At 38.3% G+C, this 123,872-nt stretch overlaps 2 protein-coding genes across 6 annotated transcripts in view; both read right to left on the bottom strand.

The window, feature by feature from the left end:
* Window positions 1–2,312: 2,312 nt before the first annotated feature.
* On the bottom strand, window positions 2,313–64,084 carry FSD1L (fibronectin type III and SPRY domain containing 1 like). 3 transcript variants are annotated; one of them, XM_046645228.1, is made up of 14 exons: window positions 63,935–64,084; window positions 51,339–51,434; window positions 48,663–48,794; window positions 41,770–41,871; window positions 35,651–35,673; window positions 31,106–31,227; window positions 26,508–26,717; window positions 24,982–25,080; window positions 20,755–20,881; window positions 20,070–20,102; window positions 17,010–17,110; window positions 16,300–16,551; window positions 13,163–13,251; window positions 2,313–8,310 (listed from the first exon to the last, which is right to left on the bottom strand). In XM_046645228.1, the coding sequence occupies exons 1-14, from the start codon at window positions 63,947–63,949 to the stop codon at window positions 8,188–8,190; spliced, it is 1,524 nt and encodes a 507-aa protein (XP_046501184.1). In that variant the 5' UTR covers window positions 63,950–64,084; the 3' UTR covers window positions 2,313–8,187. The 3 variants fall into 3 exon arrangements, with proteins under 3 accessions (XP_046501184.1, XP_046501200.1, XP_046501193.1); XM_046645244.1 differs by having other exon boundaries at window positions 48,663–48,769; XM_046645237.1 differs by lacking the exon at window positions 20,070–20,102.
* A 7,700-nt stretch (window positions 64,085–71,784) lies between these two features.
* Window positions 71,785–123,872, bottom strand: part of SLC44A1 (solute carrier family 44 member 1) — a 178,813-nt gene continuing 126,725 nt past the window's right edge. The window contains exons 15-17 of one of the 3 annotated variants that reach the window (XM_046675582.1): window positions 120,319–120,555; window positions 118,054–118,134; window positions 71,785–72,010 (exon numbers count right to left, since the gene is read on the bottom strand). In XM_046675582.1, coding sequence (XP_046531538.1) covers window positions 71,996–72,010; window positions 118,054–118,134; window positions 120,319–120,555 — 333 coding nt within the window. In that variant the 3' untranslated portion in view covers window positions 71,785–71,995. Of the gene's footprint in view, window positions 72,011–112,510; window positions 114,873–117,770; window positions 118,135–120,318; window positions 120,556–123,872 lie in introns of those variants that run through there. The other 2 variants (XM_046675573.1, XM_046675567.1) reach the window with 2 other exon arrangements.

Here is a 123,872-nt window from a genome sequence, read left to right as displayed (position 1 = left end):
TTTTTGCAATTCTCCCCTATCATTTACAATATCTTGGACACAACTAACTTGTCAGCAATGTTTTTTACCTCTTCATCTCTAAAGTTTCCCCCACTTACCTTATAAGTAAGTTTTCATAGTCATATTTCATCGGTTTATGTAATACTTAAATTATATAATTACAACAGTGACTGCCACTGGCATAAATAGGTTTGGGAACAAACAGCTAACTGGAGGTAAACATACAACTGGTGGGGACAGTACTTCTCCAGAGGGAAACCCAGCTGTGAGCCTTCAGCTCACTGTGAATGAATGTCAGGATGCTTTAACCTAGTTAGCCAATCCAGATGGATGAGGGGTACAAGGATAGGTAAAAACAGCCTCTCTTATAAGCAAACATCCATCTTTTAAAAATCACTCAAATGCAGGAAATCCCACACATCCTGGCCACTCTAACACTGTGGGGCCTGGGGCAAGAGTACAAATGGAGGCCAACACTGACATTTAAGTGTCTAAATAGATAAGAATTAACAATAAATAAATACCTTGACAAATATTTCTTCTCATGGAACAGAAATCTAAGTTCAAATTTGGGATTCTCAGACATGTACTGGAAAGTCACAGCATGAGAACCAGGTTGGCCTGTTCTTCTTCCAAGCCCCTGGGTCTGTCTCCTTTTAACTTCAGCTTGCCACGGTGGTCCTCATAGCATGCAGTGTGGACACCCCAGGCTCCACATCCAAGCTCCATCCACACGCTTCACACACTGCCACCCCTTGAGTATACGGGTATATACACCTGTAGTGCAGCCTTTGTTCAGGATGGACTTGGGGAAGAGTTCTGCATGTGTTCTGGAAGCAGGTTTTGGGGTGGTCGGGCAGGGAATTCTGGGGTCCTGGCTATCTGGTGCATAGTCTAGAACTGGGTAGAGGATCACAGACTCCAAGTGGATACCATCCCTTGGCTCCTTCAATTTTTCATTCCAGAAGACAGGCACAGCCAGAGAGAGAGGATCAGGGCAGGGACCCCTCTTGTCCAAGTCTAAGTGCACATACACATCCATGGTATCATACTGTATATACTATTGGAGAGTGCTTTTTCCATTTCATAATATCATGAATACACTGCCATTTATAGCATATTCTCTAACAGCTGTGTAGGGTTACCTGGAAACACCACAATCTAATCATCCCGGTGATGTTGTGCAAGATGGGCATAAATGTCTTCCTAGTATGATGCGGTGTAAATGTAAAATAGGATTTAGTAAGGGAAATACTTCGACAGCAAAGTAGAGTGCACATAATTTCCTGAGCTCTTATCTCACAGAGATGCAGCCAGGCACAGCAGGCCTGGTAAACCAATGAAAGGGCTCTAACTAAAGCCAACTCCCATAATGGGCTACTTATTTACAACATTTATGGTGGTGGTGGGGGGGGAATGCAGAATATATCTGGGCAATTACCTAAAATGGTAGCTTACCGGTGAAGCAAATTAGAAAAAGGGGAGCCTTCAAAATTCTGGTGGCCCATTCTTTTCTTCAATTAACAATTAGGTTGCTTGTATTTTGCTGTCATAATGCTGCAATGAATACTGGCTTATTTGTGAGTATGTAAGAGAAATATCTAGAAATGGAATTAACTTTTCAAAGGTACGTGTAAAATCTTGACACTGCTAGACTCTTCTCCAGAGGTGCTGCACCGTCACACTCCACCTTCTGTGCGAGGGTACTGGTTTTTCACTATCTTTGTCACACGCCTCTCCCTGACTCAGGACTATCCAGTGTCCCTTCATTCTTGTTGAAAATGATCTTAGTTACAGTCTCATCTAGTCATTGACTGATTGTTTTTTCTCCTAAACTGTTTTCAAGTTAGAATATAAATTTTAAAAAGGCTTAGATTCTGGTTCTGATTCTCTTAGCTACCATCTACCAAAACATAACCCAAGATGTGACAAGCTCCAAAGACGGAAACTAGGGTCCTGATTTATATTACAGTTACTTCTAGCGCGTCTCGTCTTCCAGCCATAGCTGCACCGTACAAAGCAGTAGCGATTAGCAAATGTGGCTCTTTACATTTAAATTACAAAAAAAAATTTAGTTCTTTCATCGAACTAGGCACATTTACAGTGCTCACCAGCTGCCTGTGGCTAGTAGCTACTGTGCTGGACAGCATAAATATAGAACTTTCTATCACTGCATAAAATTCTGTCGAACAGCACTGCTCTAAAATGTAAACTTTTGGGCAAAGGGAGTATGAATTTTTTATCCTCTCATCCCCAACAAGACACTGTAGATATTTGATGAGAGTTGATAAATGCAAGCACTGACGCAAAAGAAAGCAGAAAAAAAAACGTTTAATTTTTAGATGAGATATTCCAGGTGCTTTTGTGAAACTTAACTCAGTCATTCTATACAGACCATACAATCATTTCAACATACAAGTTACTCCACTTTGAATACTCTATTTTAAAGTTAAAAAACCATTTAAAAGGCTTTGTCTTGTTTCCAAGGAAAATGAGGCAATCTGCTTATTAAAACACTAGTTTGCAGCACTGAGTACATTATAAGTAATTCATTAATGTTCTTCATCTGTAACTTAAAGGTTAAACCTGAGGAATTAGAATTTTTATCATCAGAACTGCATAGCAAAACTATGTTGAGATGATAGACATACCAAATAATCTGTAGATCAAGATAACCTGTAAACTACTTAATAAATCCAATTTAAAGCAAAACAAATATGTTAGGAGAGATATTAGATTATATCCTGGTTAACAAGGTTTCTAAATGCTTCATCGTATTTTTTAAAAATGAAAGTGCAACAAAAGTTGTCAAATGTTAAGTGGGCATGTACACCTTACATCATGTATCCAATGACAACAAACTGTTGAACCATTTGGTTGTTTGGGAAGAATTATTTAGGCCAAATTCAGTCTTTGCATGTGGCACTGAGCAGTCATCCGTTGAAAGTGCAAATGCCTGGATGGAAACATAGCTTAAACCATTTACTTATGCTACTATTCTACACTGACACACTAATGCTGTGGGAGAAATTTTACAGTTCTAGAAACTGATAGAGAGTAACAGGCTTGATGAGAAAATACAAAAAGGCCACAAGTCATGCACAAACTAAAGAATGTTAAAGGACATTTAAATCAGGATTTTGGTTTTTTAAAAATCACATTTGAAGTTCTGGTGATATCACTTTAAGCCCATGCTTTATCAAAGTAAACGGCATCTGGAAGTATCCAAACACTTAAATCTATTATTAACTGAAAATAATACCTTACATTTACACAGCATTTTACTGTTGTTGAAGCAATTTCACATACTCCATTTCATTTTATTCCTCACAACAGCCCTGTGAGGTAGGCAGAACAAGTTACAATTATTTTATGTAAGGCAATGAAGGCCCAAAGACGATAAATGATTTATGTAGAGGTCATAGATCTTGTATATGGTAGAGCTCAGATAATTATATGGTAGAGCTCAGATAATTAACTTTAAATATTTTAGAAGAAATGAAGCCAAAATATTTTTTATATTATATCCAGAAATTTTAAAGACTAGTGGTTTTTAATATTAATTACATTAAAACTGTAGCCATTATGTATCTTATATGGATTAGTCATGAATTTGATTTTAAAGAGTCTCCCTGAAAAGGTAAATGAGACTCAGCACTTTGGTACCTTAAAGATATTGGAAATGTTAAAAAAAAAATTATGTATTCTCATAGCCCTCAGGCTCTCCAAAAAGTTTCAATACTAATAAAAATGCCTTTTGCGAATCACTTATAATTTGACTGACTTTAAAATTGGTTCAAACTTAAGAAGCTCCAAGCCAAAGCAAACACATTCACCTACCTTCTGCCCCACATACCATGAAATCCTCCACATGTCCATTCCCAAGGACTAATTTATGTTGAACAGGTACCATTAAGAAAATATATCAGTTTAAACTAACATAGTTCAAATGATTATGATTCAAAAATCAGTACCTTATATTGATCCAGAAATAACAAATACTGTTTTAATTTAATAATTGGGTAGTCTGAGGAGAAAAGAACTATGGCAGTCTCTGGTATTTATTTATAAGCCAATACTAACCTTTATATAGCATGTCCAACAATATCTTTTCAACAAAAACAATATATACCAAATGTAATCCATTTAAACTGCAAATTACTCAAAAAGCTTAAAGTATTTACATTAATCAAACATTCCAGGTAACAAAGCTATCATATATGACATATCAGGATCACAAATATTTGCATAATGTGAATACTGTAAGATACACACAAAACTACAACTATACTGAATGTGAGGTAATCTTTCCGTGATGATTAAGGAAACATTCATGACCTCTTATAATGCTCCAGGACTGGCATTATGTACATTTTGGTTTAAAATAACAAATAACTTTATGGTTGCTTGGATGTTGAGTAAATTTATGCTGACCATGCACTTCCCTAAAAGGACATATCCAGTGTAAAAATAAAATCAAGGAAGAAACTTTTCCAGACTCATTTTATGTGCCTATAAAAAGTAAACCATATTATATGCAGTTAATTTGAATTTTTAAATAAACTATAACAAATTTACTTTGTGAAATTTATTAGCAAAACATGGTTTTTAAGATACAATTTGTCACACCACTGACAAGCTGGAAAACTATATGCACAGTAAATCAAACTTCACTAACTTTGGAGATCCGAATACAAAGTATGACTGCCATATCAGAGACACTTAAATATTTGTTGCATGAATTAGCCAATGAAAGAACACTGATCTAACAAAATACAGGGTTTTAAAAAAAGAATGATGATGATGATTTGAAAATACAGTCCTTAGATTTTTAGCCTGGAATCACATATTTTATAGTAAGAAGTCTATACTGTCCTCTTCGAAGATTAATACTCTTTGACATAACCATTTCCCATATATATCCTTTTCCAATTTTTCCCCTGTTTCCAAAAGAAACAACTAAAAATATATAAATAACTATAATTTTATGGAAAAAGTATATAGAGAAAAACTAATCACTCTAGGTAAGTCATGAAATGGACTCTCTTAGCCTAATTAAAATTTCATTACAAATTATTTACTTTTATTTATACCATCAAGGATCCGTCACAAAAAATTCAATTATACATGATTCTGTTCATGCTTTAATTTCATAAATGAGTAAATAAAACCAAGCCAATGTCTCTTTAGATGATAACATGGGGAAAAATTCCTGTTTGCAGAACAAAGCAGACAAGTCTGGCTGTACAGCAGCACTTCACGGTTTGTCAAACAGCACAGACACCATCAAACTGATGTACAGACAGGCACGCCCCTAATACTTTCCATTTGTTTATATACACGTAGAATATTCAAAGACTCACTGTATATTAAAGTTCCTATGTGCGTTGCTACTAAATGTTTGGTATACACATATTTACCAAAAGTTAAAGACGTATGTGACATGGTAAGCCCAAAGAGTCAAAATGAATTGTAAAAAAATTCTTTTTCTAAAGTGCTTAAGGCAATTCCTTCATTTCTTTATCCAGTTTACCAGAACTGGTTTGGGGTTCAACTGCTAAAAGAAATGCATGTTTTTATAAAACATAATTTTTTTACACCTGTGATACATCCATTACTGTCAACCTCTCATGCATTTCTTTTACAGAAAGCAATCATGTTTGACCTGTCAAAACAAAGAGTAACTAAACCAACAAAGAGTGTTAAAAGGGTATGCTAACTTTCCACAATGTATTGAATTGAACAAAAGAGCTCAATGTTTTTTAATTCAAATGTCCATGACAATGTTATATATTATGGTCAATAGTTACGTTAATTTGAGACTATTTAAATAGGCACTACAGTTGTTTATCTTCTAGTTTGAAATGAGGGTGGCAAACCTTCTCCAGTTTAACTTCACACAAACAAACTTAAAACAACTAAACTAAAAACCCACACGTTTTGCTCTTTATTTTTAGAGATCTTTAAGAAGCACAGTAAGAGGAAAACCTCAGATTCTTATTTGGAAATAATCATTGTATTACTTCAAATGAATTTTCAGAATGATTATTAGAAAATTTTATATGAAGGGTTTCAAATGATGGCATGAGCACAGGAAAGAATCATATGCACTCCTCCAGCCCCTGATTAATATTTCCTTTTCCCCATGCTCCTGCAACAGAAGGCTCTTGCCAGTAAAACATGATATCTGACTTAAATACCAGGTGACACTGCATGGGGAATGGAGCAAGAGCATGCTGAGAGGAAGAAGGCACTGCATTAAAGAGAAGACACAATTATATAAGACATAATAGTAAAAATTTTTATACAAGAACTGGCTTTTTCCGTGTCATTTTTGCTAAAATATGCATGTCTAACTGTTCACGTAAAGCAGCTACACCACTAAATTACTGCTTTCAGGTTTGACTCTTACGAAAGAGAATTACAATTTCCTGTTTCCTTAGGTCCTGGAATAACCTCGCTGTAGGGAACAGAACATCCAAAAATTTCTTTCAAAATCTCTAGGAGGAATAAAAACCAAAACTATATTTGTTTGGAGAATCAAAATTCTCTAGACTGCCTTATAATCTTTAGCATTACCAAAATGTCATCAGACAATGGTGCAGATATGAATGTCCTCTGGAAAAATAAGACCCAGTTCAAATAAATTCCTTATTTAGATTTGTTTTACCAATGAACAAAACATCCTACCAGTAAGCAGTAAACTTTAAATGAGAACGAGCTATTCCTGTTCTCCAGGCCTTTCTGTAGAAACAAACTCAAATGTAAGTAGCAATGGTCATTTCTTGGGGGAAAGTTGTCATAGGACAAGATACTTAGAATGAAAGAAAGTCAACATGAGAAAGTAAAAGTTCCAAAAATTAAGGAATATACAAATTCAGACCTCTTTAAAATGTTCAAGAACTTCTTAAATACTGTAATTACAACTTTCAGTTTGGCTCAAAATACTTGTTACAAATTTTAATCAACTTATTAAAAAATAGATAGTTCTGCTCAATAACCATGGGTTTTACTCATCTCCCTAAGCTTGGGAAAGATTATTCTATGTTGAGTTTTGGAAAAATTACACCTCTTTAGAAAGCAAATAAATGTAGCAAAAGGAAAATAACCTCTGAATAGTTACATTTGAAAAACTCATGTGCCAGATATGTAGATTTTTTTCAAAACACTTGTTTAAACCATTCCATATCTTATTAAAAAGCAGATAAAAATGATTTCAGTAAAGAATAGTTTTAAGCACCTCCCTTTATAACCTATCCTTCTTAGATAAAACTTGAGTAGTGTAGGTTTTTCTACCTTCTATATAATGTTAATAAACTCTCATTCCAACTAGAAACGTTAAAAATCAGTATAATTATTGTCAGTTATTACCAAAATCAAGTGGGAATTTTACCAAAGATAACTATTAAAGGTAGTATTGAACTAGACAACAAAATGAGAAAATATAAAGCTTTAAAAAAAATCTTACCCAACATCCAAAATGATGGAATGAAAAGAAGTCTAATTAAACAGGGCAACATATAAAGAATATCCCTTTGAGTATGTCTAGAAACTCTTCCACTTTCTGTAACCACAACAGAAATATCACGATATTTGGAAAAGAGAAAATGATATACAATCCAGTCAATGAACAAAAGAGGATAATTTAGCAAAACTCAACTTATTTATAAAAGGGGAAAAATAAACCATTGTAAGAAAACCTTTCTAGCACCCCCAACCAATTATTTCAGTTTTTAGAAACACTTAAGAGGACTGTATATTTTTAAAGCTGGGTGTAAGAACTAAATACTATGAGGTGAGGCGATAAAGACTAAGTACAGAAGAAAGAAGGCAAGATCTCAATGCTTTTCACTTCAGGCCCTAGGGCTACCATATGTAACTGAACATATTAGCAGAGCCAAAGTAATCCCAAAAAAGTAACAATGGGCTTCTATGTAACTATTCAAACACGGCCTTTTTTCCCGTTCACTCTTCAAAACAGTTTCTTGCTTGATATCGTTTTGCTTTAATGCTATTGCACAGTAGGTTCCTGTGAATGCTTCGTACTAGATGCTTAATGCTAACAGATTCCAGGCCTTAAAGCAGAAGATAGCAAACCTGATTTCCACCACTCAAATTTCTGTGATTAGTAACTACACAGAAAAGGCCACCCAATCCACAGCGGGGTAAACGTGTTCTGAGTACGCATTACTGAGGAACAGTGTTTAGACTGCTAGCTGAACCAGTCATTCCATTTTCACTTTTCTGCAGTGTTCTCACAGCACTTGGAACCTGCATCCCCGTACTCAAAGAAAGTCCACCACACCAAACCTAGGAAAAGACAGACACACAGCTTCAGTCAGATTTCAAATCAAATTAGAACTTAAGTGATCCTTAAATTCCCATTTGAAAGGCAAAATGCCTCATATGTGAACATGAGCAAGTTCCAAACCGATAACCTTCATATTTGAAGTGAGGAGGAGTGGAAAGGTTAACAACTCAAGAGTCTTTTAGAACCACAGAGGCCAGAAGACGTCTTTGTGGTAGCGGAACCCACTGGAGCTGCACACAAGAGAGGGAGCTAAGGGCTGCAGAAGTTTAGAGACTAAATTAGATCAATCTAGGCAAAGGACGTTGGCCATCATTACTGCTGCTAACCTTCACTACCAAGAGCAGTGCACAAAGAGCCAGCTTGCTTATCCCATTACTGCTTTAGATTTTGATAATGAGGTGTGGCCTGAGACCGTAGGTATTGAACACCTCTCTGTTAACAGAGTAAAATCCATTAGCTTCTTCCCTAACTTCCTTAACAATAAGAACTCTTTTATAGTTCTTTAGGAACGACTTCTGAGAAAAATGCAAATGGCAATATCCAGAGACACTTTCCATATTCTATTAATTATCATAAATGTGAATGAGTTTATAAAAGATAAAACTGCTTCACTGTGAACAAAGACTATCATTCAATAAAGTCAACAATAACTGATTTGGAAAAGAGTCAAGAGAATTAAAATATGAAAATATGGATCATTTAAACTCATCAATTGCCATGTAGTAGCCAACACAAGCTTAAGGCTGGGGAGATTCTAGAAATTGTTTAAGTATTCCCACCTTCAATTATTTCCTGAAATGTTCATATTTACTAAGTAACTATAGTACTGTAACAAAGAATCTACTGACCTGTGAAATTTATAACTATATAATTAATATTCTGAATTTTTTAAACTAGCAGGTTCAGTTAATGACAACCACCAAAATAAGAAAGCAACTCTGATTAAAAACTACTTACTATATTACTTTTTTTGGAAATTATTTAAGCGATTTACAAAAACATTTACTCATAATATCTAGCACAAAGGTGAAAATCAACGGGAAAAGCTCAGTCTTTTTAAGTAAGTGGCACTGGAACACCTGGACATCCAATGCAAAAAAACAGATAAACAACACCTGGTACCATATACAAAAATTAACTCAAAATGGATCACAGACCTAAATGTAAAACCTAAACTATAAAACTTCAAGAAGAAAGCATAGGAGAATATTTTTGTGACCGTGAGTTAGGTGAAGCATGATCCATAAAAGAAAAAAAATCAATAAACTAGACTTCATCAAAATGAAAACCTTCTCTTTGAAATGCTCAGAAAATGAAAAAAAACACAGACTGGGAAAAAAATATTTGTAAAACATTTGTCTGATAAAGGATTCACATCCAGAATACATAAAGAAATCTTAAAACTCAATAAGAAAACAAGTAACAATAAAAAATATAAGCAAAAGATTTTAACAGATATTTCACCAAAGAAATTATACAAATGGCAAATAAGCACATAAAAAGATGCTCAATATCATCTGTCCTTAGGAAAATGCAAGTTAAAACCACAATGAAATACCATTACACACCTATTAAAATGGCTTAACAACAACAAAAACTCTGACAATATGAAATAATGGCAAGGATGTGGTGAACTCTCATATATTACTAGTAGGAATGCAAAAGTGGTACAGCCATTTTGGAAAACACTTTGGTAGTTTGTTATAAAGTTAAACATACAATGGGATCTAGCAACCTCACTCCCAGGTGAAGAAATGAAATGAAAACAAATATTCACACAAAAACCCATCTATGAATGTTTATAGTGTCTTTATTCATCATTGCCAAAAACTGGTGAATGGATGAATAATGTGTGGTACAAACATATATGGAACACTAGTCAGCAATAAGAAAGAAGGGGCTACTGACAAACACAACAACATGGATGAATTTCAAATGCATTATGCTACAGAATCAAAAGTCTACATACCATACAATTTCTTTTATATGATACTCTGGGAAAGGCAAAACTATAAGGACTAAAAACTGGTTAGTATCTGCCAGGACTGGGTGGACTGGAGGGGTCCACTACAAAGGAGCATGAAGGAATTTTCCAGGGTGATGGAAATGTTCTATCTCGATTATGGTGGGGGTTACACAAGTGGATGCGTTTGTCAGATCCCATAGAACTGTACTCTACTCTAAATTACACCTCAATAACCTTAAATCTTGTATAACCAGAATTTAAATAATCTTAATCTTAAATAACCAGAAATCTTGTATACAAAGAATTTAACAGTCATTTACTTAGTTAATAAAAGCAAGCCTTCAAGGAAGGAAAAAAACCAATTTTAACCATTTCGAAAATACATTTCCTAAAGCATCTTACAACATTTACTAATGAAATTATAATTTCACTATTTGGAATGAAGAAACAATGAGTATCTGACATATCTACCTGAGATAGACTCAAATTAAACATGAAGCCTACCCTTTTATAAAAATATATCTAAGACTTAAGGGAAAAAAAATTACTTTGAGTTCCATATGGTAAAAAATTTGTCCCTGATTGACCAATTTGGAAAACAGCCAAAAATACATAATACAGCAGCAATTTGTGTCAAAGTGAAAAAATAAATAAATAACCCTTTCAATATCTGTAAGTAGTTTTCTGTGAACAATAACATTATTCACTAATCACTTTTACTTTTTAATGAAAAACTAGGGGTCTGGTTATTAGCATTGTTTTAAACTTATTTTAAGATTTTAGGGTATCTAGAGTGAATAATCAATTGTGAGATTTAAAAGTACTGTAATTTTTTTTTTTTTTTTTGAGGAAGACTGGCCCTGAGCTAATATCTGTGCCCATCTTCCTCTGTTTTATACGTGGGACCCCTGCCACAGCCTGGCTTCATAAGTGGTGCGTAAGTCCACACTCGGGATCCAAACCCGTGAACCCTGGGCCGCTGAAGAAGTAGAGCACGTGAACTTAACCACTGCACCACCAAGGCCGGCCCCTAAAAGTACTGTATTTTAAACCCACATATACCGAGAATACTTTCTCCTCATAGTTGTGGGTGATGATGAAAGAATACACATACAAAACATGCCAGCAAGTCTAGGGGAAATCTACCATCCTGATTTGCAGAAGTAGCCTCCAGATTAAGGAATGATCTACCCAGAATAATGATGATCTTAATGGGATTACAGAACTCCCCACAGCAGCCTAACCTTACAGAGAAATGCAAAGTATCAAGTAGTTGGGAGAAGAAGTAACATTTGCTTAATAAAAAAATAAATTCAAAAGCCAAGTTTCATTTTATATGGAGAATCATGACTCTTTCTTATATAAATCAACCTGCAATTGAGTAGTCCTGAATAATATATGTGTGTATAGCACATGCACATTCAGCCTACCACACAAAGACAGTCATCTAGTATTTTACAAAGAGGACACTGCACTGCAGTGGAAAAGGGATGATCATCTTAAGAAATGGTCCAGGAATAAGCAGATATCCATATGGAATTAAAGAATGCATCTGGACCCTAACTTCATACTAAACATCTCAATTTTACATTGTTCTTGCATTGTAAATGTAGTCTATATCTAAAATGTACCAGGAAAAGCTTTTAGAAAAAAAACACAAGAATGTTTTCATGACCCTGGGGGTAAAGAAAGATTTCTTAAGCAGAACACAAAAAGTGCTAACCATAAATGAAAAAACTGATAAATTGAGCAGTATTAAAATTAACAACTTTTGTCCATCAAAAGACACCAATAAGAGAGAGAAAACGAAAACTGGAGTGGAGAAGATATTTGCCATACACATATCTGGCAAAGGACTCAGACTATGTAAAGAACTCTTAATCAATCAATAGGAAATAGGAAGAGAACCCAACAGAAATACAAATAAAAGACTTGAACAACCATTTCACAAAACAGTATACCCAAATAGTCAATAAATATTGGTGTTCAATTGGTGAACCAAAAAAGGTGTTCAATAGCACTAGTCACCAAAGAAATGCAAATGAAAACCACATGTAATATATCATAACCACTAGAAAGACTAAAATTTAAAAAAAGACAATACCAAGTGTGGATAAAGATATAAAGGGATTCAAACTGTCATACACTGCTCGTGGTAAATTAGTATACCAACAACTTTGGAAAACCCTACTACAGTGGATTACACACATACCATATGATCTAACAACCCCAATCCTAGTTATGTTCCCAATGGAAATAAATACATACATTTACCAAAAGACATGAACAAGAATATTCATAGCAGTTCTATTTGTAAATGTCCCCAAATGGAAACCATTCAAGTATACAACTAAATTAAAATGGGTAAATTATGATATAGTCATATAATGGACAACCATATGAGAACAAGTGAATTACCACCACGCAGAACAACATGGATAAATATCACACAGTGTTGAGCTGAAAAGATATTGTAGGATTCCATTTATTCAAAGTTGAAAAGGTGGCAAAATGAATTTATGGTAGTAAAACTCAAGATAGTAACCACTTTGGAGGAGGGCCATTAGGGTCTGGAAATTGGCACAAGGGAGCTTATGAGGCTGTGGTAATGGTCCATTTCTTGATCTAGATGCTGGTTACAAAAATGAGTGCAGTCCAATGAAGATTCATCAAACTGCATGCTTAGGATTTGCACACTTTTATGTATTAACATTTACTTCAATCAAATATACCAAAAATATACAACCACAGATTTAGGAGAGGTGAGCTGGAGAAAGGGAGAGGATTATGAAGAAAAAATAAGATATTCTGCTTCCTCAAATATACAGCATAGATTGTTCTCCTTAAAGTTGCCAAACCAAATAAAATATAAATTAGGTACTAACCATGAAACCAGGTAGTACTGGCTGAGTAAATTTTGTCTTAAAGGAATACAACAACTGTTTTGAGTTTGCATCATAGAAAGAAAGTAGACCTAAAAGGAAGGAAACAAAAAAAGCCTAATTTATTATACATAAAATTATAACATCTAATTAAGTCTAACATATAATCATGCATAAAAGTAATAGCTAAATGCATATTTTGGCATTCATTTTTTTGTTACAAATTTTAAGGACTGGGCTTAGTACTTCTCACTTGAAAATCAGTAGTGAACGTGCCTAAGAAAAAACCCTAATCTAGTTTTCTTTGGTTTTAAAGATCTCCATACTGCTTCCATATCTGGCACTATTCTACTTATTCAATATAAACTATTTCTTTATCATTATGTAGCAAATGGTTTCCTTAGCCCAGTAAAAACCAAGGCTATTTCTTCCTCATTTTTACTGTAACAAGCCTCTCTACCGAAATCCTATCACCATTTCAGGTTATTTTATTAACCCTTGTCTGCTAACTACTTGAAGCCGTACTCCTACTTCAGTCTCTGAAATCTCAGTATAGTGATCACCGCTTCAGCTTTGTTAATTTGTAAAATCCCCTCACAGTCTGTCTTTCAACATGATCGTGTAACTAAAATAACTCTGTCTTTCTGACCACATAACCGCCCACCCGATGGCCTCCCTACAACTGTTTTCACTTCTTGAAACTCCTCTCCCGTGGCTATTCCCTTGGTCTGTATCCTAATCCTGAGGATATCATTTTCTCCTATTCTAAATGTAGATGCTTGTCCAGGCTCTCTTTTCTCTCTACATGCTCCCTTAATAAATCAGCTGCCACCAAACAAAGAAGCAAAGAAAAGAAACTAACATTTATACCTACCATTAAAGCACCAGGTGCTTTCTATACATTACCTCAAAATATTAAGCAACCTATATATAGCCACAAAGTTAGTAAAGAGCAGAGCAGTAATGTCTGATTCTTCTGTGCAGTCTTGAGTAGCCACTCTGTGATGCTGTCTCTAATATTTAGCTTCAGCTCTACTTCTCTTCTGAGTTCTAGCACCAAATTTCTAAATATTTGCCAGACACGCCACATGGTTGTCCTGCTGGCATCTCATCTTTCCCCAGGACCCTCTCTGTTTCCTGTCCTGTTGATGACACTATCATCCTCTTGATTGCACTGGCTGGAACCCCAGAATCATCTTCAAGTCATCTATGTCTCTCCCTCCAATCCATATTTAGTGACAAAGTCCTATGAATTCTACTTTCACACCATCAAGTCCATTCTTCTTGATTCCCCACTACCCAGGCCCTTGTTACTACTAATCACTCAACAAACACTTATTAAGGGCTTATTATGTAAAAAGCATTTGCCAGGCAAAAAGGATATAATACTTAAAACAGACATGGTCTGGCCTACATTGCTTAAAGACTGCCTCCTGAAAAGTCTTACACTATCCTTGTTTGCAATTTCTTCCACGTTTAACCATCTACTCTCTAATATTTCTAAAAGTAGATTACCATCACATGACTATTGTTTTCTAAAATGTGTAGAAGCTCCCCTTCCTCAACTACTAAAAAAAGAATAGCTTATTACTTTTCAAAGCCCTCAGAATCTGATCCCACTCTACATTACAACTTCTCCGTCCTATACCCGATGCTCTGAGCTAACAATCACACTCTTCTCTACTGTCTTTGAGGAACCACGAAATAGGGAAAAGCAGACAGAAGATGATAAGCAAATGCTATCTTGGTAATTGAAAAAAAAAATTTGTGCCAATAAATTTATCATTTATTCTGAGGAAATTATCTGATTCAAAGTGAATAAGTAAAAAAGAATGCAGCAAAACTGACATGTTATCACTAAAAATAAATCAAGCCAAAATGAACATTTTTCCTTTTTTGTTTGAGTAACTAGGTTGACAGCTCATGGAATTATTTGGACACAATGTTACTTACAATGGCAAAATTTGGTTTTATTAGCTTTAAGTGTCAACTTGGAGAGAAGCATCTAGGGAATTACTTTCACTCCCTAGTTCAATAGTATGTCATCTTCTAAATTTTTATAAATATTTAGATGATGATACAGAAGATACTTTTCAAATACCCAATTCCAAAAGCTTCAATAAATTTTGCAAAAGATAAATATCAAGTTAATTTTTACATGATTTTAACAGGAGGCCAAATCTATTAAGATGAAACTTACAAATGTACTATTCTTCATTTGAGTTATAAACAATTAAAAACAACCCTAAACTGCCTAATATAAGAGGAAAAAGATAATGTGACAGAACTCTATGAACAAAGATCTAGTGGATTCCGTGGTTACAAGCTCAGTATAGGTCAACAGTGTTATTAAGTCATATAATGAGAAAATGTGCTGCTAAGTCACTGTCCTACAATGGTCAGAAGTTGTGGTCTACTTTGAGAACCAATCCTTAAGGAATACATTGACATAGTATACAACCACAGGAGATTATAAGGGTTTGGAAAAATTAAATTGTAAGGAACAGCTAACTGTACAGAGAATGTATAATCTTGGAAAAACAGGGCAAGAGAAGCAATGTTAGTAGTTTTTAAACAAATAAGGATTATCATGTAAATGTGGATTAGGGAACATAATTCTGTGTTTCTTCACGTGACAAAATTTAAGAGCAACAGTCTCAGAAGTTATTGGGAGACAAAGGGAGTCAATTTAAGAAAAACCTTCTAACCAAGTGCTATCCAACAATGAAACAGGCTGCCTTCTAAGACAATAAGCTTGACATAAAAAAAGTTCTTCAAGCACAGGAGTGGCAACTACCTGCAGAGATGATGTGATAAGGATTTTATACTGCGTGGCAGAGGGACTGAGTAATTTCTAAGGTGTACTCCAACTCTGCTCCACCACTCTTTACAGGTAATAAACAAAATCTTTCAGGCTTATTTAGTGCACTATATGAGTGCTTTTGTAGGGCTGCAGGCAGGCATCACACACCCTTCCAGTCAATTCTAGAGCTGAAATTATGTTTGTGATCGAATCTTAATAGGTCAAAACACCCTTACCACAATAGTAATGGAAATTCTGTATAGATATTACCAGTGAAAAGTACTGAAATACAAGCAACTATGATGAAATGACTTATGAGAAAAATCAGTAAACTTACCCCCATCAAAATCACAAAATACACCTATTCTTTCAGGAACGGTAACATCCAAGGCTTTGACTTTATTATTATGCTTTGCTGCAAATGTGTTTTGTAGCCAGTTGTTGACATGGATACACCAACTAGTATTTGTCTTTCCTAATTGGTCAAATTTCCCCAAAGTCTTGTATGCTACTCCTACACTGTAGGATTTACAATCCTTCTGGGCCTTGACCTCCCAATAATGCTGTCCGTTTTCAATAGCAGTGTCTCCTACAAAAGATCAGAAAGGTAAATTTGACGCTTACCTCTTCCTTATGAGTCACATAGATTTTTACCTCTCATCCCACAAAACTGCACAAAAAATTTGATTCACGAGAATAAACAAGTTAACACACAGACACTAAATGCAGAGTATCTGCTATAACTTTACTTGTATAGTACTAATTTTTCTGCATATAAAAGGCTTCAGAACTTTTCTTCCTTATTATTCCCTCCAGAGTTATACGTGTATGTGAAGCACTGTGTAAACTGAAGTAGAGTTTTAAACATATCAATAATAAGACAATTTGAAAATCCACCCAAGTAATTAGGCTTCAAGAGGGAACAACTTCAGCAAAGATTCACTCAGTACACAGGCAGCCACTCCAGGTCTAAGTGAGTGAAAGTGCACCAGTGTGACTGTGATGCCTCTAATCTGAGAAAATGAAGAACTACTACGTTTACCCTACCCAGCACCGTGTATGACTCCCCAGTAAAACGATCTCTGCTGCCTCTTACTGCTGGTGGCCTGGAGCCCACGGATGTCCGTTTAGGGGATGGCGTACCACTTCTATATAAACAGGGACAAAAAGAAAAACAAATACTCTATGTTGTCAATGTTTCATAAACTACAAATCAGGAACCTCTGAAAAGACTTCTAATTATGCTGCACAAATAGGACCATTTAATTTTATCTGAATTATTATTAGACACAGGTGTCAATTATAAATACTTAAATGCATAAAGTCATCAACAAAGCAGGCTGAAAACACAAAAATCATGCAGATTGAGCCAGGCTTATATAAAGGACACACAATTGAAATAAGAAACAATGCCAAAATGAGACAAAAAGGAAAAAAAACTGAGGAAAAAAAGAACTCAAGAAAGATAATGGATTATAGCTTACATTTCTTGCAGTTAAATTTAAATAAAAGCAAAGGCAAAAAAGTAGGCTTATTATAATCAAAACTAAATAATCTTTTTTACAAGCAGTATGTATTTTTGTTCTGGAACTTTTCTTCTTAAAAGGAGAAATAGCAACTGTCTGAATCCATGCACAGGATATCAAGTTTTATAAAGCATTTCTCCTACTACAATGGACAAGATCCAACCTGACCTCCCCTTCTATTAGATTAGGCCTTTTACTAACTCTCAAAGAGTCAAAATAGATCAAATCCCAAAAATATTTTTAAAATAACATTTTAATTATATTGAATCACTGTATTTAAAAAACAAAAAATTTACAACTTACCAGTAGTAAACAGAGAAAGGGAAAGCATGGAGAAAATAAAGAGAGACATAACTACTGAGAATGTCAGTTTAAATTTCAGAGAAAAGTTAAATAAAAGAGAACTCTTCCACTGCAGCATTCTAGACTTCCAACTCTAAGTATATTTTTGCAAGTACAACAGCTTTTGTCTTAAGTCTAACACGATCTACGTGTTTTACCAGCTTCCCAAATGATCTTCTTGCGACCCAATTCATCTTGTTCACTGATACCAGATAAACCTAACTGATCCTCCCACTTTAAAATCTTTAAGTAGTTCCTGACTGCCTGCAAACGACTTAGCTTGGCATTTCAGGTTCTTGATTTGGCCCCAATCTGCTTTTCTAGCCTTCTCACCCATGGAGAGCACTGTTCAGCTCAATGTACCTGCTGAAATGTTCCTTAAGCTCACACAATCTGCTTCAGTGCCTTTCCTCCTGTTGTTCCCTCTCACGGCAAGTCCAAATGCCACACGTTGTTCCACTTCCTTGAGAAGCAGCCTAAATAACGTTCCCTCAATAAAGGTCCCCCAGATCCTACCAGACTAAATAACTCGTCTGAGGAGCCCAGCTCCAGGCCAAAATCCTAAATGTGATCTTTGAGTCCCAACCACAGGCACTCATGAAGGCTTTACTGGCGGGCTTGGGGGCGCTGCCCTCCCCACAGGAGACCTGGTGCACAGCCAGTTCACTCTGGAGGGAGCTGCAGTCACCCCCACCAGGCCATGGTCCTATGCGTATCTGCACTCCTAGCTTAGACACCTCTATTCAGAGGCCCCCTTATGACAGGGGGGTCTGAAGCTGACTCTTTTCAGCTCACTCTGGGAGACCTCCTTAAAGGGGGCAGGGGTAGGGGGAGGAGTTTGAAGGTACTTTGCTCCACTCTGTCTCAATACTTTTCTAATCCTAACTTTTTCTTCCTCCTCATCTTCTTGGCCCTCAAGTCCACAAATCAATAGGAGGAGCCTTTTGTCTGGGGCTTCCTCAGCCATGAGACAACCCTCCAGAAATCCTCCATCTGCGATCTGCTGATTTACCTGACCCTCACCCAGAGCCATTCTGTCAGGAAGAATGGAACACTGGGTCAAACTCAATAAAAAACCAACAAACAAAAAATGGAAAACTGGGAAAGCTGGCACCCTTTTCTTTGTGGCTTTTTGCTTATAGTACCACAGTAAGTAAACAAAGGCTTGATTGTTACTTTCAGTTTGGTTCATTGTCCTAACTGACCACTTCAACACCTGGCAGCTCAGGACATTTTTCTTCCTCTAAATGCCTTTATTCACACTTACCATTACACATAATCTCTACCTTGTATTACTGTTATTTGTATATAGACATATATCTCATCTACATAAGTTAGGGGCAAACTTATTGAAGGCAGGGACAGTGTTTATCCCTATAAACCTCACACATCCAGTGACATCCTACAGTGAACAAATATTTACAGAAAGAATAAATGTGTCTAACATTCCAGAAAGAGCCTACATATAAAATACCCTTAAAAGGAGGGAAGGAGAAAGAGAAATACCGTGATCTGAAATGCTAAATACAAGCAGTCTAAAAATCTCCAAGTGATCAAACAAAACTTCATAGAATCTATTAAATCCAGCAACATTTTACAATTTATAATATGCTAACTATGAAATTACTTTCACCAACAATGAGCAAATAAACTAGAAAAAAAGAGAGGAAGATAATTTTGAAAAGAGAAAACATTCTGATTTCTGGTAAAGATATGTGGTATCTTCAAATTAGCACATTATTCCTCATGCAATTTGAATTGATTCATCTTTCTGGCACTGTTCTAATAATTTCAGTAATGACCTTCATTTTTTATCCTTGATGCTTTTGAAACTGCATGATTATTATAAAATATAGAACACTTCAAACTTGCCTTGTGTCAAATACAAATAAAAGCAAAGCTGTAACATTAGATATATTGAATACAGCACAACAAGAAAGATGCCAGGTATAAGTAAGTGCAGAGAAAAATAAGAAGAGGGAAAATAATTCAAGAAAGACTTTAAAGCAGAGCTTATTGTTTTGTTATCATATACAATAAAATCCAAATAATATGTAGCATACTATAATGCTGTAAATTCAAAACATAAGCTACCAATACAGACAGTCTACACAGAGCAATGTTTTAGCTTATGAAGGCTGCTGCAATGGCTTCTGCTTATTGGTTAAAAGAAAAATTAAAGTTATTCAGCCAAGCTAGATACACTAAGTCCTAGAACTAGACAGACAGAGATCATCACCTTGTATGCTTCTTCAGTGAAGTAACATGGCCACTGTCAGATAAAAATAGGTAACTGTTAAGAGACTGCTTTACAACTCAAATTTAACAGCTTACACTAAGATTAGATCAAAAGCCTGCTGAGGAAATCTTCTTTTATTCACTGTTGTAACTCACAGTGGTATTACCTTATTTCAGTTTGAGCAAAATTTTCCTCCATTAGAAACAGAGGCCCCCATACTTTGAGACTATCTAAATAAGTCTGACAACAACAAAAGGTCTAAGGCTGCCTCTTTAGTTCACAAGGTTGCTAATCAGGGGCAAGACACTGGGTTGTATATGCTACAAGTTGTCGTTCAATGCAGACCTTCAGATAAGACAGGTGATCTCTAAGTCTAAAATTCAGGAACTATACTAGCAACTTCTCTCTAAGCAGTTCAAGTTGCTGTAGATAAAACTTTAAAGAAATGGAATACTGAAATAAAAATGTATAAATAAGAAGAGGATCAGGAAATAAACTGAGAAAAAGTAATGAAAAATGTTAATAACAAATTCAAGTTTTGACACACAATGTTATATTCTTCCCTTTGGTGTTATTAATATATCACAAATCATATAGATATAGAGAATAAGAATCATAAGTTACTGTCATATAAGAATCACCGTACAAGCATTGTCATGATAACAGATTTAATGAACTAGCTTACCTGCCCTTGTTCTCTTTTCCTTTAACTTTTTCTTGACCTTTTCCTCCAGTAGGATCCCACTCTACACAGGTATCTTCAACTCTCAGGTTCAAATGGGATGATGAGTTATCCAAATTGAAGTTAAGCGCTATCCAAAAGAATATTTCAATTTTTAAAAAAATGTAGCATATCTCTACTTTTTGAAACATAACTATCATCATATTATTTTCCTTATTCAACTGATTCAACACTGGATACAGAGAATAATGTTCAAATTCCTAATCCTGGCATTTAAAGTCCCTAAAGGTAAGGCCATAATTTACTAATTCCTACAATATTTCCCATTATTCTTTTCTATATAGCCTATATACTGCACTAAATACAATGTACGTGCATGGCCACTGGTGTTTCTGCTATTCCTTCTACTGGAATCTCCATCACCACAAAATAAGCTCAATTTCCTGTTATTAGAATATCCGTTGATTACCAGTTGATTGTTATGACTAGGAAGAGGAGCTGGCAGAATGAAGGATGAGGAGAAAGTGATATGATGTAAAAAATTATAGAGCCTGGCACACACACATTTTCTCGGATGCTCTAATACTTAATTTCATATTTAAACTCTCACTAGTTTCAAATTAAGACAAGCACGGGGAAATGGGCTAGGATGGCAGAAGCAAGGGAACCGATCCAGATGATAGAGCTAGAGATGATTTACATGGCAAAGGGCAGAGGGGAGAAACGGCTACTTAAATGAAAACAAATTAAAAAAAAAACACAAACCCAAACTGCTTTTCAAATTATTTGGTATTTTGAGGAACTACCTGTACTATTCACAAGGCTTACTCAGAACGGGTAATTTATGAAATTAGTGTAACAAGGTATTATCTTCTCTCTTTGGAAATTGAGGGTAAATCATTAAAATGTACTGATTCACAGCTGAGTAATGCACAGCTCCTCCTATTTTAAAATGCAATTCCTAGAATTTGTGTCTTAAGCAAGGTATCATCTACTACATAGTTAGCAACTAATCTGCTTCTATTTCCCTCCAAAAAATTCAAATTTCTGGTAATTACTCATTGAAGAAATATTCCTTTACAATACCCCATTTCACTTAAGGATACATCACCAAACAACAAAATATTCACATAGAAAGCATAACAGTTACTAGTGCATCAAGAATCCTTTTATCTTCTACTGTTCTGTAAAGAGTGCTTTAATTTCAACTATGCATCTGACCCATTGTTCATTCCCTTTACTTATAAAACAACATTCTCAATACAAATCTACTGACCATAACTGCTTCTACTAAGTGTCATACTATGCAAATAAGTTAATAGCTTTCAAAATCTGCATGTTAACAGAAATGAACTTACAGAAAGCAGAAATAATACAGCTTTCCGGTAAAAATGGAAATAGAATTCCTTAATAGGTAGGTTACTGAAAAGTTAGGACTAAGCAAAATTGAGACCCTGTTCTACCAAGAATGAGCTGCCTTAAAAAAACAGGGTTAACCTCTATATTAGCTATTAGGTAATACATGTGAGGGTATCTACGTTTTTGAGAGAGAGAAAAAGTGGATATAACTCTAAAGTGCCATCAATTCGCAGTTGCTTGTTAAAATTCTAAGGCTGTTTTCTTTAAGAAAAATAAAAGGAAAGAAAAAAATCCTAAGGCTTCTCCCTAATGTATGATATGATGGAGAGACGGGTGGCGTCAAGGCTGGCAAGAAAAGGTATCACCACCAAGCCGCCTGAGACCAGACTTATCAAACACCACAGCACCCAAACAGAAAGGCATGGGTTTCAATCGCAGGGTAATCTTTTATCCCTCTCCTTTTTTTTTTTTTTAGATACTATCCTTTTAGGAGACCTCAACTAAGTCACAGAGCCTAAGGTAACAGGGATAATACTGAATAGTTAAAAAAAAAAAAAAAAGCTGGTCTCAAAAGTGAGGTCTCAAATGTTAGTCCCATCTCTCATATAAGCCCTGTAGTATAGCTACCTATTAGTTTCCATATCTTTAAAAGGCTGTGAAAACGAAGTACAAAAAAATCAGAGCGCAGATATGTTTCATGTGTTTAATTTGTGTTGGTGGTGGCTTTCTTGGTATTGCAAAATTATATCATAGCCACTGGCTTTTGAGGCTAGAGAGTAATTTGTGAGTAATATCATTTCATTTACCTTTACAAGGAAGTAAAGGATAATACATTTCAAAAATTCTGGACATAAGAATTTCTATTACTCATCACTTTTGACAATTCCAATGACAGAAGAAATAGTTCTACATACACTGGAGAGTCAGAAATTAACAATGTTCACCATTTTCCACTCAAGCACCATAAGTGGCAGGATATGAAATTTTGGTAGGCCTCAATTATTTAATCTCCATCGCTCTCCCTTTCCATCCAGTTCTTTGTTCATATACTTATTTCTATTGGTTGGTCAAAAATGGCTGCAGCAAGCCAAAAAAATCAGTAATAAATTGTTCAGTGTGTCAATTTTTTTAAATCTGGACTTTTCCTCTGGAGCTCTTGCTGTCATTAGTAGCCACTCCAATGGGATGGAATAACCTTAGAAAATCTGTTACCCACAGCCACTTAAGAGACAAATTTTACTCTGTGTCTCCCTGAGCGTCAGAATCACTGCTCAGCGGGCCTCAGAGTCGAGTTTCAGTCTATCTTCACCCCAGGGGATTTGTTCCACAGTGAGAAATGCTCGAAAGGACTAAAATCGACTTAGTCTTTTACTATAAATACTAAGACCAAGAACTGGACTAGGAAGATCCAGACACTGCTAACAGGAGCAGCCAGCCCAGCTCCAGGGAAACTACAAGCCAGCTGTTCATTTTTCTGAATCTATGGAATCTGCACAGAAATGTACAATTCACCACATTTAGGTCCAAGTTTGGTCACTAATTATAAAGGGTAAATTAGAAGGAACAAAAGAAATAAAAAGATATGATACTCCTGAAGGAGAATAATAATAATGATACAGTTTTACCTGACAAGGGCTAAAACAGTTCAAGTTATGTAGAAAAGATTGTCTGTCTGTAAATATGATTATACTTTGAAATGGTAAAAATCTCTAAGGAAACCACAGTAATGTCTCAGTTTGATAACAAGTAATTCAAAGTAATTGCATTTTCTGCCTGACTGAGTTCTCAAATAAAAACATTTGCTAATCCAAACAAATTACTTCAACTTAGTTTTGTTTTGTTTTTTTTTTACCTTTGTGATACAAACATATTTTCTGATTTTGTCTTGTCAATAACTTATGGGCCTCATATTTTGTTTTATTCTGATACGATATTTTTATGTCATCCTCCAGATCATATCAAGCTTCTGGCATGCAAACCTATTCAAATACTACATGAACTAGAGGTCAGTGGGACACTGTGAGGTCCAAGTACCTAAAACAATGGGTAGAATCTGACTCTGGAAGTAAACCCAGTCAATTACCATTTCACAACTGGAAAGATCTCTAACATCATGGCCTTCAAATTGATAAATATCTGAAAAATACTCTGTGTTAAAATATCTTATTCTAGGGAGTTTTAACTAATTCCAAATTGCTCTCAGGAACTAGAAATACCCAGGCTCCAGGCCCACAATAAGAGCTGGCACAGAACTGGGAAATATATGCTTATTCACACCTTTCCAAGCTAATCCTGGGGATTGCAAGCAAGTCATTTCACATATTTGAATTTCACTTTCCACTGCAAAATCAATAATATCTATTCTACTGATCTCTCAAGATAGCTTTAATAATCAAATGAAGAACTGTCATAGTGCTTTGCAAACATTAATAAGCTATACAAATGTTAATTTCTACAATAAGATTTAAGAAAACAGAGAGGACTTCAACTAAACTGAAAAGGTATTTCCCCATCATGGAGTCACAATCCATTCCCTGGGAAAACTCTGGGCAAACCTCAGTGACACTTATGTATTTAAACCAGACTGAAATTTGTAAACTAAGCACCCACCAGAGAATATAACACCATCACCTCAATCTATTTTACCCATCTGATTATCATGATAAAGAAAAGACTAATGAAAACCAGTACTGTAGTCCTAATTTCCCCAACTATTTAAAATTCCTACTGCTGGGAATTCCGTGTTGTGTGTGTGTGTGTACGCGTGTGTGTAAGGAATGCAACCACACAGGAAATGCTTTCTGTCACAAAGTCTTGAATAACTTCAGATGTTAACTCGTTTTATGCTGTTTAAACAGCTATTGATTTTACCTTTGGTCTCTAGAGTCACAGGATCAGAATACTCTCCAGCCACAGCCTTGTTACAAGCTCGCACTCTGAAATTCATATATTTCGAATCAAACTTTAAGCCTGAAAAAATGAAAATGGTTTTCAGATATGAAAAGTAAAGAAATCTCCAAAAGTGTGAGTATGAACCTTCAAACAGACATTTTTCCCTCCTTGGAACTATCTCTTTACTCAGGAAGAGTACAAATCTATGTTAGAAGGGTGATAATGCCCGAAATAAAAGGTATAATGATTTATCTATTATTTTCTTCAAAAGAAATAAACTATACAGTTTATCAATGGGTTTTTTAAAACCTAGTGATAAAAAGGTACTCTCAAGCATCATTAAAAGTAATGTTTCATTCGAGGATAGACGCTACAATTTAAAATAACATATTCAATTTTTGGAGAGCAGACAGGTAAAGAATTTTTATATTAATGAAACATTGTCTTTTATGTGAAATATGAATTTAAAGAGAAAGTGAAGCATAATGATTAACAGCAAAACTTTGAAATTAGTCAGGTCTAGATTAAAATCTCAGTCCAAAAATTACTACGGAACCTTCAACAACTTGATGAGGCCACAGTTCTGTATCTATAAAATAGACATGATAAAACCAACCTCATAATTGTACAGAGTAAATGAGATGTATTTTACTGATTAAATGAGATGTACTATGTAACACACTTCAGCCTAGCTCCTGACAAACTGTTAAGTGCTCAATAATGGTAATGTTACTGCTCATGCATAACAAGCATTGAACAACTCAGGCAATATTCAGCCATTTCAAATATCCCAAGTCCCCTATATATGGAGGTATCTTTTTAAAGACTTTCAAAAGGCCAACACACAAATTTCTAACACCAAGTCACAGCTCTACTTTAGGTATTTCCATGAAAGTATCACAAAAGGGCAAAGGCAACACTATTTACAGTATCACCTAAATGTAGTGTGTGCATCTAAAAAGATGACAACTTTTTATTGTTAGAAAATCAAGGTAAAAATTAAATGTTAGGGGCCAGCCCCGTGGCTGAGTGGTTAAGTTCATGTGCTCTGCTTCAGCAGCCCAGGGTTTTGCCAGTTCGAATCCTGGGCACTGACATGGCACCGCTCATCGAGCCATGCTGAGGTGGCATCCCACATGCCGTAACTGGAAGGACCCACAACTAGAAATACACAACTATGTACCTATGTATCAGGGTGCTTTGGGGAGAAAAAGGAAAGATAAAATCTTTAAAAAAAATTAAATGTAACTCTGAAATATTGTTTCCAGAACATCCCTTCACATGTGCTTTACATACATGGTTTTGCCAGGCAGGTGGCAAATATCCAGAAGTAATTAAAATGAAGGTTTTCTTGATATTTTAAGAGAAATTCACCTCTATAATAAACATATAAAAAGTCAGCTTGGCAAAGAAACTTAATAACTTTATCTTTTAAAGTAATTCAAATATTTTTCACAATTACACTTATTTTCTGAGAATGAGATGGATGAATGCAGTCATTTTACCTGATAGCGTATATTCAGTACCCTTAATATTATCAATGATCTCCCAGCATCGCTCATCCTTTACGCGTGGAAGTCCATCAAAATTAGTTTTCCTATATTCCAGTATAAAATGGTCAATCTTGTTATCTTCTTCTGGCATTCTCCAAGCTACCGTGACAGAGTTGTCAGCCACCAGACACTCGACTGGATCTATCTCTGGAGCTTTGGGGACTGAAGGGAAAAGAAAAGGCTCATTTCTCATTTACTATAGCACCAATCCAATATTTATGTTTGTCATTCAAACCATGCTTTTTCATGTTGCTTTTGAACTGTTCAGTTGAGTCAGGCTAAGAGAAGGGATACCCTATAAAGGCAACAAACTATTTTTCAAAGCTCCGTTTAAAAATTCACGTTTCAAAGTTTTTTCATAGACTCATATTTCAAGGTTGTTACAATCCTAGCTAGCAAAAAGCAAAGGAAACATGCTAAGGATAAAGGATCAAGAATAACTTGTTACTTCTCAACACATACTTTTCATCTGCTATTTCAAACATCTGTAGAACATAAATCACTATTGACAAAACACATTAACGGTTTGAATCTAGTGATTAAAATAATTCAAGATATCTCCAATGTATTTTTTTAAGTCTTGTTTATAAAAGAATTGTAATTTCTCAGCACTAAATAAAAATGTCCCAAACCCCAAAAAATACTTAAGGGTTTTTAAATGTTTCTCCAAACAGTTCTATGATTCATTAAAATAAACTTGGGTGAACGAGCCACAATTAACATGTATAAACATTAATCAATTTCATCTCCATAAACAAGATTTTCCATAGCTCCTCAACACTAACCTATGTTCCATTAACATAACAAAAGGTTAACTGGAGAACATGGTCCTCCAAAGACAGATGTGTCTGAAATATGAAACTGTACAGGTATTGTATCTAGACATTTTGTTGCTAAAAAAAAAGTTTTAAAATATTTACTCCAAGTATGCAAGCTTGGTGCCACATTCTAAATCAATTAATGTAACATCATATCGGTGGAAGAAAAATCAGATGATCATATGAATAGATGGAGAAAAAAATATCTCACAAAATCCAACACCAATTCATGACAAAAACTCTCAGCAAACTAGGAATAGAAGGGAGCGTTACTTGATAAAGAATATCTACAAAAAACCTACAGTTATCATCGTACTTAATGTTGAGAAACTAGATAGGCTTCCCCTAAGACAAGGATGTCCCCTCTCACCACTCTGGAAGTTCTAGCTAAATGAAACAAGACAAGAAAAGGAAATAAAATGTATACAGATTAGGAAGGAAGAAACAGAACCGTCTTTGTTCACTGATGACACACTATCTATGTAGAAAATCCCGAAGAATCAACAAAAGAATTCCTAGAACTAAGAAGCAATTATATCAAGGCTGCAGAATACAAGGGATGAACAGGCAGAGTACAGGGAATTTCAGGGCAGTGAAACTATTCTGTATGACATAACGGTAGATACATGACATTATACATTTGTCAAAACCCATAGAACTGGATAACACAGAGTGCACCCTCATGTAAACTATGGACTTTAGTTAATAATAATGTATCATTATTAGCTCATCAACTACAACAAATGTATCACACTAACACAAGATGTTAATTATAGGCAAACTGTATGTGGGGGAGGCAGGGGTATGTGGTAACTCTCTGTATTATCTGAGCAATTTTCCATAAACCTAAACCTGTTCTAAAAAGCAAAGTATTAGTTGAAAAAAAAAACTACAACAATAATAACAAAGGAATTACACACAAAAGCTAAAGTGCAAAGCAATGTGAAACCTAACAAATAATAAAGTAAACCAAATGTCTTAGATACAATAATCAAGACTAAGATGAAAGGAATTTGATATCAGGTTTAAATCTTCAAGCCTAACTAGTAAGAAAGGGAAGCAGGGAGAGAGGTAGGACAGTTGATCTCTATTAACTATAGACTCCAAAGTTCAACTCTTGTATGTGCGTTATTTTACAATAAATACTTACAATCTGATATATCTTATTAGTTAGACAGAACCAAAGAAGTATATATCATTTGTCATTATGGTTAATTTCCTTCATCTATCTTGTAGGGTTTTCGTCCCTATAATACATGACATGTCTATCTCTATGAGTGGAACATAAGCAATACAGGTACTATTCATTGCCAAGAGAACAGACCACAGGCATTAATGAATTTAATATGCTCTGCATTGCCTACATGTGAGGAAAGGTAAAGGCCTTTGGCATCTAGTAATTGTATAATTTTACCGAGTCAAAAACCTGCACTGAAAGTCCCAAGAGGCTGGTATAAAGAGAGAGTCACTTAATTTGTTAATGGTTCTGGCTAACTACCTACATCTCAATGTACTGCAAATAGATTCTTCTTTCTTGTGAATAATGGCCCCCAAAGAAAGCAAACTGCTAACGGGGTAACTGAGGTAAACATGAAAAAGAATCCAAGAAAACGGTGATACTCGGGAGGGAAAAAGAAAATTTAGATAATTGAAGAGTGATAGGTCAAATTAAGGTTGACTTGGATTTAGTATGTGGGAAGTTCACCCAAGATTCTGTACAGAAGTAAGAGAAGAGTTCATCAAACGAGGAATAAAACTTAAGGGGAAGATGAAAGGTGGTAAACTTGTAAACTTATAAAATCATTACTTAGGCAATGCAAAACTCTCTCTGGAAATGATAATGGAAAGCAATTCACAGCAATTTCCATAAAGCAACAGTTAACTAGCAATAGTGTGGAAATTGGTCCGAGAATTTTACTAAGGTTTTCTCTGCACATGAACGTAAAAGGACAAGTGGCATCAACATTGCCACAAACATGTTTCTCTTCTCAACTGTGGAAGCTCAGAAAGGAGAAGGATATAAACTCTCAGTTTCAGTGTATAAAAAATGGCTTAGAGTAGAAGAAAATGACTTGTAATTATTATCATCCATCATCATCATTTCCATTTTTCAGACTCTGCTAAGTTCACATCTCATGTTACTATACATAATGCGGTATAGAGTTGAGTTTTGTGGTGTTTATGGAATGAATTATTGAGGAATGAAGGTATTCGGGTTTTTTTTAGTTAATCTGATTGCATCTTATAGAAAATGTTATGTTACAGCAGAATACAAAAAGTTAGTGATATGAATTCATCTTTCATAAATTTTAACAAACTACTATACTTTTTCTTTGGGATGAAACTCCTCCACAAAAGGATTTCTTGTTTTTCATTGTACCTCATTCCTTCAGACTGTCTCAACAGTTTGCCAAAAGTAGAAATCCTAACTGTGCATGCAATCTACTGACTGTACAGTAGGCATGGCCTTGATCTGCTACGCCATCATTAAAAACCCAAAGGAAGGAAAGCAATAGTGAGAAGATTGCTTTTTCAGTAATTTATTTATAAAAAAACACTCGTGTATATTCATCATCCACCACTCCTGATTCTCCTTCTGAATTCAGAAGTAGTATTAATAAAAATATAATGGTTAGTAATTCTGAAAGACCAATTTACAGGGAGAGATCCACTGACAAGTACACTTTCTTCCTCCACAACTATGGTTCCTTCTCTCATCTTTTCCTTTTATAAACTCCTCTAGAACTTCTGATCTGTACCACACAAGTTAACACTTCACTTACACTACTCTTACTAGTTCCATTATAATGTCATGATTACTAACCTTGTATTTCCAATCATATTTTAAAGACCTTGACCAAATATTCAAAGAAAACAATGGCTTCATCTGATGAACACTCTCTATTCAAAAACAGCTCACTTCCAAAAAATAAAGCCAGTTCTAAAAAAGCACCTCTAAGTAAAATATGTCACTTTCAAGAGATTTCCTCATGCCCCAAATCACCATGTCCAAACTGTTTTAGCTATCAACTAACAACATTACTTCATGCTAGCTAAAAGGAGAATACTACTCAAAAGGTCCTTAATTGGCTCTTTCACATGTGGACAATAATTTGGGATTCAATTTTAAATGGTTTTGGCTGCTGGAATATCCTTATGTTAATACTCTAATAAACCAACGTTAACATATTATTACTGGAAATAAAATTCCAACTGAGCCAACAACCACCACAACAATAATGGTAATGAGGGCAGCTAACACTCATTGAGTGTTAACTATGTGACAGGTACTCTTTCAGGTGCTTCAGAGGTTTCAGTTCATTTAATCCCTATAAAAACGCTAGAAAGATAACATCACATTTTAAAGATGAAGACAATGAGGCAAAGTTTAAATGACTTGTTCAGGGTTACATGGCAAATAAGTGGCAGCCAGAATTCAAATCTAAGAAGTCTGGTCCCAAAACCCAGTGTTTTCCATCATGGTATGCTGCTTCTCTCTGCCAAACCAGCAATAAAAGATATCTCTTGATGGGATTCTTAAAATGGAATTTTTATTACCAGTAAAATAATTCTCTAAAAATAAAGACTAGCAAATTTAATTATTCTTAGCTGAATGAAGAAAAAAATTACACTGTACTTCTTTAATATTTACATTCCAATGTTCATTACAGAAAAATCTTGCAGAAAAAAAACGTTCTTATACAGAACCTTACATGTAATATATGCACTTACCTGGCAAAAACTTCAAAGTTTGCAGCATCTGTCTTTCCTGAGAAAAATCCACCATTAAATGAGTCATGTTGTCACTGACCTTTGGTTTCAAAGAAAGGCGAAAGGCTGAAGCCATTGTTACTCTACGGCAAACACAAACATACTTATAAAAATAAAAGAGTGGCAGGTATCATCATATTTAACATGAAAAGATAGACATTATTTCACTCTAGTGATTTCAGAAACTATAACAAAGGTAACAAAACTAAATAGAAATTTGCTCTTAAGAGTCTTTTGAAAATTAATTAAATAAAAAATGTGTAATATTTTTAAAGACATTTAAGATAATTTTAAGAAACTTTCCTCCAGCCAGTTCCATAAAGTTGCATACAAATACAAATATCAGAAGAGACAAGCATCCAGTATAAATCATCTTTAACAGACCCAGGAGTCATGTGAATCTCTGTATACTCAGTCTCACTGACTTCCTGATGCCAGCCTCACTCCTTTTCACATGCCAAACAATGAACTGGACACACACCCTGATCCCAACGTCTCCCGAGTAGTCACAGCTACTCCATGTAGCCTCAAGTAAGAGGAGAGGTACACGGACCACGTATTCTATAGCTTGGTAGCTGCTAAAGACAGGCCACGGATGAGAAAGGAGAGAAGTGAAATCATGATCCTGAACACCATGCTAGCAGGTGTCACTCTGATGTGTCAACATCAGCTACATCGAAGGATATGAGGAGAAACAGCCCTGTGAAACCATATCCATGGGAATAATAAGAATTCAATAAACATGCAATAGATGAATGTGGCATAAAAAACAAAGAAAGAAGTCATACCAGACCTCATTTTACCCAAAGTACGGGGAACCTGTTCTGTCAAATAAAACTAGAGATTAAAAGAAATTTTCACATTCTCTTCACCTTTTATCTCAAATTTCAATTTTTTATATTACAGTAAATTTCCACAAGTATCACAAAGTAAGTCCCCTTATTATCTTTGGTCAAAGAATGATACAAAAGTACTATTCCTGAGTGTTGTGCTTCTAACACACAAGTTGGGAGAGGAAGTGAATAGAGTGGAGGAACAAAGGGAATACCAGGCCTCGTGAGTCAGACCTGCCAAACCTCCCCTAGAGATCAATGGGATGACAGATAGCGAATTTGGTGCTGTATGCAGTTACCTGGGGATGAAAAATGCCAAACTGGTGCTGTATTCAGTTATTTTATTTCATTTTAAAACTAGGAAAATAATCACTTTAACGGTAGTAACAATGAGTCAACAACAGCCCAACTATTTATCAAGCAGAAAGTGCTCCACTGAAGCATAATTTACGAGGACGGGATCTCACACTTATCGAAGCGAGCATACCCCCGAGTATCTGACACACACTACTCTAACCTGTCAGGTCTCAACACTAAAATTTCAGATTGTATCAATAAGAAGTTAGGAACTTCTTAGTTACCAGGCTTACATGCTTTGTTCCTTACAGCCCCAATTATCTTCTGATTTGAAGACTTCCAAAAGAGCTATATTCAGGCCGGTTTTTAGTACATGCCCACCGAATCAATGAATGGGTTTGAACCTATCTGGCTGCTTCTAAACCTATTTAAATGTTTGTTGAGAACTGGTGAGAAAAAGTATCTGAAAGTATTTTAGGGAACTGAAATCTGAAACTTTGTACAACTTCATATAATCACTATGGCCTCAAAGAAAAAGAATGTCTTCCAAAAATGCATTAGAAAGGTCTACCAAAGCTTTTTTTAAAAGCAAGAATAATGACCTTTATTGTTTAGTCAATGAAAATTGCAAAGTCCATAAATCAAGTAAGATGTACAACAATGCTATAATCTTTCAAAAGACTGAACTTTTTATTTTTAATGAATATATATATATATATATTTTTTTTTTTTTGAGGAAGATTAGCCCTGAGCTAACTGCTGCCAATCCTCCTCTTTTTCCTGAGGAAGGCTGGCCCTGAGCTAACATCTGTGCCCACCTTCCCCTATTTTATATGTGGGACGCCTACCACAGCATGGCATGCCAAGCAGTGCCATGTCCGCACCTGGGATCCGAACCAGCGAACCCCGGACTGCCGACACGGAATGGGCGCACTTAACCGGTGCACCACCAGGCCGGCCCCTAAACTGAATATATTTAGACAATTGTGCCTAAAAACCCAAACTAATATCTAAAATCCATAGATAATTCTCTACATTACAGTATCCATGTGGTTAGGAATGTTTTCATTTACCTTGACTTTCTTGGCTTATTTCTAACAGTACAAGTTGAATACAAGGATCCCTTCTACCTCCTAGTTTTACTTTTGCAAAAAGAAAATAACTGCAAAACATATGGATGAACACTTTCAATTTCCTCAAACTACCTACCTAATTAACTTGACTCTCCCTTTCATGACGCCTTTCTTTCAAGAACCAATAATTCCCACAACATACCTCAACTAACCATCTTCCAACATTACTCAGCACCCAGGGAGGTATATCAGTGATTCGTAAAGTTCTAGAGATCTGCTATGTATTATCTTCTCATTTCTGTCTTTAGTTTTTCCTTTCACTCCCTCTGTTCCTCCTCTCTAACTTCTACCACAGCAAGCAATAAATACTGAGTTCTCACAGGTACTTTCATTTTTACATATGTGATTTCCTGCTCAGCTACGTTATATACTCTTCCTTAAAATACCATTTCTGCCCTCAACTAAGGGAATAATCCTTTCTTCCTTTAGAGAAAATAATTATATTATTATGACTGTATGTTTAAATTATTTTCGTATTATAGATGGAGATGATGAAATTCTAGAAGCTTGCTTCCTGGGAGAGCACCAAAAACCACATCAGAAAAACCTGGACATCATGAAGCTAAAAATCAAGCCAAGACCCAGATATGTTCCTTAGGCAGGGGGTAAAAATTTTGTGAGAAGCCAAAAAAATTACATGCTTTGAAAAACAAACAAAAACAAAAACAGAGTTTGCCCCGAGAAAAAAGGAACCCTGACTTCTGATCACCTGGATACTGATGAAATCAACCCAAGAGGCTGGCTTAGAAGAAGAGGTAAAGAAGTCAAGCTTCATGGAAGAATACATTCAGTCATAAAACTGATCATAATGTCAAGTTCTGATAAAAAAAATCTGGACAAAGAGAAGAAGGTCAGGGGTGAGGACAGGATTCTGGAAAGCACAGAATCAGACAGATCCCTAGGAGAGGAACGAGAGAAGACTTTGCAAGGTCTCTCGCAAAGGCTTTGGACAGCCCAAAGTCTCATTAGGAAGTGACTTCTAATTGATACCATCAGGGACCAGAGCAGGACTCAGGGGACTGGTGGCTAAATAGAATAATCTAGCCAGGGTGGAAGATGGATTACTCATGGCGAATTTCAGCAGACACAAACTCAACTCTGCCTTACCCAAAAAACTGACCTACCCAGCAGCCATTCCTCATACAGCCTATACTTTTCCCCTTCAAGCCCTCATGCCCTCCTTCCTACCTCCAGGATTTTATAAGAATTATCCATGTCTTTAACCACTCCCCAACATAAAATACACAAAAAATATAAAAATTAATGTTTGTGCTAGGAAGCTGTAATGGCCACATGAATCTTGCCTTTAGTCAAATAAAAGCCTATGAGAGGAACACAGAACTGAAGTCTTCAGCCAAGATTAACAAAAGAGACACTGGTTTTCACATAATCCATAATGAGTAATTCTGTGAATTATCTAATGAAGAATAATTTAATCTAGGAATCAGAGTGGTGCTTTGAAGAGCTGTGCCTGTCAGAGAAACTCATAATCCTCAAATGAAGAAACCTTAAGTAATAATATTATAATTGATGCTCAGTGACTAGCCAGGCAGATCAAAACCATCCTTTCTGTGGTCACCCCATCAAAAATTGCCAGCTGCTCTTTTAGCCCTTTGGTGTATTCATTACAGCATGAATTCCCTTTCTTAATCCTGGCTCCACCAATGAGAAAGATCTTTTAAGCCAAAGTCTTTCATCATTTTCTTTAATTTTCTCTTCCCATAGACTAGATGATAGTGGCATTAGAAATAGAAAGAGATGGCACCAGGAACAGGATGGAATGAGAACACAAAGGTGTTAAACAGAAGAGCAGTGAAGTCGGCGAGCTTCAGCTCTTGAGGACTATTTAAAGTGCTGTGAGGTCTCAGAAAATAAGACATGCTAATATAATTTAAGAACAACCAAAAATGCATTCCAGGAATATATATTCTTTGTTTTTCTAAATGGTTCCCCATCCATTAGCATAGCTAATTAAGAACTGTACTAAAACTAACTATATTATACCAGAAATGAAATTCTTTTGGAAGTACGTAATTGTCCACAACTATGTTTTTAAAAAATCTTGCTGATATATTGTTTAGTCCAGAAAATATGCAGAAGACATTTTCTTTTCTTTTTTTTTTTGTACTGGCCACTAAGTATTTTTATTTTAACCAATGAGATTCTAATAATAAACTGTTCTTGAATTTCATTTCTGACTTCAATATCAATACTAAAAGAAAAATGTAGGTTTTATACCATACCTATCCTTGATCTGTCTGGCAGCCTTGGAGCAAATCAGGGAGAAGAGAAAGAAGGCAGTTAGTGCTTTTCATGCAAGTTTCAATGGCAGTGACATGCAAGAAAAGTTAGGACATAAACCCCGGAACAGATTAGTTCATATTCACCAAAACATAAATTACAGGAAATCTGTACAGTTGGCATCAGCTTGCATAATGTGATGTCAGAACTATAGTAGAAAATCCAGACCCCATGAATATTACCTTAAAAGGAGGAAAATTTAACACTCCAAACTAACTCCAGATGACTATAAATGTTTTTTCTTACCTTAAGATTATCAAAACACACCTCCACTTTCATTCAGTCTGACACTCTTCAGCTAGAGCAATCAATCACCTTCATGGGGCACACATTTTTACGCATCCTGATGGTTTTCTTAGACATTTTAAATCTGCTCTCCAATTTTTCTGCAGAGTGCTCTTCCACCACTTCACAGTGACTGTCTCAAGTTTTCTCTATCGGCCTTCACTGGGCAAGGACTCTGGATTTTGAGAGCTTGCCTGCTAACATAGAACACTAGGCTGCGCTTCTACAACCCTTTACCCCAAAAGAATGAAGTTGTAATGGCAAAACTTCTAGTAATGGGGTCTTTCCCTCAGATGACTCCACTGACGCTGCCAACTTAAACCTACTTTACATAAAATATCTTTTTTTTTTTTTGGAGAAAGCTAGCACAAGTTCAGAGAGGCGGGCACAGCTATTACTTGGTGCTGTACAGTCACTAAAAAATACACACAAAAACTGCTGGCTCCTTAACATTTACAATATATCCAAAAAAAGCTTTTTTCCCACACTGACCTGCATAATTAATGATACCTGCAATGTGGACCATGACTGTTTGCTCAACATCCTATCCCCAGTGTCTAGCAGAAAGTGTGGCACATATTGATACAATAATTATTAAATTTAACTGAACATTAGTTAGGTGTATATAGCAATGCTTCTGTTACCTCTCTTCTTGAGTTCTAATATTGTTCTTACTTGGTATTGGTTATTTTTATACTCATCCTAAAATAATTTTGTCTGAGGATCTTTCTACACAAAAGAAGAGAATTGTGATTTAAGAGATCAGGATATTAAACAGTTCCAGCACTACCATAATCAATTCTGTGACCTTATATACTAAATCATCCTATTTCTGTAATAAGAGATTTTGGTCCTTAATGTTTCTAAAGATCCTTTCCAAGCTCCACATTCTACAGCAAACAACACAATTCTGTGGCATCTATAATATGTACCTTGAGTCATGACACTCCTTTGTTAATAGGGATAACAAATGTTAAGAAAGTCAAATACATTGCATCTACGTTAATTCCACTTACTGAGTCATGAGGAGGACTCAGCAAATGCTTAGATTTTTAGGTTATGATACTGCGTATCATCGGAAAGCCTTCAAGAAGTTTCGTCATATTACTTTGCTCAACATCACTATTTTCTATTTCAATTTCAATCACTATTTCTATTTCAATCTTCTACTGAAATCCTGTTTGCCAACATTTATATCAGAGACGGCTCCTTTCACTTTCTCTCTCATTCCCTTCCTCTATCTCTAAATCAATTCTTTTTAAAATAAATCTTACAGTTCTGATCCTTTATTTTGTCAGCTATAGGAAATTTGTCAGGAGGCCAAACTCCCTTAAATAAAATTGTACTACGAGTACAATGTAGGAATAATCACAAATGGTTCTTCATAATTACTAATTAAAGAAGTTAAACCACATCTCTCTCCCAGTCTCTCTCATTTTTAATCTGCAGTGAGTAAATAAAGGAACTATTTTCTTCTGTGAATTTATCAAGCACTTTGAAGGTAAAGATCTTATTGTTTCCATATTTCTTCTTAAGCCTCATTTCCTCTTTTACAGAAAGATGTTAGAAGCAAAGCATTCTAAAATAATTCTATTTATGGAGTAGCTAATTGAATAGTATTTTCTAAACACAGTTAAGATGGGAATAATAAAATAAAGAAATTTTAGATCTTGCTTACTGTACTCCATGAATCATTTACCCAAACAAAACAAATTTTGAGATTTCCAAATTTCTTCCCAATCAGCAGAAATTCTGAAACTAATCAGCAAAATATAAGGAGCATTAGACCAAGAGATCCGAGTTTCAGTCCATCACATTAAACAGCAAGTCACTTAACTCTTTTAGGACTCAGTTATCTCATCTATGGAATGATGGGCAGTAAGATATCTTTGAACCGTAAAATCCATCCTATGCTATCTTATTTGTAGATAATGACTTATTTAAATTATCTAAAATAAACATTTTGACAATCTAATTCTCTGAAACACAGGCTGGAACAAAGAAAGAGGCAGCAAGGGAAAACTTAGTTAAAATCAGAGCACTGATAAACAGCAACAAAAATAAGAATATATCTGTTTCTGAACGATAACTGCTGAGAGAAAAATATACTAACACTGTCAAAACAATGAATCTACCAAAAACTAGATGTCAAAATTGGCATTTGCCTGACAGGACTTATCTTTCTTTTGATTTGCAGTAAAGCCCAATAGAGTTCCTAGTAAAAATCTGAATGCCACACAACACTGAGAACCTTTTCAAGTTTTCTCTATGTGTTCACATTGTTTTATCTTTTTATACTTTAGATTTTCCTATTAGGTTTGGTTCAGACAATTTTGTAATATCTCCTTGAGACAATCTGAAAATGACTAAGAGGCAAGTTTTTAATACTTTCTCAATACTTTTTACAATATAAAATTGAGACTTCTACCTTCACCCCAAAAATAACATTAAGAAATAACTCAGGAAATGAAGGGTACTCAGTCACAGAGAGTGAAAAAGAGTTTCAAAATGCTATTTTCCTTTAGGCAAAAATACCAGCTTTCAAATGAAGAAAAAAAAACACTGCATACCGGTTGATTTATATACTAGACATTTTATATTTTCCATACATACATTTATCTGTTTATAAAAAGAACTACTTTTCAAAAAAACATGATCTTTTAAAAGTCTTCCAAAGCCACAATAAATAAGTTGAAATAAACTCTGAACACAGTACTACATCCATCTGCTCAATGACAAGTACATTTATATAATAGGAGACTACACCCAAAAATAAAATAGAGATGAAAAATTATAGTTTGAGTTATTCCTAACAAATATTTAGATTTGTTTTAAATTGCCTTCATAACTGAAATACTCATGCTTTGTTGAAGGTCCTCTCCTCTCCCAGCATTCCTGACTTCAGCCTACAGGAGTTTCTGCCAGCACTTCAGCTCCCTTGAAAATACTGAGTGAGTGTCCACTCCTCTCTCCTTATTTGCTCCTCCCAGCAGTCAGAGACTGATACTCACTGAACAATATTCCAATAGAGAGTTATTGAGAGTCAGAAGTGCAAAATACACAAAATCCATTCTCCCTTTTCATCTGTGATCAAATGCAGAAGACACTGTTCCCCTTTGACCTTACTCTGTGCTTTTTATTTCATTGTAGGCACCCATGGCCAGGTAACCATTCCTTCTCTCCTAGTCTGACAACTGGGTTATGTGTGGTTATGTATGGCAAAATTGTAATTGACTTGGAAACTGTCCCATAGACTCAGCTCTTTTCACAGAATTCAACTTCCAAATTCGGGGGGCAGGGAGAGAATAGGAATATTAATCTTGGCAAAGGATCTGAGCAGTGTTCTGAAGATCAGCTATTGTAGAGAACCCAGGTTTGGTGGAGTCTGGCGGTTCGTCCATCCAGAAATAAAGCTAATGATCCAGATCTCATATGCTGGGAATCTTTCTGCATATATTTACTATCAACCAAACTTCCGTTTAAAAAAAAAATTAGTGAAAGTATGTTCTAAAATCCTTTTCCATTTGTGCTGTTTGTACTTGTTTACTTTCATATTGCCTAATGCTGGTGAATAGCATAACTATATCTGATTTACTCACTTTAATATGGGACATTCACAAATAGTATACCTTAAAAGAATTTCTTTTTCCAAATATCTAACAATATACTGCTGGTCCAACAATTAATCTTCAAAGTCATCTTTCCCTTTTCCATCAGCAATCAGTGTCTGAGGCAAGCCTCTAGTCCACGCAGCTGGCTGGGAGAGTGAACTTACTTTTTGGACCTGGAATCAAACCATTATCTGGATACTGCTTGGATATACTAAGAAAATAATTGCAAGCAACTCTCAGTTAGGCATTTTTCTTGAACAATAAACTTAGATTTCTGGCTAGGAAACACTGACAAATAATCAATTTCACCACAAGTCCAAAGGGTTTAAGCTATTAAGCAGTACTGCAAAATGCTGGAAGATAAGACCAAAACAGTAAGAGAAGAAGAAAAGTGGCACACTAAGAAAATATACTTAAACTACAATGTGACTTATTTTATGAGAACCTTTCCAAGTTGCGATCAGCTGGGAACAAGTTCTAACAAAGCAGAAAACAAAGTTGCAAAGAATAAAGCAGGAGCAAGAGCAGAAGCCTCTCAGAGGAAGGAAGAGAAAGCCTGAAAATGTCAACGGAAGAGAAACTTGGGAGAAACAACTTTTACCAAGTTTTCCGAGCATCACTCTCTATTTAAATACAACTGGATTCAAGTTATTCTTGAGTACTCGTGTCCACATTTTATAGCTTTCCTGTCTTCTTCCTCGCTGTCAGGCTCTCAGCTGTTAATTCTTGCTGCTATGATTACGCCTGTCATTAACAGCTGCCCTACTCCACCAGAAGGGGAATCTAGTGACAACTAGGAAATGGAAAGAAAAAAACCTGAAAACTTAGTAGTACCATATACATATTAATAGTCAAGAGATTCTGAGAAACCATCATGAAGAGAGGACACTAACTCCTCCCCATGAACTCTATGACACTGATTCTGATGACTCAGACATCCGCTTTCTGCAGGTTTTTTGGCTGTTTCAGATATCTGAGGTTATCACATAAATGCCCTCTGAGGAACTGACATATCTAGACCTTTAAGGTACTTTAAAATATGATACATTTTCCTCATAATTCTTTATATAGTAAGTCCTACCAAGTGCAAAGACAAACTTCCTTACAACCCACCTCCAAATTCAAGAGTTCACTGGTTTATAGCAAAGAAACTTTTGTTTTGAATCATTTTGTTGAAAGGAATCAATTTTTAAAGTTCATTTACAAAATGAAGGGATATAAGCCAGCAAATGTTACCTTCTCAAGGAAGTTTTTTCCTACCTCAAGTTCACAGAAAAATCATAAAATGAAAACATAAGGTGGACACAAATGGATTATAAAGCCACCTTTCTAACACTAATGCAGCTCACTACATTGTCCACAAAGACCAAGAAAATAGTATCAAACTCAAATATTTCTTATCTTGATAAAATTACTACATAGTATATATTCTGATAATTATATGGCTTAATTTCCTGATCTTTTCACACCATTTTTTATATATTCTACATCCTTATTTTACATCAGAGTAGATCTGATTTGCTAAATTGGTAATCATTTAAAAACAACTCTACTTAAAATAAGAATTGGAATCTAGAATTCAGAGTCTCTTAAACACCAGGATCTAGATTAAAATATTACCAGTCTTCTTGCTTTACTGTTTATATTTTTATACCAAACATACCCCTTAAGTAAGGACCTACATTTTCACATTTTAATAAAATAATCAATTATTAAGTTATACAGCGGGACATTTAATAACAAATTCTAGTAGGTTACAGTACTCATATGCATCAAGTGATGATGTTTTCCCAATCAGCTCATAGAAAGGAATATAAAGCTAGATTTTTAAGAATGTTAATAGCAATATCAATCTTCTTTCTTTAGCCATGAAATGTTTATAATAAAGGTACAACTCTGCTAAAGCACACAAGTACCTTTAAAATAAATGACCAAAAGGGATGTAACTGAAAAAAGAGAATAACTTGATTCATCTGACATACTTCTAAGTGTTTGCTTTGGAAGAAATGAGAAGCTAGCATTTTACTTAACAGGAAATTCCAGGCCTTTTTTAGTACTGGAAATGACTGAAAAAATCCAAAATTAAAAGGGAAAACAGCAACTTTTTAACAAAACTTTCCTTTTTAAGTAGATCAGTTTAGCTTTTTGGGTAGTTTTTTTCATACCTTTGAAAATTCTTCAGGTTCCTTTATATCTAATGACCGTGTTGCAAATTCTAATAATTCTTCTGAGTTTTCCAGGGCATTATTACATTGACTAAGCTGACTCTATGAAAAAAATAATAAATCATTAAAATAAAATTTCCTATTGCCATCAAAATCTTAAATACACATCGTTATAATGAACTTAGAATTTTAATAGGAATAACTGAACAAGAACTTTTTAGAGAGTTATTGAAGCAAGGTAATCACTAGTCATAAATATAACAAATTTTTATTATCTTAATACATTGTACTTAACATCTTTCCATAATTTGTCCAAAATAGTTTAATTGCATACAAATAAAGATACATTAATCACTTAAAAACACAAAAGAAAATAAAGCAATTAAAAATAGCTGGGATCAAATTTACTTAAAAGATTCTTCTCAATCAGGGCAGTAAGGAAACTACCAACAATTTAAATTAAAATACCAAAATAATCCATCTGCAGACAACATCCTCTATCACGAAGAGTAAATTTCTTAATGATATTTAACTATTTAAGTTAAAGTTTACGAATCAAGTTACAGGTACATTCAGTTGAGCACAATCTTAGTACTCCACTTATAACATTACTTAAGTAATTCATACTAATAAATGCTAATTTATAGTTTCCAAAGCCAGATAACACAGGAATCACAAATCTAAGCGCCTAGATTTCAAAAAGAATAAAAAGGAACAAAGATGGTAACTGTATAGTACTGTGTTAACTTCACCTAACACCATCTTTCTTATTCAGTTCTCTCTCATACTATCATTTGTAGGTTTAAAACTTAGCCCAGTCATCTGAAAATATCGTCAGTGTTACCTTTAAACAAAGAAACAGACCAATTTCTAAGCTCTTAAATGTATCCAAGATTCTTATTCAGAATATTTATTAATATCTATTTCACATTCAAATCTACTTAGTTTTTCCTTAAGATCAGCACTAAAGATAAACTTCATTTTTTTGGTTTCTGATGTGTTCTATTTTACTCAGGAAAAGTAGAACAGTTCAACCATATTTTGAGTTAAAACAGGTTTTCATGTGTTATTCTAAGAACCTAACCACAATTTCATAAAAATACTGCTCCTCCTATGAGTAAATCTCTTATGAGTCCAAAAAAGAATTAACAAACCACTACCTGAAACATCCCATTTGTAGAAGAGCTTTATGAAAGGTTTAAGCAAAATCACTGAGAACAAAATGGTAGGTATAAATGATCACTAGGGCAGACTACATCAATGTAGTAGGAAAGTAAAAAGTACCAAGAAAAATAAAGAATATAGCTCAAGGAACTACGAAAGTGAAAGAGTCCAAGTGTGAGATAAAATAATATCTTATTCTAAGAAAATGCTGTTTATTTGAAGTCAAGAGGAAAAGCAAAAAAAGGGAGAGAAGGGTACAAAAGAATACAACTTAAAGACTACTAACTTAGTTATTCATAGTAATTACTAAAACACCTTAATGAAACAACATGCTACAGAGTTTGTGAACCCAAAGGAAGAACAGAGATGCTCTATTATCTCCAACTAGAGAAGGAAATGGCATCAGTGGCCAAGCTGTGATTCTTTTCACTATCTCATTTTTAAACTATCCCAAGAAAGCTTTATGGTTTGAATTACCATTAGGTTGATATCCCCATAGCTTTTCCTTTAAATCATAACACAAGAGCATCCACAAGAATGATCTTCACTAAACTTATGTTTCAACAATTTACAGTCTTATTTTACAACCTCAATATGACTTGATCTCCCCTAGATCATCATTTCTATAAAAAAAAACTGCCAAAATTTTTGCAGCATTGAGAAGGAGAGGTAAGTATTAAGAATTACAAAGGATAACAGATTGGAAGACAAAAAGAGGAAAAAAATAAAACAACCAGAATCACTGGGAAAAAATGAAGATCTGAAGTGATGATACAGGAAGGGAAGATGGTGCTAACATCCTTGAAGTCACCACTTCCGAACAGTGTTTAGAACTCTGCTTTTCCCATTTTCTGCAACATTGTGAATTCTTCATCAATAGTCAGCAGCTAAAGATAAATTTGATAGAATACCTCATCAAAAAATCAGAGTAAAGTCATCCCATTTTTGAAAAGCCCAAATGCAGTTTCAATGGAAGACTTCCATGAATCAGATCAGCTGAAAAAAAATTATGATGTCCATTACCATTGTAATTAAGATTCACAAAACCCAAAGTGGAGAAAGCTCATCTGAGACTATGAGAAAAAGAGTTATAAGAAACTTATATGACCCACTTAGGTATTATGGGGAATTTAATCAACAACTAGAAATATAAATTCAATAGCTTACAAGGGCAATAAATACAGCCTGCTCTAAGACGAGCACTGTGGATTTTACATGTACACACATATATCCAGCTCTGTATATGGCTCTCAGAAAACAAGTTCTGAGAGGTAATTATCATACTTCTTCTAGAAGTCTAAAGATATATTTTAAACCAAAAATCCACATTGGGTAGAGATTATTCAATTCTGCAAATCTCAAACGTCTTGAGTTAAAAAAGGACAACACTCCTAAAAACCAAAACCCACATGCCATGACGTGAATGACAGTAGATCTCTCCTCCAAATGAGCACTGACTTGGTTTCATGATGATTCTAAGGCTCTTCTGGACTTTTGATCTTGGATTATCTTAACAACTGAACTCCCCCTTACCTGAAATACTCTCTCTTCCCCTTATTAAATAAGACTTTCCTCCCTCAAAGTGCTTCAAATTAGTTTCTGAGCAACTGTTTCTTAACTCAATTCCCTTCGTGATCCCTCTGCATTATGTACAGTTGGATAGTGTTTACACTAACATTATTCTTAAATCAGTTATACCTTATACACATTTTTGCTTACTCTTATAAATTCTAATCTCTTTGGCAAAAGGATCTGACTTTCCTTTCTTTAGCATTTCTTGCAAATTATCCTCCATTAGGACGTGAAATCCATGAGCGCAGGAGCTGTTTTGCTCACTAATATATACCCAAAATCCAACACAGCAGTAATTCAATGAATGTATGAAATCCAGATACTGACAATGAAATATTATCACTGACTTACCCCATAAATTATGCTAACAAGAAACACTCTAAACTAGCTTCTCAAATATGAATTTTAAACATTAAAACATGGAACATTTTCAAGGTTTTTCAAATCCTTTTACAACTATAAACTATCTCTGGGGCAAGGATAACAAGACGTAATGAAGACAAAATAATTTTTAAAAATCCAATGATAATCATGATTTAAACTTCTAAAAATGCTTTTCTCAAGTCATTATTGTAAGAGCTTTGCTATCCAACGTACGTGAATTTTGAGGAGAGGGAGAAAGGGAGAATAGAGAAAAGAACCTAAGAGGAGCCAGTTAGTCAACTGCTGTTAATTAAAAGCTAGCAATATAATAAGATACATGAATAACATGGGACAAGTAGGAAGTATTTTTCTAAACAGAAATGGCAAAGTTCCTACTCTAAAGAAGGATGTTAACAACAGTTTAACTTTATCTAGCCAAGTGCAAGTTTTAAAAAATGTGTCTACTGGCTGCTTCTAGATTCCCCACTAAAAATGCCAGAAAAATAAACTGCATACACAGTAAGGCAGAATAGGTCCCAACGAAAAACAGGCACCAACCAAGTATTTAGAGCTTACAGGTCAGTGACAAGGAAAATAATATCAGCAACATCGGAACATCACTCACCCCAGGAATGGTTCAAGGTGGCAGATAAAAACTGACAAGGCACATTCAATTTGCATGAGATTTTTTTCACTTGATGGAAGGAGGGACAGGGAGGAGAAAAAATATGACTCATGGCCACTTTGGTGGCAGATTTAATATGTGGTATGGACTATGATGACAGAACTGTTGGCTGGTGAATGCAATGAAGATGAAGATAATTAGAGGTGCTCTGGCAGAGAAAAAGTATGAGGAGGAAGAAAGGGAAAGTTGGAGATTAAGAAACTGAATGCATAAAAGGTATTCCAAACTGGTGCTGTGAAGGAGGAGCTGGGTCCAAGACAGAAAAGAAATCTGGAGCCAGCCCTGGTGGCCTAGTGGTAAAGTTTGGCGCACTCAGCTTCAGCGGCCCAGGTTCTGTTCCCAGGCACAGAACCACATCACGCATCTATCAGTGGTTATACTGTGGTGGCAGCTCATATACAAAACAGAGGAAGAGTGGCAACAGTTGTTAGCTCAGGATGAATCTTCCTCAGCAAAAAAGAAAAGAAATCCATACAGGATGAGTTGTGGGTTAGATCTTCAGAAGATGCTGAGTTTTCTTATTCAATCTTATTTTTTAAATGAAAGAATTTATTTACTGAAATTTATGGATACTTCATGACTACTTATCTTTAAATGATTTAAGTAATACAACCCCCACCTCCTAAATAAAAACAACAAATCTCAACGTGGGGAGTATGTGTAGACTTGAAAAGGTATCTGACCCTTGGAAATTGCGTGTACAGCGTGTGTGTAAGAGAGAAAGAGAACATTTGTATTCTCTCATATCTTTCAGATTCTCAAAGATATCTGTGACCAAAATCAACACCCCAAAATCAGTTGCATCTCTATACACCAACAATGAACAATCCAAGAAGGAAACTAAGAAAACAACCCCATTTACAATGGCACCAAGAAGAATGGAACACTTTGGAGTAAACTTAACCAAGGAGGTAAAAGACCTATAAACTGAACATGCAAAACACTGCTGGAAGAAATTAAAGAACACACGACTAAATGGAAAGACAAACCACGATCATGGATGGGAAGACTTAATATTGTTAAAATGTCCATTCCATCCAAAACAATCTACAATCCAATGCAATCCCTATCAAAATCTCAACAGCATTTTTTGAAGAAATAGGAAAAACAACATTCTAAAATTCACATGGAATCTCAAGAGATCCCGAATTGCCAAAACAATCTTGAAAAAGAACAACAAATTTGGAGACCACACTCACACTTCCTGATTTTAAAACATATTACAAAGCCATAATCAAAACAGTGTGGCACTGGCATAAAGACAGACACAAAGACCAACGGAACAGAATAGGGAGAAATAAACCCTCCCATACATGGTCAAATGATCTTTGACAACAGTGCCAAACCACACAATGGGGAAACTACAAAATCTTCAATAAATGGCACTGGGAAAACTGGATATCCACATGCAAAAGAATGAATTTGGACCCTTAACTGACACTATATATAAAAATTAACTCTAAATGGATTAAAGACCTAAAGATAAGCCCTAAAGCTATAAAACTGCTAGAAGAAAACATAGGGGAAAAGCTTCATGACACTGCACTTGGCAATGATCTCTTGGATACGACACCAAAAGCCCAGGCAAAAAAGCAAAAATAGACAAATGAGACTATATTAAACTTAAAAACTTCTCCACATTAAATGAAACAACAGAGTGAAAAGACAACCTATGGAATGGGAGAAAATAATTGCAAATCATATATGTGACAAGGGGTTAATATCCAGAGTATATAAAAAACCCCTACAATTCAACAACAAAAACAAGTAACCGAATTAAAAAATGGACTAAAGGTCTGAATAGACGTTTTTCTCCAAAGAAGATATATAAACAACCAACCAGTATACAAAAAAAATGCTCAATATCACTATTCACTAGAGAAATGCAAATCAAAACTACAGTGAGCTATCACCTCACATCCATTAAGATGGCCACTATCAAAAACACAGAAAGTATGGGCAAAATGGGTGAAGGTGGTCAAAAGGTACAAACTTCCAGTTATAAAATAAATAAGTCCTGGGGAATGTAATGTACAGTACAGTGACTACAGTTAATAATACCATACTGTATATCTGAAAGTTGTGAAGAGAGTGGATCTTAAAAGCTCTCATAAGAAAAATAAAATTCGTAACTATGTGTGGTGATAAATCTCAGCTAGACTTATTGTGGTGACCATTTCTCAAAATATAAAAATATTAAATCATTATGTTGTATATCTGAAACTAATATAATGTTATATGTCAATTATATCTCAATTAAAATAATAATAATAAAAATAGAAAGTAGCAAGTGTTTGTGAGGATGTGGAGAAGTCGAAACACTTGTGTGCTGCTGGTGGGAATGTAATATGGTGCAGCAGCTTTGGAAAACAGTATGCAAGTTCCTTAACAAACTAAAAATAGAATTACCCTATTAACCAGCAATCCCACTTCTGGGTATATATCCAGAAGAACTGAAAAAAGGATCTCAAAGAGCTATTTGCACACCCATGTTCATTGCAGCATTATTCACAATATTCAAGAGGTGGAAACAACCCAAATGTCCATAGACAGATGAATGGATAAAGAAAATGTGGTGCATACATAGAGTAGAATATTATTCGGCCATAAAAAAGAAGAAAATCCTGGCACATGCTACAAGATGGACAAACCCTGAAGATATTTACCCTGAGAGTAACATAAGCCAGTCACAAAAGGGAAAAATATCGTATGATTCCGCTCATTTGAGATATCTAGAGTATTCGAAATCATTGAAATAGAAAATACAATGGTGGGTGCCCGGTGGTGGGGGGAGGGGCAAATGAGGAGATGTTGTTCGATGGGTATACAGTTTGTTTTGCAAGATGAAAAAGTTCTAGAGATCTGTTACACAACAACGTAAATACAGCTAACACTACTGAACTGTACATTTAAAAACGGTTAAGAGTGTAAATATTCTATTTTTTATCACAATTAAAAAGGAAGATCTCTATCACCAAAACAAAGTTAAGAATCATTATTCTACAAAATAAAAGTACAGTTATACACAGAAACACAAATTTTTGCTTTCAATAAATCAAGCATTAAATAGACTAAAATTATTCATATTTAAATAGTTCCATGATCTCACCTGTAACTCTTGTGACTTACGAGCTTGTTCCTGCTTGATACTGTTAACCATGCTTTCTTTCACCTCATCCAATATGGAGTATAAACTGTCAAATTCTTCATCTAACTCTGAAAGTATGTTAGAAGAATTTTCCTGTTTAATAAGCAAACAAAATAAAACAATGATTTTACCAAAGAGCTGTCAAACATTAAGAAACTAGGAGATATACTTATCAAAGAAGAGAATAATTCATATTATAAACTACCTCAGCATTCCAACATAAAAATAACAAAATTCTAATATTTGACATAAGGTTAAAATCAGATAAATCTAAGAAGCTCGCTGCGACTGTTGATAGTACTATTTCAGCTATGCTATGCGTTGGCACCTTTTATGGACTAGCCCATACTCTCTTCACCTTTTAAAATGCTGTTTCCCCAGGACAGTGTGAAAGGTTGTTTTAAGGTTGCGAACTCTGTCCTGACCTTCAGGCTCTAAGGCACACCCCAGGCCAGTGGTTCTAAACCTTTGTTGTGCATCAGAATCAACAGTGAAGCGTTTCAATAAAATATTCCAGAGATTTCGATTCCATAACTCTGAGGAACAGTTTGGGAATATGGGGATAGGGCTGATTTTGTGTAAATTTTTAAATCTTTCAGTTTGTCTAAAACACTACATTTACGTAAGATAAACAGAACTTAAAAGACTAAGCAATTCCTCACTGGATCCTAAGAGAGTTATCAGTGAATTTTAGTGCTAGAAGGAACCTCAGAAATCATCTACTGGCTAGAATTTGTAGTCAAACTCCTAAATTTTATGAAGTAAAATACAGATAAACGATGTGCCCAAAACCACACAACTAGTTACTATGGCAGAATCAATAAAGCATTTCAAGTCTGTTGACTTCCCAAAGTTCCTCAATGCCTTATTAAGCAAGATACTATCCCAGCAAGAAATAAAATATCTGTGAAATTTCTAGATAAAGCAATATCCATACTTGTGGCAATCATAAGATAGAAGAAACTATCTTAAGGAATTTTTCAACTTACATGAATCAGTCAATTAAGCAAATTGACACTGGTAAAGAGAACTAATATGAGTAATCTACTGTAATATAACCCAAACTTTTGCATATAATGTTCATAAGAAACAGACATCATCTCACTGGAGTCAAACCAAAAGTGGTGTCAACAATCTTACTAGTTTATCTGGCAGTAAGAACAAGCTGTGCAAGAAGAAAGGCTCCGTCTGGAAGGCAGAAGACCTAAGTCAAATCCCACACTGACCACGCAGTAAGAGTGACCTCGGACAAGCCACTTAAACTCTGGACCTCAGTTGCTCACCTGTAAAAAGGAGGTGAACTACTCTTTCCCCCTCAATAACCAATTGGCACATTCTTACAGTCTCTTGCCCACTACCTCTTATGTCCCCATCTTCAGTGACAAGGGTATAACTTAATTCCCCCTCTATTTTTTTCTGGATTCTAAGGTAGAGTTCTAATAATTTGTCTATCAGAAAAATAGTTTGAGTCCGCGCGCTCCGCTGCGGCGGCCCAGGGTTCGGATCCTGGGCACGGACATGGCACTGCTCGTCAGGCCACGTTGAGGAGGTATCCCACAACCCACAACTAGAAGGACCTGCAACTAAGATATACAACTGTGTACGGGGGGTTTGGGGAGATAAAGCAGAAAAAAAAAAAAAAGATTGGCAACAGTTGTTAGCCCAGGTGCCAATCTTTAAAAAAAAAAAAAGAAAGAAAGAAAAATAGCTCTCTCCTAAGGGCTCTTTGTCAAGACGTCAAATGTGATGATTCTCTTGTCCATAGATCAGAAGTGTTAGAACCGCTAGCTTTGCTTATTTAACGAAAGCAGATTCGTGTATTCAACAAATTTTCCAATAAAACAGTTCGAGAAAGACAGTTCAAGTGGTGACAATCACAATAAACTAACTTCAATTGCAGCAAATTCAGAAGTAAAGTAAATACAAGACCTTATGCATAAAGTTTAAAAGGCCAAGAACCAGGCAATTACTTATGTTAAAACAAACAAAACCACAGGGAACGATTCGCTGCATACAAGTATCTTACAAATCTATGTTTATTTCACAAAGAAATAATCCGTAAGTTCATCAAGGCACATTCAAAGGGAAGTACCCCCAGATGATCTTAAGGCCCCTTCCACAATCAACATGTGATGATTTACACTTGGGCCATCTGCCCAAACCTGAGGCCATTTCCTTACACACTCCTCTCTCTCCTCATTGGACACTTCACCATTTACTTCTATGTTTTACTTTTATCTAGTTCTACAAGCAGATCTCTTACCGTCTACATTTTCCTTCTACTATTTACTGTAAAAGAAATGTTTAGCTTTCCAGTACTTTTGAAAGGTACAATTTTCTCTTAATTGGGATCAGAAAAGACAAACATAAAATGGAAAGGGACAAAAGTGAGAATTATAATATTCCCTAGCAACTACTAGTCCAGTTTTCTTTTCCATTACTATTTGATCCTTCCATGGAGAATGCAGGAATAGCAAAGAAAGCATTTTTATTTATCTGCCATTTAAAAACCCTGCTCTCACCTCCATTAGTTTATAATCTAATCAATCATAATTGATGGAGTATATTTATACTTCTGATTTGACCCAACAATCATTTTTTGTGACAAATTTACACAAACTTTAAAAAGATTCATACCTGAACTCCTTTTAGTGTTTGATTTAGTGTATCAATAAAGTTCTGAATTTCATCATTTTTACTTGCCAAAGTTGAAATGATCCTTTGCAGAGCTTCCTAGGATTAAAAAAAAATTAAATATTACAATATTTTAATAAAAGAGAATTGTAATTTCACAACAATTCTCTAAGCAAACCCTTTATGTAAGAGTCTATTATATAATAAATAGGAGCAATGGAAAGCTTCCCATTGTTCAAAATTTCCAAAGGCCTATAATTACAAAAGATGGAATAGGTATTTGCACTGTTTTAAATTCTCTTATTCTTAGTACAACTTAATCATCATCATACCTTTCACACTGAAGATGATCAAATATTGTTTAATATCAACAGTATTATTTTAGGTCATAAGGCCATGGCAAAGGAAGAGAACTAAATCTTTAAACCTTGCAAAAACAAAAACAAAAGGAAGCCTCTACCACAGCCTCGGGATATGAGGAATAAAAGCAGAGAGACACTGAAATTTCACATTTTATTCATTTATGAAAATGAAACACATTTTAGAAATATGAAAGATAAATTTGTAGCTAAAATTACAACACGCATTGCAATATTTACAGATGCTATAGAACCACAACAAAGCAAGGAATTTTAGTAGCAAATACCTCAGACTTTTTGATAATGCTTCCTATTTAAGTAAAATGGTTATTTCATTTCCTCATACTCTCTAGTTCACTGCTGCCCAATAAAATTTTCTACTATGATGGAAATGTCCTATATATGTGCTGTCCAATATGGTGTCACTAGCCACATGAAGTCAATGAGCTCTTGAAATGTGGACAGAGCAACTGAGGAACTAATTTATTATTTTTTACTTTAATTAATTTCATTTTTTATGACCACACGTGGAAGTGCTGTCATGTTGGGCAGCACAGGTCTAGCTGTTTAATAAATCTTCATGGGTAGTAACAAGGAAATTCAAACAAGATACTTCCATTCTCAGTAAAAAGGAAATTTAAGTACTTTACCTTTTAACTTCCCCAAAAGCACAAGCCTTGTTTCTGTAAGCACCTCAAGAATAAATATTCTAATTTTGTGTGATAAAGGTTCTCCTCAAAATAAAATCAGATATTGATAAAAGGCTATATATAAAGAGCTCAGGAAATAATCTGATAAAAAGGTAACACTTTTTATATAAATGTTCATAAAGCATTATTGCAGTTAAACATTAAAAATAATTACAACAGTCCTATTTAATTCTCACAACAATCCCTGGAGATAAGCAGGTGTCATCACCATCCTCGGGGCTGCCTAGGGCTCTCCACTGTATTCACTTACCTGCACTATTTCTTCCCACCTTCACTGCCGGTGGCACGTTAGTATAGCACCACAATAAAGTTATGCTATGAGAGAAGACTGACACCAAGAGTTAGCCGCTTATCCTGTCGGTAGTTCTCCCAGAAACAGATGCACCAACATATGAATACAAAGATGACCAAGAGAACGGCAGAACGGAGCCAGGACTTGAGGGAAGGGGGGCACAAGACTGGTATGGTAGTACAGAGATGGAGAAAAGGAGGCCAGAGGACTTGAGTCTTCTGAGTATTCATCCAAGAAGGCTCTATGTATATGTAAAAACTACACAATGGAACAGTTAAAAACGGTTCTGCACGGGGGCTGGCCCGGTGGCACAGCGGTTAAGTTCCCACGTTCTGCTTCTCAGCGGCCTGGGGTTTGCCGGTTCGGATCCCCGGTGTGGACATGGCACCGCTTGGCATGCCATGCTGTGGTAGGCGTCCCACGTATAAAGTAGAGGAAGATGGGCACGATGTTAGCTCAGGGCCAGGATTCCTCAGCAAAAAAAGATGAGGACTGGCAGTAGTTAGCTCAGGGCTAAACTTCCTCAAAAAAAAAAAAAAAACGGTTCTGCACAATCCTCAGACTGCATATAGTAAGCTTCAATTCAGACTGGGCTCTTTCTGGTTAATGGACTGTACCTGCCTCCCCATCCATCCTTCCTAATGGCAGAGTTACATCCTTATTGTACAGATAAGAAAATGGAGATTCAACCAGTTGCCCCAAGTTGACCCTGCTAGTAAGATAAATATGATGCTCAGTCTGTCTTTACCACTTTAGAATACTGTCTCTAAATCTAACCAATTTGCCCGTCATATAAAATACTCATACAATAAATTATATATTCTTTTTGAAATGTGGTTTGCTAGGGGGCCGGCCCAGTGACACAGCGGTTAAGTGTGCACGTTCCACTTCGGCATCCCAGGGTTCGCCAGTTCAGATCCCAGGTGTGGACATGGCACCGCTTGGCAAGCCATGCTGTAGTAGGCATCCCACATATAAAATAGAGGAAGATAGGCAAGGATGTTAGCTCAGGGCCAGTCTTCCTCAGCAAAAAAGAGGAGGATTGGCAGCAGATGTTAGCTGAGGGCTAATCTTCCTCAAAAAAAAAAAAAGTAAAAGAAACAGATAAAATTAATTTTAATATTTTACTTAACCCAACTGTTGCAAAATATTATCATTTCAACATGTAATCAATATTTAGCAATTATTGAGTCCCTTCCTTCTCTCCTTCTTTCCTTTCTTTTTGGTACTAAGTCTTCAAAATCTAGTGTGCCTTTTACACTTATAGCACATCTCAATTCAAATTGGTCACATTTCCACTGCTCAATAACCACATGTGGCTAGAAGCTACCATACTGGACAACACAACCTTAGAAGCCTATACCATCCAAATAGTCAATATATTTCAAAAAGTGGTGATAGGGCAAACACTCTATATTGATCTGCTTAATTTGCAATTAATAACAACCTAAAAGCTTTCTGAAATTCTTCTTGGAATACCAGAATTTCTATATGTGCTTATGTTATGCCAGATTCTTGAAATATAATAGCTATATGTGGATACAATCTTAGAATGTTACAATCAAGTTTCTTTACCAGAATTTCACCAATTTCTCAGTTTTTATTTATGTAAATATTACCACTAGAAATGGAAAGGTAATATTATAATATCACCACCTCTCAAAAGGAAAAAAAATCGGAGCATAAGCAGCACTCCTTTGGGATCCCCCTAATACTTATAACAAAGGGAGAAATACAATCTTCTCTCCCGTAAAACCTACACTGCTTATTGTTTTCAGTTAGAAAAGACTCTCTGGGGATCACACAGAGTACAAACGTCCATGCCAAGGTTGACATGTGACAAAAACAAGACTGCACCTGAGGACAGCTGACGTGTAAGTCATACAAACTCAAAGAATCATCAGGATAATGCCATCCTTTGTGAATGGTACTGTTCTATACCTCCAAGATATAATACCCTTAGATTACAGTTAATCTTGCCTTTACCATTCCCCCTTAATTCATTCAAAATTCTGCTATCACCAGAGAATGAAAAGTGACTCTTCTCAACTTGTATTGGCCCAAGAAGTATTAACAGCAATACTTCTGAAAAGAAACCCCACAATCTCTGTGTTAAAGCTTTTGGGGGAACGGTATTCTACATGAATTACCTAAGGCTTTAAAAGTACTATACTCCCCCAGAAAGTGGTTGGGAAGGAAAGGTCTTTAAAGGCTGATAGACTATTTCTGGGAAAGATCACTTCATTCTTTGAAGAGAGAATACTCTATGGCTCACACTTTTAATTTACCTGGGAGTTCTAGTAAAGCATGAGGGTCCATCACGGAACACCTAGATAAAGGCTCCATGTCCTAAGAAAGGCAGCCTTCCTTACTGCCAAAGTAACAAAGACTGAAGGCTGAGGGAGATTCCCAGGGAGGTGCTACTCCAATCCCTAGGGGAGGAGAGCTTCAGAGCCTTTGCTGTAACAAGCACCACTGAGATGCTGGAAGGATGGACAAGCCAGCTGCAGAGGGCTGTGGAGCCTCAGAATTTAGGTCACCTATATTTTCACAGCTACCAAATGCATCAGTAAACATGGCTGCAGAAGAGCAATCATCCAGACGAGTAACTGTCAGAACCCAAAGTAACCAATATGACCTTGGTAGCTAATGCAGATAAAGTGCTGCTTCTACCCTAAGCTATTCTCAGCTTAGAACAAAAAAAGGGCAGTATCCTGAAAGTGTCCCAAAGGCAGGCTGCTGAGACGAGGACTCCAGAAGCTCTGAAGCCACTTGCCCTTTACTCTGTTGTTGTGGAGAGGATAAGCAATTGCAAAAGAGTGTAATCAAGGGCTCACATGGAGTATGCTACTACAATGGGGGGGTCATCAGGGAGGGCTGAGAAGTAAATCACGAAGGGGACTAGGGCTTCAAGAATTCTGGACCTCACAAGGACATGGACTGGCTAGATCCAGGGTGGAAATGGCATGAAGACAGAAAGAACTAAGGAGCTTGGAGCTCCATAGAACTGGAAAACAAATTACAAGGGACCAAAATATTTAAGACAAACTACCACCAACACCAAAACTTATAAAAACTAAAGGATTAGGATTATATGAGCTGAGTTCTGAAACTTCAACCTAGCTTGTGTATGTGACATAAGGCTAAAGTCTTCTCTAGGTGGTGGGAGTCAGGGAAGAGGTGTCTTCAGGGATAGTGTGAGCCTAACACAGGAGGTATGCAAGGGGAGGCTGGTTGAATAGGTACCAAATTCAGCAGAATTTTTTAAAAGTGTTTTCTAAATACGGTAGGCAACATGCCAGCGCAGGTAATCTATATACTCTGTATTCTGAAACTTAGAGAAAGAGGCAGAAAAGAATTAAAAGATAACATAATGCATTAAATTTTCTACCCCACTCTACCCCGGCAGGGCCTCCAAATCAATAGCTGCTATAAGGAAGACATAAGTAATTGATAAAGATGAAGAGGAAACGCAAAGCTAAAAATCTCAATGAATGTGATATAAGCTGCACACAAACAGCACCATTAGATACAGTGGCTCTCCTCTGAGCTCCAGACCATTTAACCCAACCGCTCACCTGAAATCCCCAACTACATGTCTCACAAGCACTCCAAAACTCAACACATCATGATGTCCCCCTCTAAACCCAAGCCAGTGTTCTCTCTTTGCAAATGGCACCAGCAGCTGCAAAACCAGAAACATGGGCCATCATCATATCCTCTCCTCATTTTTGTTCTGCATGCAGTCATCAAGTTCTGTAGATTTTACCCCTAAATAGTGCTACAATCACTACCACTGTCTTAGTACAAGTCAATAGCATATCTCAATTTATGCTCTTGCAAAACTTCTTAACTGGCCTCTGATCCATTCTCTCTCTCCAATAATTAGTTCTCTACACTGCAGCTCGGGGATATGATAGCATCACTCTTCCTGCTTACTAATCTTCAACGGCTTCACACTGGTCCTTAGATAAAATTGAAAATCTTTTAACACTACCTGTTAACATGACCTTTCATAATCTGTAAGACCCTGAATGATCTTCTCATTACCTACTTCCCCTGCTTCAATTCACACAGACTTCCTCTCTCTTGCTGTATTCCAGCTGCAGCAGCCTGCTCTAAGTTTCTCTTATATGCCTTGCTTCTCACATTTATCAGTTCCTCTACCTGTAACCACTGTTCTAAAACATATACAAAATGTATTGTTATAGAATAAGTCCATTGTGATATATATTTGCCTCATTTCTTTTATTATCAAAACCTGACGGTGAAGGAGGGCAAAGACAACTTTCATCTGCTCCGTGAGATTCTATCAACCTGAAAGGGTCTCAGATTTCATCTCAGATCTCAAGTTTCCCATTACCTTCCAAACACTGATGGATAAAGTGATAGACAGACATAGACAGATAAGGCCATATAAATTATTTGAAGCTTATCTACATCAGATAATTGTATTTTACAAGACTTAAGGTGGCCAAGACTAAAAGTTCTAGATGATATAGGTCCAAAGATATGCTTTGACAAAATTCTGCTGGATCACAGTAAAATATATAGCAAACAGGTGTTCAGAGGAAGTGTGCACAGGCAATGTCAGCCATTAACCCTTGGTCATGCACAACAGTTACTACGACCTCAGAAAAACCTACTGTTTCAGGATTAAGCCTCTCAATTACTCGACTATGAAATCAGGCTAAAGTAACTGCTATTCTAACAAGAAGAATTGTTTTATACACCCCAGCCAAGGATGACTGCAATCATTCCCATGGAATGGATCAAAGTAATCTGGGATATACAAGGCATGAGGTACCCTCTTCAAAGGAGCATAGCTTAAAGTTATGCTTATAGTCATGATAAATTATGTGATATAAAAGCAAAATCAACAGACTTTGAACAAAATAATAATAACCCTTTTATACTTCTAAGGGTCAAGCCCTATCTTAAGCTCTTCACATTTATTAATTCATCTAATCCTCTCAAGAATCCTATGAGGTAGGATACTATAATTATCCCCGTTTTCCCAATGCAGAAGCTGAGGTATAGAGAGGTTAAGAAGCTTGCCCAGGATCTCAGAGCTAATATGTGGCAGAGCCAGGATTCAAATTAAGGCAGTCTGACTCGTGAGTCTGTGCTCTTAACTATTACACTGTACTACCTGAAAGATCAGCGGTTCACGAAAAGGAGGTCAGAACATCCAAGGGCACCAAAAGGACTATGATTTTACTTCAAGATTGAAAAAAACCGGAACTGATCAACAGGTGGTAACACGTACCACCCTGTCAGACAGAAGGGCTACAGAAAGAGCCATTCTTACTACAGGCATATCATCTCCTAAGTGTGAGAACATGATGACTTTCACCATTTGAAATGGTATGGTTCTACTGGTTTTAGCTTAACATACGTTAAGACGACAAATTTAAATGTGTCTTAATTCTGCTCTATCCAACAAAAAACTCTGCCAACTTGGGCTACTTAACTGGAAACTATCCAGTGCAAAATTGTGATGCAGAAACTTCCTGCTCTTATAACCAGTGGCAGAAAGCCATTAACCCCAAGTTTATATGCTACTCTGAATCCGAGGGCACCAATAACCAAGTGGTCATAACTAAAGAAACACTCTGACATAAGGGTTTCCCACCAGTGTCTACTCAGACCAGGAGAAGATTTCTGATTCAAATGCTACATTAGTTTTCCAGACATTTGAGATACACAAATCTAGAATCACTGCACATATCACTAATGAATCTACAATTTAAGGGAGTCAGAGTATTATTACAGCCTTTTCAGTTAGTATTCATTAAGCACTTTCTAGGTATTGTACTAAGCTGTTAATATCTTTTCAATCACCACAATAGATTTTTTAAGAGTAGTATTTGTCTTTGTATTTTACCGGTGAAGAAAGGTAAGGTTAGAGAAGTTAGGAACCTTTCTAGGTCACACAGCTATCAAGCGGCAGCTGCAATTTAAACTCAGGAAGCTGCCTCCAGAGCCTGTCCTTTCACACTGCCCTAGGCTGCATACACTGCTGGGGACTTGACAGAACAATCACAGGGTTCCTACAACCAGAGCAAAGAGATCAATGAAACCAGCCGACAATGTTCCTGGAAAATACCCTAAAGCCACCAGGAAGCTTGCCACCCGCATCAATCCAGACCACAGACTTCTCCTTTGAATTAGGTAACAAGAGTTGAAATCCAAAAGCTCTGTCTAGCTAATAAACTAGACAACCAGAATCTTACCAGTTGATCATACCTACGGCAACACAAACAAGAGTACTGTGCTCACATGTGATGCAAGAAGCTGGAAAAGGAGAACGAAACATTGTTGCAGAGTTGAGGAATACAAGCAGAAACAGCTAACTGGTAGAAAGCTACGCCCTCTCTAACAGTGAAACGGTTAGGAATGCCACCCGTATACAGATGCAACCAAGGTGAACCACAGAAAAAAAATCCAATGAAAGACCTGGTGGGGAATAATTGCCTTTCAACCCTGAGCCCAGGTGTAAGATATGAGGGCAGAAGACAAGGTATCCTCCCATCTAGGATCTGAGGAAACAGCGTGTCAGAGGCTGAAGAAGGCTTATCCACGTTCAGGGACCTTTGAACTTGCTGTTCCATCCACTGAAGTATAAGAAGCTTGTATTTAGCCAAGGAAACCAGAGGTCCCACCATCTAATTAAGGGAGGGGGAGTGGAGATGGGGGTACTCTCAGGGACTGCTAGCAGCAGTACAAAATGACACAAATGCCTTCTGAAGGGCAACTTGGCAATATACATCAAAAAATTTTCAAAAGTAAAAAATGAAGTATCTGTATTTAAATACAGTGATCATGATTAGGTCAGTATGGTCCTTTGAAGAGGGCATCTCATGCCTTGTACATTCCAGATTACCTAGATCCATTCCATGTGAATGACTGCGCTGGTGCTTGGCTGGGATGTATGAAACCCCACTTATACTTTCCTGTTCACAGCTCTAAAGATTTTATTTTTCCTTTTTCTCCCCAAAACCCCCCGGTATATAGCTGCACATTTTCAGTTGTAGGCCCTTTTAGTTGTGGCATGTGGGATGCCGCCTCAGCATGGCCTGATGAGCGGTGCCATGCCCGCACCCAGGATCCAAACCAGCAACACCCCAGGCCGCCAAAGCAGAGCGCACGAACTTAACCACTTGGCCAAGGCGCCAGCCCCCACAGCTCTACTTTAGAAAGCTAAGACTCCCCCTCAAAAAAGAAAAAGAGCTGGAGAGAGGGGAGATATATATACTACAGAAAAATAACGACTTGATTTGGGGCAGCAAGCGACTAAATTCCAGGGTTTTACCCAAATCATATTCTATATTTTCTACCAATTATTTTCACTAGACTTAACTAGCTTCTTTAAAAAAAAACTGGGTGTTTATTCCTGTTAACATCTTAAGTTTTAATTATCTTTATATACCACCATTTAAAGGCAAAGGATTCAGGCCAGAAGGGTGATAATGAAAAAAACTTAGGCTGTGAAGAAAGACCTGGTTTGAATGCAGACTACCATTTGCTAGCTGTGTGACTCTGAGAAAGTCACTTAACCTCTCTGAGTTTCATTTGCCATACCTGTGCAACAGGAATAAGCTACTGTGAGAGTTTAAAGCAGTCTAACACAATCTTGGAGGCAGAACAGGACTCAAACTTCATTTCTCTTTCCTTTCCTGAGGAAACAATATTTTTTTTACTGAGAAGAATGAGTACTTTTGGAACATGAGACAGTTGGTTGGGTGTCTGGAGGTCTTTGAACTGGTAGGGTATGAGATGAAGGGAAAGGATAGCAAACCCCTGGGTAGAGGAGAAAACCGAAATAAGGAAACCAACGTAGACATACTATTTGCTGCTGGTTGTCACGCTTTAATACTTCCCTACTCAGTTCCATCTCCCCAATCTAGGTGTGTCCAGTCTCGTCCAGTCAAGCCTCACTTGACTACCACTACCCCTTTCCAAGTAAAAAATAAAGAAAAGCAGGAAAAAGTGGGGAAAAGGAAACAACTGACAACATATGCTCTCCGTGACATCCTTCCTCTGGGATCCCTTCCCCCTCTCTCTCCACGTTATTATTCCTACAGCATGTATCTTTCCTAGAAACGCAACCCCTCTGAATGTGAATGATCTCCTGCACAAAAAACTTAACTCCATCAAATTCTAAGTGCCAAGATTCCAGAAAGGTGTAAATGTCTTATTTGTTTCAATGGTTTCTTTGAATATACACATTTCATCAGGTAAAGAAACCTTTGAGATTTTATCTTAAAACCACTTAAGGACATAATCAAAAGGTCTGGGTATCAAACAAAGCCACCTATCCATAACACATCCTGCCCACAAAAGCGACCCAGAAACTCCATATAAACAAACTCCCTCTGTTTATTTCTAGAACATAATACTGTGGTCTTCTGTATCCAACAGGACGCCTTACATACCCAAGGCAATGATGTTTTCTTCCTCTGCTCAAACAGAGCATCTGTTGCTAACACAACACTGAAGTCCAAGTTATTTTCACAGACAAAAAAGCAGCTGGTCAAGCTAATCCACTTGCTGACTAGCCACCATCAAGCTTCTGTAAGACTGTCCAGCTAACTTAACCTCCATTGTCAGATTGCATGAGTCAGAACTTTCAATCCTCTTTCAATTAGGATTTAACAACTCTCCTTTGGCATCACCATTTGAAATCATTTATTAAAAAGGTAAAAACAGAATACATACTTTAAAATGTAAGGACAAAGGTAAAAAATGGCTAGACTGGATTAGAAAAATAGTTACACAAATTATCAACAAAAACAGTTATTTTGAAGTCGGGGTTATGAAATTAATAACAACAGCTAACAGTACTTACGTGTGCTAGGCACCAAGTGATTTTTAAAAATTAACACAATCCTCACGATAACCCTTTGAGATTAAGTACAATTATTATCTCTGTTTTATAGACAAGGAAATAGAGAGACACAGCAAATTATCCAAGTTCTTTCAGCTCATAAACAGGACTGGAGACGAGGTTCCAGAACTATCCTCTTAGTAATTTAAAGTCCAAATCCCAATGCTTTACAAACAGGTACATATTCAAGCCATGTCATCCTTTGCCACTTGCAGTACCTAACCATTTTCCTTACACTGACTAAGGTACCATCCCTGCTACTATTGTCATTGTAACATTATGTAGCAGGAAAGAAAAATCATGCCACAGGTATACAACTTACTGTCTTATTTAAAGAGAAATAAATATCCCGTTTAGTTCCTTATTAGTTGAGGTATATAATTGATTCTGCAGTAATTTATGAGAAAAGGACGCTCAAATTCAGAGCACTAAATTGGTCATAAGCATTAACACCAGATACTCATTTTAAGCTATAAAACAAAACGCTTTTTTATTAGAAATATTATTTGATACCACCAACAAAATTCAACAGATTTTCTAATATTGAAAAGTTGATTCTCAAAGTTATCACAAATTAAGATACATTAGTATCAATAGGAAAGAACAGCTAATTTCTTGCTACCTCTAGGGAAACTGCACACGGTAGGTGTAGGGACTCGAATGTATCATTTAGAATAAGACCAAATAAGTTCAGATCTTAGCCTTATGGCCACTGGTATGACTTGCAGGAGTCACAACCTCCAAACTTGAGTCCTCATTAAAGTGAGGGACAATGCACACCCTGGCAAAACAAGATAATCTATATTAAAATACTTTTTTCAATTACATTTTACAGCGCACAGAGTATTTTTGCACTTATTCTTTTTGAAAACTTTAAAATGCTGCATAAGTTTTCGTAATGAATTATTTTACCTGACTTTGACAACAACCCTATATAAAACAGTCTTACTTCCACTGCATAGATGAGGAAACAGATTAATCACAGTTAAGTGATCTGCGCCATATCACAGAGCTAGTAAATAGCAGTATGGAAACCAAGTCTCTGGACTTGAAGTCTCTGCCCTGAACGAAGGTCCACTCAGATATCTTATGATTTTTACCTAAAAAGTTAAATAAGCTGTAAAATGTTTTACAAATTTAGGAAGACATGTTTTAAACATATATTCAAAACACACAAAATGTAATTTTTTAAGTGTCTTACTGTTATCCAGCCCACCAACCCCATAAGCCATTAACCACAGCCCTGCTCCCAATAGTCATGGAAATAAAAATTGAGTATACCCAATCAGTTTCAAGATGCACACATACAATGAAATCACGTGCACTTTTGCTAAATACTATAATAGTCAAGGCTTAGCACATCTTTACACTATTCTCTCATGCCCCCAGGGCTCCTCAAGGAGGTTAATCCAGGCAAAATTACAGAAAACATTATTCTAATAAGTCTTTCCAGGGCTTTCTATCTAATAATAGAAAAGAATGGCCTCTTGGATATGCCCTTGCTTTCCCCTGCTCCATTATTAATAACCCTCGTGTTTCTTTCCTATACAGTACTATATTTCAATTACCATAATCTAACAAAGAGAACAGGGTAGTCGATTTCTACATACGGATTATGACTGAACATTAGTAACTCACTTCTAATTGTATTCAAAACATTGACTACGTCCTCTATTTTTTTCTTAATTGAAACGGCTAGTTCTGTATATCGTCTCCTTAACTTGTTCATAAAGTATAAAACATGCCACAACAGCCGCTAAGGTAACGGACCAGCAACAGTGAACTGATCGAAGAGGGTGGGACCGCTGCCCCGACAACCGGCGGTCTTTTCCCTCAATTCAACCGACACTCAACACTGGGACCTGCTTAAGAACTAGTCACGAGGGGGCGGGGGGCGGTACTAGGGAGGCTGGGTTCTACAGAAGCACGTATTGTGGCAAGAGGAGAACGACTGGGTGGAGGCAAGAGTATCAGCACGGAGACCCCGTGTGCCTCGCGTCCCTCATCTGCTGGGGAGGGATAAACCCTCGCTAGCACGCTGGGAGGATGCAAGAACCAAAGGAGGCCTGGAGCGCTGCAGAAAAGGACTGCCGAAAATATGGGACGGCTCCTATCTGCCCTCAGGAGCCAGAGCGCCGGACCAGGTGCGCGGCAGAGGCCAGCCTGGGTCACCGGGCGTGGTCCCCGCAGTCCTGCGGGCGCCGCTGCGCTCCCGCCGGGGCCGGGGGACCTCGCCTTCCACCACCACCGCCGCCGCCACTGCCCCGCGCGCCCCCCGCCCACCCGGCCGGGCGCCCCGCCCACCCTCCGCCGGGCCTGGGTGGCCCCGGCCCCCTGGCCCCGCTTACTTTCTGCGAGTCCATGGCCAGAGGCTAAGGCCGCTGGGCCCGAGAGCGGGTCGCAGAACCGTGCGAGGAGACGGAGGGGATGGGACACGCCAAGACCGCTCCCCGCGGCCGCAGGTCTTGCCGGCCGCCGCCGCCCCAGCCCCAGCCCGCACCGGCGCCGCCCGGCCCCGCCCCGTCCGCGCCCAGCCCGCGCGCGCCGCCGTCGCGCCGCGGTTGCCAGGGTGAAAGGGCGGCCCGCAGCAGGGAGGGGGCGAGGAGCGCCCGCGCCTGCGCGCTGCCGCCGGCCGGAGCGGGGAGGGTGTGTTAGGTCCCGGAGGGAGTGACTAACAGAGAGTGCTCCCCCCTAGGTCCTGCGGGTCCTTGGAAGGCGCCTCTCCTTCCTTCCCCCATCCTTTTTCCTCCAGCGTGCGCGATCGCTGCAGGCCTTGGAATGGACCATTGGGCATCCCGCAGCCAGGCCGGTGGGGAGGCCACGGGAAGGGCAGCTCTGGCCCTGGAGACAGATCAGCCCGCTCTCCATCCTGCGGGTATCTGAAGCAGCTCCCTACGCTGGCCTTGGAGGAGCAGCCAGGCCAGACCAGGCCCAGCTGTCCACTGTGAAGGAAAGGGCTGGAATGGGAATGTGGTGGAAACATGGGAAAGGCCTGCAGGACCGTGGCAGAAACATGGGTAGACTGTGGAACCTGGTAGACTTTTCCTAGAGAACCCCCCGGACACCTTGCAACCTGTGATTTTGAGCAAGTTACTCTCCTTGAGCCTGTTTCATATTCGGTAAAAAAAAGAGAAATCATGCTGACTTTGCAGAGCATCGTGAGGATTAAATAACATATTTGAAGTGCCCAGTACATCCTTAATGCTCAGTAAGTTATAGTTATTGGTGGGGAGCTAGGACCTGCTCAGTCTGAACTGAGGGGACCTTGAGGACTGTAGAAAGCTTGGGAAGGTAGGCTTGGAAATGTGCTTCCCCGAGCAGACAGGCTTCATCCTCCATTCCAATGTCCCTGGAAAGGCTCGGAAAAGTTCACCTGGGCACTCCTTTCTAAGGAGGGAACAAAAGAGAAAGATACATTGAGTACCTATTAGGTATAGCTCTACGAACGGAAAATTCAGCAGTGACAAGGCCCTGCTCTCACTTGGAGAGCTTGCAATCTAGTATGGGAGGCTGACCAATAGATAGATAGATAGATAGATAGAAAAATAAACAGCATGCGGTGGTTAGAGATACTATAAAGAAATATTGCATAGGGTAAATGGACTCAGAATTGTGAGGGCTGCATTTTCCGTAGGAAGGTCAGTGAAGGCCTTTCTCAGGAGTGAGCTGAATGAGGTGAGAGAATGAGCCATACAAAGATCTGGGGAAGAACATTCTAGACAGAAGGAACAGCAAATACAAAGGCCATGAGAGGGCATGAGTTCTATGTTTAAGAAACAGCATTTATCCTACCAGGCTGTAACTATATCTATACATGGGTCTCCCGGACTATGCTGTTATTTCCATGTGGGTCGAGATTTCTTTGACGCATATCTGTATTCCCAGCACAGGGCCTGCCGTCTGGTATGCACTCAATAAATCCTTCTCTAGCTGTACAGACATGTACAAGAAACAGGATGAAGGGCACAAAATGGAACACAGGAACTTGGCTCAGGCTAGGTGGGTAGCACTTGAAGGCCAGGGTCCAGGAAGAGCCTATGGGCACAGTTTTGCTCCTGAAGCTGAATGGAGTGATGGCATGCAGTCTTACAGAGAGATGCTCCCTTTCTTGGTCCGAAGGGGCAGGAGCCTGCTAGCCAAGCTGCCCTAATTCCATGAGGAGCAGTGTGAGCAGCCAGGCACCCAGCCACTAGCACACTGCTGCAGCCGCGAAGGCCTTTCTCTGCACTGCACACACTGCCGCCCAGTCAGTTTCCTGTGAAGGAGAAACGCAGCCTAGGGGTTGGAGAATCAGAGGTCAAACCTCCCAACTGTGAGCTCCCCAGCCCTGTCCCTGCCTGTCACTGTGGGACCCACCACTAAGGGGAAGAAACAGCATTTAGCACTGTCCCCAGTTCTCTTGCTGCAAGGACTTCACCTCACTACCGTCAGAGGACAGCTCCTGGGCACTTCAGGGCTGGAGGGCAGAACCACAGGGGGAGGCAGAAAGAGGCTTTGGAGACAGTGAGTTGCAGCTGAAATGTGATCGCCAGATTCTGTCGCAGGTCACCTCCCAGGAGCTCACTCCTGGCTCCTTGCCTCCTCGCTCCCCTAGTTCTTTCCCTGTAGCCGAGCCAGGTGCCTGCAGCTTTTGACAAGAGCTCAACCCCATTTGACTTCTGCCCTCGCCAGATCTCTGTCTCTGCGGCCAGTCTGGCTCCCCTGCCCAGCTCACTCTGGGCCTTCTGCTTCCCCTCGTTCCTATCCAGGAACAGCTAGTCTCTTCTGGCTGTGACTTCTATCTTCTCCCGCCCGTATGGGCTCACCCACCACAGTCACTTGTCTAGCTGGGCACTAAGTCTGCACCCCCAGCCCACTCCTGCTGCTCTGGCCGGTGGGCAAGTCCTTCGCATTTTCTGTACTTACCTTGTCACAGCTAGGTCAGTTTAGGAATTTTCAAAAGTAGCTTTGCTAATAAACTAAAGCCGTTGTCCTCAACTCTAATCCCTGGACCACCTGCATCAGCACCACCAGGTAACTTGTCAGAAGAGCAAATTCTCAGCCTTCATCCCCAGACCTACTAAATCACAAACTCGGGGTGGAGGTCCAGTACTCTGTGCTTTAACGAGTCCTCCAGGTGATTCTGATGCTCTGAAGCTTGAGAACCATTAAACTAAGAGAAGGTAAATTGTTAAAAGGAACTCCAGAGGCATAATGGTTCCTCTCTTAGGTTTCAGACTCTGGGACAGCATATCTAGTCATGGATATTTATTTGTTGAGGTTCCTGGGCCTCCAGGACTGCCTTTCTGAGGAAACCTCAAGTTAGGATAGCCTCAGGGTTGGCACCACTGATGTAAAGAGGCTGGCAAAATTGTCTCTTCCAGAACCAGGTTCCTTGTCCTCTCATGCCAGACATTGCCCGCAGCCTGAGTTCCCTCATAAATTCTGGCATCCCCCATCTCTTGGGAGAGAAAGTTCTTTCCCTTACGTGTTCCCAACACTCTTCCCCTTTGGGAGTCAGTACAGGGCCATGCGCCTGGAGTCAACAGTCTGAATCTGAATCCTAACACTGCTGCTTACCAGGCAGGTAGCCTCCAGTGACTCATTTAACTGCGAAAAGCCTCAATTTCCTCATCTGTAACACAGCGATTGTAACAGGAGTAATTCCCAGGTAGGGTTGCTGTGAGGATTAAAGGAGATTATGTATGCAAAACACCTGGCTTAGTACGCATTTAACAGATGGTAGCTGTTACTTTATCAGGCCCCTGCACATCATATCCTTCTGTGCCACCTTTGCGTGGCTTTGTCCCTCTTGGTCTTTGGGGCCTTAGGAGTCCTACTCTCACCTCTATCTCCCCTTTTCACTGATAGACCTGGCTTTTCTGAAGCATAATCATTGGCCAGATGCTGCTGTTTGTTGAAGCCTCAAATCTTCCCCTGTTGCTCCCTGTTAATATCTGGTTTGAGACTTAGCATCCACCACCTAGCCCAGGAAAACCCTGAGCTTCTCTAAGCCTCAGTTTCTTCAGCTAAGAAATGGGCATCATAAGAGTAACACCTACAAGGGTTGTTGTGTGGATTCACTGAGATAATTCATGTTAAGTGTTTAGCAGTGTCTGGCATCTAATAAGCACTCAAAAAATATAAGCTATTATCATCTCTTCCCAACCATAGGAACCTAATGAATTCTGGTTTTGTGTGTGTGTGTGTGTGTGTGTGTGTGTGTGTGTGTATGTGTGTGTAAGATTGGCCCTGAGCTACCATCTGTTGCCAATCTTCTTCTTTTTGCTTGAGGAAGATTGTTGCTGAGCTAACATCTGTGCCAATCTTCCTCTATTTCCTGTGGGATGCTGCTACAGCATGGTTTGACAAGCCATCCTATGTCCGCACCCAGGATCCAAACCCGTGGACCCCAGGCTGCCAAAGTGGAGCACATGAACTTAACCACTACGCTGCCCCTAATTAATTGTTTTTCCTGCCCCATTCTCACTAAAAACCAAACTTAGTCGAAATCCCTGGGACCCCTTGGAACTCAGAGTACTAATTTCTGACCCTAGGAACTCGTTATAGACATCTGAGTTCTCATAGGAGGGAGAAGATGGTTCTGCTCTGATGTTGGCTGGTGCTCAGTGGGGTGGTCTAGCTGCATCCTTGGAGAGCTCTAAGAAAGCAGGAAGCAGTCAGTGGACACAGACTGGACTGGCAAAAGGCCTGGAAAGCATGTGAGAAGAGGCAGAATTAGAGCAGCTGGGAAGAGGGACTACCTTCCAGTAATAAGATAAATAAGTCATGGGGATGTCATGTACAGCACAGGGAAGACAGTCAATAATATTGTAGTAACTTCGCATGGGGACAGATGCTAACTAGACTTTCCATGGTGATCATTTTGTCATATATACAAATATTGAATCACTATGTCATACAGCTGAAACTATGATATCATATGTCAATTATATTTCAATAAAGAGAAAAAAACAAAAATAAACATCTCCACCTTAACAAATTATAATAATAAAACACCTGTGAATATTTAGCCTGGAGAAAAAAAACTCAGGGAGGATATGATCATTTACTTCAAATCTCTCTAGGGCTCTTGTGCGGAAGAGGGAGCTGACTTTTTGTCTAGCATCCCCACAGTTAGAATTAGACCCAATTGGTGGAAGTTACAGGAAAATAGACTTCCACTCAATAAAAAGTCCACCTTTCTAACAGAGCCATACAGAGCTGGAATGGACTTTGGTAGTGAGGTCCCCATGAGTGGAGGTATCCAAGCAGGGGCTGGGCATAGGGGGAAGAGCTGTCATAGGAGGATCAGGCACTGGAAGGTTACCTGGGAGAGAAAAAGTTTAACATCTTTCTGAACCCTGAGGTTCCATCATTCTGCAAACTAGAGGCCAATAGCTGTTTATACCCTTTCTGACTCAGCTTTGCAATTGTCCTTACCTCTGGAACGTACTCTGAATCTCTTCTCCCCACCCTCACTCTCATATGATCCATTGCTAGAGGCCCCACCTCTTCCTGGGAGAGGGCACGAGAGTTAAACTAAACTCTAACCATTATGATGTTACTATGTCACCGTGCCTTCTCCATGTGTGATGGCCTGCTTCATGCTAGGCACTGGACACACAGATGAGCGAGGGCTGGAAGACACAGGTGTTTCCATCACATCCTGACCTGGCTCGGGAAATGCCTCTGGACTCATCATGTTCAGAGAATGGCCAAGGACAACGCAAATTTATCTGCCTGTTGATCTCCTCATTATGAAAGGATGCTGGTGCCCAGTCAGGTCTCTCCAGCACGGAGGAACAGGCTCACTGTTCCTCGTGAGAAAATTACCCAGCAGCCCCTCTCCCTCTGCATATGCTCTGACAATGGCATGGGCCAGACTGAGACTAGGGAGAGAAAGGGCCATAGTGAATGATTGTACCTCTACTGCATTGGTGAAGCACCCAGACTCTGATACCAGCTATCTGAATTCAAATGCCAAGTCTACCACTTACCAGTTGCGTGGCCTTGGGTGATTTCTTAACCTCTCTGTCCCTCAATTTTCTTATTTGTAAAATGAGAGTATTAACAGTACCCACTTGGAAGGGTTGTCATGAAGTTTTCAATAACAACGGATGGAAAGTGCTTAGAATAATGCCTGACATATAGAAAGTGCATAATATACGTTAGCTATCTACTATTATTTTCTAAAACCATTCTCCTGAGTACAGCACCAGGAAATAACGGCGTCTGTGCGTCCTCTGATGCTGCAACGCCATTGCTGTCAGGTTCAGATGGTACCGTGTCAGCACTTCCTAGGGAAATAAGTGTCTTGAAATCCATCCCTCATTCTGAAGGTCAATCTGAACTTTCCCACAGCAATAGGAGTTTGAAAAGGCAAGGTGACAGGACTTAAGCTGGAAGGGCAGGATTTAAGACAAGCAGACAGGAAGGGAAGATAAGACCCTTTCCTGAGCAAAGCTGGGAAACAATGAGAAGAACACCTCCAGGGAACGGAGATAGGAGATGAAACGAATGGAAATCGCAAGCTTTCATGCCCAAATGCTGGGGAAGTAGTAGGAAAACTTTGGAACATACAGGAGATGGAATATTAGGCAGCCATGAAAAATTATCTTTATGAAAAATACACAGCACTGTGGGAGAAGGCTTATGATATTACAACTTAAAAATAAAACAAAACCTCAGCTAGAATATTCCTTTCTAAATACAAGTAGATAATGTCTACTATAGAAAAGTAACACATTTATAAATGTTTCTTTTGTTTGTAACTTTTAGCTTAGGTGAAGTGGCATCATATATGGAAGCTCAGCCTGGTTGCCTGTTATCAAATACACCACCTACAAGTATTACATGTTTACTTTTCTGCTTACATGAAAGTGAATCAAAGATGAGTAAATTAGCTTTGAAATATAAACTCAAATTTGGCATGACTTCCACATGACTGAAAAAAAGAAAAGAAAAAGGCGTGGAGACAGAGATTAGTAGGGGTCATTTTGTCATGTTCTTTAAACTCTGGGCTCGGGGGTTTGGATTTGAGCATGTTGTAAGTGGGAAGCCACTTACAAGTTCATGAGCAAAGAGTTATTTGGGGAAACATGATTTGGCAGGAGGAATAGGAAAGACAGGAGCGGGATGAGTCTGGCGTGAGGAGCTGACTGGGGACCCAGAGGCCCAGACCTCTGCCTTCTACTCCCTGTCCCTTAACTTTCGCTGGATAGAGGCCTATAGCCCCCTACCCCATCCCCGACTCCACCACCACCACCATTTGAATACAGTGATTATCTTAGCATTACACATCTTTAGTTTTTCAGTCAAAAGGAAAAAATAATAAATTGGCCTTCATGAAAACTGTTGGCTTTCTTCCTAAGTCACCTAAAACAGAAGTCAGCAAACTTTTTCTGGAAAGGCCCAGATAGTTCACATTTTAGGCACTGCAGGCCATGTGGTCTCTGTCACAACTATGCAACTGTGCCATTGTAGAGAGAAAGCAGCCACAGACAATACATAAATGACCGAGTGGGTCTGTGTTCTCATAAAACTTTATTTACAATAACAGGTTGGGGGCTGGATTTGACTCAGAGGCCATTGTTTATCAACCCCTGATCGAAAAGAACATTGTGTTATTGTTCTTAGAAAATAATCTGTGATTCTTCTGTGCCTCTAAAGCCTCCCCAGTCCCCTCACTCAGACACTTCCCACATACACACACCACCATCCCCACCTCTACTGAGGAGAGGAAGACCAGTGATGATGTGAGGGGCTGAGGGTCTTCGGAGCAGTGACAGGCAGAACAGTGTTAAGGTGCAGGGGCCCTGGATCTAGACCAAGATTGGAGCCATGGTTCTGCCAACTATGTGATCCCCATACACAACCTCTCCTAGCCACCCCACCCCCCACCCCCGTTTTGCTTGTTGGCAAAATAGAGATGCTAGGTGCATTCTTACAGGGTTTTTGTGAGGATTAAATGTTTGTAAAGCACCCAGCCTAATAATTGGCATGGAACAGGCACTCAATAAATAGTTATTAACCCACAATGGCTCTATAAATAGCAGTCAAATAGAACAGACCCAGCCTGAATGGAGAGAATTCCATGGCAGATCCAGCCTTCAAGCTAGCACTGGCGCCAGAGCGAGAAGCAGCAGGGATCACTTAAACACACGCAAGGCTAGATAAGAAAGCAACACTAAATTTGAAGACACTGCTGCAAGACACATTTGTCTCCAATGCTTCTGATTAATCATTTATTAGACAGCCCCACTGTAGCAAATCCACTTGGCTGCTGTTGGCTTGGGAACGTGGTCGCACGCTTCCATTGAAGTAATAAGATCCTGCTCTCCGGCCTCAGACTCTCAACAGCTGGTGAGTGGGAGAACCTCGTGTAAACAGCCTCCTCTGAATTCATTCTTCCGGGCTCATGGGACCAGTCACCTTTTCTTCAGCTGAAAAATAAACACATCGAGAAAATGAATGCTTCTCTCCTAGGGGAACACGACACATGAGAAGCAATCGATAACAAGAAATAGTGTGGCATCATCTTTAGGGAAGACACTGAAATGTAAGAGGCCAAATACACGCACACTTAGATTAACAAATAAGAAAGATATCTGGGGCCGGTCTGGTGGCATAGTGGTTAAGTTCGTGTGCTCCACTTCGGCAACCCGGTGCTCACAGGTTTGGATCCTGGGCGCAAACCTACACATCGCTCATCAAGCCATGTTGTGGGGCAGCATGCCACACACAAAATAGAGGAAGATTGGCACAGATGTTAGCTCAGGGACAATCTCCTCGAGCACAAGAGGAAGATTGGTAACAGATGTTAGCTCAGGGTCAATCTTCCTCATCAAAAAAAAAAAGATATCTGAGAACCTGGGTTCAAATCCTGATTTTACCCCCTTGTCAGCTGTATATTTGTGGGCAAGTAACTTCTGTGTCTACATTTTCCCATGTATATAATGAAGATAATCATGGTATGTTCCTTTAAGGTTGTTGAGAGGATTAAATGCATTAATAAATATAAAGTGCTTAGAACAACTCCTGACACATAGTAAGGAGTACTAGATTAGCATTTGTCATTATCAACGTCAGTATTATTCTTTGACAAAGACGTTTTAGAATAGCTGAACGACTGAGTCAAACAAACACATAATGAATCAAATTCAAAACTAATTTAGAGAATCTGATTGTATGGTACTGTCAGAGACCCAATCCTGAAATTCACATGAAACTTTGGATTTTTCACTCCCGTGACTCACTTAGCAGTGGGATAGGTGAGACTAGCCTAATGGGTGTTCCCATAGTTGAGTTCAATTCAAGAACCGGAGACCAAGTAAATGTACTGAAGTTGACAACTATACTGTGGTTTGGAAAAGGATATCCTTATTCTTACGAAATACACAATGAAGTAGTTAAGACTAAGGGACCAGGCTGTATGCAAATTATTCTTAAATCGTTGAAAAATATTAGGTGTATATACATTCATTTATGTGTGTATATATATATATATAGAGAGAGAGAGAGAGAAATGCTTAACAATAAACGTAACAAGAGTCTATGGTGTTCCACGTACTATTTTTATTCTTGCAGCTTTTCTGTAAGTTTGAAATCATTTCCAAATACGTGGGTTAAAAATAAAAAGGAAGTGTTGACTCAAGCTTGACTATCAAACAAGCACGGGGCCACTGCAGGACAAGCAGAGGTGACAAGATACAGTCCTGACCAGATGCCAGGAGAGCTTGGACTTGGAACAAGGGGACCAAAAGCAGTTCTATGAGTCAAAGATCTAATGAAGGCAGGCTGAGACCACCTGATACACTCGTCTCCACAAGAAGCACTGCTTGTCCGCAGGCGACTACAACAGGTTCTATGTGGCAGTAAGAATAACCGTGCCTGAAATCCTTGCAAGTTTCGTTTTAGGGTTATAGTCTCAAGATTTTTGTTTCATTTGCCAACTATGGCCTCTTTGCTGATCCCCCGCCTCAGATTTCTCCCCAACTTCAATCCACCTTGCAAACTGCTCATAAAATAAATCCCTACATCGTTGCTCTTACGACATCAGTTCCTCATTCAAGAAATTACAATGGCTTCCTATTTTCCACAACTTCTCTAAACTTTGCCGTCTTATCAGCTCCATGTTTTATGATTTTACATATTTTGACTTGCAGTTTCAACTTTCAGGACTTTTTCCCCCATCACTGAAAATAACGGAAGCTATGATTAGACTGACATCCGATAGTGGCTCATGCTTGGTTATGCATGTGGCCCGAACACCAGGCTTGTCCCAAAGCTGTGATTTGTCTGAGATTGAGATAAAAGTTCTCTCCTCCTATTTTTTTTATTTAAATAATCTTTTTAATTTTAGAATAGGTTTAGGTTTACAGAAAAGTTGCAAAGATAATACACAGAGTGCCCATATGCTCCACACCTAGTTTCCCCTATGGTTAACATCTTACATCTCTATGGCACATTTGTCACAACTAATGAACCCACAGTGGTATATAGTTATTAACGAAACTCCATACTTTATTCAAATTTCATTAATTTTCCCTAGTGTCCTTTTCTATTCTAGGATCCCATCCAGGAGATCACATTACATTTAGCTTTCCTCCTATTTTTAAATTTTAAAATATTATTTAAAAAGCCAAATGTAAATAAAGTGTATAGTCTGATTGAACAAGATTTTATATGACACTGTGATGCAATATCTTTCCTACTACCCTTGAACATGAAAAACTACAGCATCTGACTCATCCAAAGACCATTAGAACACTCATTTCAAGGCTTCCTGAATTTTCTTTGTGTCAGATCCCTTGGGAGCCCAGACGACCCTTCTCAGATTTGATGTCCAAGGCCACATCTAATTAGCTGGGCCAAGAAACCTTTAATTCTTTTACAGTATAAAGGAATTCTCTACACAGTAACTCACACAGAGATTCCTGAAATCTCGTGTTTGACACAAACACTTGGTGCTAAAATGAGCTTTCACTACCACCTGTGGAAAGGACCTCGGCAACCGCACGGCTGGTATTATTCCCTCACTGGCCAGGAATGCTAGAGTGTCCCTTTACGGAAAACTATGGTATCAACTGCCCGTAAGCTGCCAGAGACTTCTCTGGTTCAATTATAGCGTCAATTCACTCTGCTCACAGAGCTCATTAGCTCATGGAGCTAATTAACAGGCAAGGTTTAATCGCACTTTCTAGACTCCAATTTGACGCTGGATCTGCCTTCATCTTTTCCTGCAAAGCTGGAGTAGAAAGAAAAAGTTCACACCAGCATCTAACCAAGAGGCCATGTTTTTCCCATCAGGAGTGGATAATTTCCCATTCTCTTTCTTAAGGAAGAGAAAGAATACCCCTTCTTAGGAGAATTTCTTTGATGGCTCCTGAATTTAAATCAGCATCCTGCAAAGGGTTAATGGTTATCAAGATGTCAGACAATAAAAATATTTGAAAAGTGACAGCAACTCTTTCCAAGTGAAATATTTGGAAAGAATTTTAAATATGCAACATAGGATTTTTATCAATTTTATTTCTTTTAATTTTTGATGTTTCCTTTGTCTGTTAGAGAACCCAACATAAAATTAAAGGGAATTTTGAAAAAAGAAAACTTCATTCATAATTTGACCATCCTAGCATACCTATTTTCAGGTTGATGACTTCCCTTTTGTCATTGTCCACAGTTCGTGTTTTTTTCACCTCACTTTATATAATACACATTTCCCACGTTTCTGTTATTCATGGAAATTTTTAATGGTTACACAATATATCATTAAGTAATTATATAATTATTATTCAAACATTTGCCTAATGTGCTCTGAGAGGGAAGACTTTTATCTGTTTTGTTCACCACTGTATCCTCGGCATTTAAAACAGTGCTCACAAAAAGTAGACACTCAGTACACATTTGTGGAATAAGAGGTGAATTTAAATGGTTTCAACTTTTTACTCTCATTTGTTATTACAATTACTACTTTTATTTCATCCTGCTGTCTTTTGACTTAATTTTTTCTCACTCTACTTCCTTGAAATAAAAACAGTTGATCATGATTATCTCTTTTTTTTACATAGAAAACATTTAGAGGGATCAATTTTCTCTGATTATGATCTTGGTGTGATTGGTATCATTCCACGTAAATCCCTTGCATGGCTGAAATGTCTATATTCCACCCTCACATTTATTTCACAGTTTGTATAGGTAGAGAATTCTACAATGGAAATCATTTTCCCTCAGAATTTTGAAGGTGTCCTTCTATTTTCTTTTAGCTCCCAGGGCTCTGTGGAGAAAGCCCTTGTCACTCTGATTCTTGATCCTTTTTCTGTGTATAACATTTCTCCCCTCCACCCTCTCTTTTTCTCTCCCTCCCTACCTCCTTTTGTTCCTCCCTCCCATCCCAACCTCTCTAGAGTCCCTATTTTTTGGATGTTGAATCACCTGGAACGTATCTCTAATCTTATCTTTTGCATCTTGGTCTTTTTGCCCTACCCTCTGACAGATTGGCTCTAAATCATCTTCCAAACCTTCTATTAAGTTTTACATTTTTGTTCTGTTTTTAATTTTTAATTTTAATTCTTAATTTTCAAGAGCTTTTTTCTCTCTGATTCTTCCTCTTTTAAATACAAGCTATTTTCATCAATATACTCTTTTCTATTATCTATCTGAATTTAGCAATTTTTTAAAAAGTTTTATTCTATCTTACAGTCTGTTTCCTCCAAGTCGTTTTCTTGTTTTCTCTTTCTTTCGGTCTCCATCTATCATGTAGAGACTTTCCTCAAGAGTCTGGTAATTCTTATTTAAGAATGGAGCACTAAAAACTAATTGGAAGTTTTTTATTTGTGAGTAGATTTTGTCACTGAGGTGCTTCACTCTAAGATGATCTGGCTGGGCCACTCAGTTGGTGAACTCCTGGCGCGAGCACCATTAGGTGTTTTCCCTTGGGCTAGTCAGATTCCCCAGAGAATAATCTTGCAGTCTCCTGGTTGGTGGGTGAAAGCCTGGTTGCTAGAATTTGGGGAGCTAAGAGCGGGAAGAAGGGCCTCAGGCCCTCCGCCATCAGAATGCAGCCTTCCGCTTAATGGCCCTGATTTTAGTATGGTTCCTCTGCTTCTGAGGCCCCCCAAGTCCTGTTATACGCTCTTCAAGAACACCCCTCTAGCTGCCTGCTGGGGATAGAAGGGGCATTTGCCTGACTTTACAAAATAGAGGATAAAGTCTGGAAAACTTTATTTTTTAATGTACCTTTTAAAATTTTAATTTTAATGTAAACACAATAAAGTATACAAATCTTAAGCATACGTGGCTAATGAATTTTTATACATGTATGTATCCGTGTAACACCATCCGCACTGACATTTAGGATATTTCCAGCACCTAAAAAGACTCCTCATTTGCCCTCACAATCAAAGCACTTCAAAGTAACCATTATTCTGTTCTCTTTTATGATAGATCAGTTTTCCCTGTTCTTATACTTGATTTAAACGGAATCACACTGTGTGTACTCTTTTGTGTCTAGTTTTTTAGCTCAACATTCTATCTGTGAGATTTATTCATGTTGTTTGAAGTTAGCTGCAATTCATTCTTTTTCATTTCTGTGTGGTATGCCATCATATGAATATACCATAATTTATTAATCCATTTGACTGTTGTGGACACTTGAGTTGTTTCCAGTCTTTGGCTCTTATGAATAATCCTTCCATGAACATTATTGAACATGTGTTTGGGTGCACACAGGCATGCATTTCCATTTGGTACATACCCGGGAGTGGACTTGCTGGATCTTAGGACATAGATTTATTTTTAGCCTTAATAGTATAGCCAACAAGTTTCCAGTGTGTTCGCACTGACTTATTTTCCCATGAGTAGTATATGAGAGTTCCAGTTGCCCCACAACCTAGCCAACACCTTTAATTTTAGCCATTCTGGTGGGTGGGTAGTAGTATCTCATGATTTTAATTTGTATGTCCCTGATAACTAAAGGAAGTCAAGCATCATTTTACATGCTCACCAAGCATTTGACTATGCTCTTTTATGAAGTGTCTGTTCAAGTCTTTTACCCACTTGCATTGTCTGTCTTTTTCTTCCTGATTTGCAGAAGGCCTCATAAATTTTGGATAGGAGTCCTTTATCAAATGTGTTTTACAAATATCATTTTTCCAGTCTGTGCCTTACCTTTTTGTCTTTTGATGAAGTTCTTAATCTTTATAATGTCAAATGGAAGGCTCAATTTTAATCAACTTAAAAAGGAATAATTTCATTGAAAAGTCTGGGCCATCTTTCTGAGTTCGCTGTAATGCATTGTAATAGAACTTGTGCTGGGCAGAAAGCCATCTTTGTTCCAAAGTTTACGGTTATGATGCTTGTTCCAGCTGTCATCAAGATTGAACATTACCAGACATAAACTATACTGTGCTATTCTAGGATCTTTGGTACCAGTAGAGAGGAAGAGAGAGATCAGTCGTTGGTTGTTCACACAGATCATACTACAACAAGGCTTTGGTCCCTCAAAGACAGAAGGATACAGCTTCTAGGCCCAGCAAATCATTGTCTCTGCCCCCCTTCTTTACATATTGCTTGTTAATAATCTGATAGCATTTTGGATAAGTTTTATGCAATCCTGCAGATGTGTCCCCCCACCCACCTTCAACAAAGTGGACCAGAAAGACAAGCATTCTATTATACACAAATAATAAGGTTTTATTACCTTTAACAAGGAGTGGCCCGAACAGGTAGTTGGCCTACTAGTTAATTATTGACAAAGAGCAGGGCTAGAAATCAACTGCTCAAAACTACAGCCCCATTCAACTGTTTTTAACCTATAAAAAATGATAATTTCATATAGTCAACTTTCTGTTTTTGGTAAATTTGCAAATAGTTTATGTTGGATGTATGCTAGAAATAAAAGTCCTCAAATCAAAGTTAAATAAATTTATTGTGCACAGTGCAGAGTAGGGGCTCACTAAATACTTATCAGATAAATTTGAGGGTGCTGAGATGGGTGTCTGGAGTCATATCTGCCTAAAATTTAGTAGGCTGCAAATTCTTTTAGCCAAGCAATATGGGCTGGAATTTGGGCTTTATGTGTCAAATTTGTCTCTAAGGAGACCCTTGGAACTGATCAGAGTTCCACCCTCTTTTCAGGTACATGCCCTTCTTATGATCCTCATGTCTCAGAGAAGGATGTCTATTTCCTGTCCCTGCCAGGTGACAGGTAAGAAGCACGGGCCAGTGCTCAACTATACTCCAGGTACTTGTTAGAGAACAAAATGTACTCATTTCACTTAGCTCAACTAAGACATATAGACCAATGGAATAGAATTGCACATCCAGAAATAAACCCATACATCCATAGTCAATTGGTTTTGACCTTGACAAGAATGTCAAGACTGTTTAATGGGGAAAGAATAGTCTTCAACAAAGGGTGATGGAACAATTGGATATCCACATGCAAAAGAAGAAAGTTGAACACCTACCTCACAGAATATAAGAAATTAACTAAAAATGGGTCAAAGACCTAAATGAGCTAAAATGATAAAACTCTCAGAAGAAAACAGGGCTAAGTCTTTACGACCTTGGATTAGGCAATGGTTTCTGAGATATGACAACAAAAGAACAAGCAACCAAAGAAAAGATAGATAATTATGCTTCATCAAAATTACACACTTTTATGCTTCAAAAGACACTATGAGAAAGTGAAAAGACAACCCATGGAGTGGGAGAAGATATATGCAAATCACATATCTGATAAGGGTCGAATATCCAGAATATATAAAGAACTCTTACACTCAACAACAAAAAACAAACAACCCAATTAAAAAAATAGGCAAAGGACCTGAATAGATATTTCTCTTAAGAAGATATACAAATGGCCAATAAATATATAGAAAGATGCTTAAAATCATGAGACATTAGGAAAATGCAAAACAAAACCACAATGAGACAACACTTCACACCCACTAGGATGGTTATAATCAAAAAGGTGGAAAATATATACTGGCGAGATGTGGAGAAATTGGAGCCCTCATACATAGCCATTGGGAATTAAAATGGTGCAGCTGCTGTGTAAAACAGTTTGACAGTTCCTAAAAAAGTTAACCATAGTTACAGTATGACCTAGCAATTCCACTCCCAGATATATACTCAAGATAATTGAAAGTGTATCCACAAAACAGCTTGTACACAGATGTTCATAGCAGCATTATTCCTAACAGCTAAAAGGTGCAAACAACCTAAATACCTAGCAACTGATGAATGGATAAACAATATGGGGTATATCATACAATGGAATATTATTCAGCCATAAAAAGGAGTGACGTACCGGTATATGTTCCAACTTGGTCGAACCTTGAAAACATTATGCTAAGCGAAAGAAGCCAGACAAAAGAGTCTACATATTGGACAATTCCATTACCATGAAATATCCAGAATAGGCAAATTCATAGAGAAATAAAGTAACTAGTGGTTGCCAGGTCCTGGGTGAGAAGAATAGGCACCAGCTGCTAAAAGGCACAGGGTTTCTTTTTTGGATGATGAAAATGTTCTGGAGTTAGATAGTAATCATGGTTGCACAGCTTTGTGAATATGCTAAAAACCATGAATTGTACACTAAAAACCATGAATTTTATGATATGTGAATTATATCTTAATAAAAAAGGGAAAGAATAACTATGAAAAACTTTAGTAAGAAATGATTTAGGGGCCGGCCCCACGGCTGAGTGGTTAAGTTTGCATGCTCTGCTTCGGCGGCCCAGGGTTTCCCCAGTTCGGATCCTGGGCGCGGACACGGCACTGCTCATCAAGCCATGCTGAGACGGTGTCCCACATGCCACAACTAGAAGGACCTACAACTAGAATATACAGCTATGTACTGGGGAGCTTTGGGGAGAAAAAAAAGGAGAAGATTGGCAACAGCTGTTAGCTCAAGTGCCAATCTTTAAAAAAATAAAGAAGTGATTTAGCCCTAAATGATAAGAACTATAATTAAGGCACTTACACACACTACTAAGAGACACAAAAGAAGATTTAAACAAAACTGAGATAATACCAAAGTTCTTCATGGGAAGAATATTTAGAAAATTTTTTTTTCCAAGTTAATTTATATGACAAATAGTTTTCAACTAAAACTGCAGAGACCTTTTTGACAGACAGTAACCAGTTAAGTGATTTTATATGTCAAATGATAATAGGTGCTACAAAGAAAAATAAAGGATATTAAGCGAGACAGGGAATACAGTGGTGGAGTTACCATTTTACCTGAGTAGCTCAAGGAAAGCCTCACTGATAAGGTCACATTGGTACCGAGACCTGAAACAAGTGAGGGCATGAGACGCGTGGAAGCAAGTACAAAGGCCCTGAGATATGCCTGATTCTACACAGAACAGCCAGGGGCCAGCAGTCTTGGGGCTGGAGCAGAGTGAATGGAGGGAGAATGGTAGGAAATGATTGGAGAGCAGTAATGGGCGGATGGGTTGGGATGAATCATGTGGGGATTTTGAATTTTATTCTGAGTGAGCTGGCAAGACATTGGAGAGTTTTGAGCAGAGGAGTGAGGAGATCTGACTTAGATTTGAAAAGGATCACTCCGACTCCTGTGTGAGAATAATAGGTAGGGGGACAAGGCTGAAAGCAGGAAGACGATTTGGGAACCAACTGAAATTTTTTAGGCAAGAAATAAAGGGTGGCAGTAGTGGAGGTAGTGAGAAGTGACTAGCTTATGGACCTCTATGGAAAAATAGAGTTTACAGGATTTGCTGATGGACTGGACATGGGGTATGAGAGAAAAAGAGTAGTCAAGGATCATTGCATGGTTTTCCTTCCTGGCAAATGGAAGTGCGATGTTACCACTTACTGAGAAGGGAGTTTGGTTTGGGAATGTTAAGTGTGACATGCTCATTAGAAACCCAAGTGGAGACTACAGGCAAATGGAAAGGCCTAAAGTGAATCTAAATTTCATCTGGAAGAAAAATGGGCAAGAGTTGCTAAGCAAAATTTCAAAATGAAGATTGGTGTAGGGAATTGCCCTTACAGCTATGAACATGCCATCTAAGACTACAATAAATTACACTGGCACAAGAAACCATGGAGAGCGAAGAAACAAGAGATACACCTGGAAAAGGTCCCTAAAAGGCATCACTGCATTTAAATCTGCATTTGCAGATTTAAGTGCTGATGTTTTTACTGTTTGCAAAGAGCTCTAAATCTTGAATGATGATTCAGCTCTAACTTTGTTGAGGCATGCATTTTTTTCCAGTGGAAATGTCTTTACTGTTTTTTCCTCAGTACACGTAATTGCTATTAAAAAATTAAAGTAATTCAGAAACACCCTATCCTCAAATCCCTCTAACCCTTGAGATAATCTGGTTTTCTATCCTTCCAGATCTTCCTTCTAAGGTATGACATGAATTGTATGCCCCGTGGATGCGGAAGTGTGTCATTTGGCCGTGAGTGAGCCAAGCTAATGCCCACTGTGGAGATGTGAATACAGCTGTGTTTTATTTTTCAATGAAATCCCTAGTAACTTATTAAAGCTTTCTACTCATTCAAGAACATCAGGACTTATTAAAGTATGGGAAACTTTATCAACATCATGGTCATAGTCATAGCAACTAACATGTTCTTTTTTGAACGTTTCCCAGGTCACACACCCCATGCTAAACGCTCTGCATGGACATAGAATGGAACCCTCCCTACGATCCCCTCTTTTACAGATGGGGAAACTGAGGATTCGAGGGGCGTAATTAACTTGCCCACAAGCAAAAAAACAGCAGAGCCAGAATCTGAACCTAGATGGGGTTGATCAACAAGTCCAAACTCTTCACACTAGACTGCTTGGAATATTAGGAGTCTACCACATGTGATAAAACACCTTCACAAATCAATGTGGGAAGGGATAAAATACTAATAAATGATTTGGTGGAAATTTGTTAAATATTCAATGTGCACCTTCCTCCATATTATATAACAAAATTATTTTCAGCTGTTAATAAATACAAAAAATGAAAGAAAAAACTCCATCACAAATAGAACATAAATTATACCTTAATTAAAGAAAATTTAAAATTGAAGAAAATATAAAGTATTTTACCAATTCAGGGGCGGGGGTAAGGGTGGACTTTTGAATAAAAAAAGGGAAGATAACACAAAATAAATGATCAATTTGTGTACTATAAAAATTTAAATCATTTATAGATAAAATATCACTAACAAAATTAAAAGACAAATTATAAATAAGGAAAAATATTTGCCATAAATGTGACTGAAGAAGTGCTAATAGCCCTAATATACAAAAATCTTTTAACAAACAGTAAGAAAAGCAGTGACATCGCAATAGCAAAATTGGCAAAGGATATGAAAAAACAGACAGTTTACAGAAGAGGAAACAGAAAAGACTGATAAATTAATGCGAAATATTCAATTTGCTAATAAGAAATGCAAATGAAAACAATAAGGGCTGTCATCTTTTGCCTTGAGGGTTATCAAAGGCCATTCGATGAAAATGATGTCCTGAGCACCTGTCACGGGTGGTGAAATGGTGGCAGTCACAGATTTAAATACAAACCTAACCTGGTAGGACCTTTCTGGAGAGCAATCTGGCACATGTATCAACATTCACAAAGAAGTACCATAACATTCTTTGCATTTAGTAATATTTCCAGAAGTCTATCTTAAGGAAATAATCAGCATGTGACAACTATATCTCTACAATAAAAAGATTATAAATAATCTAAAAGCTTAATAATAAAACAATATAACTAATATATTAATATTAATATAATTTATATTCACTATTAAAGATGTTTTTGAAGAATATTTAATGATATGAAACATGCTCATTTATGTCTCTCTCTGCAAAATGTTATACAATGTTAAATGACAGGGACAGGATACGAAAGTTTATATATTTTAGGATCAACTCTGTGAAAATGGGTATATACATGTGGATAAATATTATAAGTAGAGATATACAAATACATTAATCTAGCAGGAAATACACAAAAATCATAAAAGCAGTTATTCTGGTAAGAGGGATGTGGCATAGTTTTTCTCTCTTTTCTGGAAATATCTGCTACATATATTAAAATGAAAATTTGTTACCTTAATCATCAGGTTAAAAATGATAACTTAACAAGAGCCTTTTAAAAGTTCATTTCTTTTTATCTAATAAGTCATTCAAGTTCCAGGAATGTACTCTTAACGATCGGCAGAGATAAAGATTTCTATACGAAGCGGATCATTTTAGCATTATTAATAATCTCCTAGTTTTCAGAGGAAATTGCTGAATTCAATTACAGGAAAACAGAATAAAATACAATACATTCAAATGAAAGAATATTATAAATCTATTAGTCTTGCTTTCAAGAGATTTTGAATAACAGGAGGGAAATTTTCATATATTATGTTAAGGAAAAATGGAAGATAGAAATTACTTAATATATATCTTATTTACTATAACCTTTTATTTTTAATATGACCTGAATTAGGCAGATATGTGATAGATAAACAGACAGCTAGACACACACACACAAAGGAAATGTGCCAGAAGACTAGTAGTTATTATCTTTGAGTTATGAGAAAATGGCTATTTTTTCAAACTTGTATATTTTGGGTTGATTTTTTAACTTTATTGTTGTAACTGGTATTTTTTTTATTATCCATAACGAGCAAAATGATTTCTTCAATCCATCTATTCATTTATATACAGTCATTTTATTTATTTACTTGTTTATTTGCTTATTTGTCGATTTATTCATTTAACTATTTCTTTCCGGAGATTGGGCTTGAATTCAGGCTCTTGGCAAATAGTAACTGCGTGACTTTGGGCAAATTACCAGTCTTCTCTTAGCCTCTGTTTTCTCATCTGTAAAATGGGAAGAACAACATCTACTCTGCAAGAGTGAATGAGGTAATGTGTATAAAGACCCAGCACGATGACTCACTCATCAAAGGCTTTCCAGAAATAGCAACTGATATCATTTGACTATTATTTTTAAAAATGAAAAAGATGTAGGGAACAAAGAAGTAGTGGGGATGAAAATGTGTGAGCAGACACCTTCTCATTCTCCCAGTCAGTGGAATTATTTAACTTACAATTTTATAATAAGAACCATAAAATATATTATATTCTTGGAACTTAAAATGAATGTAAATGTCAATGTAAATCAAAGATCAAACATAAGGAAAACTAAGGTTAGGAATAATGCAATGAACTGACCCCAGCAAATTCGCCAATGCTGCTTAATCTCTATAATACTGCCCCCTTGTGGAATTAGTGATGCATTACACATCCTAGGAAATGAGAGATTTTATTTTGAAGTAATTTACATAGAAAGGCTAAATTACACAAATATTCTTACCAAAAAACCCCTAATGTCTAACAAGGAGAGAGTACATATAAATTGTTCAAGCACACACTTACTGAAAAATAAAAATTTTAAATGTAGAAAGTGATGTTCTAGGAACTTAGGAAACAAACAAAAAATCACCGTAATTCTATTACTGCAAAGCAATAACATGATTTAAAAATTATTTTTACTATTGAATCCCATTTTCTCTTCATTTCTAAGTTAATATTATATAATTGGCATTTTCCACGCCGTGACATCCTTCACACAGATTTTTAATGGCTGCCTAACATTTTATTGAATGGATGTGCCCCTCCCAGGCTCAACGTCACTTAATGCTGGACATCTAGACTGCTTCCAAGAAAAATGTCAGTTTACTGTGACAGTTTGTCTACAGATGGATATTAGTGTATTTAGTTACAAAAATATAGAACCAGCCCTGATGGCCTAGAGATCAAAGTTTGGCATGCTCTGCTTTGGCGGCCCAGGTTCAGTTCCCGGGTGTGGAACCACACCACTCTGTCAGTAGCCATGCTGTGGCAGTGGCTCACACAGAAGAACTAGAAGGACCTACAACTAGAATATGCAACTATGTACTGGGGCTTTGGGGAGAGAAAAAAAAATAACATATTCTTCTTATGAAGATAATATGCAATTAGTATTTTAAAAGATAAGCAAAATTAAGAAAACAAACTACACTCACAATTTCCCAACCCAGACAACCACTGTAACACCTGGCAGATTTTTTTAACACATACATATATGTGTAATATATATGTAAACATCTATGTAGTATATATTCACATTTTTTAAAGAAAAGTGGGTTTATTTTACTATATAGCATGATTTTTTTTTCATTTAAAATTATATCATGTGCAACTTTCTATGCCAGTCATATCCTTTGAAAACTATTTTTATGATGAAATGGTATTCCATTACACAGATTAATTAACTGCACACATGTACTATGCAGTATTAAGTTCTGGTATATACATTATTGAATATGATGCTTACAGTTTGATGGGGGAAACAGGCATTGAACAAATAAACAAGAAAAATAAACACTGCAGCCTGATTTGTGATGAAGAGCCATGATGGAAAGGAACAGGACACTACAAGAAAATAATAGGGGTACACAAATTGGTTGCAGAAGGTCTGTTGGAAGGAAGAGTAAATTTGGACTTGAAAGACGAAGAATCTGGCATGTGAAAGCTGAAGAAGAACATTCTAGGCAGAGGGAGAAGCATATCTAAGGCCCTGAGGTGGAACACTTCTTAGCAAGCGATAGAAACTGAAAGACAGTCAGTGTGGCTTGCACTTACCGAGGCCGAGACAGATAAGGCTGGAGGGCTTCTGCGCCATGGCAAGGAGTGCGTGCTGTATTTTCAGTCGGTGGCAGTAACACGACCTGATTTATATTTTAGAAAGCTTACTCTGCCTGTTCTGTGTAGGAGAATGGATTGGGGGCAGGAGTATAAGATGGGAGACTAGTCAGGGGCTAGAGCGGTAACCCAGACAAGAGATGGTGGGGCTTGGCTAGGAATAACATAGAGTAATAGTTGGATATGACATATAATGGAGTGGGGGTGTTGGTCAGTCAGGATAGTTGGAAGTAAACATTTCATCCAGCATGGCTGCTAACATTCGTGGGGTCTGAGGCAAGAGGACAAATGGAAGATCCTGCTCCCATTCTTTTTCCACCTTTGCTCCAGGCCACAACGTGAGGGGCTTCTCACACTCACCTGTGGACACCTGAGCCAAGCTCCGTCCACACCACCTGCCACAGCCAGGATCCTCCCTCAGGAGGAAGTACCTGGAGAAGAGACCCATGCAAGCCTTGTTTGGGTAGGGAGTTCTAGGGTCCAGGGCTTCTCCAGCGTGGGCTTGTGGGGAGGAGGTGGACTTTGGGTGAGCACATCCCTTTAGCTTTATGGACTCCATGCCCTGTGGAAGGAGGGCAAGAGTGAGGACCTTGATGCAGGGTCTACAGGAGGTACCGGTTGCATCTAGTCAAAATTAACTCTGCAAAATGTTTTAAATCATCCATCAAGTATAGTACTGTGTATATGTTTTATATGTACAACCCCACATCATTGTTTTCTATCTCTTCCTTGTCCAGGTTTCTCTACGGCTCTTGGTTAAATTATTTCACCCTCCATGATGTTGGTGGAGTCATCAATGCCCACTTACCTGGCTACTTGAACAATGTGCTTCCTCTGTGTCCATGGTGAGTAAACCCTTGAAAGCATCTATGAGATGACTCCCTGTGTATTTTGGAAAATGATAGGACTTAGAATGACAGGTTGAAAGAGAAGGAGGGAAATTTAAGAATGATTCTAGGTTTCCAGCTTGAACAACTGGTTTAACGGTGGTGTTATTTATTGAGCTGGGAAAGACTAGGTGCAGATGTGTCATAATTCATTGACCTCATTCCCTGTTGTTGGACTGTTAGGTTGGTTGCAACATTTAATAATTAGGAACAATATTCTGATTTGTAGCAAAATCTTTTCACACATACTTAATTTCTAAATACAGATTTGCTGGGTTAAAGGATGTACACATTCTTTAGATTTTTAATACACATTGCCAAATAACTTTTTTAAGAGCTGTTTCCTCACACGGTTAACATTAAGGTAGGGGGCCGGCCCGCGGCTGAGTGGTTAAGTTTGCGTGCTCCACTTCGGCGGCCCAGTGTTTCACTAGTTCGGATCCTGGGCGCGGACATGGCACCAATCATCAAGCTATGCTGTGGTGGTGTCCCACATAGCACAACTAGAGTATACGACTACGTACTAGGGGGCTTTTGCCGGTGGAGGGGGCGGGGAGGAGGAGGAGGAGAAGAAGAAGAAGAGGAAAAGATTGGCAACAGATGTTAGCTTAGGTGCCAATCTAAAAAAACAAAAGGTTGGATTTTGAATACTGACATTCTCAGTCTCCCACCCTTCTCCTTCCTTCCCTCCCTTCCATTTTTCCTTTGTCTATTCAATAACCGAACTTCTGTCGAGTACCTACTATGTCCCACACAAGGCCTGAGATAAATCTAGCTTTGTTCCTTGTTGGGGGCTGGGAGATGACTGGGGAGAAGGAAGGACCATGGAGCCATGGAAGGTTCTAGAGTTTTGAATTGGATGACTTGGCTATCCTACCCACAAACTTCTCCTTTAGCTCCACATAGCAGGCTAAATAAGCAAAAATTCTTTCTTCATTTAGATTGGTGATGCCACTCGGAGAATTTGAAAAAAAGATGCTTACCTTTGTGCAGACCACAAATAGGAAGCTGAGATCAGGCTTTGCCTCAAGGACCTCTAATTTACAGGGTACCATTTTACAATGAGCTTTTAAAATATGATGCCAATTTTATCCTCTTAGTCAAGGGACAAAGCACCTCTCCAGGCCTTGAGGCAGGATTGCCCCAGTCAGCTGTCTTGGGGTGCAGATAGAGAAGGATGGAGCAGGAGACCCTGGGGCAGGGCAGGAGCTCCCAGCGCGTGTCCCCTTTGCCTACGAGGGCCAGCCCCACACTCTTGACTTGAGGGTACATTTCATCCTGCTTGGCTTAACCACCTAAGTTGCTAGATTTGACTCTGACCTCGAGTTAAAACAGGTGCTGGTGGACTTCCTTATTGCTGTAAGTCAGAGGGGGATCCAACCAGCAACATCTATTCTCCTCTCAACTGGCACTAGTAAAAGGCTTCAGTGTGCACAACACCATATATACTGCTAGTTACTGCAAGACTTGGGCCCTATTCAAGGCTGGAAAATAATGACAATGCACCTATGTGCCGAAGGAATGAACAGGAGATTCCTGGAGTATCGTGAACCTGTGCGAGACTTGATTATGAGTATTGTTGTTCTCTTCTCTGAACACGGGCTGTTATATAAACTCCTGTACTCGAGAGCTCTGTTAATGACGGAGCTCTAACTCTTACTTAGGTAACTCGCTGGAGGCCCTCTGCCATCTAATAAGTTCCTTAAGTTTCTGAGTCATTGTGTTCTCATCTTTAAAATGGGAAGAACAATTCTAATCTCGTGATTCTTATAAATAAGGATTTGAAGAGATAGTGTTCATAAGCCCACAGTACAGCAGCTTTTACTCAGTAAAGGTTCAGTAAATGGTGACCGTTCCGGGAGAGATGGACACTATGCCAGCATATCTGATTCATCAAACATTAATGCATTTTATCAAACCATCCATTTGAAAACCAGAGGAATCATTTCCAGATACTGCTTTATAATGAAAAATAAGTTAAAGTAAAAGGATTTTTTAAAGGCTTAATATCTGCCTTTTTGAAACATATGATGTGGTTGAACTTTTGGAACTCTAGATATTTGTTAGTTTATTCAACATTTGCCGAACACTATTTATTTACCAAAATTATGCTATACGTCTGTGTCTATCTGAATGGTCTCTTGCAGTTCTTTGCTCAGTAGGAGATCAAAGTAACACAGCAGCAGATCTAGCTAGAGCATCCTATTTAAAGAAGCATTGCACTGACTACGATCAGCTCAAATTCCTGGCACTTTGCAGACTTCTTTACTCTGGAAGAAAAAACAAGAGATGTATAAAAAAAGGATGTGTGATTCCCAGAAAAGAAAAGAGCCTTTGTAACTCCCCTCACACCCCACCACGCACAGATGTCTCCAGGGCGGGTTTAAAGAATGTGATGGTAGCTTTAATTTCCATTCCCAATAGGAGGCACCATTTCGTAAATAATAAAAGTTATAGATCACTAGGACTTTATTTAATCAAGTGCTTTAACTTCCTCCCTCTTCCTAGGAACCCAATAAGAAGTAAAGTAGGATATTTGGTGTCTCCCCTCTCTTCTTGCCAGGACGTTGTGGTGCTGCAGGCAGCCGGGTGCATTCTGTGTGGATCAAGGGATCCTGGGTGGGACAGGCTCTGGAAACTGTGCATTTGTACTGAATAATGGCAGACAAAAGAGACCTCTGATCAAATGTTTGAAGGGCTGTGGGAAGTGCTCCAGGCACCAGCTGTTGCAGAAGACAGAGCATAATGCCCCTCGGAAGGGCAAAGCGGCAGATTCTGCTCTCTAACCACCAGAGCAGCTGGCATGGAGACACGCTGCCCTCTAAGAGGACTTCCGAACCGCTCAGAAGGTAGGAATTAGTAAATTAATTTCTGTTAATAATTACCAGTTGGCTGTACCTGTATGTTAGGAGTTCCAGAGCAAACCAGAGGCTTCTAGGAGTATAGGATGTTCAAACCTTCTCAGTCCCGGATGGGGACATAAGGTCTGTCCAAAGCTTTTTCTCCTGATTTGTGTATTTCCTGAAAGACACTCCCTCTGTAAAACTACAATGAAGATACAATTTCCTTTCCTACCCTTTGAGCTTATTAAACACTAAAATAAAAATTGGAACATACCTAAAAATCCTGCAGGTGCAGACAAAGCAGGGTACTCGTTCAGCATCACCATTATCTCCCACGTCAGTCATCAGCTCTGTCCTGCAGCCACCCTCGGACAAGGGTTTACATTAGCGCCTTCAGAAGTCCTAACGTCGTGCAAACGAGCACGCTTCCTCCCACACCTCCTGCGCTGACTCTAGGGTTCTTCAGCTTGTGAATCTTTCTTTTGTGGCTTTTCAACCTTTTGTCCCTTGGCTCTATCTTGATTGTCATGTACACTGCCAAACTTTGTTCAGGCACAATTTGCCATCATCTCGGCATTTCCAGGATATCAAGAGTAGACGCGTACAGAAATGCACAATGGGGACTGTCCTCCAAAATGTTCTCCCTTTAAGTCAAAGATTAACTTTGGAGCAAATCTTGGAGCGTTACGGTCTTTGGGCTGTTGACTTGGTTAATGAGCAAGAAACCCCAGTCTGTTGGGTAATATCTGCCAGTAAAAAAGTCATACTTTGGCACAAGTGGCTAAGAGACCCTCTCTTGATTTGGGGCCAGGCCAGTCAGGCACAAGCTGCTTATCTGGCAGATGGGGCAGCTCCACCCACAGGTCAGGAGAGCCTGGCTCTGGGGATCACGGGCCCATGTCCAGTGGTGAGCAAATATTGACAGAACCAGATTCGTCTGAGAACAGCAGGGGGTGGGGAGGGTGGGTGGCTGGCTAATGACCCTCAGACTCTATACTTGAAAGAGCTCAAAACCTTTACAGAGAGACTGGGACAGAAAATCTGTAAGCTAAGAAAAGGTCTCTTATCTAATTAACCTGTTTCACAGGAAAACCCCACAGAACAGCACAGAGCAGCATGAACTAATGGCTATTTACCACTGAGGCTGTGTGCTTCCTGCTCTTTTGATGGCTCACTAGTATCAGGGGGAGGATGGGAACAGAAGGGAAGAGAGGATCATTTATTAAGGACCCGCGGTGTGCTGGGCACTGGTCTCAGGCACCTGTTTTATACGTGTTTTTCTCACCCAGTCCTCAAGAGAAGGTATTATTAGCTCCTTTTGCTAGGCAAAGAAAGAGGAAAAGTTAAGGGACTTGCTAACTTCATGAGAGGGAGGAGCAAGATCCAAATGAAAGTCCATCAGATTCCAAATCCCATGCTTTTCCTGCTGGCCCCTGCCGGTGTGGACATGTATGCGGTGTGGCTGAAGCCAAGCAGAAGGGAGCGGGGGGAACAGAGACTGGGTTTGTCCATCTTTCATGAGGAAAGGTCTCGATTGTGTAGCATGAGCACCTCACCTTATTGTGAAAAGCAACAGGGAAAAATATCCATTGTCATTTATTATTTTAAAAAGGTGAAAAATTATGCATAAAAGAATGAATTGGTTTATTTCATGCCTCAGGCTCTAAATATGAACCAGTGCCCAGCTTTTGGCTCCCATAAGGACACCTGTGGGATTTTCCTGGGGTCTGTGTGATGGGCAATGCTGATGGGGAGTGGGGGAGGGGCCTGTTAGGACAGGAAGAGGAGGCAGCTCAGAAGCTCTGAAATAAAAGGCACAGAGATGTAGCCGCATAACAAGAACCCCTGTCACAGCCCAAAGGCCAAATCTAATTCCCAGAATGCTGAGAGACTTTGCAAATGGACTGGGACCTTTTCTTGTTGAATCTGCGTGAAATTCTCAACTCCCAGAGATAATCTTAATCAGGAATTTGGACTCAGTTGGATGCGACCACAGTCAGACAAAAAACAGGAGATGCTATACTTTGTGTATTGATATTCCAAAGGAATGAACAGGCTGATAAAAAGCAGATTTTAAATGTACACTCCTTGGTGGTTATTCGCCCCCTATAGGATGAAATCTAACCTTCTTGGCAAGTAGGCGAGGCCTGGCCTGACTCCGTGGCCCCATCTCCCATCACGTCCAGCCTCACACTTTGCAAGAGCAAGTTAACTGTAGATCAGCCCCCTTGAAGTGCATCCATCCCAAAGGCCATCCCTCACTTCTGTGTCTTAGCACAGTCTCTCTTCCGGCAACTTCTCACCTGCTAATGTCTGTATAGGATGTGGAAGGATGAATTTTTCCCAGGCCTCACCTTATGCCTTCTGGCCAACTGCTTCCCCACGTTACACACACGTCCAGTGCACTGACCACACCAGCCCCTCTCCATCCCTGACCTGTGAGCTCCCCAAGAGGAGGGCTGGCATAGAGTAGGTGCTCAGTAAAAGAAAGGAACCAAGTGCTCTAACATATCATGAAACATTTTTTCTTTATCTTGCCTGGAGTCCTTAAGGAGAGATAAAAGTTGGCTTCTCATTATTTCTCTAAAACAATCAAAAAGAGTAAGTTTCCTAGTCAAAGGTTCAGTATGTCCTTTCAGAGGAAATCCAAAAGTTGTCAGCGTTTCAAATGAGCATGAAATTTAGACTATTTGTTCTAAGAAACATGTAAGATAATTGAAGGATGCTATCCTTCAAGTATTTATTGATTCTACCTGCAGCTGGTGAAAACAGGATGAAGATATAAAAGCAGGGGTCCCCTGGCTACCTGGGGCTTTGGGTATATTAATTGTCACTGTTAGAATTCAAACACTGAAATGCAGCCCCCTCAGTATCACAGGCCCCAGAAGAGAAAACACCTGTGTGGTTTGAGGGGTTTGAACCATTGCTAATTGCTACTGTCAACCAGCAGGTGTCGCCACAGACCAGCACATTTGCTACAGCTGCCTTCTCAAGGACCACCACCAAAAATCCTGCTCCAGCTGGAATTCCTGCTCCCTCCTAAGGCCCCATCCCGCTCTGGGAGGCTTCAGCTGGAACAGACGGTGCACATGCCCATAGTTCTCAAAGTTGACTATACAGGAGAATCATCTTTGGGAAAGGGGGTGGGATGGGAGGGGGTGGGGAGGAGTGTTAAAAATGCAGATTCCTAAGCCCCAGCTGCAGAGATTCTGATTCAGTAGGGCTGGAGTGGAGCTCCAAGTAATTTCCATTTTACGCACCACCGCGTTATCCTCCCCCCCATCCCCCACTGGGATGCACTTTGAGAAACGCTGATTTGCACTCACATCGACTGTGCAATATCATCTCACCGCCTCGACTCAGAGACAGTGAGGCTAGAAAGAGACTCATTCATTCATTCAACAAACACCTGTTGAGCCCTCAGAGCATGACAGTCACCACTGGGTACCTTCGCAAAGTCGGGCAGCGCACCTTCCTATCTCAGGCTTGAGATCACCATCACGGGATCAGTCACAGAATCCAGCAAAGACTCAATCCATCCTTTCTCATGCTCATCCCATGAAAGAGCCCGGCTTCCAGCGTGAGAGGAAGAAAGTCCTCGTTTCCATAAAGAACATGCCCACGTTTACAGAAATTTTGCCAATAAATTGATCCCTAACCGTTAGTTTATAGGACATAAACATTCCAATGATATGGTTGTGAAGGAATCTTGTTACCAAGATTCATTCTTTAAAACACAGACAAAAATAATAAATCCATTAGTATTTGGAAATCAAAATGCTCCTGGGTGTTTCACTGCCACGTGAACTCTGTAAATAGAAGTAAATAAAAATCCTAGTAGTAAAAAGTGGGATAAATTACATTACCACAAATAAAATGTAAACTAAAATTCCATTAGAAACTTAAAATTGCCACGATGTGGTTATCTGGGGGGTTGAGGGAGAGTGCCTGCTGAGAAACGGAAATGAAAATTGCGTATCCCCCTGCAGCTGGAAAGCACTCTGTTCACTGACCAAAACTTACTAGGCTCTGACTCCATCTTTTTTTTTTTTTTTTTTTTTGCCTTTCTGACTGCTAGAAAAGCTTTTGTTCTAGAATGGACTTTAAAGCTCATTGAATCCAAACTTTCACTCCACACTCAATCCTGCTTTGTAACATTATGGCTGCGAAAGTGCCCACAGCCCCCGCACACATTCCTCTGGAGTCAGGGGCATCACTTCCCCCTCAGAGCTCAGTCAGTCTTGGGGCTGTTCCAGTTTGTTCACCTCCTGTCAGATAAGCAGGAAAAGAAGGTGGTTCCACAGGAAAGCCTTTTCCCTCCAAGACCTTCGCATGGTGCCTGGCGGAGGATTGCATCTCAGCTGCATTGACAGGAAACCTGTTACTTAACAGGCTTAAACAAGGAAGGGATTCAGTTTTCTTATGTAACAGGAAGCCCAGAAGACGGCAAGCCCAGGGGAGAAAAGCTGTCCAAGGATGTCTTCCAGGAACTGGTCTCCTATTTTTCTGTTCTACCATCTTTTGCGTGTGATTTTTTTTTTCACACTTATAAGATGGCTGCTGCTCCTCCGGGCATCACATCTGCCTTCCAGACAGGCCAAAGAAGGTGGAAACCAGGAGGATGGGTGGTACCTATATGGAGAAGGCAGAACCTTCTTGGAACTCCTCATTATACTTCAGCTACATCTTGTTAAACAGAACTATGTCACATGGCCACCTCAAACTTCCAGGAAGTGTGGGAAGGGGGGCATTGTAGTTGGACACTTTGTTGACGAGAACAACATCTGGATTATATTCATGAGCAAGAAGGACAGAACAGACATCAGGTAGGACAATTAGCAGCCACTGCTACAGCCTGATAGTTAATATCAAGTGATCAAATGTTAATTGACAGATGAAATCTGTCTTTCCAACCATGAGAACCTCTTGGGGGCTTAGAACAAGACTATAGAAACTCTTTTTTCTGTAACATCCCTTCAGATATTTGAATACAGGGACCATATCTTTTGCTTTCCCCTACTCCAGGATGTCTCTTTTCCAAGTAGATGTCTTTTCCAGACTTGTCTCTGAAAAAACTCCTGTTTGTTTACATTCCAGGTGCGACTGACCTCAAATTGTAATGCAGAGTCATCTCCTTCCCCCGCTGGACACCTCGCTATCAACACTGCCCTGAAACATCCTGCTGCCAGTTCACACAGAGCGTGCCTGGAACTCGGATGCTGTGGGGAAGGGCTGGGGCGAAGGGGAGACACATCACTGCCTGCCTACCCTGTGAGGGGCACTCTGCCATCTCCTTTCTAAGACATCCATTCAGAAGACCTCCCGGCAATATCACCCTCATTTGGCCAATGAAGGCTGGTTTTATGGACCCAAGGAAGCACTTCACATTATCACTGCTGAACTCCACATTGTCAGATTTAGTCCATTGCTCCCGAGCTCTGATTGTTACCCAATGAACTAAATAGCTAGCGTTTTTAACTCTAAGTCACCTTAAAATATGATATATCTTTGGTATTAGTTAGCATTGTGTTCAGCTGCAACGAAAAAAATTCCCAAATAACAGTTGCTAACTTAAGACAGAAGTTTGTTCAAGAAGTCTGGAGGTGTCAGCCCAGAGTTGACATGGGGTGCCAAAGCGTCAGGGACACGGGCACCTTTTATCTTGTTGCTCCATCATGCAAGTCTTCCAGTCTCAAGGTCACCTCGTTGTCCAGTTGTCCAGGATGGCTGCTGGACTTCTAGCCATCATGTTTGAATTCCAACCAACAGGGAAGAAGAAATTGAGGGAGGAGCAATGGTTCTTCCCTTTAAAGACGTTTCCTAGTAGTTACATGTCATTTCCACTTACAGCCCACTGGTCAGAACTGGGTCACGTGGTCACAACTTAGCTGCAAGGGGGGCTGGGAAAAGTAGTCTTTGTTCAGGACGGCTGTATCTCCACTTAAAAATCAGGTAACTGTTACCATCAAAGACTGAGAAAAAGGCAAAAGACCAACAATAATGAGAGTTAACATTTATTGAACATTAACTATATGCCTGGCACCGCCCTGTGCACTCTACATGTAATTCCATAGATAATCATGGCAAACACTCTCCAGTTTGGTGCTATTATTACTTATCACATAGGTGGGAAAACGGAGGCCTAGAGAGGCTGAAACCCAAGGTCCTCCAGCTCATAAGGGACACAGGTGAGCCCGAATGGGAGCTCACGCTCCTCATTAATCACTAGAATGCACTGCTTGGGGCAGCGTGTGAGAGAGAACTTCTGTCTTATTTCGGCAACTGTTATTTGGGGAGTTTTGTTCTCACATCTGGAGTCCGCTCCTCTGCTGGGCTCCTCCCTTGGGTTGAAATTAATTAGCAAACCTCAGGCTTGGTCCTTCAATTAATGGCCATTCCACCACATTTCTTCTCAGGTCAGCTTGGCTCTTAACGGCCTTGTCCTTTGTAATCTGGATAAACAGGATCAGATCCCAGAAAACTAGGCTGATGCTGAAGAAAAACGGGAGATAGCACCTAAATGGGGCGAACAAGTGAGGCAGCCCAGCAGACACATCGTGGCAGCGTGGAGTGCTGCAGACCGTGGAAGTTCAAGGGCTCGGGAGTAAGAAAGACCTCGGGTTGAATTCTCTATCTGCCATTTGCCACCAGATAAACTCCTCAACCGCTTTGTCTCTCAGTCTCCGCAGATAAGACCTACTTTGTACATTAAATCTGCGGAGTAAAATACACACTCACACGACACCCGAACACGCGTCTGTATTCCACGCAGCACAGAATCCGGCCCCTCGCGGGTGCTCGTTGCTTTATTACTTTGATGAGACCAGTGAAACTCCAGCCCACTGTTGGAGCTGCAGGCATCCGTGAAGGAGAAAGAAATGTCAAAGGTTAAAGGTAGAAAAGATAGGAAAAAAAACTGTGTTATACATTTCTTTTTAATCTGTTTGACTTCTGGGAATTTATCCAAAGGAACAAATTCAACTGAAGCAAAAACATAGATGCTAGATTTTTCAGGGCTATCTTTTAACAGCTCAAACCTAAAAGCCACTACCTGCCCACACGGGGGGAAGGAAGAAGAACTTTGTGTACCGGGCACAGCTGCTCAGTGGACCCACAGGACGCCAGTAAGAGGCGAGGGGTGAGCCCTTGTAGCAGCGTGCAGAAATAGTTAGGATTTAATAGAAATGAAAAAAGGAAGGCACAACTGACAGCACATATGGTTGCAACTATATATATATACACACAGGATTATTCCTAAGCAGAACTAGAAGGAATGTGTACCAAATAAAAACAAATTTGGTACAAGGATGTCGGTAAGGGGTGTAATTTTTTCAAAATTTTCATATTGTCTTTTCAATAAAACAACAACAAAAGCATTTCAAAGCGCCATTAGGTAGAAAGTCAGTTTGCTATATTTTCAACAATAGATACCACGATGAGGACATCCAGTGCCCAGATCTTGGTTTCTAAATACCAATTTCCATTAAAAGGAACCAGGGCTCCTTGAAGACATGACTGATCACAGAGCTGAGACCAGGAAAGCCCAAGGTGAGCCTGGAACATCTGGGTTGTGTCAACAGACACGGAATTACTCAAAGAATGAGGCAGACAGGTCGAAAGTACACAGGAGCCAGCATGAATGGCCTCTTATTGGCAAAATCTGAGACAATTTGGGCATAAAAATAATGAGGACAAAAAAATAAGCATTCATAATTTGATATTTATTTAAATAAGTGGGAGGGACCAGCCCTGTGGCCAAGTGGTTAAGTTTGCACACACCCCTTCAGTGGCCCAGGGTTTTGTCGGTTCAGATCCTAGGCACAGACCTAGCACTGCTCATCAAGCCATGCTGAAGTGACGTCCCACATAGCAGAGCTAGAAGGATCTGCAACTAGAATATACAACTTTGCACTGGGGGGATTTGGGGAGAAGCAGCAGAAGAAAAAAGAAGAAGATTGGCCTCAGATGTTAGCTCAGGGCCAATCTTAAAAAAAAAAAAAATGGCTCCACTATAAAAAAACAACAAAACCCCCACAAATTTTAGCATGTTTAAAAAAAATAATAAATGGGAGGGAAGGAAAAGCTCATCCTTACGGAAAAATACCAACTACTAAGTGTAGAAGCAAGATGGGATTAGAAAATCACCATTAGGCAAAAAGCTCAGTAGGAATAGTTGTTCCAGAGAAGAATCATGATCAGATGGTAAAGCTAGTGGGTGAATGGTTGATGAGAAACAGGATTTTTCCCTAGTCTCAAAATATCTCCCCACAAGACACTTATTAATTACAAAGAAAGAAATACTAAATTTACCGTAGAGAAACCAGGAAGATCCACCTTAACCAAATCATCCCAATTAACATCATCAGTAATGGGACAAACAGATATCATGTGCCTCCTGACACAATGCACTGAGGAGGACACACACGACTTCCGAGAGATCCTTGCCAAAAATGCTTATCCCGAATCTAACCACGAGGAAACTTAAGACAAACCCAAAGTGAAGAACATTCTATAAAATAAATGGCCTGACTTAAAAAATGGCAGTGTCATGAATGACAAAGAAAGACCAAGGAATTGTCCCAAATTAAAGGATATTAAAGAGATATTAAAACTAAATGCCATGTGTGATCCTAGACGGGATCCTACCAGAATCTAATTTTCTTTTTCCATAAAGGACATTAGTAGGACAACTGTAAAAATTTAAATAAAATCTGTAGAATATATATACACACAGAGTCTGAAAGAGAGTGAGACAGAGGCAGAGAAAAAAAGAGGGGAAGAGGGGCAGAAAATAACAAAGCAAATATAATAAAATACTCATTTTGGGAATCGGGATAACGAGCACATAAGAATTCTTTGTACAATTCTTCCAATTTTTCTGTAAGTCTAAAATTATTTCAAAATAAAGTTAAAATAATGTCTACCAGTGCCATTAGCTTTTTTCGTAATTGTGGTAAAATACACATAACACTAAATTTACCATTTTAATCATTTTAAAGTGCACAATTCAGTGACATTGAGTACATTCAGAAAGTTGTGCAACCACCACCACTATATAGTTCCAGAACGTTTCATCATCCCAAAAGAAAACCGCATACCCACTAAGCAGTAACACCCAATTTCCCCTTCTCCCAGCCCCTGGAAACCACCAATCTGCTTTCTGTTTCTATGGATTTGTCTATTCTGGATATTTCATATATATGGAATCATACAATCTATGGCTTTTTGTTTTGGGCTTCTTTCCCTTAGCATAATGTTTTCAAAGTTCATCCATGTTGTAGCATATTTCAGTACCTAATTCCTTTTTATGGCTGATTAATGTTCCATCATATGAATATGCCACATTTTGTTTATCCATTTATCAGTTGACAGATATTGGATTGTTTCCACCTTTTGGTTATTGTGAATAGTGTTACTACAAGATCTGTGTACAAATTTTTGTTTGAACGTCTGTTTTTAATTATTTTGGGTATATATCTAGGAGTGGAATTGCTGGGTCATACAGTAATTCTGTTTCAGAATGTACTGAGAAACTGCCAAAGTGTTTTCCATAGTGTCTGCACCATTTACATTCCCATCTGCAACATGTGAGGGTTCTAATTTCTGCACATTCTCATCAATGCTTATTATTGTCTGTCTGTTTGATTACAGCCATTCTAGTGGATGTGAAATGGCATCTCATTGTGGTTTTGATTTGCATTTCTCTAACGTCTAATGACAGTGAGCATCTTTTCATGTGCTCCACCGCCATTTTTTTAATCTTCTCTAGAGAAATGTCTATTCAAGTGCTTTGCTCATTTTTAAATCAGGTTGTTTGTCTGTGGTTGAGTGGTAAGAGTTCTTTCTATATTTTGGATACTAGACCCTTATCAGATACGACTGGCAAATATTTTCTCCCTTTCTGTGGGTTGCCTTTTCATATTTTAAAAAATAGTATTCTTTGAAGCAAAAAAGAGCTTAATTCTGATGAAGTCCAATTCACCTATTTTTCTTTTGTTGCTTGTGTTTTGTTGTCATATCCAAGAAACCACTGCCAAATCCAAGGTCATTGTTCTTATATCCAAACCCATAGCTCTTATATTTAGGTCTTTGATCCATTTTTAGTTAATATTTGTATATGATAAGGGTAAGGGTCCAACTTCATTTTTTGGCACATAGATATCGAGTTGTGCCATTGTCATTTGTTGCTAATTTATTGCTCCTCTTTCCTCATTGAATAGGCTTGGCAATCTCGATGAAAATCAGTTGACAATTAGGCACATTTTTCTTTCTGTAATTCTATTCCATTGTCTATTCATATGTCAGTACAACACTGTTTTGATTACCATACCTTTGCAGTAAGTTTTAAAATCAGGAAGTGGTAGTTCTCCAACTTTATTCTTTTTTTTTTAAAGACTTTTTGGCTATATGGGGTCCCTTGCAATTTCATACGAATTTTTGAATCACCAATTCCATTTCTCCAAACAACCATTGGGATTTTGATAGGAAGAGCACTGAATCTGAAGATCACTTGGGGTAGTATTACCATCCTAACAACATTAACTCTTCCAATCCATGAACACGGATATCTTCTCATTTACGTGTGTCTTCTTTCACTGCTTTCAATGGTATTCTGTAGCTTTCAATGTAAACATCTTGCACCTCCCTGGTTAAATTTATTTCTCAGTGTTATGCTATTCTGAATGGAATTGTTTCCTTCATTTCCCTTTTAGATTGTTCATTACTAGTACATAGAAATACAACTGATTTTGTGTGTTGATCTTATATCCCACAACAATACTTAATTCATTTATTGTCTAATTGTGTATTTGAACTTTTTATGATTTTGCAAATACAAGATAATGTCATCTGAGAAGAGAGATCATTCTGCTTCTTCCTTTCTCATTTTGGTACCCTATTATTTCTTTTTCTTGCCTCATTGCCCTGGCTAGAGCCTTCAGTACAACGTTGAACGGAAATGGCAAGAGCAGCCACGCTAGTCTTGTTACTGATCCCAGGGGGATAGCTTTCAGTCTTTCACCATTGAGTATGCTGTTGGCTGTGGGTTTTCATAAACACCCTTTACCAGATTGAGTAAGCTACCCCCACCATTGTCACAGTGATTTTCCCCCCTAAAATGTCCCCCTCAAGTGTACCTTCGGTGAGTCTCCATTTTCTTCAGCATAAAATCAAGTCCCTTAGTACGGCCCACAAGACCCTCAAGATCTGATCCCTGTTGACTTCTCCAGTTTCATGCCTCCACACCCACTCTTCAGTACAGATTCACAGACACATCATTTCTTCACGCAGGCTGTTGCCTCTGCTTGGAACGCTACCTCCCTTTCTCAAAAGGCTTCTTCACCTGATCACATGCCCATCTCTCTGCCCCCCCCCCCCCCCTTCAGGTAGTCTCTGCCTACTCCTGAGTTAATGCCTGCCTGTTAGAGCAGCTGGCACCCTACATTACAATCATCTATCTGCTCACCCTCTGTCTTCTAAACAGACTGTGAGGTTTTGGAAGGCAAAGGGTCAGTCTCTCATTTCTCTATCCTCGGTAAATGTCTTTGAAGTAAACAAACACTACCTTTCTGTTTATTTATACTTAAGAATGTGTCTTCTAAGTCCTAATAGAGGGAGAGCTGGATAAGGATGAGGTAACAAATTCAGTTAAAGAATCGGGAAGTCACAGATTTTACCAGCTCAGCACTACAAAACCCAATTTGAGAGCTACGTGTAGATTATTTTTGCTTTCACAGTAACTTGAAGAATACTTATACCTTCTTCTGTCTAAGAATAAAACTCTGTAAATCTTGGTGTTTTCCTTTCTTTTCAGGTTGCTAGGAGGCCAAAGTATTTAACGCCTCATTGTACTGCGACCATATTAGTCCTAGAGTCTAGCATATTTGTTTCTTCTTATGTTCTTGCTTTTCTATTTTTATTCTGATAATCTTATTGTATTTACACTTTTTTGGAAAAAAATGGAGCATAAATATGGAATTTACATATACTAAAAATATACTGTACATACTTCTTGTTAGCATAGAGGCACACAGAGGGTTAAGGTGACAACACAGAAGAGCAGAGTTAGAGCCACTGAGACAGGATTCGTTTGTAGTTACTTAAGCCGCACGAGCCATTGCCAGGGTGGGGTCTCTTAACTGAAAACCAGAAATTAGGTAGATTTCCTTCATCAGGGAGTGGGAAAAAATTTTGTTGGCACAGAGAAATATTTTCAGGCCCTCAAACTCTCCTCTGACTGGTTCCTTCTTATTACAGAGATTTTGCATCAGAGAGCATTGGGAACAGAAGGTAGATATTTCCAATAGTCAGTGAACTACAGAATCAGAGCCTGGATGAACCTGACCACGCGGTGCAAGCCGCTGTCTTTAAACGAAGAGGCGGCCTACACCAGGCTGAGTGTTGGCCTCCGTGATTTCTTTGTCTTCCTCCCAGATCTAATTAGTCACCAGGCCTGCTAGATTTCCCACTGGAATCTTCCTCTTCCCCCAAACTCCTCCCTCCCACATCTCCCCCTCTTTCAGGCTTCCCTTCCAATGCCATCGCAGGCTCTCCACAGCTCTGTTTAGGTCTGACGGCACATGCAAGACTCCTGCATCCTCTCCAGCGTCGCCTCTTGCTGCATATCCACATATTCTTGGCTCTGGGCATCCTGAATGACCGGCTTTTCCTCATGTTGCTGTATGATTGCCCAAACTTTCTGGGTAGGATCTTCTCCCCTCTCCTCCCCCACCTCCCTTTTCATCATCTGGCTAATTCCTGTGCATCCTTCAAGACTCAGCCCAGATAGCTTCTCCTAATGACCCCGACCCCTCCCTATCTGCTCCCGAAGCACCTGTACTTCTCATCATAACGCTCACTGCTGTCTGCCTCCCTCATTAGGCTGTGAGCTACTTAAGATCAGGGAGTGAATATTTACCACTGAGTTCCCAGAATATAAATCTGGCTGACCAGAGGAGGTCTCAGGAAACGCTTGTTGAATGAAAGTGGATATGCTTAGCACACTGCTGTAGACACGCTTAGTAAATGCATCTGAAATGGGCCTCACTCATTGTATTTTCCCCAAAATGTGACATGTGGCTCTCACAGACTCCCGTGTTTTTCATCTCTATTTTTTTTCGAATCCTTCTAAATTTATTAAAGTCCTCCCACTCCTTCCCCTGACCTTTCCCTTGTCTAATTGGGAAAAAAAAAGAATTCCTTAATCCATCTGGATTTGACTTAGGTTTGTTTTCAAATTGCGAGCCAATTGTCCTAAGCACCACTTATTAAATGAATTCTTTCCTTCCTTATTCATTTGAGGTAGATCCTTGGCTTTTATTAAATTCTTATAAACAACAGAATTTGTTTTGGGGACTTTCTCTTCTACTTCATCATTCTATTATAAGACTGGTTTAGCTACTGTCATTTTATTTTGCTTACCTGGCTGTTTGCTTTTAAACGTAACTTTTTTTTCACATTAAAAAACTATACAGGAATATTTTAAACAGATAAGCAAAGAAAAAAATTAAATTATTCATAATCCCATAACACAGAGATAATTATAATTGTCATTTTGCTGTAAAAAGGGTGCCTTTCTTAGCTAACTTCCACTTAACCATCTTGCCAGATTAACTGACATTCTCTGATTCTCTGTAGAATGTACTGGCTGATGTCCATAGCAGGCTGAATGTTCCCAGAGAGGGGCCTACACTCAGGGGCCTGTGTGCTCTGTTCTCAGCACCAGTGACTGTGCTTAGCCAGAGTCAGGGGTGTTTACTCCAGCATGTTATGACAGGTACAGTGGTTATCCTAATGGTATGATTATTTAAATATCACATATACTGATAAAAACTAAGTTGAATGCCTTGGAAAGACTCTAAAGATACTAAAACTATTACTCTCAAATTACGTGTGTCTGAGAATTATAAACACTGGAAAGAAATTATAAAAATCTGGGAGTCTATACTCAGCTGGCTTCATAAGCATCTCTAAGTTCTTGATCCATTTTAAAGAATTCAATATTTCACATTATTATATTTTTGGGTGGTTACATTATTGGTGTGGTTCATATAAAAAAGACAATAAACAACTTCAGAGGAGTCAAAAAGTCATAAAAAAGAATTATACTCATGTCAAAGTTTGGCCAATGAATATTTCACTTGTAGTTTAAAAAAAATTCATTTATAATGATTCTCCTCCTTAACCAAACTTTTCAATTAACTAATCAACTAGTAGAGCCTAGAGGATTGGTTAGGAGAGCATTCAAAAATGTATAAAAATAGTGATTTTACATAAATGAGATCATGTTATAAATACTGCTTTATCCCCTTTTTCATTGACTATATTGTAGACACTATTCCAAGTCATTAAATTTACTTACGTCATTTTTACACCTGCCCTGTCCCTCCTGTTGAAGTTCTATTCAATGCTTCCTTCTATTAGAAACATAAAACTAAGTACCTTTCTTGATTTTCTCTTTGTAGGACTGACAGAAAACTTGGAGTTCAATCTTATGCTCAGCTTAGGGTTTCTTATACAGCTAATCTCCTCCTCTAAATTTTCATGTGCCTGTTTTTTTTTTGCTGAGGAAAATATGCCCTGAGCTAACATCTGTTGCCAATCTTCCCCTTTTGTATGTGAGCCACCACCACAGCATGGCCACTGACAAATGGTGTATGTCCGTGCCCTGGAACCACACATGGGCTGCTGAAGTGGAGTGCACAGAACTTAACCACTAGGCCACTGGGGCTGGCCCCCCAACCTGTTGTCCTAAAATTGTTTTATTTTGTTGTAACCTAGGAGAATACTTTCTGGCTGATGGAGAGAATAGACCAAACACAACCCCTAATATCCTGCGTCCGAGTGTAAGGTTATAGGATGACTTTGGACAACTGAAAGCTCTTTGTTTCGCCTTGAAGGCAGTTCCTTACTGTCGCCTCTCTAGTCCAACATACTTGGCCGGGGAGCTTCTAACTACCCAGAGAGCTTTAAGACTTCCATTGAAATTGCTGATAAGCCCATGAAATGGTCTATTCGCTCAGCTTTGCGTTTTCTGGAATCCTAAATTTAACCTAGGCACATCTTTTAAAGTTAGTTTTCTCAGGATTTGGACGGTAAATGCAGAATCTCAAATTAAAAGCACAAAGCATTTCTTACTTTCACTGCTACTTGCCACAACTGAAAAAATAACGCGGAGAGGCCTGGTCTCGCGGGTTAGTTCCACAGCACAAGATCAAAGCCATAAGGCCAAGGAGCCTCCTAGCACACTGGCTTCTTTCTGAATCTTTCAACACCTGTAAAAGCTTTGAGCTATACAGCTATTTGAAGAAGCTCAAATTTCAATCACAACTTACATATGAACCTAGAGCACACAAGTAGTATGCCTCTGAAAAGAAATCCTCCAGACTTTCCTCTATTTTCTAAAATCTGAGACTGAATACAGAGTATACATCCCATGGCCAGACAGAGGGAAAAAAATTTCTGGGTACCTTTCAGGACATGCGAGGTTCTTCACGGGCTCTTTAATCACTAGGTGGTTTATATAACCAGAAATTGTGTAAATCTGCATCAGAACCACCCAGAAAAAAGAATGAACAGTCCAGACTGGAGAATATCCTTCAGTATCTCAAACATCTCCAGCATTTGAGGACGCCTCACAAATGTTCTGTAACAACTCCTTTTGGCAAGATGGTATCGATAAACATCCAGGGCTGGGAGCTGGGCCTTACTCACATTTGCTAATGAAAAGCAGTCTGTACAGCAGCCTCTCAAGAAAAATGTAAAATTGCAAAACAAATTAGGAGAGGTTTATAGGTATTGGCAAAGGTCCGTGGTCCCCAGTATCATTTAAAATACGGTTAGTTTTAAACAAGCTTGATTTTTCCCAATTTTAATGGGGCACAGCTACTGCCTAAATTATGGCATCCCATAGTTTCACAACCCCCCTGACTTAGCAAAGATCCAAGCTTCAATTTATGTGCAGGGTGCCGTATGCGGCACAACGAGTGTTTTCCATGGTAAACGTTAACAGGCTTTTCTGCTCTGCCCGATGATTGAATTCAGTTGCAACTTTAGCACTCACAGGGGGACTCAGATGCCAGCCAGGAAGCCTGGCCGGGCAGTGGATGAACTTGGTACTTCAGAAATTAGGTTTTAGTACATTCATATTTCATACTTCAAGAACTCTTTGGACATGCTGAGAGATGCCAGAAAGGAAAAGCTAGGAAATTCTAGGGCACCCTTGCAGCATACTGACCTAATCTGAAAGCAAGATGTTGCCCACGGTTACTTTCTACTGAAGACTAGCAAATACACCACCCCAAAATATGACTGCAGGGGTCCAGGGCAAGCAACCTCAAAAAACGCTGCTTTGGAAATTGATTATTTTCAGCTGTGCGCACTTGAAAAACAGCAAATGCAGGAAGAGGCTTTCTCTGAACTCTCCTCATCTGCCTAAAGAAACATTCTCCAAAAGGAACTCAATTATCATCAATCCCCTTCCTGGGAGATTCATCAATCAGGGAAGATTGATTCTTATCACAGCAGAGGAGATGAGAAGTCAACACCACACCCAGACCAGCTTTCTCACAAGCCACCATACCTCCCATCTATTCTTCTAGGGGCCCATTCATCTTTCCTAAGAATCATTTCCTCTCCCCTAAGAGGCCCACCTCCTCCCTCCCATTTCCCTATTAAGATCGTTTTTAAGCTTGAATTCTAAGCCACCTTGGAGAGTTACTCATTTTTCTCTGGTTATCTCCCACGTATACATGAGGTATACATGTTAATAAATTTCTGTGTGTCTTTTTCTCATTAATCTATCTTCTATTTCAGGAGTCTCAGTTAAGAATTCAGAAGAGTAGGGGGAAAATTATTTTCCTCCTCTACATTATTAATCACCATCCTGGGAATGAGAAAGTGTTACGACACAGTAGACAATGACATTCTTTCCTATAAAATTTTATTTATTACATAAAAAATTCTATACATTTGTTAGACTAAAATACAGTTTTCATTATAATTCTGGCAACTGAGTCAGTACACAGAGAGAACTTAGCATTAGATCAGCACTTTTTTTCTAGTTCATATTTCTGCACAAGAAAAACATTTCAAAGCTCCATGTCATAGAGGCTCATGGTACTCTGAAGCCAGATGGAATTCCATCCAATTCAGAGCTCGTGGAAGTTGATTTCCCAGCAAGATTTGATAACTCCAGAAAGTTAATTGCTTAATATACATATTTTTAAAGTCCTCCGAGAGCATAACGCTCTGTCTGTAAAGTCTGCACTGTGTCAATGACAGTCACAGATCCTAGGGCTGCAACCATGTCTGTGGGGCATGTTCAAGCACCTACATGTTTGTGTCCCCACCTGAATACAGCGTAGTGACACTGTAATAAGGAAAAACTCAAAATAATGCTAAGGTAAAAGATCTGAACTACGAATTCCAAACTCGGGAATTCATGGAAGGCTTCACTGTGATCCCACAGTTTGTAATGGACAAAGACAGGATGTGATACAAACATCCATTTCGACACTATGAAATAGGATGCAAATGGCAAGAAAGAAGGAAAGAAAGAAAAGGACAAAAAAGGCATCAGATTGAGAAATATGCGGCACGACAACATACTTCTCATGCTGGATTTAGACAGCAGTGAGAAATCAAGACACACTGATGGCGTTTCTGTTCATATCACCCCGTACGCTGGGCTGGGCCAGACACTGGATGTGAAGGCTCAGAGCCTGAGAGATCAATAGCAGGTCCCTATTGCAATGACTGACCTTTAAAACTGGGCTGCCTTATTCCAGAAGCCTATTCTCAACTCTAGGAGTTCAGAAAGGCCATGCCAGCAAGTCCTTAGTGTTGGACCTTTGGTCTTCAGAAGTTATGCTTTTGTCTTTGGTTGTTTTTCCAGTACACTGTCATTTTGTTAGTGCCCTTCAGGCTCTTCTCTCCACCTTTTTGTTAGCTGTAAAGTTTTTTCCTCCTATAGTCAAATCAGCTACCACCTCACTGAACTTACTTCACTGGGTACGAGATCTATCCAAAGTGCATTTGGTGGTCAAGAAGATTCTGAGACAGTGAAATTGAAACTTCTTTTCATTATGGAGCTCCTAGTACCCTTTTATGGGAGGGAAGAAGTCAGAAAACCTCACCGATACAACATAATCTGGTAGGACTAAAGCAACCTAGAAGAAAGGTAACTTTCCCCATGTGATGTCTCTGAAAATGAAAACTAGCAAAACCAAGAGGGCCAAAAAGAAGTTCTGAGCACAGATTACTGGAACCCAGAGGATGGGGAAAATTTACTCAATTGCCTCTATCTCAAATTATCAGCCTTCAAAGCTGTCCTATTACGTCTCATTCCTGTGAGCTATCTAATACAATTTATGAAAAAAATCCTGGCCTGATGATCAACGTGGTGAAGGAAGAGAGTGCTCATATTTTCTAGCGGCAGGTCGAATGGTCCACGGGATGCTGGCTACAGCTTCACCCCAGTTCTGTGCCCAGTTAACCTTCAAGTCTGGCTTTCAATGCTTACTTTCACACGGAACGGTTTAACATGGATTCCCCAAAAAATAACTAACTAAAACTACATTCCTAGCTGATGGGACTGGTGGATCAGATTCATGTGCGAAGGTCAAAACATTCCTTTTAAGTCAGACACTTCTATGAGGAAAGGACATTTCAAATGTAGATACTCACATTGGCCTTAGGCCCTTTTTCACCTGATTTTGGAATTTCTACCCGTGGTCTCTCCATTTTCTACTGTGGAAGGCTCATTAAAGCTCTTCTGGGGGTGTGGGTGGGGTAGGGAGCTGACTCTTCTCCTTTCTTCACCAGCCAGTTGTGAGATTTCCATGCTTTCTTCAGCTTGAAAATGTAGGTAACGCTTTGATGTCTGACTATGAATCGTGACCCACCGGAACCAAACCTTAAAAGAAGTCCAAACTCCTTGAAGAGTTTCTGCCTGCTTTTTCAAGGGCCCCCGATATGGATGCAGCACCCCTACCTAGCAGTAAGGTACAGATGTGAAGAAATCCATGTGCTCCCTAAAGAAGGAAGATGGGGTGGTTGTGGGGAGTGGAGGCACAGTCCCATTGGCAGTGATCCAAGCCTGCTCTAGCGGGTGACTGAAAAAACAGGAAATACTTCCCTGACTTACACAGGGAGAAAAAACAACTTTGAATTTTCTTCCCCATCATCTACTCCTCCAGCTTCCCACTACTTTTTTGTCAACTGTGGACTGCACTGAGTTTGCTAATTTATCATCATCAACTATTCTCGGTCATGTTCACTGACAAATTTTTAGATGGTGATCTACTGATAACATTGTGCCACATGTCATATCTGAGCTACCAAAAAAAACCAATCAAGTGTTTTGGTAGATGGATCATCACAAGGATTCCCCATTCATTTCTTCTTGGATTTTCTCGTCCGTTACAAATAATTCGGTACCTTGCCAAAAATCCCCCCAGGACACACGTATCCTCACACCTACCCGGAAAGAAATCTTACTGTCTTGGAGATACAGCGTTGGCCATGTTGTTAGGCACTCAGATTAGTGTGGTTTCTATTTCCAAAGCTGGCACTAAATTAAAGTCTTCAAGTTATAAAAACGATTCCAGGCCACAAGTTGGTAAGTATCATCCTAAAAGTATGTCGAATGGAGGCCTATCACCTCGTTTCAAACACATCATCAAACCAACTTGAGAGCACCCTTTGACGTGTGTTCATTAGGCCCTGAGGGGATGGCGCGGGGCGGGGGAGGCTGGCAGTCTGAGGGCCCTGAAAGTCTATTAGCATTTTAAGTATTCATAGATGTGCTATGTGCATTTGAGAGAAAGACTGTCTATTGCTTTCATAAGCTTCTCAAAGGGGGCCCATGGTCCCCTTAAAAGATTAAGAACTTGCTTTAGAATATCCAATATTAAATTCAGGTCTTAGCAAATAAAAGTGAAAAATTTCTTAAACATTTGGAAATGACAATGTTTTCATGTCCAGCTAGATCCTGACTAGACCATGAGGAGTGTGAAAGCTTTATTATTCTAAACTCCCTGGTCTGGAGTGTTTACTTCTCAGGAAATCATTTAAGCTGTAAAACTAAGTATCAAAACTGAATAAAACAGCCTGCTCTTTGGGGTCCTAATAATTTCATCTCTTTCCCACAAACTTACTAATGAATTCCTTTAGAAAATATCAAACTTAGATCCTGTCCATGTAATTTACAAAAATGATAACTGTTCATGCAATATTGAAACTAAAACATCATTTGCCTTTTTTCAAACGCATAAAAATCAAGGAGATGCAGAGGAAGAAAGGGTACTATAGTATTTCTATAGAAAAGAAAGGTTTTCCACAGAAATTCTCAAGTTTAAAAACTTTGCATTGAAGTTTTCTATAGGAAAGTTCTCTTCAAAGGTTTAAATATTGGATTAAAATTTTCCTCTTAAATTAAAACTTGGAGAATAAGAACTTGGCTCAAATTTCTGAAATGTGAATGGGGAAAGTGTGCTATTTTAAATTAAGTGTATACAACATGCTTAGTATTTTTGTTTTGTAAAAGTTTGCTAGCTTTAGATTTTCTCTTGGCACATTCAAGGGTCCTACTTTTTTAAAATCTAGGCTATGTGCCATTAAACAAAGATGAGCTAATTCCAAAAGCAGCCACTGTATATGAACAGTGCCTACTTTTCAAAAGGGCCAACATGCATCCTTACTCCACAGAGATACATGAATATGCATTTAAAGCAAAAGGCATTCCACGCTGTGAATATATAACACACAAATCTCTGCTTTATGCATTTACTTATGAACCCACAGTTTTCCAATATATATTCACAGACCACATCTTAACAACTCTAGGCAAGCCACTGCAGTGCCCTCCTATCTATCAGATGGGATACATGAAAAGAATACAGAAATTCGCTGTGGCAGGTGTGCCGATAAGCCTTGACTCTGAGGATGTTTTTTTAAGTAGCGGTAAAAAAGCCGTAGAGAACTTATTGTAAGGTGAAAGCTTAAAGGCCTTTCTAAAGGAAACTTCTCAGAGGCTATGTTAAGGCTATTGATAACTCCAAAAATCCAAAGAGAGGCTTGCTGTCCCAAAATAAATTAAAATGTTCAGGTCACCATAACTGGCAGCTCTGGTTTTGGAATTGACCCCAGAATTCTGCCGTGCAGGCGGGGGACCTCCTGAAATGGCCTTTATTAGCCAGTAGTGGTGCCTGGTGGGAATGGTTAAAGCCTCAGGGGCACTGATACGGCGTCACAAAGATTTGGTGCCTGCAGTTCCCGCAGCTGTTTAGAGGAAGAGGGTGGGAGAAGCATTACTCTGGTTTAAAGCAGCTCAGGACCAGGATAAAGGAAGCAGTCATCTCTTCACTCCCCTTAGTGGGATGAAATCCTGAAACTGCCCGGCAAGCCAAAGTGCCCTTGGCAGACACCAAGGTCAGCGGTATTGGGAATTGGCAGCTTATTCTCTTTAGTGTAAAAAGAAAAAATGAGTAAGGGAGCATCTCTACAAAGGAAAAACTTCTTTCCAGCATAATTTTCAAATAGACTCAGTGAGTGCCTCCTCCTCAACCGTTATGGAAAAAATTGGGGGACCAACACACAGTTAAGCCACCTAAATTGCAGTAACTTAGGACTTGATTATGCTATAGGATAGGATAAAGCTTTAATCCTAAACACTAAATGTTGCATTAAATGGTTTAAAGGAACAACCTGCTTTGAGCTCTGCTCATCCATGCAAGGGTAAGACAATCTCAATGCCTTAGCCGAATTCCTAAAGTTTACCTAACTCACTGGTGAGCCTCCCATACAATATGGGTCTCTTGGATTTATGCTGAAATACCACCTTTTCCTTTCCATATTATATCACAGCAGAGCTCACTTTTGAGGCAGGAGCCTAAAAAGTCTAAATCATGCACCAGAGCCTTAATTATCTGATGGCAGAAACCACAATGATCCACTAGTCACCGTGATCACCCTTTACAATAGAGGACCCTAACTCGAACTCTGGAGACGTGAGTCCTGAACACGCTTGTGAAGATCTAACCACAGAAAAAGACAAAAACCACAACACAGAGTCAATGGTTTACCAAGGTATCCAGGTAACCACAGTTCACAGATAATTTCTCTTCTTCATCTATTATTCTCACTTGGGAAGAAGTTAGAGGCTGTGAGCACAGAGCAAGAAGCCAGCCCATAGCTAACGGAAGAATGATTGGCAATGAATGAAAGAGGCAGCAGGACATCCAACATAACCTCAAAACACTTAAACCTTGCTAAAAAGTCTCTGTGAGGCTTTATAAAATGAACCAAGGAATGAAGCTCATATGCGAGTGATGGTCTATATATCGAATCTCTCTGTGCATGCCTGCGTCATATATATGCACATTTGCCTATATCCACCTTTGTGGCACACCCATTCTCTTAGGGAAAACAGCCTGGGAATTAATTTGGAACTCAAATGACATGGTTACACATAGATCATAATTTCTAAACACAATGTTAGTAAAACAAAATTTATTTGTAAAACAGGACCTGTTATATAAAATGGCACACAATCAAGTTATACAAAAATACAAAATTTCTTTCTGATTACAGTTCTAGTTGCAAATGAGAATTAGAAAGCATTCCTGATGGCTTCCCAATAGCTGAGATTGTGAGCACATGGGACAGGGAGCAGCAAGAGTCCGTGATGCTGGGATGTCCAAGTGGGTAGAACCTAATTTCCAAATTCAAGACTTCCATCAGGTCACTTAATAGCTAGCTCCTGGAATGTCTTCTGTTTTGATACCCATCTTGCAGACTTTTGCCAACCCTAAATTTAGTTCCCAATGTTTCTTAATGTCCAAAATCTGGGTGGCTATGAAACAGAAGGTATTCTGAATTTAATTACATCATTTGCTCTCTCACCTATTTGGATAATTGTTAGTGACATAATTATATTTATTCCATTTCAAATGATAGAAAAGAGTACAATGATACTGTTTGGCGACATCAGATGCTAACTTCTGGAGAAGTATTGTTTCAAAATAGCTATTTTCACAATGTTGGAGTCCCAGATCTTGCCAAGACATGAGCTCTTAATTGTGTGGTTTCTTTCTTTCTTTTTTTTTTTTAAAAAATCCAGACTCTTATTGCAAATATTCTGAAAAATCAGAAATATTACATGAGCTTTGAAAAGAAACCAAGGCATTTAGCAAATTTTAGCCTAGCTAGAGTAAAGAACACGGATACTTAAAAAAAAATACAATTTACCTTTTGCAGCAATTTAAAGGTCCAACCCTTTGAAAGGAAGCATATTAGCAAACAGCTGCTAATTAAGCCCTAGTGACATTAATTGTATACATTTCCATAATACCGGTCTAGTTTACTTTCTAATTCTGGTAGGAGGCAATGCTTTCTTTCAAAAGATTCTCCTTCCATGGAATGATAAAATGCTGAGGCTTTTTTTTTTTTTTGTACAGAGCCTGTATTTAGTGCAATAAGTTTAAAAAACTTGCTCTGAAATATTTACTTTACATTAACAAAAATAGCTTTTTTTAAAAAAATTGTAACAAAAAGGAGTTATCGCATAAACAGATCATGAATTATTCTTAGCAAATTACACTTTTTTTTTTCTTAAAGCATTCACCATTACAATAAGCAGAACAATGGAATATTAGCCATTCATATCTGGTAAGCTTCAGGAATAAAAAACCCAAAAAACCCAAAACTCATCCCCAAACAAAAACAATGCTCAACACTTGAAGATCAAAACATTAACCAATTCTTCAGTTAAACACATTGTAGAATTCTGAATACTTAATGAATTGCCAAGGAGAGGAGCACCTGCCAGTATGTTTTCAGATTTTACAGCAAGCATCTGAATAAAATGGCCATTTAGCCATAAGCCACGGAAGTTCCTCTGAAGCAGAAGCCCAAGCACTGGAATTTTTAATGCTTTGTGTTCTATGTTTCTCTCCCTTCTTTATTCCTCCCAGCATTACTTAATCTGCAAATCAATACACAGAAATTTAAAGGCTGAACTCGCCGGGTGCCCCAGCTTCCTTTCAAATTAGGCACACAAATGTGTGGAGGATGCTACTAAAGTCAAAAATGAAAGAAAGACAAAATAGAAGAAAAAAGTTTGCATAAGAAAGATTATCTACCCTTTTCTTTTTGACCTACTCTCTTATAGAAGCATTAGGGTCAACTACAAATACCTGAGGAGTTGGTTACTTTTTAATGTTGGCTGACAAATGCATGAGATATTATGAAAATTCCCTTATCGGGTCCACTTGTATGTTTCGAAAAGTAAAATGACATGGCTTCTTTGATTGGGGAAAACTGATTGGAGGAATTCCTTATTTGTCTGAACGCATATGCCTAGTCTTGTCCCACTAGGACTTATGCATCAGTCAAATAAGATCTTGATTTTATGCACACGTCAGGGATATTACCCCGGAATCAACTTCAGACAGAAGATTCGGTACAATAATTTTACCTAATTTAAATAACTAAAGTTAAAATCTCCTCTAAGTTATTAAAAATGTTAATCAGATATGAATCTTAACATTTCCATTAAGACAATTACAATTGAAAACATTAAATGACGGCAGTTGCCTTGTAAAAGCCACCCGTATGAAAGGAGTACATGTTTGACAAAAATAAGCATAAAAAAGGTATTAAATCCCTGTTCCTTTTCTCTGATTTTGGCTGATTATGTGTGTGTGTGTATATACATATACATATATATACACACATACATATACATATATACACACACCCACACACACAAATACATAGTTATGTGTATATATTGTTTTGGAATGTCAATGGGTTCCATAACGGTCGGCTAGGTTCAAGCAGAACTCGCTCCCGAAGCCTAGAAAACAAAGTCATACAGAGTATCATCTTAGACAAATACCATCAAAAGGAGGTCATAAACGATGTTACAAATACACGGATGGGCGCAAACAGCAACAAAGCAAAATGAACTGAGAATCCTTCTCTCCTGAACCTCTATTCCAGGGGCCGAAATTCCTATGAATATTGAAAGTCGCAATTCCTCTGGATCACCTTTGAGAAACGCAGAGAATACATCTGGTCTCTGTTGCTGTGGTGGACAGGTTTTTTCTCCCTTTCCTCTGTACATTCTGTCCTGCACAAGCAGACGGCTAGCATGTCTCTTTCTTAAACCTCTACATCACATTTGGTAAATTTTTCTAAAACCATTTTCAAACATTTATAGAAAGACCTCACAAATCCTCCAAGTTTCCTTAACTAGTGAGGCTCTCTCAAGAAAAAAACCCACGAGGAAAACTGGAAGTACTCATATTTAGTTCAGTGAGCCCCTGTCAAAAGGAAAATTTAAAACCTCATTTTTCAGAACATCCTTTTATAGGCTAAAAATAACCCCTAGATGAAAATATCCCATCAAGGAAGAAGATGGACAGTGAACTCAAACAGTAGTGTTTGTACAGAGATGGCAAAACAGGCATGATGCTCTGTTATAGAACTTTCATCTAAGGGAATAACCGGAATTAAACCCAGCAAATACAAATAAGCAACCCTAAACTCTACCAATTCTCAAACATTAGGGGGGAATTTCTCATCTAATTCTTTAGGGACACACACAAGATGGCGGGGGTAGTAGGGATCAACTCTCAGGTATACTGTGAAAGAGAGATAAGAATTAAAAGTCCTGATGTGCTTAAAAATTTGACTTCCCTGCCGGCAACATTGCACTCTGTTCTCCTGGGGAGTTTTTTAACGCTTAAAACATGACTCTTAGGGACCAAAAGCTACAATGTTCAAAGCACCTGAATAACAACGCACGTAAAAAATGTATTTTGAGACATAGCAGAGGGTTTTGCCACTAACTGCAAGCAAAACTGATGAACAACATAAAATGAAAGCAAAACCTGAAGATTTTAATGCACTGGTCGAGTTAAGGGACGTTCATTTAAAACTGAAAGTAATATTAGGGAAAAAAATAATCTTTGCAAATTTTTGGCTTCTGGTAGAATGCCCCCTAACCAGGCAATTCTCCCAGCATTATTAGCTATGAATCAGGGGTTTGGGTGAGAGAAGGTATACCTGCATTCTGGCCCTCCATAATTCATGTGTCTTTTACTAAAGAGTAATATAGAAATACATGCTGATTCATGGTCAGAGGAGTTAGTCCTAAACTTCCAAATATTTCTCCCTTTTTTAAATGCTTATTACTGAAGAATGATTTAACGGAAGCTTCAACCATGGGAAATTCAGAAAAGGGGGGAAATGGATGGTTTACATTCTAAGATTTTATATGTGTTTTTTAAGTTTTAGGCTTGGAACTTTACTTCCTGAACAATTAGGACCATCAAGCAGTGACAAGAAGGAAGCCGTCCTCATTTTTCCATGCCGCCTTAGGGCTGGCAGAATCTTCACTGCCGTCCGGCTCAGCCTATGCGGAGGAAGACAGATACAGAAAGAAAGAGGAAGGAGGCAGGAAGCTAACTGGCCGGACCGCTGACTGTGCCCCTACCCACTTAATCCAGCTTTGGCTGAGGCAGCCTCAAAGCCAAGAGCTTCACGGCCATTCTACATCCTTGTACTTAGGATCAGAGCAATCTGTGCCGCGGGAATCTAAACAATGAAGTTTTGACTTTATAATCATCAATGCTATTAGAGCAACACCAAAGCAGACACCGGAAGGGGTTACAGTGGAAAGAGTTCATATCTAACTATTCTGCTGAGGCTTTAATTTAGGTTGAATATGCAGTTATTTTGCATATACGTATAGCCGCCCCTCCTTAAACGAACCCATTTCCTTTACTCTTACATACTTACATGGGCTTGTTTTACACAATATATTTAAGTTGGAAACCTATAAATCAAACGATTTATTAAAGTATAAAGAAGAAGGAAAAGAGAGCCCTCACCTCACACCTTTGGACATGATATCCACTCAGAAGGCACACTATTTAAAATTAACTGTTTAAGGATGGATGCAATTATATAATACTTTGAAATAAACAAGCTATTTAGGAACAATAAAATTGCAAAATAAGCAGTAATGAGACCAATATATGCTAGAGACATTTGATGTCATGAAATAGCAGTGAGAATATCTATGGGAAAGCAACTCAGGATTTTCTTACACTGACTAAGTTGCCTTTTTCAAATCAAAGTAGAGTGGTTTTATATATAAATACACATATATATCACGGACCAGAGATAATTTATCCCTCTCACAATTAAGCTGAGGTTGGAGAAGAGCAGATTGTCTTATTGAGTGAGAATGTGGGTGTTGATGGAAATAGCCTTGTTTGCTACTGAAAAATAGCTCAGGAAACAAAGAAAGTACAACCAGGTAACAGAAAAAACATAACAAAACAACATAAACAAAACCATAAAAAAAACAAAAGCAACATAAACAAATCCATATTTAAAAAAGAGGGAATGTGAATTTTAGCAAGTTGAAAGGAATCGCTATTATCACCTGCCAAAATGATAAAAATCTAACCATCAGTTCAAGCATGCAACCAAATGCTCAGTCCAAGGAAAACTAAACACTGACAGTTAAAAAAAAAAAAAGATAGGGGCCCGAGCCAGGGGCGTAGTTGTTAAGGTTGCGCATTCTGCTCCAGCACCATGGAGTTCACAGGTTCGCATCCTGGGAGCGGACCTAGCACCGCTCATCAAACCACGCTGTGGCAGCATCCCACATAAAATAGAGAAAGATTGGCAACAGGCGTTAGCTCGGGGCCAATCTTCCTCACAAGACAAAAGAAAAAAATAGAAACAGCAATTTCACCTTAGGGACAAAAATATCCCCAACCCTGCCATGAACACTGAAGATGCAGTTCCTTTCAGCTTACTTTTACAGAAGGTGGTCTCAGTTGTGACAAGAATTCTGCCATCCAAGTGATGGGTAAATACACAAACAGAAAGAGCAGCAGGTCCTGCGTGATACAGATAACAAAAGCTTCTCCTGAGGAAGTGCAGTCAGTGAAGACAGAGAGGGAGAGGAAGTGAAAGTGAAATTCGGGGAGGGCGGCCCCCTGCGCATGTCCACCTACCATCGGTTTTAGCTCTCTGGCATCAGCAACGCCTCCCTTACCAGCTTCTTTCATTGCTTTTCTACTGTTCTCCACAAACTCCTGCAAAATATGGATCAAATTGCGTATACTCTTAGGTCCTTTAAGATTTCGGTTGGTAAATGAATTCTAAAGAATATTTACATTTTTGACTCAATATTGGTAAATGGATGGCCTGAAACCATAGCAATAAATAATATTTAGTATCACTCACAAGAGCTGCTAAATTTGTGGGGATGGACTGCAATCTGTTGATATAAAATCTTTTTTCCATCCACTCATTGTGACAATCTCACTTAGGCTCAAAGAGACAACGTTAGTTCCATCTGGAAGAGAAAATACCTAACATTTTTTCAAAAAGACTAATTTCCCACACGGAGAAGATTGTTTTCTTGTTCTACTTCTTCCATATCAATGTTATGTGGAACAAGAAGTACATTTTACTCCATAAGCCTCCTCCTTAAAATAACCCTGGAATCCTAGAAGGTAAAAGCAGTGATATTACTAAAACCATTTACCAAATCATAAATAAGCTAGTTTAAAAAAAAGTCTATTTGGTCTTGAAATTCCTCCCTAAAGCAGGAAGACAGCACGTAACAACCAGAACCTGTGGTCATAAGTAGTTAAGATGGGATTGTGCCCTGAAGGAAACATGTCCATCCTGTCAAAGTTTATGGGGCATTTCTTCATCCAATATCCTCATCATTCTTGCAAAGAAAACTGTTTTTCTGTGTAAAATATTTTTTTACCCTGCTTTCTATCAGTGGGTTAAAAAAAAAACACACAACAAATTCTTCTTCTAAGTGCCTTAATCACAAGAGAGACACAATGCACATAGGTCAAATTCCGCTATGAAAATAACCAGTTAGAATTATAATTTAGACATTTTAATGTCCAAAATTTAGTTGACGGTTCTCCGAGTAAAAGAGATAATCAGTACCAGGTAAGTCAGTTAAATCATTTGTAATTTTGCAATTAAAAAAATCTAGCTCACTTATTAACACATTTATTCTAGATTTAACTGGGTAAACCATGCTCCTGAAAGACGACTTGGTATTTCAATGTGTAATGTTTAGTCTTCAATATTACTTATTCTCAACATAGGAGTACTTCCCAGCTTAATAACAAAGTACTATTATTAAAAAGCATCTTTAATTTGGTAGCATTTGACACTGATAATAGTATTTAAACCATTTTAATATGGTTTCTAAATTTTTAAAAAATTTTAATTGAGATTCTAATATAGGGAAGCTGCAGAGGCTACATACCTATAAAGAATCGGAATATGAGATCTATGCAAAGGCTCAGATCTTGACTGATGGAAAACAATACACTCTACCAGTCATGGGTCTGTTAACATGTATTCATCACAAAACACCTTCAATTTGGCCTGGCATACTCAGGATAACGAGTTGTAATGGAGTTGATAGCAATAATATTTAGAAAGGTGGTGGATGGAGAAATACAGGGAGGCACTATGACCTGGGAAATAAGACTTTTTGTCTTCGAGCCCCATTTTAGGAAAGGACATTTAGAACATCAGTGGTCCAATGTTCCAATTCAAGGGCTAAAAGTCACCTTTAAAAATCCAATTCAAAACCATCTGACTACAGAGACAGAGGCAGCAGTATGGAAAAGTGTGAACTCAGGACTATTAACGGGTACTGCTCTAGCTAGGTGGATTTGAAATGGTCTTCCCCATGACAAGAAGGTCTTCTTTCCTGATTTCCCCAGTTATCAGACATTTGGTCGATGCCAAAAGGTCCTTGATATTTGGTCCTGTCCAAGACATCCATAAGACATTTGGTCCGTAAGACATTTGGTCCAACCCAAAAGGTCCTTGACATTTGGTCCATGCCAAATAGTTTTGGACAGGACCAAACATCAAGGACCTTTTGGCATGGACTCAATGTCTCCATGGATGTTTTGGACAGAAGCAAATATGACCAGATTTCAAGGACCTTTTGGCATGGACCAAACGTCTGATGGACATTTCAGACAGGACCAAATTGTCCTGCAAAATCAAGGACCTTTTGGCATGGACCAAATGTCTTATGGACATTTTGGACAGGATCAAACGTCCTGTAAGGGATTTTCCCAACTAACTTCATCCATGAGTGCTACAGGCTTAATTCTGAATTACTCACTTGCATATAATGAGAATTAAATGTAGAGAATAATACTTTGTCTAATATTTTTATTAGTAATTTTATCCCTATAGCAGTAGAGGGCATTTGAAGTACTTACCATCAGTACTTTATCCATATAGAATTCTCTTCCAGGGCTCCCATCATTGTATTTTGTATCAATGGCAAAACACAAGAATAATACATCCACTACCATTTCGTAAATGGACAGGAAGCAATGAGCGACTAGGAAAGCAAAGAGGCAGACGATGATCAGAGGCAGCACCCATACTGTGTAATCTTGCTGGTAGTTGAGCAGCATAATCCCAGCCAAACCTGTGCTGCAGACTATCAGCACCTGAAGCAGAGAGAGCAAAGACCACATTTAATATCCTATTGCAGAAAACCACCACTTCATCTTCTGCAGACTTAAAATGCTGGCTGCATGAGCCCATTTCATCTCAAATTAAAAAGTATAATCCATATATACCCATATACACAATACGATTTTTAAGATAAATGCATGCATATTTCAGGAAGAAAATTCCACAGACTCTTAGCACTCAGGAGGAAATTATTGACGTTTCAGGGGTACTGCTATGTATTTTTTTCTAAGCATTTTTACATATGTGACATAGTATTACATAAACAAATCATTAAAAGCTCTTCATTAATATTAATAGTATCATTATAAATATTTCATAAACACTTACTCAGCTACATAATTTGATCTTATGGGTGATTTAAAATTTGCTTAACCATGCTCCTACAGTTGGAGATTTATATTTTTTTCAGATATAAATAATGTTGCAACAAACACCTCTAAGAGCTTTTTCTTTGTTTCATATTTTATCTCACATAGAATATGTGGTAAATTTAACATGACTTGCCAGGAAGTTTAGATTTGGACTACCTGTAAGGAAAGAGGCTGCCGAAAACATCCACGCTCTAACAATAAAAGAAATAGGCAAGTTCCTTATTGCTAAGAACCACCTATTCTGATGCTTCATCACCTCCCATGTAGCAATTTACATTATTTGTAGCCCTGTTAATACATTTTATTTCAGCTTTTCAATAACCCTATGAATAGTTTATGACAAACGTTATCATCCTCATTTCATAGATTGGGAAATGCGCCCAGAGATGCTAGCCAACCTGCCCAAGGTCACAGAGTAGACGAGCAGATACCACTCAAACAATGGATGCCAACTCCAGGGTCCTTTCCAGGTAGCAACTCAGCAAATACTTGGGTACTGACACAAAGTAGTAACAGGTCATACTGAATCCTAGACACACTCGTGCTCAGCCCATTACTTGGCCTAGCATCAAGTTGTAAATAACAAAGGAAAAGAAAGAGTCCTCTAGAACCACGGCAGCCTGTCCTGGTCCAGCGCTGAGGACAGCTGGGCTGAGAATTCTTCTTTGGTCTTTTCCCTACTATTTATCAACACTAAAGCATCTCTCTTTCACCATTATCTTCACCAGGAGTGATGGGTAGATGATATATTGGTTGAGCTATAAATCGATCCGTCTCTCAGATGATCTTAGGAAGCAAATCTGGGTCTGCCCAAGATTTGCAACACCCTCCACCATTTAGTGGCAAATACTTACGAATCTTCTCTTAGAGTGACTTATTTTCTGGGATTATTTCCACAGGTAGCTAATTACATCCATTTTCTCTCACTCTTTTGGTTTTAATTTTAGAGTGAGTTATTTCTTAACCTCGTCTTCAAGTTTTTTTTATACCTGCCCAATGGAAGGACTGAGGTTCTTTATGCTCTCACTATGCCACTAAAAGTTAAACCATATTTGAAATGTTAAAGTCAATTATACGTATAAGGTGTGGCTCAAACTAGATGTGGAGACAAAAGGTGTTGAAGTAGGAGGATGGATATCACCACATGAGAAACAACTTCAAGAATTAGAGATGTTTAGCCAAAAAAGTCAAAGAAATGTAATAATCACTCCAAAATAATGAAAGGGTGTCATGCATTTATTCAAGCAGACGACACATTATCAGTTCTCAACCTACAGAGGGGCTAGTATCACTTGGGGAGTTTGTGAACAATGCAGATTCCTGGGCCCTACCCCCAGAGTCTGACTGGTTGGATCTTAGATGAAGCCCAGCAACATTCATCCTAAAGATTCTGATAAAGTGCACAGCCTACAAGAAGTGCTGGTCCCTATCAGTGATGTCCATGGGAGGGCATACATACTCGAGGGGGTATTTATTCAACAGGATCATCTGGGACCTCTATTTATATTTCTCATATATTTACATTTCATTTTATACTATGCTTTATAATGCATATATTAGTAAAAGCTGTATTTATATCATTAAGAAATAAATGCAAATATATTGGGGAAGTGTGCTCTATTATTTTTTTCTAATAGGATGCATGATGGACACTCTCGTTCTAGAGGACAAATTATTGGTGATGCAGTAGAAGAGATTCCTACACAGGGTAGGATGTGAGAGGCAGGAAGGAAAGGATGCTAGTTTTGGAGTGAGAGCTGTAGATGCAAATCACAGAGTTAATACTTTTTAGTTTTGTGACTCTCAGCAAGTTTATTTAACCTTTTTGAGCATGTTTTTCCATCTTTACAAGACACATAATAGTGCATACATCCCATGATTGTTAAAATAAGCATTCAGAAAGCATTTAACACCATGCCTGGCAATCTTAGTTTCTTTCTTTCTTTTCCACCATAAATCTTGCATTTATGATGCTCTTTTCCCATGGAATCCATGTTTTCAAAGATTTTGTTTACTAATAAAATAGCATTTTTTTCTTTTATTAATCAAAGCCAAATAAACTGTCAAATAGAATATATAATTAGTGTCAGAAAAAGTAATCAAATAGAGGTCAAATAATCTCACACAGAAGCAAAGAAACTTGAGACTTTGTATTTTTTTTTCTATCGTTTTATTGGGGCAAATATGCAATATCTGCTAGACTTAAAAATGTTGAAATAGCTTGAAAATCTCTATTCTTACCTTTGAGGAACCTACAGGCCAGTGACCACAGGTCACAAGCCACTAAACTAGAGGAGCTAAGGTCCTTTCCCAATCTAACTTACCATTCCATAAAACCACTGGGGCTCCATAGAAATGAAATCCCTCACAGTATCTTTTGTGTTTTTTTACTCAGAGTTTTTTAAACAAAGTTTTAAATTTTGAGACAACTGCGAATTTCCATGCAGTTGTAAGAAATAACACAGAATGATTCCATGTACCTTTTACCCTGTTCCTTCCAATGGTAACATCGTGTAAAACGATAGTACAATATCACAACCAGGACAATGATATGGATACAGTCAAGATACAGAACATTTCCATCATCACAAGGATCCTTCACTTTAACCTTTTATAGCTACTCCTACATCCCGCAAACCCCATCTGTAACTGAGAGACCACAAATCTGTTCTTCATTTCCATAATGTCATTTCAAGAACGTTATATAAATGGAATCATACAGTATTTAATCTTCTGGGATTGGCATTGTTCACACAGCATAATGCCCCCCAAGTTCATCCAAATTGTTGTGTGTATCGATAGTTCATTCCCAACACTGTCTTTTATAATGTTTATTACGATCTATCTAGTTGAACTATCTGATCAGAAACTATTTCTGCACACTAGCAGCCACTTAGTAATGAAAGAAACTCTTTTCA

This window comes from Equus quagga, chromosome 1, assembly GCF_021613505.1.
Source record: "Equus quagga isolate Etosha38 chromosome 1, UCLA_HA_Equagga_1.0, whole genome shotgun sequence".
In the NCBI taxonomy this organism is placed as follows: domain Eukaryota; kingdom Metazoa; phylum Chordata; class Mammalia; order Perissodactyla; family Equidae; genus Equus; species Equus quagga.
This window is presented reverse-complemented; position numbering and strand designations above follow the sequence as displayed.

What these genes read in the sequence shown, in the direction of transcription:
- FSD1L (XM_046645228.1), bottom strand. An exon ending in TACTGAATATACGCTATCAG is followed by an intron (nt 25,081 to 26,507) that starts GTAAAATGACTG and finishes TCATTTTTTCAG; the next exon opens with GCTTAAAGTTTGATTCGAAA. An exon ending in GGAGTCATACACGGTGCTGG is followed by an intron (nt 16,552 to 17,009) that starts GTAGGGTAAACG and finishes GATCTTTTGTAG; the next exon opens with GAGACACTGCTATTGAAAAC.